The 143724-nt window shown below is 43.0% G+C and overlaps 9 protein-coding genes and 2 long non-coding RNA genes across 19 annotated transcripts in view; 4 read left to right on the top strand and 7 right to left on the bottom strand.

Moving 5' to 3' along the window:
• The window catches only part of iws1 (interacts with SUPT6H, CTD assembly factor 1), an 11053-nt gene extending 1156 nt beyond the window's left edge, over window positions 1–9897 (bottom strand). Inside the window, exons 1-16 of one of the 4 annotated variants that reach the window (XM_084352151.1) lie at window positions 9207–9897; window positions 7306–7418; window positions 6108–6780; window positions 5937–6002; window positions 5526–5742; window positions 5382–5439; window positions 5175–5284; window positions 4709–4859; window positions 4548–4630; window positions 3921–4050; window positions 3718–3835; window positions 3527–3638; window positions 2624–2680; window positions 2208–2264; window positions 1798–1909; window positions 1–184 (exon numbers count right to left, since the gene is read on the bottom strand). The exon at window positions 1–184 is cut by the window's left edge and continues 1156 nt beyond it. In XM_084352151.1, coding sequence (XP_084208277.1) covers window positions 59–184; window positions 1798–1909; window positions 2208–2264; window positions 2624–2680; window positions 3527–3638; window positions 3718–3835; window positions 3921–4050; window positions 4548–4630; window positions 4709–4859; window positions 5175–5284; window positions 5382–5439; window positions 5526–5742; window positions 5937–6002; window positions 6108–6780; window positions 7306–7418; window positions 9207–9858 — 2835 coding nt within the window. In that variant the 5' untranslated portion in view covers window positions 9859–9897 and the 3' untranslated portion in view covers window positions 1–58. Of the gene's footprint in view, window positions 185–1797; window positions 1910–2207; window positions 2265–2623; window positions 2681–3526; window positions 3639–3717; window positions 3836–3920; window positions 4051–4547; window positions 4631–4708; window positions 4860–5174; window positions 5285–5381; window positions 5440–5525; window positions 5743–5936; window positions 6003–6107; window positions 6781–7305; window positions 7419–8577; window positions 8792–9206 lie in introns of those variants that run through there. The other 3 variants (XM_084352153.1, XM_084352152.1, XM_084352154.1) reach the window with 3 other exon arrangements.
• An 18886-nt stretch (window positions 9898–28783) lies between these two features.
• LOC311256685 lies at window positions 28784–50226 on the bottom strand. 4 transcript variants are annotated; one of them, XR_014622515.1, is made up of 6 exons: window positions 48739–50226; window positions 47042–47466; window positions 46821–46888; window positions 36487–36585; window positions 30034–30102; window positions 28784–29937 (listed from the first exon to the last, which is right to left on the bottom strand). It is a non-coding gene; the product is annotated as an uncharacterized lncRNA (long non-coding RNA). The 4 variants fall into 4 exon arrangements; XR_014622516.1 differs by having other exon boundaries at window positions 47042–48797; window positions 49232–50226; XR_014622514.1 differs by having other exon boundaries at window positions 47042–50226.
• Window positions 36684–37382, top strand: LOC311256686. The gene is made up of 3 exons (XR_014622518.1): window positions 36684–36759; window positions 37117–37185; window positions 37282–37382. It is a non-coding gene; the product is annotated as an uncharacterized lncRNA (long non-coding RNA).
• LOC311255683 (uncharacterized protein) lies at window positions 38043–42666 on the top strand (the record flags this gene model as incomplete). Its single annotated transcript, XM_084350332.1, is given in 2 exon segments — window positions 38043–42431; window positions 42433–42666. Coding segments are annotated over 2 exon segments (4494 nt in total). The 3' UTR covers window positions 42538–42666.
• A 72-nt stretch (window positions 50227–50298) lies between the features above and the next one.
• atg16l2 (ATG16 autophagy related 16-like 2) lies at window positions 50299–67327 on the top strand. 3 transcript variants are annotated; one of them, XM_084351478.1, is made up of 18 exons: window positions 50299–50874; window positions 52429–52486; window positions 52615–52693; window positions 54083–54156; window positions 54447–54698; window positions 54796–54861; window positions 55215–55307; window positions 55581–55634; window positions 55778–55880; window positions 56993–57098; window positions 57177–57247; window positions 57338–57409; window positions 57873–57993; window positions 58080–58185; window positions 60667–60819; window positions 60901–60948; window positions 63899–64000; window positions 64197–67327. In XM_084351478.1, exons 1-18 carry the CDS (start codon window positions 50694–50696, stop codon window positions 64288–64290), a joined length of 1833 nt encoding a protein of 610 aa, XP_084207604.1. In that variant the 5' UTR covers window positions 50299–50693; the 3' UTR covers window positions 64291–67327. The 3 variants fall into 3 exon arrangements, with proteins under 3 accessions (XP_084207604.1, XP_084207603.1, XP_084207605.1); XM_084351477.1 differs by having other exon boundaries at window positions 55775–55880; XM_084351479.1 differs by lacking the exon at window positions 55581–55634.
• A 2207-nt stretch (window positions 67328–69534) lies between these two features.
• On the top strand, window positions 69535–89846 carry arrb1 (arrestin, beta 1). Its single transcript, XM_084351779.1, has 16 exons — window positions 69535–69685; window positions 77796–77826; window positions 78062–78122; window positions 78293–78337; window positions 79900–80096; window positions 81650–81709; window positions 81844–81911; window positions 82003–82138; window positions 82706–82790; window positions 82893–82965; window positions 83964–84101; window positions 85071–85154; window positions 85573–85596; window positions 85765–85835; window positions 86010–86058; window positions 87218–89846. Exons 1-16 carry the CDS (start codon window positions 69666–69668, stop codon window positions 87327–87329), a joined length of 1254 nt encoding a protein of 417 aa, XP_084207905.1. The 5' UTR covers window positions 69535–69665; the 3' UTR covers window positions 87330–89846.
• A 275-nt stretch (window positions 89847–90121) lies between these two features.
• On the bottom strand, window positions 90122–91716 carry or55e1 (odorant receptor, family 55, subfamily E, member 1). Its single transcript, XM_084351780.1, has one exon. The coding sequence runs from the start codon at window positions 91565–91567 to the stop codon at window positions 90476–90478; it is 1092 nt and encodes a 363-aa protein (XP_084207906.1). The 5' UTR covers window positions 91568–91716; the 3' UTR covers window positions 90122–90475.
• A 19001-nt stretch (window positions 91717–110717) lies between these two features.
• LOC311255713 (olfactory receptor 52K1-like) lies at window positions 110718–111665 on the bottom strand (the record flags this gene model as incomplete). The annotated part of the gene is made up of 1 exon (XM_084350362.1): window positions 110718–111665. One exon carries the CDS (start codon window positions 111663–111665, stop codon window positions 110718–110720), a length of 948 nt encoding a protein of 315 aa, XP_084206488.1.
• Window positions 111666–122955: 11290 nt separating this feature from the next.
• LOC311255712 (olfactory receptor 52E4-like) lies at window positions 122956–123903 on the bottom strand (the record flags this gene model as incomplete). Its single annotated transcript, XM_084350361.1, has 1 exon — window positions 122956–123903. The coding sequence occupies one exon, from the start codon at window positions 123901–123903 to the stop codon at window positions 122956–122958; it is 948 nt and encodes a 315-aa protein (XP_084206487.1).
• Window positions 123904–128239: 4336 nt separating this feature from the next.
• On the bottom strand, window positions 128240–131275 carry LOC311255711 (olfactory receptor 52K1-like; the record flags this gene model as incomplete). The annotated part of the gene is made up of 2 exons (XM_084350360.1): window positions 131249–131275; window positions 128240–129235 (listed from the first exon to the last, which is right to left on the bottom strand). Exon 2 carries the CDS (start codon window positions 129185–129187, stop codon window positions 128240–128242), a length of 948 nt encoding a protein of 315 aa, XP_084206486.1. The 5' UTR covers window positions 129188–129235; window positions 131249–131275.
• A 9055-nt stretch (window positions 131276–140330) lies between these two features.
• LOC311255710 (olfactory receptor 52K1-like) lies at window positions 140331–141278 on the bottom strand (the record flags this gene model as incomplete). Its single annotated transcript, XM_084350359.1, has 1 exon — window positions 140331–141278. One exon carries the CDS (start codon window positions 141276–141278, stop codon window positions 140331–140333), a length of 948 nt encoding a protein of 315 aa, XP_084206485.1.
• Between the last annotated feature and the right edge of the window lie 2446 nt (window positions 141279–143724).

Below are 143724 nucleotides of genomic sequence, written 5' to 3'. Positions count from 1 at the left end.
GGAGCAACACATTAAAAAGAAAAGAAAATAAAGTGAATAAATCCTGTGGAGGTTAAAATCAGAGCGGCATCCGGTTTCCTTCCACACTGATTTTAACAGCGTGACCCGGCTTCGTCAGGCGGCGGATGTCAGCAATTCTACGCATCTGTTTGTCCACGCGGGACATCCCCTTCTTTAGCGGACCCTGCAGGGACAGACAACACCCAGTCAGAACACAAGGACGCCACGAGGCTGCTAACGGTCAGGCTGATGAAACGTAGCTGCAGAGACGTGAACTGAAGCTGAGCCGGGTTTCATCACTTCAGCTCTCCAGAGACATGCAGAGACACAGGCAGCCAATCACAGACCTCCAAAACACTCAGCCGCAGTCTGGTTAATGGATCTGAGCTCGTCACACGACCACCAACAACAATGTAGAGAGTTAATCATCAAGTCAAACCAGTGGGAAGTGGAGAAGCTTCAAACGCTTCATTTCCTTAAAGTTACGAGTCAATAAATTATATTCACTCTAAAATATATTAGTACAGCGAAGATCCGAACATCTTCAGATCTACAGATCTGAACATCTTCAGATCTGTAGATCTTCAGATCTTCAGATCTGTAGATCTCGTAGATCTGAAGATGTTCAGATCTGTCAAACTGTCGTTTAAACCTGGAAATGATCAGAAAGTTTGAGGATTCAGAAAGTAAATAAATGAAAGTGTCAGAAGTGAAACTGTCGTCTAATCAAAGAGTCTTTGTCCGTCCAACCAGCAGGTCTGTCAGAAGAACCGTCCTGTAGAGTCTCAGAAACACCCCTCTACATGTGTTCTGGTCCCAGAGTTCTGGTCCCGACTGTACTTGCTCATTTTTTTTGTTCTTCACTGTAAAAAGTGTGAAAATATAAAATAACTTGATTTTTATAATGACAGACGATGTGTGTGTGGAGTAGGGAGGTCACAGGTGAGTCAGAGGTCACAGGTGAGTCAGAGGTCACAGGCGTCACACAAAGATGGGTCCCTACAGACAGACGCTCCACTCTGTCTCTGAGCTGTGTTTCTACAGAGCGGAGCGTCTTCTTCAGGGGAACGTCTCTGCAGACGGTCCCAGTCGGACCATCGTGTCACACCATGCAGAAGGACTTACTGCCCCCTGCAGGCCGGCAGCAGGAGCTACAGGGGCATTCTGTTGCCCTCTATGCTGATCTTCACTGCTCCCTGCGGACGCTTCATTTTCATCTGCTCAGCGAAGCGACGCTTGTGCTTCTCCAGCCGGCTGAGGCCTTTCTTATAGCTCTACAGAGGACCAATCACAGCGCAGCTAATGACCTCACTTCCTGTTGTCAGGCAGCCTATCACACCAGAGCCAGACTACAACCGGAGGTGACTGATGTCAGTGAACACATCACACACCTCCACATGTTGCTGCCACCCTGTGGTGTCATCGTGTCATTACACAGAAAACATTCTGAGTGTTTTAATAATTGTAACTTTATATTATAATTGTAACTTTATATTATAATTGGTAACAGCTGTTCAGTGTTTACAGAGAACTCATCATCTCAATGTTGACAGTAACTTTAATTCATACATTTAAATAAAGTGAATTTATCCGTTTTTGGTTTTTTCTACATTTATTCAACTACACAAGAATCTGAACTATGTTTATTTTTACACACATGGACCTGTCAGAACCGCAGTCCGCCTGCAGCCGAGCCTGCAGCTCTGACCTTGTGTTTGAGTAAACAGGTGAGATTCTTCCTTTAAACCCCGACAGGCGAGTCTGGACTCTGACAGGTGACAGTCTGCATGTACTCACCCTGTTGGACTCCACCTCTACGTTCCACTTGGGTCGGACCACGTAGTCTTTGTTGGAGGGCATCGGCACCCGAGCTCGGGCGCAGAAACCTGGGTCACCGGGTCGCAGAGCTCTGCGGGGAGGAAATGATGTTTAGTAAAAGTAATCTGATTACAGTGGAACATAAACATCACTGGGACAAACAGACTCCATGTTTCTACTCAAAGACAGAAAGAAGTTCATGAAGAACATTTGCTGAATTTAAAAGAAGGAACAAATAAGTCAGAATCAGTCAGAGACAGAGTTTCACACAGTTTATAACGTTTGTTTTAACTCTTAAAATCACTACATTTGTGAAGGGAGTCTGGTGCTGTGTTCACAAACAGGATGATAGGATCACTGTCAGATGTTGGCAGCAGGTCTGAACTTACTTCTCCTCTCCGGTCAGCTGTTTCTCCAGGTCTCTGCGAGGCGTCTGACCTCCAGAACTACAGAGACAGAAACACTGGTTTACATCACCATGGATGAAGAAGTTTGAGGGAAACGAGCAGACTTTCAACTGAGCAGCTGGTCCACAGTCAGCTGGTCCACTGGACTCACCAGCTGAGCCTACATGCTAATATTAGCATTCTCCACCCTACAGCAGTTAGTCAGCACTCAGAACAACCCGACACCTCAGCTGATCCTCAGCTTCTGTTACCGACCGGGAACTCGCTGAGGAAACATCCACCGGACTCGTGCAAGTCACGTCTCCAAACCACGATCCAATCAGAACCGAGCATGTAAATGTTCACACTGAACACACGTCGTGTTAGAGACGAGGCACCATGCAACACTGACACTCAACCTGATTGGTGGAGAGAAGACGTCGGGTTCCTCCGCCCTCTCCACCTTCTGAGGCTGACTGGAGGAGGAGGAGGAGGAGCAGGAGGAGGAGGAGGAGCAGCAGGAGCAGGAAGAGGAGGAGGAGGAGGAGGAAGAGGAGGAGGAGGAGGAGGAGGATGAAGAGGAATGAAAGAAGTGAGGCTGAGCTTCAGAGAAACACCGTGTGACGAGAGCCTGAACTCAGTAAAACAAGTGACAGCTGTAGTTATAAAGTGATGAGATGAAGCAGTTAGCGAGTGTTGTGATGACGACGTCACAGGAAACGATCATTTTACACTGAAGGACTCAAAGACGAGCTACAGCCACCTCGTCTGTACAGGAAGTGACTGATGAACAGGAGGCCACACCCCTTAGCATTAGCATTAGCTTCTCTAATACTGTTCAGACATCGTGTGGTCGAGTGCGTCAAACTAAAGGTTTAAAATCAGGACATTTAGTCCAGAACAAGCTGCAGGTTCAAGTTGTTCACTTCCTGTCTCACTAACAAAGGCCCGTCCGGGGGGAGGAGCTTATCTCTCAGCCTGTGGAGCAGATAGAAGCTTGACGTGATGAAGCTGGAGCTCCATGTCTCCGTTAAACAGTCTTTTCCTTTGGGACTACTTTCCCTCAACTGCACAACGTCCATGTTCCTACGCACCAGCAGAACGTAGCGCCAAAGGAACGAGCTGTTTGACAACGTGAGGCAGCAACATCCTTTAAAACCGTCTGTACTTGGAGTGATGCTCTGATGTTTTATTAACGGAGTACAAGAATATTCATCTGATCTGAAACGTGTTTAAATACATCAATAAATCACTATAACGCTGCAGCGGGCAGCAGTGACGCGAGGCGGCCGCCTCCAGGTCCGACAGCATCATGTCTGTACCTGAGTCGTCGTCTCTGAGGCATCTGCTGGTCCAGATCTCTCTGCTGACGCTCCTCCCTCGTCATCCCCTTATAGTTGGACGTGAGGCCGAAGATCGGCCGCGACCACTCGTCTGCAACGAGACAGACATGAAAACTCTGCAGTGACACTGGACGATGTTCTGCATCAGAGGACAAACGCAGACGTCTTACTGATGAGCTTGAGAGCGAGGTCTTTGTTGGATCGAGACTCTTTGGGGTGTTTGTAGAGGAACATGACGGACCGGCCGATGCCGCTGTGCTTCAGAGTCTCCTGACTGACGCTGGGCAGCTGCAGGAGGAAACACAGCGTCACACACTGGACACACACTCAACACACACTCTCACAGCCGGACTCACTTCCTGTGTGTACTCGCCTCCTGTAGGATCCTCAGCAGCTCCTCCCTGATTCTCAGAGCAGGAAGTGATTTGTCTGGCAGCGGGCTGATCCACTCTTTGATGGCCGACATCACGCCGCTGTCGATGAACGTCTCCTTCAGGTCCTGTCTGAGGGACGGACACCGTGTTAGTTGTCATGACCGTCGTTAATCTGCAGCATCAGCGTGTTTCCTGTGAACACTCAGACAATACTCAGTTATTTTAACTCTTAATTTAAAGAAAGACATTTATTGAAATGGTTTTTAGACGTGTGTTTGCTGGAAACCATCACGATCATCTCGTCACACATCGATCTGATGAAACGAGCCGACCGGTTAATTATCTGCCAACAGAATTAAAACAGCGATGAGAGTTTGTGTTTATGAGAGAGAGTGAACCTCCTCTGGATGTTTTATTATCTTTGTCCCGACTGACACGTTTAAGAATCCAGATTCTGTAATTCAACAACCAAACATCTGATGGACCTGATGGATCTGACCTGTGAGCTCAGACCTGTTCAACATGTCGTCATCGTAACGAGTCCTCCACGTCGACGCTGCTCCTGAATGAAACCTTTAAGAGAGTGTGTGTGTGTGTGTGTGTGTGTGTGTGATCAGCGCTCTTACTTCTTGAGGTGCATGACGACCTGTGGCAGCAGGGTGAGTTTCTTCAGCGCTGGTTTCTTGTGGCTGTTCAGAGTTCGATCCTCCTGTTGGACAAACACAGTCGGTATCACAGAGCACAGCACCCACGACACTCAGACGGGCTTTTATTTTGAAAGGCGGACCTCGGCGGCCTCGTTCATCTTGCAGATCATGGCGCTGACCACGTCGTCGGCATCGCTGATGAACGTCCCGCCATCACGGTGACGCCTCCTCTTACTGTTCATGGCTTTCCTCTTCGCGAGCATGATGTCGAAGTCCGACATGAAGCTGGTACTGAACACACACACACACACACACACACACACACACACACACACACATGATTTTGCTTCATCTCAATATTCTAAATTAAAAGCACAAACTTTTATTCTCTTATTATTTCTAAGTGCAAATATTCAGTGTTGATCAGGGAACGAATCACGTACATGAGAAACTTAAATGATTCTTTCTGTTCTGATGATCCAGATTATAAAAGTCTCCTGAAACCGTTTGTTTCTCTGAACTCTGACCTCAACACGACCCGTTCATTGATCCAAATCTGAACCCATTTCCTGCTGTTAGTCGGTAAATAATCAGAGTGCTGCTCACTCTTGGCCGCTGCGGTCGACTCCTTCATCAGAGTCCGACTCCTCCTCCATCTGCTCCTGCGCCTCCTTCTTGGACTCCTTCTTGTCCTCCAGGTCCTCCTGGTTGAAGCCCTGCAGGTGGAGGAGACGGTGTGAGCAGGTGTGAGCAGGTGTGAGCAGGTGTGAGCAGGTGAAGCTGCTGCACAAACTAACACTCTGTCGTACTCACCGTGAACTCCTCCTCCTCCTCGTCTCCAGACTCTCCAAAGATGTCTGCGATCATTTTCCTGGAACAAACACAGAGGTCAGAGGTCACCGGACTTCACTGTGACATCACATGTCCACAGTGACATCACATGTCCACAGCACTTACTCTTCCTCCTCGTCTCCGTCTCCAGAGTCGCTGTCGCTGCCGAACAGCGCCTTCTCGTCCTTCTTCCCCGCCGCAGCCTTCGTCCTGTCGTCGTCGTCGCTGCCGCTGTCCGAGCCGAGCTCTCTCAGTTTGGCTGCCAGACTCTTATCAGGACCACCGGACGCTCCGTCGCTGTCCGAGTTCTCATCGTCTGACACCGCCCGACTCCTCTTCACCGCTGACGAGACAGAGGACACAAGAGCAACTTCATGGTTCTGATTCTGAAAGTCCTTGTTCACCAACAGAAGCGGTCTGAACCCTGACCGACTGCGTTCACACTCGTCTGACTTTTAGTTTTTATCTTTAAAATCTCTAATTTAAAGGTTTATGTACATTTATTTACCCATGATTCACAGTGAGTGATGACCTCACCTGGTTTGTCCGCCTTCTCCTCGTCCTCGTCCTCACTGTCTGACAGGATGGCCTTCTTCCTCTTCACTGCAACAGAAAGACAAACTGATAAAGGAGCATTTCACTGTTTCACAGCCATCAATCAGCCGATATCTCAGGCGTCGTCACAGGAAGCTGCTCTCGGGTCAGTACCTGGCTTCTCGTCTTCATCATCGCTGTCATCCTTCTGCTCCTCCCCCCCCTGCTGCTCTCCATCACTTGCTGTTGCAGCCTTCCTCCTCCTGCCCTCCTCTTCCTCCTCACTGTCAGACTGCATCACAGCCTTCCACTTCCCTCCTCCTCCTCCTCCCTGAGCTTCCTCCTGCTTCTCCCCCTCCTCTTCAGAGTCTATCTGTGCTGCCTTGCGTCTGGCAGGTGTCTCTGTGTCAGAGTCACTGTAGGCGTTGGGCCGACGGTCAGGAGAAGCTGCCGGTTTGGCGTCCTCGTTCTCCGAGTCGCTGTCTGCGGCTGCTTTGGGCGTCTCCTCCTCCATGTCCGAGCTGCTCCTCCTCCGTTTGGGAGGAGACGACGCTCCCCCCTCCTCATTATCTGAAGCTCCGTGTTTGACGGGCGACGACTCCTCCTCGTTGTCTGATCCGCTCATCCTGCGTTTGACCGGAGAGGAGTCGTCACCGCTGTCGGCGGGCCGCGGAGCCTCCGCCTCCGCCTCCGCCTCCGAGTCACTTTTGTCACTGTCACGGCGACGTTGTGGGGCCTCGCCCTCCGAGTCGCTGCCCCCCCCCCGATGGTCCTCGTTGTCGGAGCCGCTGGCTGCACCGCCGGTCTCCATGGCGTTGGGGGCGTCTTCATCGTTACTGCCTTCATCCTATGGAGACAAACAGCTGCAGGTCAAAAATCTGACACTCTCAGGAGACCCGGTTCTGTTGAGTCCAACCGACTGAAAGACTCCATGTTTTTACTCAAAGACAGAAAGAAGTTCATGTTGAACATTTGCTGAATTAACAAGAAGGAACAAATCAGTCAGAATCAGTCAGAGACAGAGTTTCACACAGTTTATAAAGTGTCTCCAGCTCAACGACACTAAACTGACACGTGTGTGTGGTACAGCCATGCTGCCACAAAGTGACACTGTTTACAAGGAAACAAACAACTTACTGTTTTCATTTAATGCTGAATTTACAAGAAGGAGACAATGATTCAGAGTTTGTTGTAGCCTTTTTACAAAGTTTGTTCAGTTTCTCCTCATGAAACAACTCTTAAAATCACTTCATTTGTTAAGGGAGTCTGGTGTCGTTGTGGTCACTGGTCAATAATCCATTAACAGGTTAACAGAGACCACACGTCATTTACATGACAGTAAACCACACAGAGTCTGACTGTTGTGTCTGACCTCAGACTGATGTCTGTCGCTCCTTATCTCCTCGCCGTCTGACTCGTGGTGTTCATCCATTACTGGAGTGCCGCCTCCGTCATCTGCGGGACACACAGCAGGCGAGAAACACACTGCGGTTAACACGGAGAGTTAGGACACAAAGACACAAAGACCTGCGGAGAGACAACAGGTGGAAACATGTGGAAGAGCTGGAAATAATGTGTAGAGTCACTTCAGTTGGACTCGGCTGAGTCGGCGTGTGTGAAAAACTTCTAGAGTGCACACCAAACTCCATTCAAAAATCATGCATTTTAAGGTTAATGTGTAAATAACAGTCAGTAGAAAACTGTTTAAGTTTGTTTCAGCACACACGTTTAAAGCTGATAATGACAGAGACACAGAGATGAAACTTGGTTAAAGCCGAAGACAGACCACTTCCTGTTTAAGATTTCAGGTTCTTTTACAATCTGCAGACCAAACTCCATTCAAAAATCATGCATTTTAAGGTTAACCCGTCAAGCACAGCCAGAGGAAAACAGTTAAGGTCAGATTCAGCACACAGGAGCACAACAAAGGGTTCCCAATCATTTAACCAACATAACTGATATTAGTCTCAAATCCACGAGGCGCTATTTAATCAACTATTTCATTATGTTAAAGCTGATTATGAGACACAGATTAAACTTTATTAAAGCTGAAGACAGACACGTTTCCTGATTTTTTAACTTAGAATTTAAGATTTCAGACTCCACACCAAACTCAATGCAAAACTCGGGCATTTTAATGTTTATGTATAAACTGTACATGGTCGGTGAATATAATATAAAGTGAGAACAAACAGATTGAACCTGTCGGTTTGCTCTTTAATTCGGCAGCTTCTTAATGTCACTCTCAGTTGAGTCTTTACATTTAACGTTTTGTGAGCACAGGTTGATTTGACAGGAACGTTTTCAGCCTTTGTTCAACGATTTTAATAAATCGGCATCAACTCACACTCGTTAAACTTCAGCTTTAAAGCAGAACATCTGGAGAAACTGTAAAACATGAGTACCATATCTTCAGCTAGCTGCTACATCTGCTAACCGGCTAATGATTACAGTCCTGTTTACCGGGTAAATCTGACAGAGCGATACTGGACCTGCTGATTCAACACAGAACATATCTACTGTTATTATAAGAGACAGTGAGAATGTAACCGTCCTGTTTAACCCCGTGTTTGCTCACACATAGTGGAGTTAGCTTGTCAGCTAGCTTGTTAGATAGGAAACAAAGCAGAGCAGCAGTTTGTACCGGAGTGGTTCCCGGACACGAAGTCGTCCTCTTCTCCCTCCATTTCTCAGACGAAGACTGATTCCGGATCAGAACCGAACACGGGACACGTCTCTGTTTGTTCTACTTTAATAATAAAGCGGGAAAATAAACCCGATCAAAGTAACGACGCACTGTGAAAGCTAACAGCAACAGCTAGCTACAGTAGCCGTGAGATCCAAAATGGTGTCGCACACATCATATACGCATGCGCGCATGTGCGTGCGCCTCGCAATGACGCCTTCGTTTTTTTAAATAAACTTTATGAACACGAACATAGATTCACAATAATCACAATTAAAATGAATAAAAAGTAAATGTACAGCTAATAATTAATAACGTGATTTTTAGTTAATGCGGCCGTTTTTCATATGAAAATCATTTTGATTATTCACTTTTTGAAGTTGTATCTATAGTTTCACTTCACTTCGGTCTGATTTCTTAATATTATTTCATATTGTACAAGTTGATTTCTGCCTGTTTAGATTAATGACACTGTGCTGGTGTTTGTGTTGTGATGTTACTGTGTTGTTTAACATGGGCCGATGTTTCTGTAGTCAATAAAGTTACATTAAAAAAAACGTGATGTCATTGACGCGCGACACACTTACAGGAAAACACGCGTGTGTCTGAACCAGGACCTCCAGCTATTGAAATCCAGTTTCTACCAGGTTTCGGTCCATTTAGACCCGGACTGATGGGGGACACGAGCCGGCTGTGCTCCGTGTGGCTGGGCTCGGAGACCGGCATCCTGAAGGGGGTCAGTCTGTCCCGGAAACAGGCCTTCAACTTCTGCAACACGAGCCACCTGAGCCGCGACCAGGAGGTCCGGGCGCTGTGTTGGGGGGACCCGGCGGAGAGCGAGCTGCTGGTCGGCTCCGTGGACGGAACCGTGAAGACTTTCAGCACCGAGAAGGGCGCCTTCACCGAGACCCGTCGCTGCGGAGACCCCGCCGATGGCTGCTTCACTGGGCTGGCTGTGCTCAGCGGCTCCGCGCTGGTCAGCTGCGTGGAGTGCGGGACGCTGCGGGTGTGGAGGGAGGACAGCAGCGAGCCCGTGACGGAGCTGAGCGCGGGGAAGAACGTGTGCAGGATGCGGCAGAGTCCGGTACACCCGCACAAAGTCGCCACCGGAGGGAAGGAGAACGGGCTCAAGATCTGGGACCTGGAGAGACCGGAGAAGCCCGTGTTCACCGCAAAAAACCTGCGGGACGACTGGCTCGATCTACGGCGGCCGCATTGGGTCAGAGACATGGCCTTCATCCCGGACACCGACAAAGTGGTCACCTGCACAGGTTACCATCAGGTGCGTTCGCACTGTGGAACTAAAATAGCTTTTAACCGACCTCATAGACCAAACTCCATTAACAATTCTGTCAATTTAAAGGTTTACTCGACTTGTTGGCAAATTTGCACCTCCTCGATAAAAAAATTAAATCCTCTAAATTATCTTTAAAATGGACTCTGTAATTCGGTGTGCGTCCAGTTAATGTAAAGCTCATATATTTCCCTCTTAGATGAGAAGAAGTGCAGTAAAAGTAGAACGTGGCATGATAAGAAAATACCTCAAATTTGTACTTGCACCAAATTCCATTCGAAAATAAACGTTTTAAGTTTACTTCGCTGTGGGCAGATTTCTGTGACAGCTAAGACATTTGCTTACGTTGAATAATGACCTTTAAAATGTCCTGAACGATTCTGCATACATCCAACACATCAACATTAAAGGGACATTTCAAAATGTCAACAAAGAGTCACTCTACCATCTATATATATATATATATATATATATATATATATATATATATATCTGACTCTGACTGAGGGCGGTGAATCTCTGAATGATGATTTGGTATCATTCGGTATGCGTCCAGTTATTTTTCCGAAGCTCTGACAGTTTGTTTACTTCTGTAACTTAAATTAATAAATCTAGAAACCAGTCTGCCTGAATTACTAGTTAAGAGTCTGAAAATACTTTGTACTCTCCTTCAAGCATCAGGTAACTTAAGTTACTTACACACAAAACGTGTCATGAGTTAATTTGAAAGTTATGTATATTTTTTTAATTGAAGTAGCAAACCTTGATTAAAATGAGCTCAGCTGCAACTTTAGTCATTAGTGCTTACACAATGAATTATTTGATTATCTCCTCATATGTCTTCATCTGTAAAGTAACTGAAGCTGTCAAACAGTACAATGTTTCTGTCGGAGGTGGAGTAGAAGTAGAAAGTAGCATAAAAAGAAATACCTCAAATTTGTTCTGACACCAAACTCCATTCAAAAACTGTGTGTTTTTGACGTGTCTGAGTAGATGCACTTGGTGTCGTTTGTTTCTGCCCTCTGGTGGTTAAAAAAAACCTCCTGCAGCTTTAACGATGTCTCCTCTCCTTCATCAGGTCCACGTATTCGACCCGTCATCCCCTCAGCGGCGTCCGGTCCTGGAGGTCGAGTATGGCGAGTACCCGCTCACCGCTCTGTCCCTGACTGCCAGCGGGGACACGGTGGTGGTTGGAAACACCCACGGCCAGATCGCCCTGCTGGACCTGAGGAAGGGTCTGGTCCGCGGCTGTCTGAAAGGGCTGGTGGGGGGCGTGCGGGGGCTACAGTGTCACCCCTCCCAGCCTGTGGTGGCGTCCTGCGGCCTCGACCGCTTCCTCCGCATCCACAGCCTGGAGGACCGCAAACTGCAGCACAAAGTCTACCTGAAGTCCCGCCTCAACTGCCTCCTGTTCGCCAGCAGAGACCTGGAGGAGCAAGCGGGGGAGGGCGGGGCTCAGGAGGTAAAGGAGGAAGAGGAGGGAGACGAGGTGTGGGACAGCATGGAGCGAGTGGAGGAGAAGCCCAAGAGAAAAACTACAGAGGAAGAAGAAGAGCTGCAGAAGAAAAAGAGCAAGAAGAAGAAAAAGAACTGAGGGACGTTTGTGGTGTGATCAGAGTGTGGGACATTTGAACGCCGTCAGTCAGACTGAAACACATGGAAGAGGAGAGATTTGTCTCTCAGCTGTTTCTGCTCGAAAAATGTATTTTCTATATTTTGTTTATTCTGTTTATTAAAACAGCAGCTTGTGCCTCCAGACGTCTCATGAGAAATATTCATTTCAACAGCAAATTATACTTTTACTTATAAATCAGAGCACGTTCTCTCACCTGATGTCGGTGAAGTCAGACAAACATCTGCAGCTGACGTCATCAGAGCTGCTGCTTAACGTGGGAAAATGTTGTTAAACCGAACAAAACAAAAAAGCTTAAAAGTAAAAGTGTGTAAATTAACTAAAGCACTAAGATAAATGTAGTGGAGTAAAAAGTACAGTATTTCCCTCTGAGGTGAGATGAACTCAAAGTAGAACGTGGCATGAAAAGAAAATATCTAAAATCTGTACTTGCACCATACTCCATCTGAAAACTGACTGTTTTTAAGTTTACTTTGCTGTGGGCAGATTTCTATGACGGCTAAAACATTTTCATACATTGAATAATGACCTTCAAAATGTCCTCAACGATTCTGCATACATCCAACACATCAACATTAAAGGGACATTTCAGAATGTCAACAAAGAGTCACTCTACCATCTATATAGAAACACAGGACAGGAAGCTGCTGTCATTCTAACTGACTGTTTTCTGAATGATGATTTGAACATCAGGCTGAAATTATCCAACTGTAATCAGCTGAAATTCAAAAGTTACTTTTTACTCCATTACACTTGTCTGACAAATGTAGTTTCTGGTTACTTTTCAGAATAAGACAGTCAGTATTTAGTCCCACATGCAGCTGTGATGGATACGAAGTGTTTATAACATTAAACAACATATTTGAGGTCTTTGTTAAATCCATCTGAGGAAGTGTTTTTCACAATAAAAGACAACTGAATAATAAAACTGGTGTCGTGTTTTATTTTTAGAATTAAATGGAATTTGTTTCCTACGAGCATCAGCCAGCTGTGAAGAAGAAGAATAAAACTTTACACACTTCAAGCAATTAAAGTGAACTTATACCACTACACATTCAGAGTACGTAACGGCACCATTATACGTGATTTTCACAGAACTTTTGTAATCCTGCTGACAAACCAACAAACCCACCGTCTAGGTTTATATGCAGTAGTTCCAGATGTGTCCCGTCAGGTGAAGGTCAGCAGTTAAAGTGGTTGGCTTCTTTACCTTTCAGGTGTTCTTGTCTTGGATGACTTTGCAGTTCAGACTGACTTTTACACTGTAACATTACCGTCAGAGATGTCATCACTGATGGACTTACCTGAGGAGAGACCTCCAGGGTGTGGAAGTAGCAGCTTGAACTTAAACAGTCCCTCAGATCAGATCCAGACTGAATGCAGGAGGAGCTGACCCCAGCTTGCCTCTATATGTTGACTGATATCTCCATCCTGTAGAAACAGCAGAGCCACAGTCCAGCTCTCTGCTTCCTTCAGGGTCCAGTCACAGTTCAAATCAAACGCTCTCCGTCATGTATCAACTCCAGTGTTCCAGAACAGCTACTGGACAAGCCCGACAAGTGCAGCTCCTCTTCTACCTGAGCAGGTGAGTCCAACAGCTTTGCCAGGTGAGTGGGTGCTTTAAGCTGAGCCTGAGCTTCTACAGTCCAGGTGAGCGGACTCATGGCCTCCACACTGGAACTCTTCGGTCCACATTGGAGCAAAAACAAAAAACAAAAATTAGAGAAATGCAATGTTAATCAGAACAAACAGACGGTTCCTCGTCGGCAGGACAATGAATTTTAATACTAAAAGGTGAGAGACTCATTGAGACTGAGACCGACCCACTGAAGAAGCGAGCGCTCGCAGTCCCTTTATACTAAAACAAAACAAACATTTTATCAATGGATGAAACAATGAGTCATATCCACACTCCAAAAATTAAAACCATCTTTAATAGTTTACAGGGACATGGTGGTGTGTTGAAGCAGTTATGAGCAGACTCCTGTGACAGTGATACGTTGCTGTGTGTAATAACATCATCTAGCTGACGTGTTTGTAGTAGATGGCCGGAGATGTTATCAGGCCCAGCAGCTTTACTCGTATTCACTCTCAGCAGGATTTTTCTCAGATCTGCTTTGGACGCTGACAGTGGCCCGTCCTCTGGAGGCAGAGTAGACTTTCAGGCTGACTCTTTGAAGCTCATTTGGGAACATGGCCTCACACATGATGACAGTGCTCCAGCTTTTGTAGACTGTGATGTTCTGGATCAGTTGTCACATATCTTTAGTGCTGCTGGAGTTGAAGTCCCTCTCCAGTCACTGCTGCCGTCTCCTCTTTGCCTCCTTGAGGCCATCATCTTCGACTGTGTTGAAGCACGAGGCATCATTGATGTCAGCACAGTCTTGTACCTGGTGGCATGGATCAGTCCACCCACCCAGTGATCCAGGATGCTGTAATGGAGCCAGGTTTAAGTAAAGATGTCCGTTTCCCATTGCTAAGCCTGAGACTTAGTTCATCAGTTTTTATTTTTCAGCAGCCAGGCAGTAGCCAGTAGGCTGGGTGGTGAAACCGCCTTCTCCTAACTCTCTCCTCCTTCTCGTCCTGCGGTGATCGCACTGATTGCAGTGGCGTCTGGTCCGGCTGGTCCGGCTGACTGGTCAGAAGATGCCGTGGTTAGTGATCGGCCCCTTTTAACAAAAGATGATGATGGTGGAACAAAGTCAACTTTGTTTTAGTGCCGTACCACCAGGCTACAGAGCAGCTTCTTTCCTCAGGCTGAGACTTCTCAATCCTCAGGGCTCCGCCATTCAGTGATTTTATGATTAAAATGTAATTTTGTAAAAAATAAAATAATAATAATAATAATAATAATAATAATAATAATAATAATAATAATAATAATTCACTGGATGCGTAAAGTTGCATGCATGTCTGCACAGAGCTTTCACAGCTCACTGTCAATAAGTACTGTACAGTCAGTACTGGACTACAAGAGAGTTATACGCCTGCAAAATTAATCGAAGCTCTGCAGGGGTTGATTGGTTCTGGATGTGTGGTTATCGCAGTTGTGAAGGGTCAGCACAGCCTGCAGTGTTGGACGCAAAATCCCTGGCAGCGCCCCTTGGATTAAGGTCCCTGATCAGAAGAGCCTGAATCTGGCTGAAGAGACATGGCCTTTATACTGCCGCTCTGATAAACTTGGTACTGGTGAATAAACTAACTGGGTCACTGTCAAGAATAATCAGCTCTGAATGATTCTGTATTCTCACGTGACGATGATGATGGATGTTACTTTGCCGTTCAGGAGACGCGCCGTGTTGAAACCATAGAAATAGTCCTCGGTTGTGTATCTGGAATCTGCACAGAGCCCAAAGGATGCTAAGCTATACTATGCTGTTCAATGCAGCAGGACTGCACAGATTTGTACATTAGGGAGACAAAACAACCTCCATAAACGAATTGCACAACACAGGAGGACCAACTCCTCAGGTCTGGACTCTGCTGTCCACTTACATCTGAAGGAGACAAATCATTCATCCAGGACAACAATGTAAATATGTTGTCCAGAGAAGACAGATGGTTTAAAAGAGGAGTAAATGAATCCATCAATGTCAAACTGGAACGACCGTCTTTGAACAGAGGAGGTGAGTTCCCTCTCCAGTGTTGGGACCCACAGATGAAGTTGTTCATTATGGATTTCAAAATGGACTCAGTTATATACTCAGTTTCCCAGAAACTGAGTATATTTTTTTGTCAAGTACATTGTCAATCAGTTCTGTTGTTGTTTGCATGTCCAGTTGGTTACTGCTATTTGATCTCTGCTTTTTGTTTTAAGTGTTATATTTTCTCTGTAAGTGTTGATACTTTCCTCAATTCCTAATATATACATTTAATGAAAAGAAATTAAATGTTAAATAAACCTGATTTAACATGGTAGATCCTTTTGTGTTGTTTTTCATATGCAGTTATATTGCTATATATTACTAACCTTCTAATCACCTACTGATGCAATTTCCACTTCCTTTGTGTGGGTCCAGTGCAGTTGAACATATGAAATAAGTTGAAGTAGGCTTACTGCATATTCCTGTAGTTGCAGGGAGATATTAATATAGATTTCTAATCATCTAACCTTCATTTTGAACCAATTTGTCTATTCAGACTTCATTTCCTGTTATTTCACGACCTAGTAGATGACCCTTGGATAGTTTTACCCCTGTAATCATTCATTGGTATCACATAATTACAGAATAATCAACTCTGGTAACAAGTACTGATTGGGAAATACTATGTGCATGTCTTGTACAAGAAAAATATGTTTAGGCATTGTACTGTACACATCGGCACGTAAATATAAATGTGGCTGGTAGATTTTAGAATTTACCAGCCGCAGTGGCAGGTGGACAAAAAAGTTAATTTCCATCCTGGCGCACGCAAGTCTCATTGCTCGCGCACGGTTTATGTCAGTTTTCTATCCCCATACTCCTCACTGTCATTGTGTTATTGCTTCACTGACAGTACTAAGTAAAGTACAAAGTATTGTATTGGTTGAGGTGGAGCCAGTTTGAACTTTGAGGCAGTTTGATGTGTGATAGTGAATCATGTTTAATAAACTGATCAGATTTTTATTTCATCTTCATCTGACAAGTGACCGAATGAAGTCAAATATAAAGGAACATCTCTCCTCAGATGTGCTGCACAAGGAGAAAACAGCAGAACATGTAAATACTCAAGTGAAATACAAGTACTGCAAAGTTGTACATAATTACAGTATTTGAGTAAATTGACTTTGTTACTTTCATCACTGAAAGTTACAAAAGCAGACAGATCCTTCCAAAATAAAAGACTGACATTGTCAATAAAAATAATGTCTTTGATTTGATTATTGATCGTGTTTAAGTACAAACTGACATAAAGAGGCGACACTAGTTCCTGCTGGAGGAGTTAAAGAGCTCTGACAGCTCATTTAGTGACGCAGCTACTTCTTTAAAGTGTAACTAAACCCCTAGGTTTTGGCTGAGGTGCATCTGGGCTGGAAATTCAAAAAATGCCTTGATTGTGGGCGGGGCTCCACGAGCAGTTAAGACACGTCCAGTCACTCTGTGCAGCCTCCAACAGAGGCCCCTCCCCCTCCCACACCACCACTACACCTGCAGAAACACACACAGAGGGGCGGGGCCAACAGTGGTGGCTCGTGATGTAAGCTGCCTCCAAAACGTCATCGGCCTCCATCTCAGCCAATAGCAAAATTTGATTGTAATAGCCGGGTTTCAACCCATAGAGGGCAGTCACTCTTACATTTTTGCAACAAAATACACCAAATTGAAATACTTTGACTAAAATGTCAAGAGTTGGACCAGAATACATCAACAACACTACTTCACACCAAATACATTTGTTTTCAGCAGAAAAAAGTGGTTAGGGGGTTTAGTTACACTTTAAAGAAGCCCTCCACACATCATACCTAATGATTTACTGTGTGTCTGACGTGGGTTTTGCAGAAAAAAGGATAATCATCATGCTGAATGTTTTTAAGTGACAACTACGTTTCTCCTCATTAAAATTACATAACATATCAAAAGTGAATATTTTTATTGTCACAAGTTTACCTGCTGAACACAACACATCTGCTACGTCACAGAAAAAGTCCATTCTCAGTGTTTGTGCACATCACAAGTTTCCACGTCACAGTTATGTTTGAATATTGAATCAGGATTGGTTTCCAAACTATTTGTGATGTCACAGATCCTGCTCTGAGAGCCACCTCTTAAAATCAGATAGTCAGTTTCTACATAAATCATTGTACACAGTGAAGCTCAAACAGCAAAACTGCCCGAACAGGAAGAAACACAGAGTTCAGAGTTGTGAGTTTGAAGGAAAGATTTTCGCTGTTTCTAGTGTAGCTGAGCTCAAAACTGTTTCTTTAATGAGGAAATGATTCGACGGATAATTTTTACAATCCACATCAAATCCTCCTCGGCCTCCCTCCTCTTTCTCTTTCTCTCCTCCTCCCTCTTCTTTTTCTTCTCCTCCTCGATTTCTTTATCAAAGCACTTTTTACACTTGTACCTGTAGTGCCGACCAACAGCTCTGTAGTATTCACCTCTATTGTAAACATACATGTATATCCCATTCACAGTACTTTTGTAGAAATCATCGAAGGATTTACATGGAGGCAGGACATGGTCACAGTTGATGCAGGTCAGGCGGTCGCCCATTGTACTTTCTGATGGTGCATTCCCCATTTTTGAAGAGTTTTTTAGTACTTCAGTGATGATTTCTTCCGTGTGCAAACGTTATCTCCCTGAAAGATTAAAAAAGTAAAGTCATACTTTCTGATGTAACAACCATCCCAGACACTCGTGCTGCTTTGCTTCTTGATGGAAATGACAGAACCTACCAGCAGCCTTGTTGAGTCCTTACTGCAGTGGCCCAGGTTGCTGCATGTCACCACCTCTCTTAGCTGTCACTGTTATAATAAAGGAGAAATGCAAAACAAAAATCTTTAAAAACACATAACGTGCAATTATCTAACAAAGACAAACAAAACAAATTGAGTTATGGTTAAAGCATCTGTTAGGGGTTAGGGTCCGATAGAAATCAACCAATGTCCTCGCTCACCCCCTAAGATACACATAATTTATTTTACTATTAAAAATAAAATAAAAAAATTCTACTATTTTAATCCCACAAGGGGAAATTCTTTTTTTCACTCACATTACACACACACACACAATGTATAGAGGAGATGAGTGAAGGGGCTGCCACATGCACAGTGCCCAAAGAGCAGTGTTAGGGGTCTGTGCCTTGCTCAAGGGCACCTCGGCAATGCCCAGGATGTGAACTAGCATTGTCCACTACTAGTTCACATCATACTTTTCTTTCTGGTCCCAGTGGGACTTGAACCAGCCATCTTTGAGTCCCCAAGCCAAGTCCCTACAGACTGAGCCAAATTTAACCCCAAATTCCCTATTATTGTTGGATGGGGAACTACATATGGTGCCCTGTGTGAGGCAATGTACTGTTCGCAATCATTCATAATTGTGCCATTTAGATCTTTTAGGGTATTAAAGCAACACTAGGTAGTTTGGACTCATTACTACCCCCGGCTGGTTGAGAAGTGCAATTATCTGTTACTAGAGTCGTAAATACTGTCGCTGTACGAGCATCCCTGGGGAAAATGAATACATGTGAATTTATTGACGGAGCCGGCGAATCACGAAATTGTCTGAAAAAACCTCAATCGAGTGCCAACAACAAGCTAGATTCAGGGATAGCAGTTGGTAGTTTGTTAGCATATAGGCTGCACAGCACATTAGTATGCTAGAGTTATTCTCATACCGAGTTGGTGATAGTGATTGCACCAACTAAGTTACTTCCAAAACACAACACTTGGGCGTGAATGTGTTTAGTAACGTCTGAAAATATAACTATGTTTTCGGGAGTTACTGAATACAATCGCAAGTTGACGTTGTGTTTGGCGTATTAACTACAACCAACTCGGTACGACAACAGTAAGTAGCATGCTAACGTTACCTCCCGATCACACTGTTCAACAATTACGTTGATAATCTGCATGAACTAAGGAATCTGCAACTTTTCAAGACAAGACGTTCATAGTGTTTTAGTAAGTTAGTCACCGTTTACAGTCACTACATGAAAATGTGCAAGCTGACGTGTTTGGTGTAATAACTACAACCAACTCGGTACAACAGTAGCAAAGTAGCATGCTAACGTTACCTCCCGATCACACTGTTCAACTATTGCGTTGATTATCTGCATGAACTAAGGAATCTGCAACTTTTCAAGACAAGACGTTCATAGTGTTTTAGTCAGTTAGTCATCGTTTACAGTCACTACATGAAAACGTGCAAGCTGACGTTGTGTTTGGTGCAATAACTACAACCAACTCGGGACGGCAACAGTAGCTAAGTAGCATGCTAACGTTACCGATAACAACAATAGCCTGACGTTACCTCCCGACCACACTGTTCAACAATGATGTTGATTATCTGCATGAACTAAGAAATCTGCAACTTTACAAGACAAGATGTTCACAGTGTTTTAGTAAGTTAGTCATCGTTAACAGTCACTACATGAAAACGTGCAAGCTATCGAAACGGACAGCATTAGCTTATCTCCCGGCTTTATTATGAACTGTGGACAAATAGAGCCCCTATGAACGCCACATAACAACAAATCAACTCAAAGTAAAAGTCGGTAAGATAATAAATATGTATATATGTAATATATGACTTACAAATCCAGTAGCATCTAGGCTAGGTCGCCGTCAGTTCTTTCAGCTCACACCACCGAGCATAAGCTGGTCTAATATTTATCTGTGTCCGGCTCATGTTATATCACTTTCTCTTTTTCTTTTCTTCGCCTCCTCAGACAATACCTTCTTGGCTTTTTTAGCTGGCTTGGCCATGGCGTTGGTTTACAAAAAATCCAAGTAGCTGCTGGCTAAATCCACCGATGAATAAACGTGTCGTAAAGCAGGTCGCACTAGACTTCTTTACGTCAGGTAGGTACCTACCCGCTCTGAGAAGTTACACAGTGCGGTTTCTGCCGGCGCGACCCCCCTCAGGCTGCAGAGGCGTCACCGTTCATCCTATTGACCCTTATTCTACCACTTAACTGAGTTTAGAAATATTATTTTAAGGTCAAAAGACTACCTAGTGTTGCTTTAACTCCCACTTTGTGCCATTTGCTATTGCTGCTATTGATTCACGTTGAAAATGCTCTGCAGAAATTGTAAGAACTTCAGTTCAGCATTGATCATATTTAAGTACAAACTGACATAAAGAGGCGACACTAGTTCCTGCTGGAGGAGTTAAAGAGCTCTGACAGCTCATTTAGTGACTGAGGTGTCTGTGGCACTACACATTCTTAGCTATGATTTAATTTTGACATGTTACTTCTGTTTGTGGGGGTTAAGGAAAATGTCTGATGGTGAGGAGATCTGTGAGGAGAACTCACAGTCATTAGTCAGCGCTATGTGTGCTACAGGTCAGCTGGAGGACAAGATACCAAACTGAGCTCAACTCTCAGCTGGTTGGAGCCGGCTTAACTATACATTTCCCTATAAGGACAGAGAGACAGTCAGGTCAGTTTTAGGGTGTAAGTCCCAAAGAGGGACATCAGCAGAGTTAGGTAATTTATAGAAGATGAGACAGTCAAAAGGGGTCGGAAGCTGATCAACTCCTCCTTCACCTATTGGATAGATGGACCCTCAATCCACCAAAGTGACCAATTAGACGAAGTAGGTAGGTGCAGGCGAAAAGGACTTTAAAAAGGCCAGCGCAGACAGAGAAGGTTAGGCGGGTACTTGTAGATTTCCTAAGATCGAAGGTTCGACAGGATTTCTGGTAGAGCAGAAGGCAAAGCCTTAGGCAGAGCTTTGTCAGATATTGGGAACACCGGGTGCGGCTGCACTGGTTCGGACGCAGGCTTGAAATCTGTTTCAATAAAGATTGCTCTATCATCTCACCCAGCCTGGCCTCCGACAAATTATATTATCACCAAACTACATTCTTTTTTTTTTTTTACATCTTTTTTATTACACATCAGGAGAAAAAGAAAATAAATTAATTAATAAATAAAAAAAAAAAAAGAAAAAAAAAAAGCAGCAACACATATTCACTGATATCAGTGGAGTATTTACGCATATATGTACATGCATGCCCATACACATGCATGCCCATAGGCCCTACATGCACACATACCTATACATCCCCATATATATATATATAGGCTACACATATACATACATATTTACATGCTCATGCATACACATAGTGTACATTTTATGTTATGGTCTACCTATCTACGTAAGGTACAGATTCGGGGTTAAACTAAACTAATCAAGAGTCCCTTTTAGAAAATTTCTCCAAACTTGAGAGTAGTGGCAACCAAAATTCTTGAAAAATATGACCACAATTATTTTTTTCCAAAGTTAATCTTTCTAAGGGTAAAAATACTGAAATCTGATCCATGAAAATTTTAAAGGTTGGAGGGGAATCATCTTTCCAAAATAGGAGTATACATTTCTTAGCAAAGTATGTAATCATAATTAATATCCTGCATTTTTTCCTATCTAACTGAAGATTCAACGAATCATTTAGCAAATACAAACTGGGGCTTAAATCATATTTTATTTTCAAAACAGGTTGTGTAAAAGAATGAATTGAGTTCCAAAAACTTTGTAAAAGATCACATTCCCAAAACATATGCATAAATGTCCCAGCCATCCTTTTACATCTAGGACATTTTGCTGAAATATCCTTTGAAATTTTGTGCATTTTTGTCAGTGTTAGATATATTTTATGGATGAATTTAAAATTAGATTCCTTAATTTTATTACTAGTATATGGAAAATGTGTTCTTTCACAGATGTTTAACCAGGTGTTTTCTTCAAAGTTCATCCCTAGCTCCTTCTCCCATATCTTCATTAATATCTGGAAAGATGATTGACCTCCTTTTGAGGGAATATTATAGAATTCACTTATCTTCCCCTTTATTGTCTCCGAGGACATAAATATGTCTTCTGTCTCAGATAGTCCAAATCGCAATTTGTTTTCTTTAATAAGTGAATGAACAAGATTCCGAATTTGTAAATATTTAAAAAAGTCTTTGTCAGGAATGTTGTATTCCGATCTCAAGTCATTGAAGGATTTTAATTGCGTGTTCATTTTAAATACATTTTTAAATTGTATTAAACCAGAGCTTGTCCATTCCCCTATATTGATCGTTGTTTGAATGTTCAGATCTGGATTTTGATAAATAGGGGAGTAAATAGAGGTACAAGAGGTTATACCGTATTTTTTCCTACAGTCTTTCCATGTAAGCAGAGTATTAAGAGAACATTCTTTCTAATAACATTTATTCGTCCTAATAATGATAATGGTAGGGAGGACCAATTTAACAAGTCTGATTTAATCCTGTGTACAAGGGGGGTGTAATTTTCCTTAAAGAGATGGTCTAAATTGGGAGTAATATTTATACCCAAATATTTAAAACCTTCTGGTGTCCAATGAAAGCTACAGGATGTAAGCATTTTTTCCGTTGGCACCATGTGTAAGAGAGCAGCATTAGATTTATTGAAATTTATCCTATATCCGGAGTAATTTCCAAATTGTTGAATTGTGTTTTGTAAGTGTGATATTGATTTCTCTGGATCTGTAATGTATAGAAGAATATCATCAGCATATAAGGAAATTTTATGTTCATAATTATTAATCTTTAAAGCTTGAATGCTTGTGTTATCTCTTATACTTGCTGCCAGTGGTTCAATCACCAAAGCAAAAAACAATGGTGACAAGGGACAGCCCTGCCTTGTCCCCCTGGTTAGGGAAAAGAAGTCGGAACAGCTGCCATTGGTTATGACTGCAGATTTCGGACAATTATAAATCATTTTAATCCATTCAGTAAAGTTAACACCCAAATTAAATTTTTGTAAAACGGAAAAAAGAAAACTCCACACCACCCTATCAAAAGCCTTCTCTGCATCTAAAGATAGAAGGAGGGAAGGCTTTTGCCGGTTATTGAAACAGTCTATTACATTCAAAGCTCTCCTTATATTATCAGCAGCATATCTCCCCTTTATGAAACCCGATTGGTCTGGATTGATCAACTTAGGCAAAACAGACTCCAGTCTTTTTGCCAGTAATTTAGTGATGATCTTATAGTCATGATCCAAGAGGCTTGTAGGTCTATATGATGAGCACTGTAGAGGGTCTTTACCATTCTTATGTAAAACACTAATATGTGCTAAGTCCATTGATTGAGGAAGTAATCTTTTATAACAGAAATTATTCATCATTGCCATGAAAATCGGTTGAATCTCCGACCAGAATTCCTTATAAAATTCAACTGAAAAACCATCTGGTCCTGGACTTTTATTTATGGGCATTGGGTTAATTGTAAGCAAGATTTCTGTTTCTGTAAATGGAGAATTTAAGCGGTGTCGATCCTGCAGATACTTCAGGTAGCTTAGTATTTTTAAGGTAATCATCTAAAGCATCCTGTGAATGTCCATCTTGTGACTTATAGAGATTGTTATTAAATTTAAAAAATGCTTGGTTTATCTCTTTTGGGTGATAGGTTACCCTATTGTCCTTAAAACGAATAGCTTTGATAGTCTTTTCAGCCTGCTCCTTCTTTAATTGACGAGCTAATAATTTACCTGGTTTGTTTCCAAATTCATATTCCTTTTGTCGAACATAGTTAATCTTTTGTATGATCTCATCTGAGATATTAAGGTTTAATTTTGCTCTGGCGACAGTTAATTGTCTCCAGTTATCCTCTGTGGATGCACTCTAATGAAGTTTTTCACATCATATTACTTCTCTCTCTAGTTCTTTTCTTTTAGTACGTTTTTCACGATTTTTGAATGAAGCATATGAAATAATAAGTCCTCTTAATGTGACTTTCGCTGCTTCCCAAATAATGTTGGGGTCTAAGGAAGGATCATTATTTTCTTTAATGTAGTCTGTTATCCACCTTTGCATTTTTAATTTAAATTCATTATCCTTAAGTAGAGAGGAGTTAAATTTCCATCTCTTAGCGATAAAGTTTCCACGATCGAGACGAATCCGTAAGATAATTCTAGAATGATCTGAGAGGATAATTGGATTTATTATGCACTTGCTTATCATATGTATGTATTTAGTGGGGACAAAAAAATAATCTAATCGAGAGTAAGAATTGTGAACATTTGAAAAAAAGGTATAATCCCTTACACCTGGGTTTAACTCCCGCCAAACATCAGTTAAACCACAGTCAGTACATAGCCCGTGAAGAACCTTAGCGGATTTGGGAGTGGAGCTCTTTGCTTGATTAGATTTGTCTATTGAACACATTGTTAAATTGAGGTCTCCTCCTAAGACACCCAGCCCTTTACAATTTTCATTGAACAGTAGTACCATGTCTGATATGAATGACGGTTCGTCTATATTCGGAGCATAGACATTTAAAAAAGTGATTGGAGTGCCATTAATGGTGCCTGAGATCATAACAAACCTACCATTTGGGTCTGTAACAGTTTTTTCTAAAATAAAGGGTAAGTCTTTGTTTAACAGAATACTTCCCTCTGCTATGTGATTTGTATGATGAGAAGTAAACTTGACCTACCCAGTCTGTTTTTAGCTTTGCATGTTCACTGTCAGAAAGGTAGGTTTCCTGTAGGAAAACAACGTCCGCTTTGTCTTGCTTGAGAACAGATAATATTTTCTTCGTTTTAATAAAATTACCTAGACCTTTAACATTCCATGAAATAATATTCATATCATACATGGTAACTACCATTTGGGATAAGTGTACCTTTTAATGTAAACCACTGAACAAAAATAATTATGTTACTGCTTTTATTAAGGGATGCTACTCTAAAGAAACAAACATGAAATAAACAAGGGAAAAAAGAAACCCATACCCCAACCCACCCAAGTTGTGAAAACCACAACACAACACTTTTTAAAAAAAAAGTAAATAAGTATTGATCGATCTTATTGTTAATGGACAGAGAAGAAATTGGATGAGTTATTTCAGTCAGTCTGTTATATCACTCCCATGAAGATCCCCTGTCCAGGTAACACAAATGGTATCGACCACTGTGGCGTCACGCTTTGTTTCCGGAAGTACCCAGGTAAAAGGCATGAGGACCACAACAGTGGTTGTAATTTTACACAATTGTCAAGAAAAAATAGGGGGTTTACCACCCAATGTATAAAGGAAAGATCGATCATGAATTATAATAGTCACCGTAAGGAGGGGGAGAGAGCGTTAGGTTGCCTCCGCCCAGTTTATAGACTTTTAATGCTCAGACTCCTCAGAGTCTGTGTCATCTTGTCCTCTCTCCAACTTCTTAATGAGAGCTTTCGCTTCAGTGGGATTATCAAGGAGTTTAATCGTACCTTGATGGAGAACCCGGAGCCGGTATGGATCTGCGAAGCCTCTGAACATACCCTTCCCGAAGAAATATTCAATCTCTCCAGCAAACTCCTTGCGTTTGCGACGAACCTCTGCAGAAAGATCTTGACGAATGGTTAGTTTTGCCTCACCCTCGCGTACTGGAACCGACTTCTTTTTAGCAGCTTGGAGTATTGTTTCTCTGTCTCTGAACCCTAAAAAACGAATCAGAATTGGTCTTGGTGGTTTACCCGGCTCCGGGAAAGGTTGCAGGGAGCGATGTGCTCTCTCTACCTCGAGTGGTTGATCCTTTGTTAGATTGAGCCATTCTGGTAGCTTCCATTGAATGTAGTTAGGTAGTTGTTGGCCTTCAGAATTCTCTGGGAGACCCATCAGAACCAAGTTTTTCCTCCTCCCTCTGTTTTCCAAATCATCCGTCTTAGCTTCGAGGGTTTTTAGCAGTTTTTGGGCTCGGTGTAGGTCCCGTTTGGAGGTATGAAGAGTGTCCTCCAGGTCTGAGATCCTCTGTTCTGCTGCGTCCAAACACTGCTGTTGTTTGTCGAGTACCTCGTTTGTCTTAGACAGTGCGTTTTTCATTGTTGACACCTCAGTGGTAACATTTTCCAAACGACTGTCAATCCCATCCAGACGGGTCATTATATCACGACGTTGGGATTTTAATTCTTCCATAATATCAGCCAGGTCATACCCCTCCTCACCATCTTGGTTCTCCCCTTCTTCTTTGTTCTTAGATTTAGCACTTCTTAACTCCTTGGATCTATCTCTTTTGCCTTTTCCTTCTTCAGGCATGATTCTTGTTGCTTAGATTCACAAAGTCAGAAAAATAAGCTCTATACATTTCTGGGTGAAGGCAAAAAAACTTCAAATTAAGCACTGAGGAAATGTGGAGCTCTCAGCTCAAGCAGCCATCTTGCTTCTCGACCGTCTGCCCCCGTCTACCAAACTACATTCTGACACCTTTGACAGCCCAGAAACAACATGACGCAGCTACATTTGCATTTCTTTAAAGAAGCCCTCCACACATCATACATCATGATTTACTGTGTGTCTGACGTGGGTTTTGCAGAAAAAAGCATGATTATCATGTTGAATGTTTTTAAGTGACACCTACGTTTCTCCTCATTAAAATTACACAGCATATAAAAAGTGAATATTTTTCATTGTCACAAGTTTACCTGCTGAACACAACACGTGCTGCTACGTCACAGAAAAAGTCCATTCTCAGTGTTTGTGCACATCACAAGTTTCCACGTCACAGTTATGTTTGAATATTGAATCAGGATTGGTTTCCAAACTATTTGTGATGTCACAGATCCTGCTCTGAGAGCCACCTCTTAAAATCAGATAGTCAGTTTCTACATAAATCATTGTACACAGTGAAGCTCAAACAGCAAAACTGTAGGAACAGGAAGAAACACAGAGTTCTGACTGACTCAGGGTTGTGAGTTTGAAGGAAATGAATAATTTCCTTCATCAGATTTTTGCTGTTTCTAGTGTAGCTGAGCTCACAACAGTTTGTGTCGATGAGTAAAAGGTTTCAAAGTTGTCACATTACCGTCAGCTGGAGGTTCAGATGAATCTGTGCGTCAATGTGCAGAAGGAATGAAACTTTGAACAGCCAGAGAGGCGTGTGAGAGTTCAACCATAACCATATCTGTTAAGTGTTGTCATAAACTAGCTGTTTACAGGAACATAAAGATAAAATACTTGCTGACATCTTGTCCTGCTGATCGCTGACACATCTGCAGCAGATCGGTTACAAAATCGGGACAAGTGACGGCATAAAACTGTTGCAGTGAGACAATGCAGGACACATGGAGAAATAACTAACTAAGGTATTTAGGGCTGGCAGTGTGCCGAACACAGCCAAAGTAATGACCTCCTGTGACAGATAAACTGAGAAGTCGGCTCTTATGAAGAGCAGAAAGAAATGTGTAGTGCGTTTAAACACAGAACTTAATTAAAACATATGAGAACAAATCAAACACAGAACTATGCAGGCCTGTTTGAGTCCTCCCCATATTTGTGGAAAGTTAGTAAAATAAAAAGTAGCCCCCTTTGATATAAATAAAACATATAGCTGTATGTATTTTGTATTGCAGCATCTTAACAGCTTCTCTGTTGCTTGTGTTTATGTTAAGTTGCCACTTTGTGCAATAAAATAGTTAACAGTGTCGGCTCTACATCACGACACTGATTGCCGGTGCAAATATATTGTAGCCTGAATATAAGAGACAGGTTGTTGTCTAAAAAAATAAATAAAAAAATAATAAATAGCTCTTATTTATTTCCATGTAATTTGTTTTGTCAAAGCCAGAGGGAGCCACTGCAGAGGGGCTACAGAGCTGCATGAAGCTCCAGAGCTGGTCTCTGGGATCAATGACGAGTCTATGAGAAAACGATCTGTGGTCCCAATGATCACAGTAAATTAAACTTTGTTACAGAAAACACACAGAGAGGTGTGTCTGAGTGTTAAAGGTGCAATATGTAAGAATTGGCCTCCTGTCAAATTTATACTCTAAACAAAAAGGGGGCAGCTAACCACCAGAGTGACCGCGAACTGCTGTTCATGTTAGCTAACTAGTAACTGTGCAGCTTCTGTTGGCTGACTCTGCCTGGACTGGCAGCTTTAAGCACCGGGGGCATGTTGGTGTTGTCCACTATCAGAACAGGCTAGGAGCTAGCTACTTAGCATGCTATCTTCAGAAGATATCATTGCAACACAATACAAATACATCTTTGACATCATGTCAAATTTAATGTTGTTCATTTTTGAATGTTTTGAACTGAAATTAGTACAAATTGAATCTTTAAACATGAATCATGTCTGTTTACTGACGGTGACCTTTTAGGTTACAAAGAGTTTGAAGTACAGTTAAAATGAGATCAGTGACCATTAAAATCAACAGATAGTGAAGTAATAAAAAGATAATCCACACAAGGTTGCTGAGTTGACTCTGAGTGTTCGTCAGGTGTGTTACTGTCCTGTGTAACAATGAAAGTGAAACTGAGTGTTGAATCTTGATAAGGAACCCAAAGTCCACAGAAACTGTTGAACTGTTCAATAAAAATCCACTTTGCCTTCAGAGGAACTGATGAAAACACATGTTATATTTCACCTCTGAGGACGAAGCTGATCAGAAAGGCTCCTCACTGTCATTGTGTTATTGCTTCACTGACAGTACTAAGTAAAGTACAAAGTATTGTATTGGTTGAGGTGGAGCCAGTTTAAACTTTGAGGCAGTTTGATGTGTGATAGTGAATCATGTTTAATAAACTGATCAGATTTTTATTTCATCATCTGACAAGTGACTGAATGAAGTCAAATATAAAGGAACATCTCTCCTCAGATGTGCTGCACAAGGAGAAAACAGCAGAACATGTAAATACTCAAGTGAAATACAAGTACTGCAAAGTTGTACATAATTACAGTATTTGAGTAAATTGACTTTGTTACTTTCATCACTGAAAGTTACAAAAGCAGACAGATCCTTCCAAAATAAAAGACTGACATTGTCAATAAAAATAATGTCTTTGATTTGATTATTGATCGTATTTAAGTACAAACTGACATAAAGAGGCGACACTAGTTCCTGCTGGAGGAGTTAAAGAGCTCTGACAGCTCATTTAGTGACGCAGCTACTTCTTTAAAGAAGCCCTCCACACATCATACCTAATGATTTACTGTGTGTCTGACGTGGGTTTTGCAGAAAAAAGGATAATCATCATGCTAAATGTTTTTAAGTGACAACTACGTTTCTCCTCATTAAAATTACATAACATATCAAAAGTGAATATTTTTATTGTCACAAGTTTACCTGCTGAACACGACACGTCTGCTACGTCACAGAAAAACTCCATTCTCAGTGTTTGTGCACATCACAAGTTTCCACGTCACAGTTATGTTTGAATATTGAATCAGGATTGGTTTCCAAACTATTTGTGATGTCACAGATCCTGCTCTGAGAGCCACCTCTTAAAATCAGATAGTCAGTTTCTACATAAATCATTGTACACAGTGAAGCTCAAACAGCAAAACTGCACGAACAGGAAGAAACACAGAGTTCAGAGTTGTGAGTTTGAAGAAAGTGAATAATTTCCTTCAGCAGATTTTCGCTGTTTCTAGTGTAGCTGAGCTCACAACAGTTTGTTTATTAGGAAAAGATTCGACGGATAATTTTTACAATCAACATCCCTCCCTCCTCTTGTTCCCTGATTGGTTTATTAAAGCAGTATTCACACTCATACCTGTTGTCTTGGCCAACAGGTCTGTAGTATTCACCTCCATTGTAAACATACATGTATCGCCCATGAACAGTTCTTTTGTACAAATGCTTGAAGGATTTACATGGAGGCAGGACATGGTCACAGTTGATGCACCTCAGGCGGTCGCCCATTGTACTTTCTGATGGTGCATTCCCCATTTTTGATGAGTTTTTCAGTACTTAAGTGATGATTTTTTCCGTGTGCAAATGTTGTCTCCCTGAAAGATTAAAAAAGTAAAGTCATACTTTCTGATGTAACAACCATCCCAGACACTCGTGCCGCTTTGCTTCTTGATGGAAATGACAGAACCTACCAGCAGCCTTGTTGAGTCCTTACTGCAGTGGCCCAGGTTGCTGCATGTCACCACCTCTCTTAGCTGTCACTGTTATAATAAAGGAGAAATGCAAAACAAAAAATCTTTAAAAACACATTACGTACAATTATCTAACAATGTCAAACAAAAGAAACTGAGTTATGGTTAAAGCATCTGTTAGGGGTTAGGGTCCAATAGAAATCAACCAATGTCCTCGCTCACCCCCCTAAGACTTCTTTTTTTTTTGCATACAGTTGATTTTACATGTCATGAAAAATAAACTGTACTGTGAAGTATGCAGTACAAATACATCTTTGACATCATGTCAAAATTAATGTTGTTCATTTTTAAGTGTTTTGAACTGAAATTAGTACAAATTGAATCTTTAAACATGAATCATGTCTGTTTACTGACGGTGATCTTGAACAGCTGGAGGTTGAGGACGTGTTTGTTTGAGGAAACTTCCAGAAAGCAACTTTAGTGAGTTTTTAAAAGAGAGATCACGTGAAGTGGATGTTAGTCTCAATCCTGATGATAGTGATGTCTTGTCAGGTCACAGTGACTTTGACCTTTGACCACCAATATTTAATGAGTTTATCCTAAAGTCTGAGTGGACATTTGTCCCAGATCTGAAGACATTTCCTCCAGGTGTCAATGAGATATTGTGTTCAGTAGAAAGGGACGGACGAAAGGACAAACAACCTGAACACATAATGCCTTCAGCCACAGCCCTCCACAGCACAGAGGCATAAAAACATGACGATTAAATTATTGAATAATCAGCTCACAAATTAATAAGAGGAGAAAATAGAGGAGGGGAAAATAAAATAACAATATTTAAGGTTACAAAGAGTTTGAAGTACAGTTAAAATGAGATCAGTGACCATTAAAATCAACAGATAGTGAAGTAATAAAAAGATAATCCACACAAGGTTGCTGAGTTGACTCTGAGTGTTCGTCAGGTGTTTTACTGTCCTGTGTAACAATGAAAGTGAAACTGAGTGTTGAATCTTGATAAGGAACCCAAAGTCCACAGAAACTGTTGAACTGTTCAATAAAAATCCACTTTGCCTTCAGAGGAACTGATGAAAACACATGTTATATTTCACCTCTGAGGACGAAGCTGATCAGAAAGGCTCCTCACTGTCATTGTGTTATTGCTTCACTGACAGTACTAAGTAAAGTACAAAGTATTGTATTGGTTGAGGTGGAGCCAGTTTGAACTTTGAGGCAGTTTGATGTGTGATAGTGAATCATGTTTAATAAACTGATCAGATTTTTATTTCATCATCTGACAAGTGACCGAATGAAGTCAAATATAAAGGAACATCTCTCCTCAGATGTGCTGCACAAGGAGAAAACAGCAGAACATGTAAATACTCAAGTGAAATACAAGTACTGCAAAGTTGTACATAATTACAGTATTTGAGTAAATTTACTTTGTTACTTTCATCACTGAAAGTTACAAAATCAGACAGATCCTTCCTTCCGTTCTTCCAAAAAGGATAATCATCATGCTAAATGTTTTTAAGTGACACCTACGTTTCTCCTCATTAAAATTACACAACATATCAAAAGCAAATCTTTTTCATTTCCACATTTTTACCTGCTGAACACGACACGTCTGCTACGTCACAGAAAAACTCCATTCTCAGTGTTTGTGCACATCACAAGTTTATTATTTACAAACTATTTGTGATGTCACAGATCCTGCTCTGAGAGCCACCTCTTAAAATCAGATAGTCAGTTTCTTCATACATCATTGTACACAGTGAAGCTCAAACAGCAAAACTGTAGGAACAGGAAGAAACACAGAGTTCAGAGTTGTGAGTTTGAAGGAAATGAATAATTTCCTTCATCAGATTTTTGCTGTTTCTAGTGTAGCTGAGCTCACAACAGTTTGTGTCGATGAGTAAAAGGTTTCAAAGTTGTCACATTACCGTCAGCTGGAGGTTCAGATGAATCTGTGCGTCAATGTGCAGAAGGAATGAAACTTTGAACAGCCAGAGAGGCGTGTGAGAGTTCAACCATAACCATATCTGTTAAGTGTTGTCATAAATTAGCTGTTTACAGGAACATAAAGATAAAAATACTTGCTGACATCACTTTTTAGTGAAGTACTCAGAGAATCTAAAGGAAGTCCTCTGGGACTGAAGTCAACGGGGAAGTGTTTTAAATACATAACAAAAAACTAAAGACACATTAAATGGCTCCATACAGATGTGTGAGCTAACAATTTTAGCAGTGAAGACTTCATGTTAATGAAGGGTTTACTCTGGTCTCCTCAGATCAGGTGGTGATCTCTGTGATCACAGCAGACGAGCTGCATGGAGACATCTGATGTTTGAATCATCTCCAGCTGCTTCAGGTGTTCAGCAGAACGCTGCAACTCTGTTTTACTGTGAAGCTCCAGAAATGTTCTGTGGACTACGAGACTTCACCTGACTTTATATCATCAGGAGGAGACGATGACTGAGCCTGACTGTATATCATCAGGAGGAGACGATGACTGAGCCTGACTTTATATCATCAGGAGGAGACGATGGCTGAGCCTGACTTTATATCATCAGGAGGAGACGATGGCTGAGCCTGACTTTATATCATCAGGAGGAGACGATGACTGAGCCTGACTTTATATCATCAGGAGGAGACGATGGCTGAGCCTGACTTTATATCATCAGGAGGAGACGATGGCTGAGCCTGACTTTATATCATCAGGAGGAGATGATGATGAAATGTATTATTTTTTTTCATAATCATCATCACCTTCAAACATCATCTATTTGACTTTCACAAACCTTAACTTGAGGTAATGTGAGTGTGTACAGTCGAGTGTCCCTCCTCCGTGCAGCCCCTCCTGTCCTGATCAGCCCTCCCCGCTCTGCTCTGGATGCTGAGCTCATGCAGCAGACAGCAGCAGACAGCAGCAGACAGCAGCAGACAGCATCAGACAGCAGCAGACAGCAGCAGCCGTGGAGGACAGCAACACCTCCCTGACACTGTCCTGCGAGGGACAGCGACTCGTCACCAGACAGCAGTCAGAGTAAGCTCTTTGTTTCTTCTCTTTGTTTTATTATGTCCTGACAAATAGGCCGATTAGAGGAGAGTCACCACAACTGCAATATTTTGTATTTTAAATTTTTCAATCCTTTACTCAGATTATTATTTTTTTATCTTTATATGTAATATTTTCAGGCAAACAACCTACATGTGTCTGCTATCACAAAACACTTAGAGTTTTCCATAGAGAAAAACCAGAGGTGAGGAATGAAACCGAAAGTGTTCGTCTCCCCTGCGTCTGTGACTTTGTGCCTGACAGAGGTGAAACTGAAACACAACTTGGGCGGCGACGTCCACAAACTGCCTCTCTCGTACAAGACAATGACTATTTTTGTCTCTCAGTTCAGGTTCAGTCAAGGGGCAAAGTATTCACATCATTTACGTCAGTAAAAGCTCAAATACCACACTGTGCAAACAGTCCACTGGTGGAACAAATAGATATTTAATAGATATTGTAATAAGAAAATAACATTTACAGCAGCTTTAAGTAAAAGTATGTATTTTCAGCAAAATGTGCTTTAAGTACAGAAGGTAAAAGTACACACATTGCAGTGATCTGTTCCCCGTCAATTTTTATATCTGATGTTTGTGGATTAATATTCCTGCTGCATATTTATAATTTTACTGCTGTAGATGTTTAAGGCTGAACTCATTTGAACTCATTTTTATACTGTTGATAAGTTTAATCAACAGCAACGCATCATATTCTATTAGATCATCACGTGTTTAATGTGGCTGTCCTGTTAGAAAAACATCTCTCCAAAATGTGAACTTGTCACTTTTTAGCTTTGGGACGATGTATTTTTCTGCTAGTCCGAGACGAATTTGAAAAGTTTACTTCCCTTAAAAAGCCGAATTTTCTCGACCCATATCGGACAGAACATTAAAAGTGATCTGCAGCTACAGCCTTGGACGAATCCAACGACTGACCTGTGTGTTGTGTGCTGCTGACAGTGACGGCAGCATGAGTTGTTGGATTGATGGCACGAGACAGTTACTGGTTACAGGTTACGACAGCAGCCAGAATACATAACGGAGAAAAGGGGAAAAACTTGACTGTCTTTATTGGACTTGACTTAACGCTACTGTGTAGCTAGCTTGCATAATCAATTAAGAGCCGCATTAAATTACTACAGATCAGTTGCCGTAGCGAACAAAATAAATGTATAATTATATGATGAATTTGTTTTTTAAAATATTATATTTAATTATTCAAGACTTTTTCATTAATAGTCTGATGATGAACAACAACATGTGAACTGCAGGTCACTCATACCGGGTTAAATATCTCACTGGTCCTCTGAGGCCCATTGACTCCATGTAGTGCGAATCGTCTCAGACAGGCGTCCTCTGCATGAAGTAAAGGCTTGTGTATTGTACAGTTAGTTTTTTGCCAAAGCTGAAGTTAACCAGGACTGTTGGAGCAGCTGAGAACTGCTCAGGTTCCTGATGTCCTTTACATTGTTGTCGAAAGTAATGTGACATAAAAGTAAAGTAAAGTAGAAAATCAATTCACAATTGTCAAAACCAATTTTCGAAATGTTAATTAATAGCGTGATGTTGATGGAACGAAAAAGGCAGAACTGAAATGCAGCACCTGGACAATTTACAGCATTAAACAACTTAGTTACACTTTGTGGTGAAGAAAATAACTCTGCTCAGTCTGTTTTACCCCCAAAACTAAGCAAACAGTGCAGCAGAGAGGCTGCTCTCACTGCTGGACTTACAATGTTAATAACACAGCAGAGCACACCCCTTTACTTTGTATATACACACATACATGCTTTCAAATTCAGTAATAATTAATTAATTAATGCTGTTAACTTTTTGAAATGTAAAGGCTGCAGATCATCTATCTTTTTTTCCAGCATTGGCTATTTATTTGGCTGTTTGTGGAATGCTAACAGTCCTGAATGCAATTTATTCACTCATTGAAATAAAATTGCAGAAAAAGATTTAAAAATTTGGTTCAAGTTCATCACTGAAAGGAGTTGAACTGTGAGTCCAAAATCAGTGGAAGTCTCAGTTGAAGTATTAGTCCTGAACAAAATGAGTACTTCAGGGTATAAACTGAATATGGCACACAGTACAATATAAGCCAGCCAATACCGATCAACATAGAGTGCTGCAGGGATGACAGATTTTGTATGCTAACCCAGAATTTAGCAGTTAGTTTAGTTTATTTAAGAAGGGACAGTGCAAATTATTAAAACACATGGTAATACATAAGTAGAAATGCCAGCATTATAATATAAAACAGTATCATCTGCGTACATAAGGACTTCAACCTCAGGACAAAGAGATGGAAGGTCGACGATAGACCGAATCAAAGTGGACCGAGAATAGATCCTGGTGGGACACCAGTAGGTAACTACAACAACGTGCATTGATGATTATTTACAGAAACTGACTCAAAGTGGTTTGTTAAGTTTGAGTCCACCCATTCCATTACAATATTAGAGAAATTAAGTTTTGATATCTTAGCAAGGAGAACTTTACGAAGCTTTCCTGAGATGAAGAAATCACCCAAATCAAGCAAAGATTTCTCAAAAAGGGCAGTTAGTCATCTCTGTTAAATGTTTGGCTCTTAAGCCAAATTGCTTGGTGCGGAGACAGGCAGAGCTCTTATCGAGATGGAAAATGATCTACTCAGCTACCCATTTCTCAGCAACTTTGGATACAGTGGGGAGAATGCTGATTGGTCTATAATTACATAAAGAAGATGGGTTGCCAGATTTGAAGATAGGAGTTACATTAGCTAATTTCCAGGCATTTGAAACTGCCCAGTCGATATTGAGAGGTTAATGATAGCAGTGATAGGATTAACTATTGGTAAACTAAGGATTTAGAGCATAGTCGTATCTATCCCAAACATATCTTTTGCTTTGGAAGTCAACAAAGTAGTGATTGAATGCCTCTGCTTATTCAGCTCCTCACAAGATTTCCATTAAGGTTCATTTCCAACATTTTTCTGTTATTGTGGTGGTTCACCTTTTTTTAAATAACCCCAGATCACTTCAGTATTTCCTCTTGCCTCTTTGAAAACTGTTTAACTTGACTAATCCCCTTTCACTACCTTAATTCTTATCATGGCAGAGTGACACAAGGTAGCAATGTTTATTTAAGCTCCTTTGTGCTACGTGGGAGAAGAACAATAAAAAATAATAAACTATTTTGTGAAGCAAATTGAAGTTGAGGAGTCTCACAGCATGATGAATGAAGCTGCTCTTCAGTCTGGTGGTATGGCAGTGGATACTTTTGTACCTGTTGTCAGACAGCAGCAGGGTGAACAGACTGTGTGTGGATGGGTGTTGTTCTTGTAGTATCTCTGGGCTCTGTGCAGAATATCAGATGCTCTGTGGATGGTACCAGTGATGTTCTGGTTTTATTCACCTGCTGTAGAGCCTTCCTGTCCTGGGCTGTGATGAACCACGTCAGTCTGTGTTGTTGTTGTTGTTGTTGTTTCCAGTCAGGATACTTTCTGTTGCTTCTCTGTAAAAGTTGACCAGATGTTATTTGGAAATGTAGCCTTCTTAAGTTTTCTTAGAGCCTGAGCTAAACCTTTTCTGTGCTTTTTCTTTTTTTACCAGGGTGGTGATGTGTGATGACCACGAACCGTTCACCTGCTCCGCCTCAGCTCCGCCTCAGCTCCACTGCTGTAGACAGGTGTGTGTTTGTTTTGCTGGTGTTGAGCAGTAGATTGTTCTCTGTGCACCACTGTGCAGGATTGTTGATTTCTTCCTGACATTAAATCTCATCGTTGTCTATAATGCAGCTGATGATGGTGGTGTACTGCATACTTCACAGTACAGTTTATTTTTCATGACATGTAAAATCAACTGTATGCAAAAAAAAAAGAAGTCTTAGGGGGGTGAGCGAGGACATTGGTTGATTTCTATTGGACCCTAACCCCTAACAGATGCTTTAACCATAACTCAGTTTATTTTGTTTGACATTGTTAGATAATTGTACGTTATGTGTTTTTAAAGATTTTTGTTTTGCATTTCTCCTTTATTGTAACAGTGACAGCTAAGAGAGGTGGTGACATGCAGCAACCTGGGCCACTGCAGTAAGGACTCAACAAGGCTGCTGGTAGGTTCTGTCATTTCCATCAAGAAGCAAAGCGGCACGAGTGTCTGCGATGGTTGTTACATCAGAAAGTATGACTTTACTTTTTTAATCTTTCAGGGAGACAACGTTTGCAAACGGAAAAAATCATCACTTTAGTACTGAAAAACTCATCAAAAATGGGGAATGCACCATCAGAAAGTACAATGGGCGACCGCCTGACCTGCATCGGGTGTGACCAAGTTCTGCCTCCATGTAAATCCTTCGATGATTTCTACACAAGTACTGTTCATGGGCGAGACGTGTATGTTTACAATGGAGGTGAATACTACAGACCTGTTGGCCAAGACAACAGGTATGAGTGTGAATACTGCTTTAGTAAACCAATCAGGGAACAAGAGGAGATGCAGAGGAGGGAGGAGGAGAGGAGAAGAGAAGAAGAGAAGAAGAGGAGGGAGGAGGAGAAGAGGAGAGAAGAAGAGAAGAAGAGGAGGGAGGAGGAGAGGAGGAGAGAAGAAGAGAGACAGAGGAGGGAGGAGGAGAAGAGGAGAGAAGAGGAGATGCAGAGGAGGGAGGAGGAGAGGAGAAGAGAAGAAGAACTGAATCAAAGACTAAAAGAATCACAGCAACGAGCCAAAGAGCAGCTCGAGAAACTGAGCAGCAACATTTCAGAAGAACGTGAGTCCAGACGAGATGTTCTGATAAGTCGTCTGGATGAGTTTGAGGTGAACTATGAACCAGGCAGTGACGGTGATGAGCTTCTACAAATCCTCTCTGTGAAATGCAGCATCCCAGTTCCAGATCTCAGTCTGACTCGGCTGACGGCTGATCAGCTGGGGAACATCCTGTCAGTCCTGGACAGACTTCTGTTCGATGAATGGATGAGTGCTCGTCCATCGCTCAGCACTCTGCAGCACACTCAGGTGTTCATCACAGAGCTGTGTCTTCTGTCTGTGGAGATATCTCAGGGGGTTTCCCTCCAAAACATCTCCGACCATGTGCAGTTCCTGGTGGAGTCCATCACCCAATCAGCAGATGATGTTACTGAGAGTTTCCTGCTGACTCAAGCCCTGTACCTGAACCTGATGCACTCCTTCACTGACTGTGGCAGCAGTGATACTGACGCAGTCCTCATCGCCAAGCACTGGGCTGAAGACAAGCTTTCCACTGAACAACTCTTTCTCTTGGACTTCCTGGGCACCCTCACGTCATCGCTGCAGAGTACAGTTGGAGGAGCCACTGTGTTCATTTTAAAGATGGAGATCCAGTGCTTGAAGCTTCTCTTATCCACACTGAAACATCTCAATGAAACCCACTCAGGATCCACTGAAATGATCCTCAGACTGGTGCAAACCAACCAGTGGACCCCAACGGAGGCAGTGACTCTGCTCAAAGCTCTGTCACAGAAACATGCAGAGGATGTTTCAATAACTAAAGTCCTCATGTTGATACAAGTGTATGACTTATCACCAGAGTGGACAGATGAGTCCGGACTCTCTCTCGTCCAGGCTGTAGACTCTGCTGGCCCTGAGAGACTCCATCAGGATCTCCAGAAGACTCTCAGGAGGAAAGATGAGAGCAGTCTGGCTGCAAATCTGGCAGATTTAAGAGAGTTATGTAATTTGGATGATTCTGTGATTGATGTGATCACAAACATCACCAACGGAGTCCTGCAAAATTTAGAAAATGCATTAAACAAAGCAACATTAAAGAACGAGTCTTTTAAATGTGAAACCTTGAACGCAGACGACTTACAGAGCTCTCTGTCGCAGCTCTGCAAAGCAGTTTTTGACACAAAAGGCTGGAGGCCCACAGTGAAGCAGATGCTGTGGTGGTGTGCGTTGGTGCTGACTCAGAAGAGTGAAGCGCCTCAGCTGGTCGGGGTGGAAGAAGACCCGTGTGTCACAGCCATGTTTGCTGCTTCACAAGTCTGCATGGGAAACAAACTGGACATCGTGCTGAGCTCTGACGTTCACTCGGAGGAGTGGACTCAGGAGTGGTCCGACTTCTACGAGCACCTTGGAATATCTGTCAACACAAACATGAAGACACCCGGTGCATCGTACAGGGACGTCTATGAAGCAGACATTGTGTACGGTACCATGGATGATTTTGTGTCTGATTACTTTCAACACAGCGTAGAGGTGATGGAAACAGGAAACCCTCAGCTCGGTCGTGGATTCATCATTACAAGACAAAGTCTCAGTGCTTCCAGTGATCTGAAACTTTCACGGCTGAAGGACAATGACTCCCTGGTGTTTGCTGCAGAGGTCCTGCAAAGCCTCATGGGTAAATTTCACAGTGAAGATATGAAACTGAGACGCAGGTTTATTATGGCACTTTTTCAGGTGCTCCACACCAACCTAAACAAAGAAACAAACACTGACAATAAAATCATCACCATCTCAAAGAAGATCACTGGAAAAGCTTTGTCTCCTCATGAGGTCTTCATTCTGACCTTTGTTGAGACTCTCCTCAGAGTGGTAACTGAAGGAACAGACAGTGAGGAAAACAGGACATCTCCTGCAGGAAAATGGTGTTTGGAGGTTTTATTTGCCTGTATGGAGAAATTCCAAGTGTCAACAACTGCAGACGAACTCATCCAGATGATCTTAAATCTTGAAGAACAAAGACTTTGGTCACCAGTCGAGGCCTTAAACCTTGTTGGAGCTTTAACTGACCACCACCATGATGAAGGCTGCATTTCCATCAGGAAGATTTTACATTTGATGACAACATATCAGGTTTCTTCCACGTGGACAGATGAGAAAAACCAATTTCTACTTAAGCTCTTAGATTCATCGAGAACTAAGAATCTGATCCAGCATTTAGAGAAGAGCCTCAGAGATGAGAAGACAAAAAGCATTGAGACTCTGTTTGATGAAATCCGTCAGATAAAAGACATCGATGAACCAACACTGAATAAATCATACAGTGTAGTGACTCATGTAACAAACCTCATTGAAACTGGTAAAATCAAAAAGCACAAAGATGTACAGCGAGCGAGGAAACTGAGTCACAGCAGACACACAGAAGACCTTCAGGAGTTGCTGGCAGTCTTGTGTAATGCTGTACACCTGCAGAGGCCTGAAGGGAAGTGGTGGCCCAGAGCCACTCAGATGATCAGCTGGTGCATCTTGGCCTTGTCCGACACTGGGAAGCTCCTGGAGATGGGCACAGGAGAAGGGAAGTCTTGTGTCATAGCGATGTTCGCAGCACTGCGAGTGCTTAGAGGTGAGAAAGTAGATGTGGTGTCCAGCTCTTCTGTCTTATGTCAAAGAGATGCAGAAGAATGGAACAACTTCTACAAGTTCTTTGGAATAACAGCTGACACAAACACAAATAAAACCGAAGATGAAGATAGAAAAAAATGCTACCAGAAGGACGTGGTCTATGGAACCATCGAAGCCTTCGCTGCAGATCACCTCCGGCAGACATTTGAGATGAAGGACGTGAGGCCTGATCGCAACTATCAGTGCATCATAGTCGATGAGGTGGACTCACTGCTGCTGGATCAGGGAGTGCAACTGACCTACCTGTCCAGCCCCATGGTCTCCATGCAGCACCTGAACATTATTCTGGCCATGATCTGGAGCCACGTCAGCCAGTATGGCTTCCTGTCTGCAGGACAGCAGACATTTGTCCGTGGTCCTCCTGCTTCTTTCTTCAAGGCCATCTTTGACTCAATGAACACAGAAGGAACTGAAATTAATGATCCAATGGACATTTTATGTGTCGCTGAAGAATTCAACATTGTGCCAAAAGGATTCAGAGAAGAGATCTGCAACGATGAAAAGGATGAACTTCTTGGGAAACTGAGAACTGTGAGTCAGGACGCTGTGATAGAGTTTTTTAAAGCACTTGAGGACTATGTCCCTTATGCTTTTGCAGTTTACGCGTTAGACGACAAGGGATTGCTCTGTCTTCGAAAGCACAGCCGGTACAACAAGCAGGACATCCCAGAGCTAACATTTCTTGTCTTGGAGGAGGGCTTGTGTTGTCCTCTCTATGATTCAGAAGAAACTCTCATCAAGCCCATTGCACAATTAATCTCAGAGAGGATTCAGTACACCCCATGTGCTACAAACAGTGAAGGCAAAATCAGCATCCCTGGATTCTTGAAGGATCTGGTGGAGAAGAAAGTGTCAGCGTGGGTTCAGAATGCCTTCCTGGCTTTACAACTGAAGGAAGGACAGGAATATGTTGTAGAGAACGACAATGTCTGTCCAGTGGATTTCAGATCCACTGGTATCGTAGAAGTGAATAAGAAATGGGGAGATGGTCTGCAGCAGTTTGTTGAGATTAAACACCAAATCAAACTGAGCACAATTTCAACAGTGACGAACTACGTTTCTAACATCTCCCTGTTTGAAAAGTACCACGGGGAAATATATGGAACAACAGGGACACTTGGGAGCAGAACAGACATTTTGTTCTTGAAGGACCAATATCCAAATCTTTCTTCCTGCAAAATGCCAACATTCAACAGGAAGAAGTTATTTGAGGTCAAAGGTACTCTGAAGACTTCAGCTGAGGAGTGGAAATCTGAAATAAAACGAGCAGTTTTGACTCAGATTGCTCCAAATTCATACCGAGGTGGGAGAGCAGCCCTGGTGATCTGTGAAACTATCAACAAAGCCAAAGAGCTCCACGATGAGCTAAAGAGCAGCATCCCAGATGAAATCACTCTCTACTGTCGCAGTGACAGAGACAGTTTGTGTCAAAGAGATAAAGAACTGCTTCCTGGTGATGTCATTGTTTCCACAAACCTTGCCGGACGTGGCACCGACATAAAAGTGTCCGAACAAGTGAACAATAATGGAGGATTGTTTGTGGTCCTCTCCTTCCTGTCTGAGAACACAAGAGTGGAGCTCCAGGCTTTTGGTCGAACCGCACGCAAAGGTGAACCTGGATCTGCTCAGATAATCATGTCCAATGAACACCTGCAGCCGTCTTTCAGGACAGTGTCTTCTCTGGAGGAAGCCAAGAGCACCAGGGACAGACTTGCAGCAGAAAAGATAAAGCACATGGTGAATGATGTCACTGAGTTAAAACTGCAAGAGGACCTGTTTTCAGAGTACCTCAAAACTCTCCAAGACATCCACAAGAACACAGATGAAGATGAAAAAAGAGCTGTTGTTGCCGTCATGAATGAGTTCTGGGGGATTTGGTTGCAAACTAAATCAGAAGAAATTGAACAGTTGAAGAGAAATGAGTTGCAAAAGAGTTTAAAAGATGATTTGTCATTGGCCAAAAGTCAGTCTCAGAGTCAGACTTCACCGTGTTCAAGCATTTATCACTACATCAAGTTTGGAAATATCGCGTCGAGTGACAAAAAATGGGACGTTGGCATCAAGCTCTTTGAAAGAGCCATGAAACAAGATGAAAGCTGGGCAGCCATAGCTTTTTACAACCATGCATACTGCACTGTACAGCAGAAGAAGGAAGATTACCTCACCAATGCCAGAGATAATCTAAAGAAGGCACAGGAGTCTCTGAAATATCTCAGTGAGGAGTGCATTGTCTGTCTGCAGTTGGTAAAAATGTCTTCTGCAATCTCAGCCAACAGCGACCCGAGCAGCCTCGAGAAACAGTTCACGAACAAGTGCAACATGTTGAGTTACTTTGACAAAAACATAAGTGAGGCCATCAAAAAGCTGGATGAAATCAAAGAAAGAGGGAAGGATGCAGTGGCCAATAAATCACCTACTTTCTCCCTGGTGTCGAGTGCGGATGAAGATCTCCAAGTGGAAGCCCACAACCTCTACAGCCAAGGTCTGAAATATGTGTTTTCTGTGGGAGAGGAGCCTCGATTCCCATGGGGAGCTCTGGTAGAGTTCTTTCTTGGAGTTTCACAGATTGTTGGAGGAGCAGTGCTCATTACAGTTACGTTTGGTACATTGGCTCTTGTCGGCATGGAATTCATTACTGAAGGAATATCCGACTGCATTTATGGCATAGAGTCCATGGTGAAAGGAGAATTCAGCTGGAAATCATGGGCTATTAATAAAGCCATTTCGATTGGTGTGGCTCTTGTTGCGTTTGGAGTTGGAAAGCTTATTGCAAAGGGCTTCAAAGCTTGTAAGACGTCGATTAAGGGATGCGGCAAACAGCTAAAGTCAATGCCAAAGTTTCTTCGCAGACTAAAGGCTAGAGGCGGTTTGACTGTTATAGCAAAGACAAATAAGAAGCATGCAGTAATACATGTTGCTAAAAAAATGGTAGAGGAAATCGTTGTCTATGGAATTGGGAAGGCAGAAGAAATGATTCTGGACGAAATACTCAACAGCATCAGAAATATTGTGAAAAAGAGAATTGTTAAAAATGTGAAATACAAAATGGAAAAAAAGCCTGTGGCTACATCAGTAGACGTCATTATCTTCTCACATCTCGAGGATAAAAAGCAACTAAGTGATCTCCTGAAGGACGAGAACAGGAGGAATGACCTGTTGGCCATCTTCAAAATGTTGAGCAACGCTGCAGTTCAACCATTCTATGCAGACCTCAGCTGGCAGAACAAGCTTAACTCATCCATCTCCACAGTGATTGAAGGAGCTGAAGCAAAGGTCTCAGATACCATCTCCAAAACGATTGACAAAGCTAAAGCAGAGGTCTCAGATACCATCTCCAAAACGACTGACAAAGCTAAAGCAAAGGCCTTAAGAAAAGCAAAATGTATTCTGACAGTCATCAAAATTACCCACTTGACGGTACTGGCAGGACACGCCTACATTGCAGTGACCAGCCTCTCCAGTAAGTTTTTCCCAAGCCTTGAAGACCAGCTAAATATATTTAAAAGAGAATCAGGTTTTTCAGAAGAAGTGGAGGTGAATGAGCTGTCTGATTCAGATTCAGAGATGCTGAAAGAATTCAAGCAGGATTTAGTCGACACCATCAGTGCTTCATTGGCTGATGCTTTGGTAGAAGTGTTCCACCAGAAGTTCTCCAGTCACATGGTGTCTCTTGTTCAAGGCAAAGTAGATGACATCATTCGCCGTTGTGTTAGAAAAGGATTAAGCAGTGGCAGAACAGAGGAACTACTCAGAGCTGGACAGAACAACAGATACATCGCACACATGCCATCACACCAGAATCCTAGACAGTTCCCTGCGGTCGAGACCGGTGAACACTCACAGTCACATGCTGAAGACATCATGAACCCCGGGACTCCAGGCACCATCCTTGATATCAGAGTCCTGTCAGAAGCCACTGGCACTAATGTTGTCATCCTAACAGAGGATAGCAATGGCAGACTTATCAAAATGCAGGAGCTGAGCCCAAGCACTGAACCCTCCAGTCAAACTGTGACACTGATCTACAGACCAACGAGTGACCAATACCCAGATGGACATTATGATGTGCAGATCAATAACCAGACAGTGAGCATAGTCAACGACTATGGAGGCTGCCTGTTTCATGCTTTGGCACGAGGCATGAAACCAGAGGCCAGTGAAAGAGAGGTCGCTTTGGAAGCACAACGTCTCCGATCTGTGGAGACCAACACTCTCCTCAGACACCCCGGCCAATGGGAGCCTTTCGTGAAGCGCAAAGTGTGGACTGAATCAATCAGAGGAGGGGACTGGTTCATGTTAAAGGGAGCAAACAGAGAATTCACAGAGACAGAGAGACTGAAGGAGTTGGTTGGAAAAGAACAACGCTACAAAGACTGGAATGACTACAAAAAAAATCTAGGAATTGGACGTGTGATCCATGGAGACCACCAGCCACCATTGAGTTGTATAAGGAAAGCTAGTGAAAAGGATGGCGATTTAGCAAAAGCCATGCTTAAAGTGGTACCAGACTCATCCACTCCGAATAACAACCAGATTGATAGAGTGAAACAATCTCATGGCCTTGAACTTCCAACTGTTCTCTTGCCTGCTGAAATACATAGGGAGTGTCCCAGTACCAGATCACCAGCCTTCAGAAAACTCCTAACTGAAGCCAAAAAAAATAATGATGTTGAGGCCACCTTCAAGTTAAAAAGCAACTTCAATAACTTTCAGAACGACCCGATGAGTCAAACCACGCTCACTAAATATGAAGACAGTTTTCCGCACCACAGTAAAAAGATGGTGGAGCGGTGGTCCAACCAGCCAGGAGTCATGACAGAAACCCAGCGAGACAACATTATTAAATGGATCGAGAAGAAGGACTACGATGATCAAAACGATCCTCACAGGAACCAAGTCTCTGATCTCCTGTAATGAAAAGGTAATATCACATTTAATACTCAATGACAGAACTTCTATACATTAATATATGAGTCCATCCAGTTGTCTGTCCTGTGTACAAGTTCTAGTCTCGCCTGCCGACTTTGGCAGGAAGCACAAACAGATGAGGAACAATTGTCTTGGACACCAGAGTCCTGAGAAAACGAAGGATCTCCTATCCCTGTAAAACAGATAACTGAAGCATTTCTGTGTTTGGTTGAGTTGATCCAGTAAAGACACCCCCACTCCCATCATACCAAAGGGAAAACTAGGGGACGAGCTGGTTCAACTCGTTAGTCTCATCACTGTCTGGTGTCCTCTCCTTGCTGGTTGGCAGCCGGTTCACATCATTTAAAAGATGTGATTGGTTCCTTCTCTGCACTGTCCAAGATCATAAATGTTTGTTGCTGCAGAGGATGTTTTTATCCTCTTCCTCCTGAGTCTGTGGGAGAGTTTAATTTATTTATATTAACTGAAAAGGTTGCTTCACATTAAGAGACCACTTCTACACTGTAAATGTTGCATCACAGTGAACAGCTGACCCGAGTGGATTTGTGTTTTCTTCACAGACCGGAGAACATGACTGGTGAACAACTACGTGAAAACCATGGAGATCATCATGGCGAGACCTGACTGGATCATCAGGAGTCCTTCTGCTCTTGGTTTAATTCAACATAACTTTATTTTACTATCCAGGGGGCTCATTACAGACGAAAGCACAACTGCTTGTCTGGTTTCATTTTCAAAGGGGAAATGAGGAAAATTATAAATTTGCGATTACAGAAGTGGAAGTTATTCCACTTTACAGCCCTTTGATCTCCATAATGTAAATGAAACATTGGCACCCTATAAACAACTTAACTGTTAACATGCCTATTTAACACTGCGATCGGCCTCATGATTGTTTGGCTGTGGGTGATAAACATCGTCAATGAAATGTGCTTGTTACTGTCCATTTACCATGGTGTACCTGGAAATCTAAGATAAGTCACTTTGGTATGTAGATAGAATAAAAACATAATTTTAAATGGAAATCAGACATATTTTAACTTTTTTTAAATCTGTTGCTGTAACAAGTAATATAGTGTTATTAGAGGAGGCTTCATAGAAACAGTTGGTCAGCCGTAGCAGAAGTTGGTGCCGTTTTGAAGGCGAGACTTCACATCCATCAGTGAAACCTCGTGTTTGTGACGCGTCGTGGCATCAATCAATGGAGCAACGACCTAACATTTATCACCTTTCAACTGATGTGTGTTTGTCTATTATACAAGCAGCTGACCAGTCAGACAACATACTGACATTTACAGTTGAACTGCCGTCACTGTAACAGGAAGTCTTTTCACTGACCACGTGTTGTTAATGTTAAAGTGTTTTGGTGAATATTGAATGTTTTTAATCTACAAGATGGAGGAAGATATGAATTGTGTTTCACTCCAACATACTCACCAGGTGGACGACATAGTTCTTCATATTGGCCACCAGATGGAGTCACAGGACTGACTCGTGTCTTTTGCCTGTTAAAAAAAAGTTTGATTCATGATTGTTTTCATTGTATTTAGTTTTACTCAGTTTCCTGATTCACCAGTATTGTTATTTTCATCTTGAGTCGTGTTCACTCATCTCTGCATGTTTGGCACATATCAGTGTGCTGACAGTGAGAAGATAACCTGAGTCAGAGCCTGCAGACGTCTCATTGTGTTTGTAGTCCTGGTACCGAGCCTAGCCCGGTTCTGAGTCTTTCTCTGCTGGTTTCACATGTATGGTGTTGAGAAAGACAAAATGTGATTCAGAGTGATGGAAGCAGAATCTTTAAATAAATAATGACATCACAGGATCTTTGTTTTATTTGCAGCAGTGCAGCTGCATCATCTGGTTTCAGCAGACACAAACATAAATGATAATCTTTCATTCATCGTAGAAACAAATTAAACAACACGGAGACGTGATGATGAAACTTATCTACAAAGACTGATTGGTTCTCTGCTCATCACACAGCAGCAGTCAGTGGGGTCACAGTGGGTTTATGACATCAGTGCACTTTCAACATGTCCCAGTTTCTCCAGTCAGTCTCATCAACCACAGATCAGTGGATCTACAAAGGCACAGTAGTCTTATGTAATATGTAAGTTAACAACAACAACACAGCATTTAACTACTGTGAACTGAACAACATTCATTTCCATATGTTTCTACTCAGGTAATGTTGACATCTCTACACCAGCTACAGTGGAAGCTCCTCAGGAGGCAGGTCGTCGTCTGCTGCATCACACACTGTTCAGCTCAGGGTGACGCAGTATTTTACATGAAGTGGCTCCACCACTGAAACCTGCCGCCTCTTTGCCTTCAGCAGCGCATCAATGTTAGGCATCAAGTCTCGAGCAGTTGCCAGTTTCATAATGTCATCGAGGTATTTATGTGCAAGCCTGGAACAGTTCAATCTTACTCATGCTCATGACAGAAAAAGCCTGTTCACATAGGTAAGTGGTCCCAAAGATGCACAAAACCTTGGCTGACAATTTGGGGAACCCTGGCAGGAGATCCTGATAAAGTGTGTCCAGGCCCGCGGAGGCAAAGCTGGATGTCAACCGGCAGATCTGAAGCCTCGACTGTGGCGAGCAGAAAACTGAGTTCTCTTGCTGTTTTTCCGTCACATCTGCCGGCCCGGTTCTGCTCGGTTTGACACCACAGCTGCGCTACCTGCTTGAAGGTGTGTCTTAAACCAATGACATGCTTGTCTTGATCTCCGTAGTACTATCGAAGAATCACTGCTAACAAAGCAGCTCCGCTAATTCAGTTACAAACATGTTTCATTTCCTGTAACTTCTTCACAATAAAAGCCCCCGTTACAGTTCTTTCACTTTACGTGATGCACTAATAACAACTGGGTTAGGTTAGACTTGCTTATTATAGTTTTTGGAACACATGTAAATAAATAACACTACAACGATAGTATACCTTTTTATCGTTTAGACAATATACAGTACAATTAGCATAAACAACTATATACAGGAAGGACGTCCAGAAGTGTCTTGACTGGTTATAAACACAGATCAGTGACTGTCCTGCAGAAAGAACAGCACAGTTACTTATCTGACAGTAAATGCAGCTTTTCAAAGACCCTGAAATTATTTTTAATTAATTATAACACCACAGCTTGAGTTGCATTTTATGCAGCAACACATATTCCTGAAAACAACCAGAATAGTCTCTGTTACATCAGAATCATCACAGTCACTTCATATTTACCAGTTCTACTTTTTGGGGGGTTAAAAAACTGTCACTTTCAGAGTAATTTACTTATTTTCACATTCTCATTGTTTTTTCTCATTACATTTTGACAGTAGTGTGTACAAGCTCTACTTACTGGACTTTTTGTTGAACACCCTGGAGTACTTGGCCTGAGAGAGAGGAGTTTCATCATCTCTGCAAAGATTATATATAGAAAACTGGATAAGGATGGAGAACTCAATGTGTTTACAGGACATAAAGTTACATGTGAATGTATTTATGGGGCATGAAATGTTATTATGTTAAAGACAACACAGGACTGTTGGGGTTAGGTGGGTGGTGGGAAGCTTATGTGATGGTGGCAAGTGATTATTTATAGGGATTGTCAGGTGCAGTCTGTGTTTCCCACAATCTGCTGTGGTCAGCTGACAGTCAGATCATGAACTGAAATGCAAAGTCTATTTTTTTATTTTTTTTAAATGTCTTTCTAATATGCAATAGTCTCAAGCAGTAGGCTAAACATCTAGTTAAAGTCTATATGAATGACGTCACATAAGTACCATCTAACAACATCGGCTCACAACTACAATGCAAACTATATTCACAGATGTATGTAATCTTCCTCTGACCTCTGAACAGTGGACTTGACCTTTAGTCAGTCCACCTCTCACATACAGCTCCTCTGGCTAGTGTCCAAACAGCCCAGCGTAGCAGTGCATGTGTTCACTGCTGTATGGATCAGAACCACAGTACGAGTAAACGGTGACGTTACATGTAAATGTGTCTCATACGTCAGTAGTCTGCTAATTTAGCTAGCTAGCTAACGTTTATTTACAAGCTGACGATGTTAATGATGGGCTAATAGACACGACAGCAACATAAGGAGCTAACGTTAGCTACAAACTGCTAACATTAATGTTGGGCTAATAAACACGACAGCAACATAAGGAGCTAACGTTAGCTACAAACTGCTAACATCAGTGTTGGGCTAATAAACACGACAGCAACATAAGGAGCTAACGTTAGCTACGTTGACTACATAATGCAGAGTCATGATACATTGCCCCAACAGAACCAACCAGCCCATCACCGGTCCAACAGACACAGCTGCCGTCTGTGTTCAGGCCTTCCACTCCATCAGTCGTCTCCGTCGTTGAACAGCCATGTTGACTCTCGTTTCTCCTCTTCAGCTCTCAGACTTGTTTTGTTTGTAGTCTTCTCCAGTCGGTCTTTCTTCTCCTGCTCTGTCTGGCAGGACAAGCTGCCGTAGGACAGGTAGTCTGTCCATACTACATCAGGCCGATTACACTGATCGGATGAGGTTATCACAGCCCGTCGCCTCCACAGAACATGGATTAATTTCATTTTTTCTTTCTCAAAGCATTTTATATTTTGATTGCTGTCTGGATGTTCATTGATTTTATACAAATATAATACAAAATGCTTCTGAACAGAATTCAGAAAGTCAAAACTATGAAATTAAAAGATTATTCAGACGTTATTATCATGTGTATCATGAACACGATATCTATACTTATTTTTTAATATCAGTTATCGTGACTATCGGACACGCCTCGGTCAGAGACCTCTCAGCTTCATGTCTGATTCAAGAAAATGAAATAAGATGAAGTCACACGACACTTTTTATAAACTGTTGAACCAAACTCAGGGGGGTCCACAGGAGGTCCCCGTCCAACATCACCTGACGGAGGACAACAAGTGTCCGCATGGTGCGTTTGTTTGTGTTTCCTCCTCCAGTCAAAACAGGAAGTGCTGAGGGGCGGTGATTGGCTGAGAGGCCGGCAGCTGGCACCGCGAGCCTCCAGCCCCGCCCCCCGTCACAGTGACGAGCGTTGGAGGAAAAAAGTTTACAAGAAGAAAACAAACGAAGAAAGTCCGGCACCACAGAAGAAGAGACACACAAAACAGGTCCGACACCACAGAAGAAGAGACACAGCCGCAGGAGGGCGAGCGACATGGCGGCGGGCAGAAGAGCCGGAGCGTCATCACGGAGCTGTCCGTAACATCACGCCGCGCTGTGAGCGTCTGTCTGCGGGGAAACGGCATGAATCAGCCCGGGCTCCGGGCATCATGGCCGACGAGACCGTCAGAGTCATGACAGATTCAGCCGGAGTGTCGGAGCGCAGCGGCCGGGTCCCGGCTCCGGGAGGCGGCGGCAGGTCCGCGGAGACCTGGAAGAAGGACATCGTCCGTCAGCTGAAGCACCGAGACCTGAGCCAGCACGCGATGTTCCAGGACCTGATCCGCTTCTGTACGACGGACCAGTACAAGTTTGATCTGTTCTGAATCGATTCTAGATGGGCTGGACTTAGGCCACGCCCAGTGTGTTCTGAGCCCATGTCAGGTACCTGGGGACTTGACCTGGGGAAAGTGAAACCAAACTCCATATAAAAATCTGCCAATTTAACAGCTCTATGAGTTGTTTCGGCCAGTTCAGGTCTGAAGTCTCAGCTGCACGAGTCCAGAACTAACGATGAGCTGAGACTGTTTCAGTGGAGTTTGGTGTCTCTTCTGGAAAGTGAAACCAAACTCCATTTAAAAATCTGCAGATTTAACAGCTCTCTACCTACAAGGCATGACGTCACAGCTGCACGAAGAGTCCAAAAACTCAAATACAGTCAGAGATTTTTTGAATGGAGTTTGGTTTAGAGACCTTCTTAATTGTTTCATACCTGCTGAACAAAAACCCGGAATCAGAAGATTTACTGCAGCCTGAACTGAGTCGAGCCAAACTGTCTAGTCCAAGTAAATATTCATATATATATACATATACATATGTATATGTATAAATATTCATATATATATACATATACATATATATGTATATATATATATATATATATATATATATATATATATGTATATATATATAAGAGATTATTTTAGCTGTCAGCTGTGAAGTAACAACTCCAAGAGAAAATTGAGATCTTTTTAAATGGAGTTTGGTTCAGGGAGACCCTACCTGCTTTCACACCTGGTAAATGCATCACTACAAAAGGTTTTATGCAGCCAGAGCTGATAGTCCAGATAATCTGTGTTTAGTTTCTGACTCAAATGAAAATAATCTGTTAGTTTTACTTCAGTTGTCACGTTTGGAAGCACCGCTGTAAAACAACAAGGTACTTTGTGGCATTCAGGGACAGGAAGCTGTCAGACAATTAAACCACATGTTGTTCCACTTCCTCTTCACAGTGACTCATCTGTGACAGATCATCAGTCTGCTGCTGCTTCATCATCCACAGATGATAGACGACCTTTACAACCTGCAGAGATGTGTTCTTTAATACGAACAAAAGATTAAAGTTCACTTAAATTAAAGTTTGTGGACAATGACTCATGACAATGATGATGCTGATCTGGGTTCAGTTCATGCTGGTAACTGGGTCAACAGAACATAAAGGGGAGACTGTGTGTTGAGTTTAAAATATTTGACTTATAAAAGCAGGTGAAGGAAGAAACTGTTCTGTGTTTTAAACCTCAAATTAAAAAGACTTCAGAGATTAGAGATAAGGCAGGAATCTTAAACTCGTCAGATTTTGAATGGAGTTTGGTTTGAGTTTCTCTCTCTGGCACTGAACAGAAAAAACAGCAAAAACATCACCTCTATGTTTTTCTCACTATTTTCCACGTTAGCTTTAGCTAATGTTAGCATAGCTGACCTCAACACATCTCATTATTAAATATGCAGTTGTTACTGGACGTTTGATTTAGTCTCAGTTTGTGTCGTCTTCTAATGTCGGCGTCTTTTACTTTACACACAATGACCCATCAGTCTCCTGACGGCTCAGTCTGTTCTGTGTTTCAGACACTCGGCTGCTGGACAAAACCAGTCTGACCAAAGGAATCCTGAGCTGCTCCGTCAGGTAACTACACCTGACCTGACACGCTGTGTGTGTGTGTGTGTGTGTGTGTGTGTGTGTGTGTGTGTGTGTGTGTGTGTGTGTGTGTGTGTGATGATGATACTGAGGGTGTGTTTGCTTTATGTATCCAGACGTCCCTCCTCTGACAGCAGCAGCTCCGTCTCCTCTCTGCTTCAGCGGAACAACCAGCTGAAGAAGACTACAGGAGAGGTACTGACTCACCTGCTGAGGAACACCTGCACATCACCACTGCATCACACATATGACTCGCATGCTAGCCTGGGCTAGCAGTGACATGAATCAGTGTTGACATGTCGAATAAGAACATTGAGCCGTGCTTCAGCTTGTTCTGAGAAAATGTGTCAAACATCAAGTGTAAAGTGTCATTTTCAAACTGAACTGAAAAAATAAAGTAAAAGTCAGGCTCAGCCATCATCTCCTCCTGATGATATAAAGTCAGGCTCAGCCATCATCTCCTCCTGATGATATAAAGTCAGGCTCAGCCATCATCTCCTCCTAATAATATAAAGTCAGGCTCAGCCATCGTCTCCTCCTAATAATATAAAGTCAGGCTCAGCCATCGTCTCCTCCTGATGATATAAAGTCAGGCTCAGCCATCATCTCCTCCTAATAATATAAAGTCAGGCTCAGCCATCATCTCCTCCTGATGATATAAAGTCAGGCTCAGTCATCATCTCCTCCTGATGATGTAAAGTCAGGCTCAGTCATCATCTCCTCCTGATGATATAAAGTCAGGCTCAGCCATCATCTCCTCCTGATGATATAAAGTCAGGCTCAGCCATCATCTCCTCCTGATGATATAAAGTCAGGCTCAGTCATCATCTCCTCCTGATGATATAAAGTCAGGCTCAGCCATCATCTCCTCCTGATGATATAAAGTCAGGCTCAGTCATCATCTCCTCCTGATGATATAAAGTCAGGCTCAGCCATCGTCTCCTCCTGATGATATAAAGTCAGGCTCAGCCATCGTCTCCTCCTGATGATATAAAGTCAGGCTCAGCCATCGTCTCCTCCTGATGATATAAAGTCAGGCTCAGCCATCATCTCCTCCTGATGATATAAAGTCAGGCTCAGCCATCATCTCCTCCTGATGATATAAAGTCAGGCTCAGTCTCGTAGTCCACAGAACATTTCTGGAGCTTCACAGTAAAACACTTGTGAGTCTGGGTGTTTTATACTCCGGGGGGATGATGTCTCCATAAATCCACTCCTAACATGTGCAGAACTTGCCTTAGAAACATCATGTTTTTAAGTTTTCTCAGTATCACAGTGATCCAGTGATCGTTGTCTGTACATCCACAGGTTCACTGCAAACAGGAAGTGCTAACAGCTGATTCTGCAAAGTTTTTATGGAGTTTTTCTTATTGGCCTTTTTTTTTGGTCGTTTCTCCATTTTAAATCATCTCCAGCTGCTTCAGGTGTTCAGCAGAATGCTGCAACTCTGTTTTACTGTGAAGCTCCAGAGATGTTCTGTGGACTACGAGACTTGCACACACTAAACCCTCGTCCTTCAACACGTCTGTATATGAACTCACATGAACATTCGTCCTCCTCACTCTTCTTCTGTGTTTCTGTCAGTTGGCCTATCAGGTGTTGGAGCTGCAGCAGCAGATTAAAATCAAAGAATGTGTTCTGGAGGAGCAGCATGCCAGGTGAGTCACACACACAGCTGAACCTGTCTGCTCACCTGTCTGCTCACCTGTCTGCTCTGAGGAGGAGGATCCCGGCAGCTGATTGGTTCAGTCTCGTCAGGTGTCAGTAGATGAAGGTGTTGATAAACTGTTTCCTCAGAGTGAGTAGTTAAAACACAGAGAGGAGGAGGAGGAGGAGGAGGAGGAGGAGGAGGAGGATGTGAGCGCAGAATTCAGCATCTGTCAGGAGAAACACTGAAGTTATTTGTGTGAACTGACCCTTTAACCCTGTCGGTGATCTCTGCCATCAGACTGTCGGAGGAGGAGCAGCGGCTGGCGGGGGCGCTTGATGCTCGCCAGGAGCTGCAGGAGCGGGTGGGGCAGGTTCAGGAGGAGAACGGGGCGTTAAAGATGGAGTACGACGCCCTGCTGGAGCGACAGAGAGAGGCGGAGACAAGACTGAGGGAGGAGAAGGTGAAAGGAGGACACCTGCTGGAGGACATGATCCACCTGAAAAAACAAGCTGCTGCACGCATGAACAGCCGCAACGAACGCAGGTCCAGGTACCTGAACACACCCGGACACACCCGGACACACCTGAACACACCTGTTCATCACACAGTTAAACAAACACCTGTACTGTCTGTCTGTTTCCATCAGAGCTCGAGAAGCGAACCTGCAGAAGGAGCTGCAGACTGCTGCCAGGTCAAAGGTCACCGTGGACAGGTAACCTGCCAGGGTCCCGTCAGTCTGTGTCTCTGGATCCATGACTGAGAGCTGTGTTTGTATAAATGCCCAGAATCTACCAGAATATTTCAAATTCAAGTCAAATTACACAAAAGTTAACAGTCAGTTCTCAGGTTGTCATCATGTCGATGTGTCCCCCGTCTTCACACTGAGTTCTGTCCCGGTCTGATGTCCAGACCCGTTTACTCTCACGTCAGGGGGCAGATCCAGTTGAGCTGAGCCCTGTTGCCCGCTGTGATCCAAAGTCCCGGTCCAGACAAACTCCAGGGCCTCTGGCTCCACAGCTAACTGAGCCACGAGTTAATAATGTGATGATGGTCTTTGTGTTTCAGTTGTTCGAGCGCTCCGACCTCCAGATCCACGTCTCCAAAGAAGGAAAACCACGACCCAGAGTCCACCGAGAGACGACACACCAGACTGTTCAGGTGAGACGCCTGAAGCTAACTCACCGCTGTTAAACCTCCGACTTCTCCTTCTTCTCCTTCTTCTTCTCCTTCTTCTTCTCCTTCTTCTTCTTCTTCTTCTTCTCCTTCTTCTCCTTCTCCTTCTTCTTCTTCTTCTTCTTCTTCTTCTTCTTCTTCTTCTTCTTCTTCTTCTTCTCCTTCTCCTTCTCCTTCTTCTCCTTCTCCTTCTTCTTCTTCTTCTTCTTCTTCTTCTTCTTCTTCTTCTTCTGAGGTCAGTGTGTCTCGTTCTGTCAGGTCGGCGTCGGCGACCTCACCGAGGATCCTCAGCTCCATCAGAGAGCTCTTTGAGTGAGTCGTCACTTCCTGCTCCTTCACGTTGGAATCATTTCTGATGTTGATCATTGTTGTTGATGTTTGACTGTGTGAAGGACTCGCTGCTCATCAGCTGTTAATGAATCTGAAGGTCATGTGACTGTGTGTGATGTCAGCAGGAAGAGGCGTGGCCACTCAGTGTGCAGCCTGGAGGAGGATCTGATGTGTCCTGTAGGAATCTGTCTGTCAGCCAGAGTCCCAGTGAGAGCCCGACAAGTACTGGTAATACACCCAGTACACAACCAGTACACAGAGAACACAACCAGTACACAACCAGTACACAACCAATACACAGAGAACACAACCAGTACACAACCAGTACACAGAGAACACAACCAGTACACAACCAGTACACAGAGAACACAACCAGTACACAACCAGTACACAGAGAACACAACCAGTACACAGAGTATACAACAGTACACTGACTACACAACCAGTACACAACAGTACAGAGTACACAACAGTACATTGACTACACAACCAGAACACAACCAGTACACAGAGAACACAACCAGTACACAACCAGTACACAACAGTACACTGACTACACAACCAGTACACAACAGTACAGAGTACACAACACGTTCACCCACATGTCACTAATATGTTTGTCTTTTCTGGAGGTAACGATGCTGAAAGTTCCCATGATGCTTTGGGGGATGTAAACAGGAAGTACCGGGTTTTGGAGCAGATGTTTTTCAGCCGGCAGATTTGTTTATTTATAATTAATCATTTTTATGTTTTTGTTGAAAATATTGACAGTATTTAATTAAGGAAACAAAACAAACCAAAGCAGCTTCATACATTAGAAACAGGCTCGACTGGACTGAAGAGATTCTGTTCTCTCATAACGAGCCTCTGGCTCCCCCCTGTGGACATAAAGCAAACTGCAGCAATAACTAATCATCAGCATTCATCAATACTTTGGTTCTGATCCATCAGTTTGTCGCTGAAACACTTTTATCTGGTTTGTATCTGCAACACACACACACACACACACACACACACACACACACACACACACAGTGAGGGTTCCTGTGTGTGTGACAAAGAGCTCCTCTGTCTGCGTCTCATTACCCATCATGCCTCTCTGTCACATTTTAAAGACGCAGCAGTGAGCTCGTGGTCGCTCACGCCTCCTCTACAGGACGTGGAGCGTCCTCCACTGTCCTGCTGCAACACTGAGTCCCTGAGCTGAGGTGTAGCTTCACCTCCTGAGCAGAGAACAGTAGAAACAAAAGCAGAACCGGAGTCGCATTACGGATGAAGGAGATGTAAACAGAACGTGTCCACTAGCTCCTGTTGACTGTTCCCTGCTCTCTGTCTATCAGGAGGCCCATGAGCAAGGCATCAACGCTGTGAGGTTCAGCTCCAGTTCAGACCTGTTGGCCACTGGAGGGACAGACAGAGTCATCAAACTGTGGGAGGTCAGAGCAGGTACAGACTGTTGTAATTATTATCAGAGCTATGATGTCGTTAATGATGGTGTTGTGACCTCACTGATGATGTCATCAGGCTCGCTGACTCACAGAGCCACTCTGGAAGGCAGCACGGAGGGAGTCACCTGCATCGACTTCAACCCGATGGTAAGAACGAGCTCATGGTTTAAAGGTCTGCTGATGAGTTAAAGGAGCAGTCTGATGTTTTACGCTCTGATGTCTGTGGACTCTGTTCAGGGTCTGAGGATCCTCGCAGCCTCGTACGATAAGTCGGCCTTGTTGTGGCAGCGAGATGAGTCTGTTCCCAAGGTAACCACGACAACCAGCGTGCAACCAAACTACATAAACATTTTCACACATTTAACCCCGAACATCAGCAACCAAAGTGACAGCAGCCTCAGGAACAACGGCAACATCTGACGTCTGTCTCACCTGTCTGTCTCGCCTGTCTGTCTCACCTGTCTGTCTGTCTCGTCTGTCTGTCTGTCTCGCCTGTCTGTCTCACCTGTCTGTCTCGCCTGTCTGTCTCACCTGTCTGTCTGTCTCGTCTGTCTGTCTGTCTCGCCTGTCTGTCTCACCTGTCTGTCTCGCCTGTCCGTCTCACCTGTCTGTCTGTCTCGCCTGTCTGTCTCGCCTGTCTGTCTGTCTCACCTGTCTGTCTGTCTCGTCTGTCTGTCTGTCTCACCTGTCTGTCTCACCTGTCTGTCTCGCCTGTCCGTCTCACCTGTCTGTCTCGCCTGTCTGTCTCACCTGTCTGTCTCGCCTGTCTCAGCTGACTCTAACAGGTCACAGCAGGAAGGTGACGGCAGCGAGGTTCAGCAGTTTACCTCATCAGGTGGTGACGGGCAGCGCAGACAGAACCATCAGACTGTGGGACCTCCACAGAGCCGCCTGTGAGTCTCATCAATCACTGATCAATAACTGATAACTGATCAATGACTCGTCTCAGGGACTGATGAAGGCACACCTCTCTGTGCAGGTGTGCAGGTAGCTGACGTGGCGTCGTACTGCAGCGACCTGGTCTGTTCTGAGAACTCCATCATCAGTGGACACTACGACTGTAAGATCAGAGTCTGGGACACCAGGTAACCCTTCACTCCTTCACCACTTCACTCCTTCCCCACTTCACTCCTTTACCACTTCACTCCTTCACCACTTCACTCCTTTACCACTTCACTCCTTCACCACTTCACTCCTTTACCACTTCACTCCTTTACCACTTCACTCCTTCACCACTTCACTCCTTCACCACTTCAACCTTTCACTGCTTCACCACTTCCCTCCTTCATCCCTTCACCCCTTCACTTCTTCACCACTTCACTCCTCCATCCCTTCACTCCTTCACTTCTTCACCACTTCAACCCTTCACTTCTTCACCACTTCATTCCTTCACCACTTCACTCCTTTACCACTTCAACCTTTCACCACTTCACTCCTTCACCACTTCCCTCCTTCATCACTTCACCCCTTCACTTCTTCACCACTTCACTCCTCCATCCCTTCACCCCTTCACTTCTTCACTCCTATACCACTTCAACCCTTCACTTCTTTACCACTTCATTCCTTCACCACTTCACTCCTTCACCCCTTCACCCCTTCACCAATTCACTCCTTCACTCCTTCACTCCTTCACCCCTTCATCCCTTCACCACTTCACTTCTTCACTCCTTTACCACTTCAACCCTTCACCACTTCACTCCTTCACTTCTTCACCACTTCACTCCTTCCACACTTCACTCCTTCACCACTTTATTCTTTCACTCCTTCACCACTTCACTTCTTCACCACTTCACGCCTTCACCACTTCTTCACCACTTCAGTCCTTCACCCCTTCATCCCTTCACCCCTTCATTCCTTCACCACTTCACTCCTTCACCCCTTCATCCCTTCACCCCTTCACCCCTTCACCAATTCACTCCTTCACTCCTTCAGTCCTTCACCGCTTCACTTCTTCACTCCTTTACCACTTCAACCCTTCACCACTTCACTCCTTCACTTCTTCACCACTTCACTCCTTCCACACTTTATTCCTTCACCACTTCACTCCTTCACCACTTTATTCTTTCACTCCTTTACCACTTCAACCCTTCACCACTTCACTCCACGGAACATGCTAACGCTACTGAGCAGCTTTCATAGGAAGGAGCGGGCTCCGCCTCCGACACTGTGTCCAGGTTTAATATGACGTCACACCTCAGCTCTTCATCACTGAGCTCTTCATCACTCTTCATCACTGAGCTCTTCATCACTGAACTCTTCATCACTGAACTCTTCATCACTCTTCATCACTGAGCTCTTCATCACTCTTCATCACTGAGCTCTTCATCACTCTTCATCACTGAACTCTTCATCACTCTTCATCACTGAGCTCTTCATCACTGAACTCTTCATCACTCTTCATCACTGAGCTCTTCATCACTGAACTCTTCATCACTCTTCATCACTGAACACTCATCCTGTCCTGTCCCCCCCACACCTCTCATTCATCCTCCTGACTGTTGCTACAGCGACTCCTCATCTCCCTCTGTTACCTAGCAACAGCCCCCTCCTCCTCCTCTTCCTCCTGCCTTCCTGCCTGTAGAATCAGAACCAGCAGATGATTGACAGCCCTGTCCTCCAATCACACACCGGCATCAAGCAGTGAGCTGTCTGGTCACGTGTTAAAGGAGCAGTCTGTAGTTTTAAAGTCCCAGAGCAGTGTTTGAAGATAGAAAGGTGGCAGGGTCCGCCACATATAAACACAGTACAACAGTATAAACTGTGTTGTCCTTTAAGGTCAGTTTGTTTATTCATTTGTTTTTAGCTATGACATCATGAAGATGATCTTCCGCCCTGACCGACCACAACAGAGAACAGAAGGATAATAAAATGTGTGCTAATAAACCAGTCAGCCATAAAGACAAACAGTCAGTCAGGATTACATGACGAACAGCAGCGTCACAGCACCGAGGATGTCACCAACAGGAAGTTCTGATTCTCAGCAGAATCCAGTTTTTAATTGTGACGTTTAAAGACGTTCATCAACGAGCAGACGAGCTGTTTGAAGAAGAATTCAAATGATGTGATTACAGAAACATTTCCTAAAACCTGGAAACGAGTCGTCATCTGAACACGTCTGGTTCCCTCGTGTTTCTGTGTTTAACTCAAGTTTAAGAGATTTACAGCGGTTGCTAACAAGTGTCTGAATGAGACTACAGAGGTTGTCGGGGACATTAAACGTCCTCACAGCGAACACGGAGACTCGTCTCCTCACTAGTCCGTCTTTACAGGCCCACTTCAGTTACACACTGTTCTCACTCTGACTTTACAACTTGTACATTGATCAGTTTATATAAACCTGGATAGTAATTGTGCAGTAAGACGCTCAGTGGTGGAGACGTTTGAGTCATGTGACCGTGATGTCGTCTGTTTGTAGCCTAGCATTAGCTTTTTACTGCTACACATTTAATTTGTGTTATTTTCTGCAATAATCCAAACTCGAACTGAAACACGTCCGTCTTCGTGCTGCTGTGGAGGGAAGCGATGTTAACGTCAGTCACCCTGCAGCGCTGTGTGTTGTCTGTCAGGACGGTCAGCTGTGTTCAGGAGCTTCCTGCTCAGGGTAAAGTCACCTCATTGGACATCAGCGCCGACCATCGCCAGCTGCTCAGCTGTTGCCGTGACGACTGCTTGCAGCTGGTCGACCTGAGGAGGTGGAGCAACGACCGCATGTGCTTCAGGTAGAAACATGAGGTGTTAACGAGGCGAGTGCGTCTCTGGTGAGTGTTTGTTCACTGACCCTGTGTGTTTGTGTCCGTCAGAGCCGAGGGCTTCAAATGTGGCAGCGACAGCACCAAAGCTGTGATCAGGTGAGTTACCTGCACGTCAGCTATCCAGGTATATCGTGTGTATCATGATATGGCCTAAAGATATTGTGATATTATTTGAAGGTCGTATCTCTCCAGCCGTCCTGTCAACGATCTGACGCACTGAACATCGTCTTCTGTCATCGTGAGAACAGTTTAGATGAGGAGGAGGAATCTGACACATGTGACCAGAAGGAAAACTGGCGTGAGACTATAATAGATGAGATGTAACTAATAACGATATTATCAATATATGAAAAATATCTGCTGTGAAAAACCTCCAGATGAATCAAGTCATCTCAGGACACTTTCAGTCGGAGCTGATCGAGACGCTTTAATCCTTTTTATTCCACCGCGAGCAAACACAGCAAAAACTGCCTTTAACAGACAGAACCCTGGAGCAGAACCGGTGTCAGTGGTGGCCAAGATTCTGATTAATGAGTGTTCTGATGGGACGATGGGATTTGATCACAGATGGAGATGAAAACAGTTAGGATGAGGTGATGGTGGCGAGTTTTTATTATCGTCGTAGTCGTGAATCGAGATATTTGTGATAATCCTCACGAGAGTGAGTTGAGGAAACTGTCCATTGAGCTGAAGTGATTCCACTTGTTTTTTTTCCTCATTATTGGGATAACATCGTGAATTGCAGTTATTCTGTGGAGGATAATCACAACATGATATATTCAGGTTGACCCATTTTCCAGTTCTGATGCTGCGAAGCTTCAAGATTCAGGTTAGAAACAAGATCCGATGAATAGAAATCAGGATGTCACGGTGAAACACTCCTCTCACTTTCTGAGAAACAACCCTGAGTTTAAATTGATACTTTGATCAGTTAGTAATTATCTGGTTTTTCTTCCTGGTTGATTAAAAATATAATACATTAAGACATCCGGGGGGAAAAAGTCTGATTATCTACGTAATCTGATTACTCTGAGAGGAGGAGACGTCGTGATGAGAGCTGACTGATTATGACGATTATGACCTGGTGGAGATCGACGATCAAAAGATTCCACCAGAGAGCCGAGAGATGAAAACAGACGAGAGACGAGAGACGAGAGACGAGATGCTGCGTGGATCATTTTCTGCAGTTTCCATGACAACAGCAGGACCAGGAACTTCGGTGTCTCTGACAGAAACACTAAATATATAAATGTGTTTCTACCCAAACACACACACACAGTCAGACAGTCGGGGTTCTCTGGTGGTTCTCTGGTGGTTCTCTTCGGGTTCCTCACAGAAACAATCATGAACAGCTGGTTCATCATCATAAATCCATCAGATGAAATATTAACGTGTTCAAACAGACAGAGCTGTCTATGTGTCATGTTCAACAACAGTTACTGTTTGTAATTTGGTTCCAGTTAAATGAGAAAACCGAGACGTTCTGACAGAACCTGCGGTTGTAGAGCAGTTACCCGGGAAGTCCACTGGTTGCACGTACGAAGCAGAACGGCTCTGCTCCGTCGTCCGTCAACCTCCGCCGGCTCCGAGTGCAGCAGGACCGGACAGCTGGAGCTGTGAGACAGAAGAGTTCCTGCGATAATTACAGAACCACGTGCGACCGCAGTTGCACACGTGTTATAAACACAACAACAGGTGTTCTCAACAGATGTTGTGTTGATGTTTCAACTTCCTGTTGCTCTGTGCTGAACTGATGCTCCTGCAGAAATAGAAGCCTTGTGTGTCAGCGACAGAAGAGTCGGGACTGCCGGAGCTGACACACAACGCAGCTGACACACAACGCAGCTGATACACAACACAGCTGATACACAACACAGCTGACACACAACGCAGCTGACACACAACGCAGCTGATACACAACACAGCTGATACACAACACAGCAGATACACAACACAGCTGATACACAACACAGCTGACACACAACGCAGCGGATACACAACGCAGCTGATACACAACACAGCAGATACACAACGCAGCAGATACACAACGCAGCAGATACACAACACAGCTGACACACAACACAGCAGATACACAACACAGCTGATACACAACACAGCGGATACACAACGCAGCAGATACACAACGCAGCAGATACACAGCGCGGCAGATACACAACGCGGCAGATACACAACACAGCGGATACACAACGCAGCAGATACACAACACAGCAGATACACAACGCGGCAGATACACAACGCGGCAGATACACAGCGCGGCAGATACACAACGCGGCAGATACACAACACAGCTGATACACAACACAGCGGATACACAACGCAGCAGATACACAACGCAGCAGATACACAGCGCGGCAGATACACAACGCGGCAGATACACAACACAGCGGATACACAACGCAGCAGATACACAACACAGCAGATACACAACGCGGCAGATACACAACGCAGCGGATACACAACGCAGCAGATACATAACGCAGCAGATACACAACGCAGCAGATACACAGCGCGGCAGATACACAACGCGGCAGATACACAACACAGCGGATACACAACGCAGCAGATACACAACACAGCAGATACACAACGCGGCAGATACACAGCGTGGCAGATACACAACACAGCAGATACACAGCGTGGCAGATCCAGTGAAGTACACTTGAGACGAGAGTAGAACCTTGCAGCTCTGCTGCCGGGGTGGATCAGAGACGGACGGAACACGGATCTGGTGTAATTTCGGCGTTAGAAAGTTTTACAGCAGTTTTATTTCTTTGAATTAATTTCTGACTAAAAACTCCGAAAATCTTCTGAAAACCAAATAAATATTTATTTATTAAACTACGACCACACAATGTTTACAACTGCACAGATTTGCTGGTCTTAAATTCTGACTTGACCTGTTGGTTTTGGGTTTGGGTCTACAGAACTTGAGCTCATCCAGGATCCTCCACATGGTTCTGGTTCTTCGTATGACCCTATTAGAGCAGTTCATCTCAGTCTAACACGGCGTTCTTTCTCTCATCAGTCCAGACGGTTGCTTCCTCGCAGCCGGATCAGCAGATGGCGCCGTTTACATCTGGAATTTCTCCACTGGTAACCTGGAGACCCGCCTACCTGACCAACACAGGTAACCGACCAAAGAAACTGATCAGCTGATCAATGAGTCAGGCAGTCACAAGTAAAATCAGTTTTGGAGGATTTAATTTAATTTTCCTTTAAATCTCTGGACGGTTCAGTAGAAAGGTCAGAGGTCACAGGACGCTGCCCTGAGGCAATAAATGTCGTACTGTTCCTTTAATGACCCGTCTCCTGTCTCTCTTTAGTTCGTCCATCAGCGCCGTGTCCTGGTCTCTGTCCGGTGAACACGTCGTCAGCGTGGATAAGAGAGGGCTGGCCGTCCTCTGGAGTGACATCTGAAACAGCCAATCCACGAATGAGGTCACGTTGTCATGGCAACAACAGGCCCCACCTCAGAAAACTGATCTGAGACGGGTCGAAGGGACATTTGGGTTTTGTTTTCTGTGAAACTATTTGTTGACTGGACAACTTTCTGCTCGATGCCTTTTTCTCATTTCTAACAAACCACAAGTTCTGACGATCCATCGATCAATGCGTTAGCTAATCAAACCACAATTAATCGCCGGCTATTTTAATAACCAGCTCATCACTTTAGTCATTTTATAAGCAGAACCATCAGACGTGGTCCAGTTCAGCTTCTTCGATCGGACCAATCGCTGCCTTTCTTTGTCATTTCTGACGGTAAATGAAGAGTTCCTGTGTTTTGGACTGTTGGTTGGACAAAGGAACAGTTTGGAGACGTCCTCCGTCCTCCGTCCTCCGTCTGTCTGTCTGTTATTTTCTTGTGAACATGATGTCTCAAACACACCTGGAGGGAAGTGCTTCCTGTCCACTGTGACTCAAAGATGAACTCAGAGGTCAGAGGTTAAACGCACTGTGTTCTGGTCGTTGTTCTGCGCTGCAGCTCAGGAACAACCGGACCTCTGCGAGTAATTCTGCTTCACTGTTTCTGTGTGATGTTAAAGACGATGTGTCCACAGTGTCTTTTTTCAGTTGTTCCCCACGAGGAGCGAGCGTCTCCGGCAGCTCCTGAGGATCATGTCATCACCGCGTCCTCCTCGCTCTGATGTCTGATGACAAACATCGTAAACACAAAGGATCCGTGTGGACCGGACAGCGGCGCTGTCAACATGTTGTTGTCATAGAGACCAGAAGCACTTCATCAGCGCTTTTCTGCCAAAAACAAACTAGATTAATGGTGAAAGTGATGGATTGTTGCAGCGCGACAGTGAAGTGGTTCTTCACACTTTGTGTCGCTGAAGTTTTGTCCTCTGCAGACTTTTTGTCTTCTTCATGCTCCTTTTGGAAGCAGAGCTCTTTAGCTGAGGAGGACGAACATGGAGTCTTATTTTGAAAAGTTAGGGTTACTCAGGTCATCTGTTCTCATCCTGTCGTATAAAACCTCCACCGGCAGAAATGTTCAAATTAAAATGAGGAGACAAAGACGGCGTGATCACCAGGAGGTGCAGCTCTGAGCGCCGAGCGCTGGATTTCCATTTTAAAGTCGTCGGCACTAATCCTCCGTTCGGCCTCTCGGCTTTGAAGAGTGAAGTCAGCAGCTTCAAAGAGAGAAGTCGATGGCCGGAGGCTCGACAGTCGACATGAAACAGGCTGATTTACATCCTATTCTGTGAGCTGCCGCAGCATCTGAGCTGATCTGTGTCATCGTTTAGTCAACGGGCCTAACGAGGCCGCAGAACCTGAACTAAGTCCTGGTTCTTGTCCAACAACTGAGTGACACGTTTTATAGATCCAAATTATTAATAGAAGATAAACAGCTTTTGACCTGAGAGATTTAAAATATAATGAAATCATTGAAACAAAACTAAACGGAGAGCATCGTTGTATTAATAATTAAAGGGAGTGAAGCAGCTGTGTGATCGGTGAACGAGCCGGGCTTTACAGTGAACAGTTCCTGAGGTTCTGGTGCCGTAGAGACGAGTTACGAGTCAGATGATGCTCTGATCAGATGTTTATATTGAGCTGCTTAAATCTGCTTCTCACACATTAAAATAATTAACCAACGTTATTTGACACGAGCTGCTTGATCCGAACTGAACCTTCCGTAACTTTAAATCATTGATCTGATGTGACGACAGTTGAACTACAGAAACAGTCTGGTTGTGCAGTGATGTAACAGAGTGGAGCGTCTTCACTCCCAGAGTTTTTTTGTGATTGTTGCGGGCAAAATTCCTTAATTATGTGGCACGTTTTCTTAAAAAATGCGATGGAATATGTGGGATATTTATGCAATTTTATGCGATAAAATTGCGGGAACTTGCAAAAACTGCGGTTTGATGAATAAGGAAAAAAAAGTGATTCCCCCAACACTCTGTTACTAGGCTCACTAGGCTACTACCTTAATGTAAAGAGTCATTTCTAATGACTTGCTATGATAAGCAGCATACTACATCACAGAAAGTGCTGGGAATAATTACGTTCTCAGCTTTCCGATGACGTCACTTCATAACGTTTCCAGGGCAACAGGAGGAAAATGGCTGCTCTTGTGTGAAGTAAACGCAACATTTTTCAACTTTCTGCGAAGATGTATGTGACTTTTTTGCAACGAAAATGCTGGGATTATGAAATCATGCAAGAACCGCATATTTCGCACATTTTGCGCGGAAATCGGCGATTTCTGCAGCCAAAGTGCGGCGTCTTTGAAAAATACAGCCCCCGCATAAATGTGCGGACTTTGGCTGATTATGCGTTGAATTATGTGATCGCATAATCACGTTTTTCTGGAGGGACTGATTAATGATTAGCAGCTGATCAGAGATGAGATCATCTTCATTGATCCCACAAACGAGGAAATCTGCATGAAGTTTATCAGATTTTATTTCAGCAGCGATAACTTTGATAACTGATGAATCAGTTTGAGTCATTTGAAGATAGAAAGTAAAAACTGTGCTGTCAGTTTGTTAAATGTGAATATGACAGTAAACTGAAGAAAGTGATCAACAGTGAAAACAGTCGTTAGCAGCTGATTCTCCCTCAGAGGACACAAACAGACATCAGTTAATGAGCTCCGGTAGCTTCCTCCTTTTTGGACTCTCCGGCTCCCCGTACTCTAAAGATCCCCCCTGTGGAGACGTGTTTGGACCTTCAGAGATAAATGAATGTGTGTCGTTTACTCCTCCAGCTGAGCGCTCGTTTCACCGTCACGTCGCCTAATAATGTAAAAAAAGGATTAAAAAGAGTTTGTTCGTGTTGAAATGTTCAGCTGTCTGTGGATGTCCAGTCTTCTGTTATTTATTCGGTGACATCGTTTTGTTTGTTTTTACTCCTGAACCTTTGTGACCTGCAGGGGATTTTAAAAGGGAATGTTTTCTGTTTTTTTAATAAATGGTGAAACTGAGCGTAACAAAATGTTTGATGATTCAGATTCAGTCTGATTTTATTTTCTACCTGCTGCTGTCAGATCAGCCTGTCGGTCCAAACTGAGGGCGAACACACAAATCGCTGACACGTCTTCATCCGGACCATCAGCCGACTGGTTAATATGAGTTCTGACTTCCTCTCAACATTTAGTTTCTGAACTAAAGTCAGAATCCAGTTCAAACTGAAATGTTTGTGTTCCCGGCCCTCATCAGACGGAGGACGTCTCAGTGTTAACAAATCAAATCCAGATCAAAGTTCATGAAGAACAAATGAATTTAACAGAATGCATTCTGAAGTATTGATTATATTTCTGATGACTTCCTGTTGGTTCATGATGAAGGCCGAGTCCTCTGTAATATTCAACTCGCTGTAATTCATTTTATTCATGTGCGATCACTTTATTTCCGCAGCAGTCAGAGATGATTGACAGGAGCTCGATGATCAATTTAAATATCCTCCCGTCTGTGTTATAATCTGTTTTCTACATGTTTATCACAGTGAAGTCTCCGAGCAGGACTCAGACCAGCTCGTCTGGATCCAAATGAATTAAATTCACTTTTTAAAATGTCGTTTTCTCGTTTGTGTTCATGAATCTAAAGATTTGTCTGCTGGTCAGATGAGTGTAAACTTGTTTCTGTTGCCCCCAAGTGGCCAAAAAAGTCAATTATTCAAAGAGACGATTAGCTTAGCTTAGCATAAAGACTACAAATAGGGAAAGAGCTAGTTGAGCTCTGTCCAAAGACACAGGAGGATTAAATGTTCTCGCTATAACCGCGTTTAACATAATGTTGAATTACAGTAAAAGAACAGACACATAAAAAATACCTCGCTAATCCGTCTGCCTCTCAGGTCCTCGATATAACGGTTAGTTCGTTGGTAATAAGCCTCTAAGTCTTTATAATGTGACTTCTCAGTGAGTCTGCGGGTCTAAAACGATCCTCACAGCAGCTGATGATCCTCTGACTTCATGTTTCTGTCAGCGTGGATGAAAAAGTGTTTTAATATTGTTCTAATCTTTTAACAGTCTGATGAACAAACTCTTCATTTCTAATGAACTCTGGTGTCTTACCTCCGTCCTTCGTCTCGTCGTCTCTCACGTTTATTTTCTGTTTTTGTGTCGTCGTCCTCGAGGTTTAAAATCTGATGTGACGCTGAAGCTGCAGGCTGTTTCACACTGAGGTCATTAATGAGACGGGAAGCAGCTGCTGCCTCCGACCTGCAGGAACTCATGTTGACTTTCACTGTTTTAATTACATGTTCATTTATGACACAAGTTCAATGTCAAGTGTCACATTTAATACAAAGTTTCTCTCTCATGTTGACTCAGTGAAAAAATTAAATAACTGATCTGATTAAATGAATAATGTTTATTACTCTATTATAACTTTACATACAAGTCGTTCAGTCTCCTGTAATAAATCACTTCTCATTTAAAAGTTATTGTGTTGCAGAGATAGTTACTAAAGTTAGCATGCTAACCAGCTAGCCCAAGCTCCTATGCTAGCGGTGTAAACACCAACAGTCCCCATTAATGTGAGCTCCTAGTCCAGACCACTAGCTGCACAGCTAACCGAGCTAACTAGCTAATGCCACCGATAGTTAGCAGCAGTTAGCCATTATTCTGGTGATATGCTGCCCCCTATTTGATTGGACAAGATTTTAATTCTTACATAATGCACCTTTAATTTATTCAAATTGACTCAACATGATAGAAAATCTCTGAAGCTTCGGGCTGAGTTATAAGTTAGTATTTATGTTTTAGTCTCTGATTTATAATATACATCATAATATATATTATTCTTAATATATTTATTTAGTGGAGGGACGACGGAGGTCAGAGTCCAGCTGTCGGTGTGACGTTCATGTCACAGAAATAAAATCTGTCCTCTGGCTGTTTTCATGTTGAACACATCTTACTGCTAATGAGTCTGACAGGGGGGAGGGGGGGGGAGGGAGGGGGAGGGGGGGAGGGGAGTTAAAGGGGAGGAGGAGCAGAGTGGTGGGCTCAGTCGTTTGTTCAGTCGGAGCTCAGATGGAGGTTTTTCCTCCCGCTGAGGAGAATCTGACGGCATGACGACGACTTCCTGCTGAGAGAGAGAGGGAGAGAGAGAGGGTGAGAGAGAGAGAGGGAGGGAGGGAGGGAGAGAGAGAGAGAGAGAGGGGGGGGAGAGAGAGAGAGAGGGAGGGAGGGAGGGAGAGAGAGAGAGAGAGAGGGAGAGAGAGAGAGAGAGACATCCTCCCCTCAGTTTCCACGGTGACGGCATCCCTCCATCCTCCTCCTCCATCATCATCTCTCAGTCCGGGGCTGCTGTCGGCTCGTCGGCGTCGTCAGGATGGTGGATAAAGGAACCAGGTAAGATTTAATGTGTGTGTGTGTGTGTGTGTGTGTGTGTGTGTGTGTGTGTGTGTGTGTGTGTGTGTGTGTGTGTGTGGTCATACAGAGAGCTTTTTGTGTTTGTGGTTCCTTCACATCGTTGAGCTGCTGTTGGTTCCTCAGAGACACTGTGTGTGCGTGTGTGTGTGTGTGTGTGTGTGTGTGTGTGTGTTCCAGCAGGAGAACCACACACTGTTGTTGTAACATTACATAACGTTGTCAGAACCTCCAGCAGTGTGACGTCTGTGTCAGCAGCACTCTGCTGGTGTTCAGTTCTTTAAGGCTTTTTTTTTTTTAGGATTCCTGCCTTTATTTTGATAGGACAGACAGACAGGAAACATGGAGGCGGGGGGGGGTTAGTTTTTTTTACTAACTGCTAATTACTCATGACGTGTTTGTGTGAATGTAAAACGCGGAGTTTGTCTGAATGAGCCGAGGTGAAGCAGGAAACATGTTTTCATTTCTGTAATCTGAATTCTTTAAGAGTGTTTCGAACAGTCGGTCGTTGTTCAGATAGTCTGAACAGAAAGAGTCGAGTGTCACAAAGGTCCACAACCAGAACCGAACATGTGGCGCCGTCCACAGCAAAACACTGACGGAGAAAGCAGCGTAGCACCGCCTTTATTCATGTTTCCTGCTGGTGGAGCCCTCTAGTGGCCAGAGCTCTAACGTGTTATTAGTTTCTGAGCAGGAACAGAACAAGTCGTTTTGTAGCGTTAACCTGTTGTTAGGGTTCATCCTGAATGAATGAATAGTTATATGGATACAAGATGGTGGACCATCGACTGACATCCCCGGAGCTACGTGGCTAACGTGGCTACAATCAGCCGAACACAGCTGCTGTACTGATGCTAGCTGTAGCAGCAGATGTAGCTGCTGGCTGATCTCAGGCCTCACTGCAGCCATCGTTTGTTATTAGTAGAATGTAACTAAGTACTTTTACTCAAGTACTGTAGGTCATTAAAATGTTGAGGTACTAGGTTCCATTTTCTTCTACTTCATACTTCCACTCCACTACATTTATTTGATAACTTTAGTTACTAGCTACTTTCCAGATTACATTCTGCATCAGAGCCAAAGTAGCACATGTTTTAACTAATTGTAAATATATTTATTAGTTACTTCTACTCAAATACTGCTCATATGAACAGAAATGTTCTGGTAACAGAGTTTGTTGAAGTTGTTGTGGTTCCACACAGAACATTTACAGTGTGTGTGTGTGTGTGTGTGTGTGTTTGCAGGCTGAATGATCCGAGTGTGTGCTGTCAGGAGAATATTAATGAGCTCAGTGAGTCTGTCAGACATACAGAGCAGCTCACACTGCTGCTGCTGCTCATTCACACCAAACCTCCTTCAGAAACTTCATAATTATTCACGATGAGGAGGATAAATTAATATAACCAGGTAATTTAAGAGTCTGTGAGCTCGTCCGTCCTCGAGGCCTCCAGTCAGTCCGAGGAGGAGAAACTCAGAGACTGAAACACCTCGAGAGGAGGAAGAGTTTCTCTTCAGGACAGGACGAGATCACACACACACACACACACACACACACACACACACACACACACACACACACACACACACACACAGTCAGAGACAACAGAAACAGAAAGGTTAAAACTTGAATCGGAGCAGATCAGTAGACCTGCGGATGGATTCTGGTTCCTTGTAACTGGTCCAGAGAAAATATCAGTTCAACCGTTTTAATAATCAAAGAAAATGATGCTTTGGCTCCACGTCGAGCAGATTTTACACTAAGATGTGAGTGAAAACACAGTGCGGTTGTATTCCTTCCACTCTGTTTAGTTTCGTGAATATCAAATGTAAACCTGGTCATTCAGAGATGAACCGACGTGAGAGCAGGACCCGTTAGAAGTATTCAGCTGTTAATGTCTGTGTTTCTATCCAACGCCCAGAATACGACCAGACAAGATGCAACTGGATAATAATAACAGAAGTGAGACGTTCTTCTTCTCCACATTTTCTTCAGTCCTGTTTTTCTTCTGTAGTTTTATTTTTTACGAAATTTAGTTCAAAATGAATTTAGCATGTTGTTGTTTCTCTTCATTGAAGTCCGACTGTGGGACCTGCTGTCTATAACACCGAGGTGTCCAAACTGACAGTCGATCCTTCTGTATCGTCGGCAACTGGACGAGTTTCAGTTTCTGTCTCGTCCAAGAACTGAGACGAGTCCAGCTGCCTGCGATCCAGCACCCGGTGACTTCACCAACATCTTAGAGTAGATCGGACTTCATTTGTTCAGCAGCAGGGTTATAACATGCTTCTTACAAACATCTCCAATCATAACTCCATCCTTTTGTTCCAGCACCACATGGGAACGTTCCCTCTGCCCGGTTGATGCTAACAAAGTGCTGACACGGCTCTTATTCAGGCCGAATCTCATCATTTTGATTTCTCATGTTACGACCACACCAGGTCTGTGTGGCTCAGATGTGCCGTCAGCTGAGCTTCTCCCCTTGTTGCTACACAGTTAGCATACGGTTAGCATGCCCTCCACGCCTCACTTTGAATTGTTTTGCTGTTAACTGTGTGATTCATGATGGAGTCAGGTCTCTGTGCGGTTCTGATCCTGTAACTTGGACCGGAGGCCGGTGAAGCAGCAGCCTGGTGTTTAAAACAGAAACTTCTCCCGTTGATTTCTAACATTAACACAGTTATTTTTCTTATTGCAAGTTTTCTCATATTTCATGTTTAAATGAGGCCTTCTATTTAAATATGTGCAGGAATCTAAACTAAAACAAAAAGACGTTTTCTTTCCACTAGTCTGAGAAAGGACGTGTTATAGAAGAAGACTGATCAAAATCTCCACTTAACTAAAGAAATAAGAATTCTTCACCCCACTGAGCAGAAACATCTAGTCGACGTCTTTCATGCCGTTGAAAAGACGTCCAGTGGAGCCAGAGTCAAAGTTTTTGTGACGTCTTTGCAACGATCAGGATTAATGACGTCCTGCCAGGCTTCAACATGAAGTTTTTACAGTGTAATTTAAGACATCTCAGAGCATCAGCCTACCTGAGGAAGGCTGGTCCCCATCATGCTGCTGAGCAGCTCTCCTGGTAAAGGTCACGCCTCCTGCAGCTCCTGAGGTCGAGGCTCTGGGTTCAGGTCCAGTCTGCTGCGTGGAGTGAAAATGAACCGCCACAAAAACTTTAGACGTCTGAGACTGAAGTTGAAAAGACGTCTTAGATTAGATGTAAAGACTTTAAGTTGAACCCTGTCAGGACGTCACTTGGACATCAACAGTGGACGTTGGTAAGACGTCTAAAAACTTTGATTCTGTCTCCACTGGACGTCTTCTGGAGACGTGTTTGCTCAGTGAGAAGAGTTTGAAGTGATTCAGGTTCAGTTTGTGTTTTTTCCTCCTCGTTCAGCTGTCCACTCTGTGAAGAGACATCAGTCAAGAGACCTGTCTGTCTCACAGTCTGTCCATCAGTCTGTCCATCAGTCTGTCTCTCAGTCTGTCCATCAGTCTGTCCATAAGTCTGTCTCTCAGTCTGTCCATCAGTCTGTCCATCAGTCTGTCTCTCAGTCTGTCCATCAGTCTGTCTCTCAGTCTGTCCATCAGTCTGTCAATCAGTCTGTCTCACAGACCCTTCATCAGGATTTTTGAGGGTTCTTTCTTGATCTGATGGTTGTAATGAGATAAATCGGAGTGATGATCTCAGTCTGTGTTTAATTCATAGTTTCATGTTGTGTGGACGCAGCCTGAGGACATGAACCCTCGCAGGAAACAAACCAGAGACGCCCAGTTTGACTCAGAAACAATGAATCCCGTCCTGTGAGGAGTGACGGCTGTTTCCAGCAACAGTTCTCGGATATGAAACATTGAACAGCTTCTATTAGAAACGAGAAGAAACCTGCTGTGAGGTCAGAACCTCCTTTAACTTCTCTGTCCAGTCTCAGGTGTGACGTTATGATGTCATGGCATTCAGGTGTCAGTGCGAGGCTCTCTGCTGTAGTTTCAGTGTCCGGGGAGTCTTCAGGCTGCGAGCTGACACAACGATCAGGTATTGATCAGTCAGTTAGTGTTCCCCCTGTGTCAGAGCGTCCTGATCGATCTGCAGCAACACAATCAACACAATCACATCTACTGACAGCAGAGGGTTCAGAAGGTTCAGCTTCATGTAAATGCTTTCATCAGGGTAACATTCAGACAAGTGGCCCTAACAACCCTGTGAGGACACTCCCACACTGTGTAAGGACATTCCCACATTGTGTAAGGACACTCCCACATTGTGTAAGGACATTCCCACATTGTGTAAGGACACTCTCACACTGTGTAAGGACACTCCCATACCCTGTGAGGACACTCCCACACTCTGTAAGGACACTCCCACACTGTAAGGACACTCTCACACGGTGTAAGGACACTCTCACACGGTGTAAGGACACTCCCACACTGTAAGGACACTCTCACACGGTGTAAGGACACTCTCACACGGTGTAAGGACACTCTCACGCTGTGTAAGGACACTCCCACACCGTGTAAGGACACTCCCACACTGTGTAAGGACACTCTCACATGGTGTAAGGACACTCCTACACCCTGTAGTCAACACCAGTTGACTACGACACAGAACTCAGATGAACCACTACCGTCCTGCAACATTACAGATTTGTAGAAGCACCAAACTAACTAACCTGAATGGTCTTGCATTTCTATCGTGCTCCAGTCTACTGACAGCTCAAAGTGCTTTACAACACTTGCCACATTCACCCATTCACACACACATTCATACACTGATGGCAGAGGCAAGGCGCCAAGTGCTCACCAGGAGCAATTTGGGGTTCAGTATCTTGCTCAAGGACACTTCGACATGGCGCTGAGGGGAGCCGGGATTTGAACCATTGACCTTCCGATTACTAGACGACCCGCTCTACCTCCTGAGCTACAGCCGCCCAATGCCTGAATAAGTGGGTGGGACCATGGAGGGGGAACTGACGGGGCTGCAGCACCTCCTAAAACAAGAAGGCCCAAATAATGACGAATTAGTCAGAGACAGCGTTTCACAAAGTTTATAAAGTGTCTCCAACTCAACAACTCACTAAACTTTCTCTGCCTCTTGCTCTCCTGGCTGCTGTTGACTGACGGCAGCGGTGGCCTGTAATATGTTGGTGTTCAGTTTGCCGTCTGCTGTCGTGCAAAATGTTCTCAAATTACTGTTAGTAACAGTAATTTACATGTTGACCATTCAAGTTAATACAAAACACATGAATCTACTATGACGTCAGGATTTAGACCGACCCCTCAGCAGCCCGCACTGACTGACTTCCTGTGTCGCTGGGTGGGACTTGTCTCACTGGTGTCAGTCCAACGCCCATGATGATTATTATAAGATGCAGCGACACTGAGCTGAACCTGACAGCAGCATGTTGCCGAGTTCATCGTGAGAACAAGATGTGATCATGAAGTACAAACATGGCGCTGAATAATTCAGTCTGTTGGTCTTTGCTGTCAAATATAACGAGTTCATCTTATAATGGCAGAAAACGCCCAAAATACAAAACAATAGTAATCTACTTTAAAGTAAACTCCATGTTTTAAAGAAAAGATGCAACAAGATTCTCCATAAGAGAAACGATTTTGCAATAAAATGTTTTTATTACATTTAATCTCAGTTCTGTTTGAATTCTTGTCTGTAAACTCTGAACTGCTCTCTCTGCTCATCTAGCATTAGCATTAGCATTAGCAGTGTGTGTTCATGTTGAGGGAAGAAGCTGATGATATTTCTTCAGTTAACATTTAGAAGAAGAAGTTTGACGGACACGAAACGTGAGCGACTGTAAGTGACGTTCAGCTTCATGTTCAGCTTCATGTTCAGCTTCATGTTCAGCTTCATGAAGTTCAGCTTCATGTTCAGCTTCATGAAGTTCAGCTTCATGTAGGAGAAGATCTGAAGTCTTTGAGCACTGAAGCATCTGAAATGTTTGAAATGCACATTTTACAGGAGCCATGTGTGTTTTTGTGGTCGTGTTGTGTTGAAATGAACTGACATGATTTCTCTGCGGCTCACTGAGCTCCTCACATCCTGAATGAATCTTTAATCATGTTTACACTCAGTTTATCTTCATGTTGTTCAATCCAAAGTGCTCTGACAGTGAAGCTCTCCCTTCTCCTCACTGATGACAGGGCGTCGCTCTGTTTGTGTCTTTACAACAATCAGCGCTTTAATTTGTTATTACCGATGGTTCTGATGGTTCTGACGGTTCTGATGGTTCTGACGGTTCTGGTGGTTCTGCTGAATGACCTCAGTTTGTTTTCACAGGACTCAGCAGTGTGAACCTTTATCAGTCTGCAGTGTTGCATCATTGACTTTTACATTGACTAACAGCCTTTTATTGTGTTTAAATATGATGATACAATATATAAATATGAGGTCATCATTTAAAAGACGGCTCTCAAACAAAAGGAAATATTCTGCTTTGAATGCCACAATTCAGTTTCCATTTTAAAGACACAATAATACGAATCCAAACAGCTGGAGATGATGAAAGCTCCGTCAACAGCTTCATTAAACATTTAAACTGCACAATTCTTCTTTCTAAAAGATTTCATTTGGCTTTTTTTTTAAACTTGTGCGACCAAAAGTTTTTAAATGTCAACTAATAAACTGATTATTTTCTTAATCAATTTATTAAATGTGAGGAATCAATAAAAACTCAGTTCCTCAGAGCCAAACATGGCGGCTTCATAAAGAGCTGCAGTGAACTGAGACGAGTCTTAAAGTGACTGAATTGTCTCTGGACCCTGGTGGAGCTGATGTGTGATGTGAGATCACAGAGCTGCTTCGTGTTTGCTCTAATTGAACTAATTGCAGAGATGATGTCCAGCAGGTAATCGCCTGCTGAACGAGCTCCCAGGAGCCCCGGCGGTTTCCGGTAAAACAGCGTCCTGATGCTGCTGATTGATGAAGATCCATTCAGGAGGAAGCTGAAAGCTAATGGAGCCACAGCAGCTAATTTATGACAACATTAACACGGAGGAAGAGGAGGGGGGATCATGTCAGACAGCATCAGACAGACGCTCAGAGACAGGAAGCTGCTGATGAGGAGGGTGGTGATGGAGATGATGGTGATGAAGATGATAGTAGTAATGACTGATGCAGGACTCCCCTCAGAGAAACGATCCAGCTGTTGGTTCTGATTGATTTTTAAGGTGTTTTCTTTGTGACCAGAGTTGTAAAAAGTACTCAACAGTTATACTCGAGTAACAGTAAACATACTGTATGGTGTTAGTGTTTGTAAAAGTGAAGGTCATCCATATGAAGAGTACTCGAGTAAAAGTCTTAAAGTATCTGATATTAAATGTAGTTAATTATCACAGTATCAGTAAAGTAACTGATCCATATATTACATGTTTGTATATAATCTATACTGTGAGTCAGCTGATCGTCACCGTCACTGTTTTTATCTGATCGAATCAATTCATTTAAAAATGTAATCTGTAAAGTAACTAGTAACTTAAGTTATCTAATAAATGTAGTGGAGTGGATGTATGAAGAAGCAGAAAATGGAAATACTTAAGTAAAGACAAGTAACTCAAAACTGTACTTAACTAAAGTACTTGAGTAAAAGTACTGCTTTTGATACTTCAGTACATTTAACATCAGATACTTTAAGACTTTTACTCGAGTACTATTCATTATACCAAAAGTAAAATAGTACCTCAAAATTGTACTTAAGTACAGTACTCAAGTAAATGTACTTAGTTACATTCCATCATTGTTTGTTGGTAATGACGTCTTATGGAAAAGTATTTTTTTGGAAAACTAGGACATTTTTTAAAAGTTGTGACATTTAATGTCGACGTGTTTGTTTCTGAACTGAGCCGCTGCCGCTCCGTTAACCTCAAACACCTCCCAGCCAATCAGAAGTGAGGATTTTTTGGTCTGGACGCACAATATTATAATTATAACAACAATAAAAATAAGCACAAAATAAAACATGACATAATAACGAAGAAGCAGCAAGACTCTGCTGGAAAGTGGAAATATTTCCACACTGAACAGAAACGAGGAGGAACAGTGAGGCAGCGTGACTCACCTGCTTTTCTCTCCGTCTGTTTCAGAGTGTTTAAGAAAGCCAGTCCCAATGGAAAGGTGAGTCCTCGTCTTCTTCTCACGTTCATGTTTCATCTGCTCTGAACCTGAAGGGCACTTATCTCCTCGACACCCAAAAACAGATGTGAAAAAGGTTAATTTTACATCATACATCACATTTTGTAAGGACCAACACTTGAAAAACATTGTTAACAAAGACAAAGAGAAATGTCTTTAAAATCTGAACAGACTGGTTGATTTGGCTGATTCTGATTGGCTGCTGTTCCTCCCTCAGCTCACTGTCTATCTGGGGAAGAGAGACTTTGTGGACCACGTGGACCTGGTGGAGCCTGTCGGTGAGATCAGTCTTTACTATTAATTAACATTAATGATTATTAATTATCGGCTCCTCGTCGATTCTTTCTCTCCTTGATTTGGATGATACCTGAAAGAAAAGCTAATGAAAATCAGATGAAAGTTCTGATCTCTTGGATCTTCATGGACTTTTTGTCTTTTCTTCCTGCAGACGGCGTCGTCCTGATCGACCCGGAGTACCTGAAGGAGAGGAAAGGTGAGAAATCTGCAAAAGAACAACAGATGGTTCAGTATCCTCACTGTCATACGTCAACGCAACCATGAACTTTAACATTTCCTATATTACTGAATTTTATTGAAACAGGCAGGTATTATCCTGTTTCTTATTTTTGCTCTAAATAAATCTTTCAAAGCAGCGGACAGATGCTTCAACTGGCAAATATATTTTAACTTTTTGTTTGTATACAAATATCCAGATTTAAGTATAAACAGCATGAAAATAGTGGAATCAGCCTTTAAAATGCCCACCGTGTGTGCATCCAAAAACACAATTAAATTTTTCATTGTTACGCTGATGTAGAGCCCTGCGCTGGAGCCCGGCAGCCCGAGGGCCCGGCTTCAGGCCAATTACCACATCATTACCTGGGACACGGGCCGGGCTCGGGCTTGAACGCAGCACATGCTCTGCCCCTCCCTCTCCGCTGCACGTCACTCACATCATATTGTACTGATCCCAGTCGCGTGTCCAGCCCATAGGTCCCGCCACGAACATGGACAACATAAAGAAAAAAAGATTGAAATAAAAAGACTGAACTTAAGACGGTGAGAGACACCAAGGGAAAAGCTCACCTCCGACCTTATCTGGGTATATTTAGTTTCCTTTCCATATTAAGATTGAGATATAATGACTATAGCTTAGTACCATGCTAGAAACCCCAATTAAACTATTTTGATGTCTGCAACATTAACAGCCTACAGGTTGTTATGGGAGGTTTTAAAAAAAAAAAAAAAGTTGGGCTTTTTTTCGGGTTCGGGTCTGAGAATTCTGAAAACCTGTCGGGCCGGGCCGGGCTGGAGCTCCACCCCCTCTTCCTCTACAGCATAGTATTTACAACAAACCTACTTTGGCTGTAAAATAACTGAACTGTCACAAACGGCTTTCAGCTGCGTAGACATCTGAGAAAGAGTTGTAACAGTATGAGACTGCATCTGTTTGATACGGAAGCCCTGAGGGACAACTTTACAAATGTTTTAATCTCCCGTAGTCGAAAAAAACTTTTTATGTTCTTTAATTTTTTTCAATCTATGAAAACATTTCATGCAAAAGGATTTCAGGAGAAAAAAAAAAGTTTTATATGTGAAACTGAGTGGTTATATAATTATTGTAAGTCCAGCGACAGCAAACAAGAGTCAAGAATAGAAACATTTTGAGGACGTCCAGGTTTATCTTGTGAAAGCTTTGTGGATCCCAACCACCTCTGCTCAGCATTGTTGGGTTAAAGGAGCAGTCCAACATTTAAAAACATCCCCTCGTTCTCCACCTTCACTATGATGTGGAGTTCCTCAGGGAGGCGTCCTGGAGCCACTGTTCTTTCTATTCAACCTGCCATAGATTTAAAGGAGCATTTCAACAATTAGTTAACCATCGTCATCTGTCTCCAGAGATCAGTTTAACTTTTGTGTGTCCAGTACAGAGAAAGGATGTGTTTAGCCTAGCTTAGCACAAAGACTTGAAACGATTGACACCGTTAGCCTCCATTAAAATGTTTCTAGGAGTTATTTTCTCAGGATGTGATGTGTGTGTTTTCTGTCCCTCAGTGTTTGTGACTCTGACCTGTGCGTTCCGTTATGGTCGAGAGGATTTGGACGTCCTCGGGTTGACGTTTCGTAAAGACTTGTTCGTGGCGAACATCCAGGCGTTTCCTCCGCTGCCCGAAGAGAAGAAGAGTCTGACTCGTCTTCAGGAGCGGCTGATCAAAAAACTGGGAGAACACGCCCACCCGTTCACCTTCGAGGTACTGAGCCTGAAAGACATGATCAGTGACCAGGGTGTGTTTTATCAATCATTCATTGATTAATCATCGTTTATCAGCTGGATGAAGAAGCAGTTGTTGCCCTGAATACGTCCTGTCAGGCAGGATTTCCTGACTGGTCAGTTTCAAATTTCTGGTTGAAGGTTAGAAATGGTTTGACAGATTTTGATTGGTGGAGCTCGTTGGGATCAGAGCCTGATTAGGGAGAAGTTTGGAAGACAAACGATTGTATTGATTTTATTGATTGTATCTGAACTTTAATGTTTCATGAAGAAAAGGCTGTTGATCAAATTTACAAACTTCTTATGTGATGATTTTATTTTCATTTCTTAAATTTTAAATCACAAATTCTTGCAAATAATTACAGTTGGATGTCGGGCTGCATCTAATGATTATTTTTGTTGTTGATGAATCTGTTGATTATTTTCTGGATTCATTGATCAGTTGTCTTAAGTGTCGATCAGTGTTTGTTCCTCAAATGTCTTGAAGATATTCAGTTTGCTGTCACAGAGGAGAAAGAATATTCACATTTAACAAGCTGACAGCAGAGAATGAAGACTGGTTTTCTCTTCAAATGAAATAAAATTCATTAATTAATTTTCAAAATAATTTAAAAGTTAAATAACTAAATTTGTTTACAGACAAAAAACATGTCGTTCAGTGCAGTGAGCTGTGGTTGATGAATTTATTATCTTCATATTTGGAGATAATGATTTAGTTAACTCTCAGTTATCCAGAGATCTGTATCATTCGTGCTTGTGAATCTGAAAAGTTCGTAGTCATAAATACGTCGATTCACATCTTCCTTCAGAACAGGCAGCATGTCACGTGTCACTACATGTACTGTACGTCTCCTGAACCCCCTCTCTCACCTGGGTTAATCAGATGAACTAAAAACAGCTGATAACAACTCAAATTTGTCATGATGGGGCTTCTGTACTTCCTGTTTTTCCTCTCAGCAGGAAGACAAACAAACAGGAACTTCTGTTGATGAAACTTGGTGCACGACAACATAAAGTGTGGTAATAACAGCGCCATCTTGTGGCTGTTAAAAAAAGGCCACCATATCTCTTTAATGCACGATACAATCTGCACCAAGTTCAGGTCGTACCATCAGACATCCATCACCAACGCTGCTGTGAAAAGTGTTGTAATTCAGCTCTAGGTGGCGTTACAGTACAAATCACATTTGTCTGGTCTAATTTTAACTTTGTAATTTGTATTGATTATATTTTTGACTTAATAAGCTGAATCTACAAAGTTACTTTGTTCCACGAGCATGAAAAAACAGTGATTTGATGTAATGTGGTTACGTTTGACAGCATTATGAATCAACAAGATGAATAAATGTGGTTTTAATCCCTGATTTAGTTCCTGAAACTCTTGACGAGGTGAAGTAGAGATGAAATAAGAGACGACACACTGGGACTGTGATGAGGACGGATACGTTGTGATCATGAAACGTGTCTAAATGAATATCAGCAGCTGTCATTTGGTATCTTTCTGAGATATTTTGATCCTTGCTGTGTTCTCAGATTCCTCTGAACCTGCCGTGCTCCGTCACCCTGCAGCCGGGCCCCGAGGACACCGGGAAGGTAAAGACCTCAGGTTTTACTTTTCTCAGCTGCAGGCAGGTCAAATGTCTTCCTCCTGTGCACCAGGTGTCTCCGTCTCAGCTGACAAAGGATTTAAATAAAGACATGATTTTCCTGCTGTTGTGCGTCTTCAGGCCTGCGGAGTCGACTTCGAGGTGAAAGCGTTCTGTGCAGAAAATGTTGAAGAGAAGATCCACAAAAGGTAAAAGTGAGTCTGGGGACAGAATGAGGACATGATCTGTGGATGAAACCACTCGTTCATTAGCAGAGACAGAGTTGTGTTGTTGTCGCAGGAACTCGGTGCGTCTGGTGATCAGGAAGGTGCAGTACGCTCCGGAGAAGCCGGGTCCTCAGCCGACGGCAGAGACCACCAGACAGTTCCTGATGTCAGACAAACCTCTGCACCTGGAGGCCTCTCTGGACAAAGAGGTGACCAACCAGCTCACACCTGAACTGTTCACACACACAATACAAAGTTCTGTACAGGAAGGATCCGTTCAGACGAGTCATCGTGCTGTTTAGTTCTTAAAAGCTGAACTACAAAGGCTCGGCAAACGACGGTTTTTAGGGAGTGAAATATCACTTTTAAAACATTAATGGGGATCATTGCATCATCTGGTGTTTAAAAACAGCAGCAGAGTGACGATTCTGTCGTCAGTAAACCGTCTTGTGTTAACAGTAATCACTTGAATCAGGATCTGTGGGCATTCAGACAGCAGCAGCTCTTCTGTCAGTCTGTGACTTCAGCAGGATCAGTTTAGATATCTGACAGCTTCAGCTCAGACAAAAAGGAAATTCAGTCAATATGTTCTCATCCCACGCCTTCAAAAACAACCAAAAAACTCCAAACAGCTCGTTCAGCGTCTCCAGAAGCCCCGAACAAATCTGACAAGACGTTCCTCTAAGTCAACATCAAGACTAAACTTTGATTAAACTCCTGATCTGATCATTTAACACAAAGATGAAAACAAAAACTCTCTGACCTGTGTGCCTCAGATTTATTATCACGGGGAGCCAATCAGCGTCAACGTCCACGTCACCAACAACACCAACAAGACGGTGAAGAAGATGAAGATCTCAGGTGAGTCCCACACTGTGTGTGTTCCTCATGATGTGTGTGTTCCTCACGATGTGTGTGTTCCTCACGATGTGTGTGTTCCTCACGATGTGTGTGTTTCTGCAGTGCGACAGTACGCAGACATCTGCCTGTTCAACACAGCTCAGTACAAATGTCCCGTCGCCACCGAGGAGTCAGAGTGAGTTCACCTCTCACCACACTGAGCACTTAAAGACTTAAAGCAGTAAAACAACACATCATTCATGCTTTGCCAACGACCATATAGTGGATTTCTTCTATCTAAAGAGTTTAGTGATGTTGACGACACAGATGAGCTGAAAGAACCATACCTGAGCACCACTCGCTTCAGAGGAAGATGTTATGAAGACCATTTCTGCCAGTTAAAGAAGAAAAGTTGATGTTGATGAAGGTTCTCAGTCATCCAGGTCCTGGTAACTCTAAGTTCTGTATCCTAGTCAACTGGACTTGTTTCAGTTTGTTGAAGATGTTTCAACTGTCGTCTAAGAGGCTTCTTCGCTTCTAACTAACTCTTCCAGGAGCTGCAGGCTTTTAAACTCACTGTGTGGGAGTGTCCTTACAGAGTGTGGGAGTAGGACACTCCCACACTCTGTAAGGACACTCCCATCCTCTGTAAGGACACTCCCACACTCTGTGAGGACACTCCCACACTATGTGAGGACACTCCCACACTCTGTTAGGACACTCCCACACTCTGTGAGGACACTCCCACACTGTAAGGACACTCCCACACTATGTGAGGACACTCCCACACTGTTAGGACACTCCCACACTGTAAGGACACTCCCACACTCTGTAAGGACACTCCCACACAGAGTTTAAAGCCTGCAGCTCCTCCAGTTAGTTAGAAGCGAAGAAGCCTCTTGGATGAGACGTGAAACGTCTTCAACAAACTGTAACAAGTCCAGTTGCCTACAACATGATGCACTACGATAAAGAGTCTTTTTATTTCTCTTTATTATTTCATCAAGTTTCATCTTTTTTTTCTTTGACTGGCAGAAATGGACGTCCATAGTCGTGGCAGTCTCTCTCTCTTATTATTTATGTGTCTCTGCCTCTAACGTTAGTCATTTCAGACGGCGTAGTGAAGATCATAACTCAAACTGTTTTGCTTGCTTTAGCTGATGAAGTCACCATGAGGATGTTTTCTGTCCTCAGTGACGTCGTTGCTCCCAGTTCGACTTTCTGCAAAGTTTTCACTCTCACTCCTTTTCTGGCCAACAACCGAGAGAAACGAGGCCTCGCGCTGGACGGAAAACTGAAGCACGAGGACACAAACCTGGCCTCCAGCACACTGTGAGTCCAACACACATTATCAATATTATCAGCTCACTCTCAGGATCCAGGCTCATAAAATATGTTAGATGAAGAGTGTTGAACATGCAAACTCACCAAACAGTAGAAAAATCTCTTCAGCTCTACTTGAACTTTCCGCCTCCTCCTGGTGGTTTTGAGGGACAGGATGTAAAGTTCATCGTCCGTGTCCATGACGGTGGACGCAGACTGTCCTCAGATCTGTGACTGCAGCAGGGTGAAATATGAACTGTGAGCATGTTTGTACCTGTTCTGGAGTGAAACCAAGACAAAAAGCACCAGAAGCTTCAGTCTGAAGAAAAACTTTACTTCAGTTATTTACAGACTCAAAAAAACAAAAACAGCCTAATTTGGCAACTCTTTATATTAAAGAGAGAGAAAAGAGAATTTATATAAACTTCTTACAATTGTTTATAACATTACAAACACGATTCACCAACACATTTATTCCCCTCCATTATCACATGAACAGAGCAGAAGATCATTAGTTAATGATTTAGAATAGAACGACCAGTGTGTGTGTGTGTGTGTTGTGTTGTGTTGTGTTGTGTTGTGTTGTGTTGTGTTGTGTGTGTGTGTGTGTGTGTGTGTGTGTGTGTGTGTGTGTGTGTGTGTGTTGTGTTGTGTTGTGTTGTGTTGTGTTGTGTTGTGTTGTGTTGTGTTGTGTGTGTGTGTGTGTGTGTGTGTGTGTGTGTGTGTGTGTGTGTGTGTGTGTGTGTGTAGAAGAAACTCGTCAGGCTTTTAACAACGTTAATAAACTGTTGTCTCGTGAATCTGACAAACTAACTGGAGTTTGGTCTCAGCAGCGTTCGACTGATTTAAACTTTATTGTTTTGAGTTTGGAGACAAAGAGACGCAGTTCAGCACCGGACCGAAGGTTCAGGTCAGAGAGGAGACGTCTGCTGGACGCTAGAGGAAGTGTCTGTCTGCTGATTGGTCTGATTGTTTCAGGTTAAGAGAAGGAGCCAATAAGGAGATCCTCGGCATCATCGTGTCCTACAAAGTCAAAGTGAAGCTGGTGGTGTCCCGAGGCGGGTCAGTGTCAACGATCAGCTGTGAGGAGCTTTAAAGGCCGACTGAAACGTGACTAACGGTCTCATGGAGGACTTAGCTTCAGTGTCTCCGGGTTCTGTCCGTCCCTCCGTCACCGCACACTTTGTCTCACAACCAGAATCCTTCCAGAGAACGTTTCAGTCTGATGAAGCACGAGTACGTTTTAAAAAGCGTTTCTCTTCTTGCTTCCTGTCTGAAGATGAGTCTGTGTGATTCACGCTGTGACATTTGGACGCTCTGATTATAAATATCCTCGTCAGGCGCGTTGACGGACTCACGTGTCACAGGAGTCGGCCTTTAACAGCTCCGCTAACACTGTGACAGTTAATGAGCACATCAATAGAAACAAGTCGAAACGCTGCTGCGTGAACTGAAGCTGTTAAATGTTTATTGATTTCAGGCTCCTGGGAGATCTGGCGGCGAGGTAACCTTTCACGTGATGTCACATCACAGACACACACATTCAAACACACACTGAGATTTACAAAGGTCACCTGAACGCCTCACTGAGCTAATGTCCACACTGATAGATGTCTTAATGAAGCCGCGGTGGATTATTGGTGTTTTTATAACCTGATCATTTGTTTTCTAGCGACGTCTCTGTTGAGCTGCCGTTCACATTAATGCACCCGAAGCCGTTGGAAGAATTCTTCTTCAGAGACGGTGAGTCATCTGAAGTCCTCTGTTCATCTCCTGCTGGTTTAAACATCAGATGTCTCCATACAGCTCGTCTGCTGTGATCACAACCTGACTGATAAACTTATTTAAGGCCTTTACACACCAACTCCACAACTTTCAACTGGTTTTCAGTGTCTAACATCTCGCTCTCTGCTGCAGCTCCAGATGAAGCTCAGATCGACACAAACCTGATCCAGTTTGACACAAAGTAAGCAGCCGTCTCTCTCCCTGTCTGTCTGTCTGTCTGTCTGTCTGTCTGTCCTCCTCTGTGATCTGATTGGCTCTTCTCTGGTTTACGGCCTCGTCAATAACCCTGACAGCAGAGAGGGTTTCCTCTCCGCCTGCCGAAGCATTAGCTGTGATGGACTCGTCTCCGGAGTCTCAGCCTTAATGCGTCTTAATGCTCGCTGCTGTGAGCTGCAGCAGGAAATGGGCTGTAAGCTGGAAACTCATCCTGCTGTCAGCAGAGACTCAGAAAACGAGTCCTGTGAGCCGACGAGAGGCAACTCTGCAGTTTACTGCTCGTTAGTTCACACTCACATAACCACAAAACAACAAATAAGAATTTATTGACCTGCAGCAGAGATGAAATACTTGTGAGGAGGTCGGTTCAGTGTTGGTTCGATATGAACAGACTGACACTTCATTGTTTCAGTTCATCCTTTATGGATCTGTGTCTCTGCTGAGACAGCTTCTCTCTGCCGCCAGGCTTCATGCTGAGCTGATCTCTGTGCAGACATGAAACTGATATCCATCTGTTCATCTGACTCTGGTGGAGGAAATCTAATTTAGGAACGTGATTCCTCTCGTGGCTCAACACATCGCTTTCACTTGTCTTTGTCCTCTTTGTCTCTAAACCTTTTACTGTTTCCCGCCTTCATCGCAAATCTGGACTTTTTTATGTTTCTTTGACCCAGTTCAGACCTGCTGTTAAATCCGTCCTGAGTGACCACTTGGGATCTGATGTCACTTCCTGCTCTGTATGAAACAAACCCGTCCATCACTGCGACAAACAGACGCCATGTTTCTACTCAAAGACAGAAAGAAGTTCATGTAGAACATTTGCTGAATTTACAAGAAGGAACAAATAAGTCAGAATCTGTCAGACAGAGTTTCACTACGTTACAAAGTTTGTTTTAACTCACGATGTTGTGGTGACTATATCCATCCTGCCTGTTGTTTTGGCTTCTTCTTCTTCTTGTTTCACAGAGGATGTCAGTTGAGTCGGCGGCCCTTCAAGTGTCTCATTCACACCTGTAATTAGAGCTGTCCAGGTGTGACCTGATCACTCAGGACGGATCTGAACCGGGTCTTTGATAGTTTTGTCATGAGTTAACACTCTTAACCCTCTCCTTCCTCTCCCTCAGCGATGATGACATCATCTTCGAGGACTTTGCCCGTCAGCGGCTGATTGGGGCGAAGGACGACAAGGACGAAGACGAGGAGCCGGTGGACTCTCCCAAACTCAACGACAGATAAAGGCGCCGAGCGTCACCGCTGCCACTGCTGCTGTTGTTGTTTCGCTGCTGTTTGTAGTGTGGAGCTAACGGAGGTCACCTTTAGGTCAAACCACAGTCTGGACACCCTTTAAACACTCGGCGGTGCCGTGTTTGTGTTCTCGTTAATGTTCGTCCTCTCTCTGCGTCCTGCCGGGTGTAAAAAGCTAGAATACCGCAGCGTAGACGTCAGTTGTGTTTTCAGACGGAGCAGCTCTCCCCTCCTTCGTCGGCCGGCCGGAGACTCGAACCGGCGACTGCGGCATCGTAACGACGGCTGGTAGCATGCCTCTAATGTCACTTTGTTCTATGTGTTTCCACTAGGGACCGAACAGGAGTAACGTTGTGTTGAGATTAGTTTCGATGTGTCGTATCAGAGGGTCTTCATTAACAACAACTACACTGCCAACTTTGGTTGATCTGGAACAGTTCACCAGCTGATGTTAACAGTCAGTGTGTGCAGACGAAGCTGCAGAGCGAGAAGAAACACCAAAAGAAGAGTCGACCCGCCGAGAGGACCTGAAACTGTCAGAGAGCCACCAATCAGCTAAGAGGAACTGGTGGCCTCGTTTGCATGAAATACATCAATACTTTATATGATTAATTAATGTCATGAATAATCAACCCTTAGAGAGGAGGGCCCTAATTTTAAAGGAGCATACGAGTGTTTGTTATTGATCATTTTCTCAATCATCATCAGTATTTAGATCGTTGCCGTCAGCTGCTGGTTTCTCTTCAGTCAACACGTAAGAGACACAAAATCATGAGACGTTCCCGGGGAACCAACTGCTAATTAACTGTTACTTGATGAGTAGCTAATGATTAGTTAATAAAGAAACAAATGAAGAATGAATCAGTAATAACAGGGAATAGGACACTTATTAAAAGCATTTTGAAACCTGGGCTCTATGTACACGTGTTGGTGTGGAAAGTATTTAATACTTTTGTAACCGCAACCGTCAAAGTCTCATCCACTAAAATCTGCTTGTTTTTGTCTCTGAGGTTTTTATTCAAAGCTTTTATTTCAGCTGAGGCTGATTCCAACGTCTTGGTCAGTATGAAGCATTTAAACACTAAAACAAGTGAACACAGGGCCCAGGTTTAAAGTGTCAGGTATATTCCTCAGTAACCACACACTCTGACGATGATTAACTAATGAAGCACTGATTAGTTACTACTCGGTACTGAGTGCCACAACTAGGTGTGAACAGAAACAGTAACTACTGTTTCTGGCCTGGTGCAGGTTCTGAGCGAACCAGCAAAAACTTGTCAGTATTATGAATTCACAGATATTCCCGAGGATCTCCCGGTCCAAGTACTTACTGACAATTCAAAAGAATAGAGGATAATATTATAATGGCTGTAATGAGGATAAACAGTTTTTAAAATAAATTCATCCATTTTCATACAAATCAAATGTAAATTTGAGACTTTAAATGAGCCAGACTGAGACTGATACGATATGAGAGGAAGAAGAAGAAACGTACAGCAGTCAGGCGCCCGGAAAATTGCTTTGAGGGTCAATTAAGTTATCATTAGCTGTTAAATCGAGTGAAAGGATTAGCAGTTACTCATTAACTCGTGGTTAAGCAGCAGTTTTTTCCTCATTTGTTCCGATGTAACTTCTGTAAAGTGTCACCAAACCTAAGTCTAATTAGAGAAATCTGGTGTGAGACCGTCTTTAGTTTTAATGAAAGTACTTGTATCTGAGCTGAAACTCAAGTTTTACCACACGAGTATTTAAAACTTCCATCAGTGTAACAGACCAACACAACTGTCAAAAAACCTGTGACTGTGAATTCAATGTTGTGTATTTTTCCTCTTTATTACATAAAAAAAACAAGTTATGTTCAGACCAACAACAACTACAGAGGAAGTGAGACGTCTTCAATCAGAACGTTTCCCAGCTGACTCGTGTGTCTGATACACAAGTGTCCTTGAACGCACCAGTGGAAGGCGCTCATGTTGCGTTACAACGAGATGAAAACATAACGGACTTTTTTTCTGTCTGCAGGCTGATTTTAACGAACAACAGCGTCAAAGAAAAGAAACTAATTTAAAATCAGCTGGATGATTCAGAAAATGATCAGCAGGGATGTGAAGCAACCAGGAAGTGTTATAACAGTTAATGAACCGTTAACGAGTTCTTATTCATGTGAAGTATCAGAGAGATTAACAGTGTGTCATCTTTAATTCGAACATTGGAAGAAGAACAAAGACTGAAACGTCCTCCATGTGAGTCAGTGCACAGTTGTGTTATTAGTACAGTGTGTGTGTGTGTGTGTGTGTGTGTGTGTGTGTGTGTGTGTGTGTGTGCTCTTTACCTGACAGACTGAATGAAACTGCTGGGTTTTTTTCACTTTAACACAACATTACAGGATAAAGATCAAAAACACCAAAAAACATCTGTAACAATATTTTAATTGGCTTTTACTTTGAAAGGGCCAGGAGGAAACCTGTACATTCCACTGCATCTTTAATAAAGGGACGTTTGTGGCAACGTGTGTGTGTTTGTTGTGATGTTCTGACGTGAAAATCAGAACCAAGCGATGGAAACGATCCTGAGCTGAACAGGAGACCTGATAACGATGCAACAGACACCAGCACTCAGCCGTGAGACGCGTCCTCCTTCCTTCAGTGATGGTTGTAATGATGTAGATAAAAACATCATAATTCAGACACCAGTGAAATAGTTTTGGCCCCAAAAGAAGAAGAATGAAATGATTCAAACTTACATTTAGTCGACGTATGTTTGACAGAGAACCGTGGATTTGAAATGTTTCAGTGTGACTGATGTTATCACACGAACAGAGCGGACGTTACAGACAGCGTTGTGCTCTGACACAGAAGCCTGTTCACGTTTAAATCTGCACACAGTTTGATGCTCACGGCTGCTTTCTTGACCAACGACTGGTGAGATCTTATAGTCTTATTTATTCTTTGTTGCTAAGAGGGACTTTTGTCTCTTTCAGGTGTGAGTCTGGTTGAACGATGTTTTGTTCTTTACGTATAAAACAAACCCTTCATACATGATCGACAGCGTAAAACACCACTTTTGATAAATATCAAAACCCAATGTCATGTCATGTCAATATCTGAAGAAAAATCCTCATTGAATGACATAACATGTTACCTCGAGCAGGAAACCTTCACGTTGCCAGCAGGAGAAACTTTCACCATCTTTACCGTCTTCCTTCTGTGTTTAAAAATCCTGAAAAAGCCGTTTCGAATCTCTTTGGTCCGAACACCGTAGATGACGGGGTTGACTGTCGCTGGGAACAGAATGTACACGAGTCCCATGAAGGTGTTGACGTCTGTCGGTATGGGGATGTTCAGGTTGTGAGAGAGGAATGTGACACTTCCCACCAGGTAGAAACACATCATGACGATCAGGTGAGTGCCGCAGGTGTGAAACGCCTTCCAGCGGTCCTCGTCGGCTGCTGCCGCCCTCAGGACGACGCTCAGGATCTTCATGTAGGAGAAGAAGATGAGCGGTATGTCAACTCCCACAAAGCAAACGATCACAGCCAGGCCCGCCGCCTTGTTTTTGTCCGTGCTGCCACACGCCAGGCTGACCAGTGCCATGTGGTCACAGTAGTAGTGCTGGATCGTGTTGGAGCCGCAGAACCGCAGCGAACCTGCCAAACCGACCAGCGTGGCCATGATGGAGCTGCTGCGGACCAGAGTGAAGAGCAGCAGCTTCACGAACATGGAGGAGCCAATGATCTCAGTGTAGCGCAGCGGCTGACAGATGGCAACGTAGCGGTCCAGCGCCATCGCCAACAGCAACGTTGACTCCAATGAGGACAGGAAGTGAGTAAAGAACATCTGAGTCAAGCAGCCAGCCAATGAGATCTCATCCCTGTCGAACAGGAGGCTGAGGAGCATCTTGGGGATGATGGCGGTCACCATGAGTATGTCGACGATGCACAGTGTGCAGATGAGGAGGTACATGGGGCTGTGCAGGCTCTCCACGCTACGGATCACGTACACCAGCAGGGAGTTTCCCAGCAGCACTGACAGGTAGGAGGCGGAGAACGGCAGCGCCAGCAGCCGGCGGTGTTTCTGCAGCTCAGGAAAACCTCTGAACGCGAAGGTGCTGTGGGAGAAGTTGTTGCCCAGTGACGCATCCAACATGGCGCCGGCTTCACCTGAACAGCAACAGTCCAGACAGAAACGGTCAAATGAAAATGTGATGCTACAAAAGCTGAACCCTTTCATCTGTGTCTTTAATTAATCAAATTACAGAAGACAACATGAGTGTGATTGTGCATCTATTACTCAATACATTCAGATCAGTTAGTTTTCATGTGATCATACATTTATTTAAGAATCAGCATCAGCGCACGTCTTCAGGAAACTTGTTTTAAACAAGAAACTGTTTTCATTGAGATTATTTTTTCATTTATTATAGTATAAGTTAATCACTTGTGACATATTAAAGTATAATTTCACCAAAATCACAAAAACTACTTTGTCACTTACTTCTGCGAGTGTCCGTCCATGTAGATGTTTTGTTGCTGAAAAGAACAGAGCAGATTTATTTTATTTATAAATACATAAATATACTTTTATTGAGAACTGTTATAGACTTTGACTCAAGTCTCACATCTTAACATTCTGTTGACATACATGGCTAAAGGTATAACAAAATTGTGTTTTTCCTTGTTTAGCACGTGTTTTTAAATAAAGTGTTTTTATTGTCATAAACATCCAACCAGCAGTGTTACTCGCGTACTTACACTTCTGTATTTGCGCTTGTAAACACCTTCCAGTTGTAAAGTAAGTAAGTTTTCATGCAGTTGTTGTGTGAAATCTCTGCAGTGGACACGACTGTGCTGTCAGACCTCACTGAGTCCTGATCATGATGCAGAGCGAGTTCACAGTAACTACACTTCAATTAATAAATAGCGTTCACGTATCAAACTTCCATTTTTAAATGATGTCCCAGGCTGAGGGACACCACTGACTGTCGCACATAGTTTGGGCACACGAAGCAGTCAGTGTTCGCTGTAAACATACTGTGCTGACACTCGTAATGCTGGTGCACGCATGGACTTCCATTGTCCTCGTGCTGCTAAAGGACAACGTGAGTGGAAGAATTAATAAGTGTTTTACAACCTCCATCTCAGTCTCATACAAGTTGTTTTCTGTGCCAGAAATATTCACTGTAGACAGCCACTGATGAGAAGGCTGATAATACACAGTAATCCACCCCGACACTAACGACAGATTAGAGTATGACTTATTCCTCGTCATGCTACACAACCTGCTCACATATACTGTAAGAGATGCGTCTTGTGTTTCAGGTGCAGAAATTAAAACTCCTGCAGGAACATGGACGCTCCTCATCTTATTTAGGAGATGAGGAGTGGTGCACTTCAGCCTCTTGTGGTCAAAATAAGTATTACAGAAGGAAACACTGAAAAATGAGCCTTAAATTCCTCCTGAAATTGTTTCACACGCACAGAAAAAAAACCATTTTTCCTTTCACTTGGCTTGACACATGAAAAAATCTCATCTCTCATCTCATTTTCTTGTCCGCTTGATTCCTAATTCAGGGTCGCGGGGTGTTGCCGCTTCATCCCCCCTTTCGGGGGGTTGCGGGGCCACTGGGGCCAAATCCAGTTCTCACTGGGCGAGGGCCAGGGTTCACCCCTGGATGAGACGCCAGCTCATGGCAGGGCCCTCTGACGGCAGAGGCTGCCTCGCAAGGTGCCAACTGCGCATCAGGAGCAATTTCGGGGTTCAGCATCTTGCTCAAGGATGCTTTGGCATGTGGCTCGGTTCCGCCCAGGGGAGCCGGGGTTCAAACCAGCGACCTTCTGGTTGCTGGTTGCCTGCTCTACCCACTGAGCTACAGCCGCCCCTCATGAAAAAGAAGAAGAACTGTTAAACACAAGACAGACTACAATGTTAAGGGACTTAGAAGATGGAGCACCAGAAAAAGAAGCTCTCACCGGCCCCTCAGGGCTTCTGTTCAGGTATCACACACACATACACACATATGATCTTACTTTCTTTTCACTTTCTTGCTTTTGTCTCTGTCATTCAACTATTTTTGTTTTGCAGCTGCCAATGAAACTGAACACTTCCAGCTATTGTTGAAAAGGAAGTGTTGAGTATTGAACTGATGTCATCAGTGCTGTGAAAAAGTACATATAGTGAATTTATCAAGTCGGTCAAACTAAATAAAACATGATGAAATAGATTTATAAAACAGGGACAATTAGATTTAAGGCCTGTCTCTAATAATGACCCATTTCAAAGAGAAGAATTATACATCAAGTCATATTAGTGTAAGAATACTGGACTAGGGTGCAGAAGCATTATCGACAAAATGTCCTTAAAGTATCATATTTTTGTTGATTGAAGATTTTGTATTTAAAATCTTAATCTGTCAGTAACTGCAGTTGTTACCAAAAAATAAAAAAGTACAATATTTCTCTCTGGAACGATGCAGCAGAAGTATAAACTGAAAGTATTCAAGTAGATTTGATTGATTACATATTATCTGCTTACCTGAGATCTACAAAACTTTCAAATCCATTTCACCTCAAAATAGTTAAATAATAAACATATAAATAATAAAAAAACTTAACTTAACTGAACATAATCACAATAACAAACAAGAACGACATAATGATATTAATGAGCAAACAACTGAAAACATGCAGTATTTAAAATGTAAACAACATTAACGAGGCAGTAAAACATGTCTGAACATTGTATTTGAAATTTGAATACTTTAATAAACTCACTGATGATTGATTGAATATTTGTATCAGACAGTGATCAAACACATTAAAATCAATTACTGGTTCAATAATTCAGACACAAAGTGAACGTTCCTACCTGCCGCGGTTCATCAGCTGGTCGTCAGGAGGAACTCCGTCTGCTCTCCCTCCATCTTATACCTGAAGATGAAACGTCCCACAGGAAGACTGACCACAAACGCAGCAGCGCTGATTGGCTGAAACACATTTTAACCAATTTAAATGTCTCTGACGCACTAAACATCTCCAGAGTTTAATCAACCTGCTGACTTCATGTAGAGTTTATTTCAAATCTGTGCATCAAACCTCAGAGCTGAAATACTTCGATGTCTTCGTTGAAGGGACAGCAGATACGTTTTACGTGATTATCGTTGTATATTAACAGATCTTTCTCTTTATGACTTAAATTCTGTTTATTAGGGCTGGAACGATTAATCAATTAGCAACTGATTCATCATTCAAGTTTATTGATTTACCATTTATTTGGCAAAAATTACAGAATTGTTTTCGTTATTTTGTGACATTTTATTGATCAAAGCAGTAATCAATTAATCAAGGAAGCAACTGGTAGATTAACTGATGCTGAAACTTGTTAGTCGCAGCCGATTTTCTTGTTAAATAACATAAATTATCTTGTTAAACCACAAAACATTCATGTCATTATTTATGAAGTACTGCATCTTGTTGATGACTTATTGATTTATTTCATTAAAACATATTCTTCCATATTGTTTATGTCACGAGGACTATTGTTCTTGTTATTAAATGGCAAATTATTTAACAAATAAAAACAACTTCATTAGCGCCATTTCTTGTTTATTGCTCAGTTTCTGTGCACAAGCTGATATCTTCTTTTATCTCATTCAGTTCCAACACTTATTGAACACTGATCCGTCATGACAGTGTGTGTAACAACAGAAAAACGTGCTTCAGAATAAATGTTAGGTGTATTTTTCAAAGCACTCTCCTCCAAAAGAACATCTTTGAAATTAACCAAATATGAGTCTGATATTATCTCCTCCTGCTACATTATTGACGCAGTATCTCAGAGGAAGGAACATGTTTAACTTGTTAAACTGTAAAATCTAATTAGTCTGTGGCTCGTCCCTTCAGGAGTCTCAGCCGGCAGTTTGTTGTCACCGTTCTTCGAAGCTAATTGGCCCCGAGGTCAAAACAGCAGAGTTTATTTTCCTCTGAGAAAGACGCTGGGATTAATTATCTGCTCTGCTTGATTAGTCCGACTGGTGGCACTCGCAGAGCTGCAGCTCTAATGAGAGCTGTGACTCCAGTTTTAATGAATAAACAAGCAGACAACTCAGCTGATGTCAGTTCTTCCTGCTCGTCTTCATTCCACCTGTTGACCATCACAGATGATATTTATAGAAACACAATGAAGCTGAAAATGTTTCATTTTGTTCTGAATCAAGAATCTGTTTGTTCTCTGTGGAACAAAAGGCCACAATACGTTCAGAGTCACTTGTGATCTTACAGGTTTTCTTTTCCTCGTGAATGTTCTGGATCAGGACGATGGTCCAACCCAGTGGTGGAATGTAACTGAGTACTTTTACTCAAGAAAGGGAGTAAAAAAAAAACATGTTTCAAGTACTCTATTCCTTTTTTTGACCATTTTATCATATTTTGTATCTTAATTGGTTACATTCATTTATCATGATATACAAAAGTGAATGTATTTGAATCATTTAGTCTGACGGTGCTCTTCAGTCTCAGTCCAGTGAAGTCCTGTGTTCTGAGCGAGAAAAGCTTAACAAAAAAATCTACATTTCAAAATGAAGTGAAACCTTAAGAGAAATATACATTTTTGTCCACTGAAATAATGACTGAAGTCATCAACTATCAGCCTACAGATTAAAATAGAGTTAATAATGAAACCAGTCTTGCTAGCTAGCTTTCATCAAGCTGGCTAGCTCGACCGGACTTACCTGCTCACTGCCTCCTCCAGGATCCACTCCGTCACCATCAGTCCACGACGCAAATTCCACGAGCGAGCGAGCGAGCGACGCAATGATTGAAGTTTTGACGCGATTTTAAAGTTAGTTTGGTTTTGAACACAGACACAACACACACTCACACTCACACTGTTGTCTCCTACCTGTGGTTGTCTGAGCTGAGGTTTGATCCCACGTCTCTGTGTTGCAAGTCGACGTCTTAATCCACTGGACCATCTTCAGCGCTGAAACCAGCCAACACCCGAAAAGAGAAAGAGGCGCAGACTGATGGAGGAATGAGAAGAAAAGTCAGCATGAAACTGGACAGAAAACAACTCCGAACAGTCCAAACTTCAGACTGGACTCCTGACCTCCACATGAGAGACAGTTCTACCTTCACCTCCACAGCTCTCTTCTCCTGATCAATGGATCAATTTCTGCTTGAACCAAAAAATAAATCTATTGCGTCGTCCAGAAATTTGGTGTTTGGGTTTGAGTTCTGCCTTCAAACGGCGCATTCAGACTTCAGTATTTAAAGCATGTAGAGATCAAATTATTGTCTGTGTGATCATCCACAAATGACTCAAAGCTGAATAGTTCAGCTGGTTGTTGATTTCTGGCTCAGGTGTTTGTTGGTTCAAATCCTGCTTGTACAAGTCGAAACATTTATATCCACATGAATTGTAAATGTGTGAGTCACACAATACTATCAAAGGTATGGCATGGCAGTTGTGTCTGACCAAGGCGGGGTTCGAACCCACACTCTCTTGCACTGTAAAAGCCAACTGCCTCCTGTTTTATGCACTGAGCTATTCACACAGTCTCTGCAGTGGTCATTGTTTCACATCACTCACAAGACATATTTCTTTGTTTTCACATGAAACCAATCAACTGTTTTAGACTTTGGCTTGACAAAGGTTGGAGCTGAACCCCTGTCGCCTCATCAGTGTTCTCAACCACTGGACCGTCCTCAGACTGAAAATATCAACCAATCAGGAAGTGAAAGAAGATCAAGACAGTAAACACTGCTTCAGTTAGATATGATGTTTCTCTACTATTCGGTCACATGAAGCTGAACCTCTGCAGGAAAGTAAACATGAACATGACAGTGAAGTGTGATGTCACAGACGACTCCTGTTATCAGATGTGTTGAGGCAGCTTTGATGGGGAGTGAGCAGCACTCAGCGGCATACTGACATCTAGTGGTGACACTGCAGGCTGTTTCCTCCTGTTTATTGTTTACATCATGTCACGTTTCAGATTGTGGTGGAAAAAACGATTAGATTAACTGTTATCAGTTATGAGATCAATTTCATTACATTTCTTGTTATGAATACATGACAAACTCTTTGGTTTTACCAGTAAACATTTCTTGTTATCACAAAATATCAGTTTTTAAAAAAAAACACAAAATCAACAATATTCTGTCAATGAGAACATTTTATGATACAACAACATTAAACAGGTTATTGTGATGATAAAAGTTTATTCTTCATATGGATTTATATTTGGTATGTAGTTATAAAAAACAAAATTAACACACTTTTAACACAGCAGCAACACTGATACTGACCTATGTCTAAAAAACATATACTCTTCTTTATTTAAGAGGCCCGTCCTTCCATTAGAAATCGTATATATGGCATTTATGAACATATTCAATAATGGACTATACATTTTCACACCCATGGACAAATATCTCTACACAGACATTTTGATCAAACATCTGTTTTTGACATGTCAAAAAATAAATATGCTCTATGCAATATGTGGCAGAGGTTTGTCACATAAACTACATAAAATGACACATGAAAGCATTTACACAGTGTATATTTATTTAATATTCAAACATACTGTTTGTAATTTAAACATGTCCAGAAAACCTACATATACCTATTTAACACAATAAAAAATATGTATTTGACATGTATGTTGCCTTTTAAATAATTCTATTCTGTGCGCAATAATTTTATATGTATTTTTTATTACCGTTGTTATCTTTTTTATTTGTATATATTTCATAATGTGTACTTCTTTATAAAGTGCACACTTTTCTAAGTTTTGTGCTTTTGCTCCTCTAATTGCCTTTCTTTGACTTGCTTGTTAAAAGATGACTCAGAGAAACATTCACAAGAATCCAGTCCAATTTACCTGCAGAGCTGAAGTTGAAACGTCTATTAAATTCATGGCACCTTGCAAAATCCTACAGCTGTTCTGCGAATACTTATTAAATTATGAATTTCTGTAAAAGTTTGGCCCTCTGAGCTAAATTTCAGTATTTTAGTGATTCTCTGTGTGATTATTACCTCTGCAATCACCTTACTTTTTACTGAATTGATCTGAAATTTGTCCTGATCGTCACAGAGACGCTGACGATCATTTACAACATGTTTTCATTTAAATAGTTGTTGCTGAATGTTTACAGTCATCACATTAATGACAGTGAGAATTGTTTTACCCGAACAAGGAATGTCATTTTTAAAAAATTCACATTTCCACTAGTTTTCACTTTCTTGCAACTGAATTTTGCTTTTGTGAAGTGTTAATGTGGTTCTGTGTAGTGTTAATGTGGTTCTGTGTAGTATTAATGTAGTTCTGCGTAGTATTAATGTGGTTCTGTGTAGTGTTAATGTAGTTCTGTGTAGTATTAATGTAGTTCTGCGTAGTATTAATGTGGTTCTGCGTAGTATTAATGTGGTTCTGTGTAGTGTTAATGTAGTTCTGTGTAGTATTAATGTAGTTCTGCGTAGTATTAATGTGGTTCTGTGTAGTGTTAATGTAGTTCTGCATAGTAGTAATGTGGTTCTGCGTAGTATTAATGTGGTTCTGCGTAGTATTAATTAATGTAGTTCTGCATAGTAGTAATGTGGTTCTGCATAGTATTAATGTGGTTCTGCGTAGTGTTAATGTGGTTCTGCGTAGTATTAATGTGGTTCTGTGTAGTGTTAATGTGGTTCTGTGTAGTGTTAATGTAGTTCTGTGTAGTATTAATGTGGTTCTGTGTAGTGTTAATGTGGTTCTGTGTAGTGTTAATGTGGTTCTGTGTAGTATTAATGTGGTTCTGCGTAGTGTTAATGTGGTTCTGTGTAGTGTTAATGTAGTTCTGTAGTAGTGTTAATGTAGTTCTGCGTAGTGTTAATGTGGTTCTGTGTAGTATTAATGTGGTTCTGCATAGTAGTAATGTAGTTCTGCGTAGTGTTAATGTAGTTCTGTGTAGTGTTAATGTGGTTCTGTGTAGTATTAATGTGGTTCTGCATAGTAGTAATGTAGTTCTGCGTAGTGTTAATGTGGTTCTGTGTAGTGTTAATGTAGTTCTGTAGTAGTGTGTAGTGTAGTGTTAAGGCTATTGTCTATGATTTGAAAGATTTGTCATTATTATTAACATCATTTAGATGGTGGTTATGGTGCTTTTTTCAAATTTTCATTTCATTTCATTTCATATACTTTGTCTCCGTAGGGAAATTTGTCATGGACTCACTGATGGTCCGCAGTTTTAAATAAGAAGAACAGCAACATTGAATGATCACACCAGGCGACACACATCACACATACAAGACAGGTGCACAGCAGACAATAAAGGTCAATCAATCAGTTACCCGTAACAGTACGAGTAACTGATTGAAATCTTTCTCAGATCATAGACCAGAGCTTTACTGTAGTTCTGTGTAGTGTTAATTAGGGATGCAACGGTAGAGTTTTCCCACGGTTCGGTATGCATCACAGTTTTTGGGCCACGGCAATGGTACGGTTTTAATATCTTAATATAAAACTACTCACACTAGCAAAGGCAATCGTGCATGTAAAAATAATTAAAAGCAGATACAGTCAAACCACGGTTGCTACATACATCTTATGATGCAGTTTCTTGGACACATCCTCAGTGATAGTATTTGGGGTCACAGGGGGTTTCGGGTCTTTCAACTTCAGACCCCCTCACCCAGGCGACCCGACCGGGAGTGATCAGTTCCCGGCCTGTGTCCGAGAAGCTGTCGCCCACTGCTTGTCCCTCCTGATCCACAGCCATCGTGAGGCTCTCTCTGCAGCCTCGGATGCTGCACTGATGGCTTTTCTTTTGCGTGCTCCGGTGATGCCCAGGAGGCTGTAGGCCTTACAGAGTGACTTTCCTGCAAAGCCCCTTCCTCCAACTTTAATGGGAACTCTGAGAGCAGGACGATGTCTGGTCTAAGGCTGGTTTCCATGATGTTTTCAGGGAAACGGAGCTGTTTTCCCAGGTCCACCCTTAGCTGCCGGTCCTTCGCTGCTCCCAGGAGGCCTGTTTGGGCTTTCGGTCGGGAGGGTAGTTGTTCTCCAGCTCGCACGAAAGAAATTTCATGCCTTGATGGTTGCAAGCGCTTATTCTGGCCGATGGCTGTGTTGATGGACTCGGCAACCACCTTCAGCACCTGGTCAAGTGCTTTAGGACAGCTGCTGAGGATGTGCTCCAGAGTTCCTCTTCCTTGGCACAAGGGACATGCTGGAGTATCAACCTTGCCCCAACAGAAGAGGTTCGATGGGCTGGGCAGGACATGATAGACAGACTGAATGAGGAATTTGATGCGGTAGGGTTCTGCCTTCCACAACTCAGGCCACGAGATCTTCCTATTCATGGCTTCTTCCCATCTGGTCCATGAGCCCTGTTGTCTCAATCCCACCGTCTCGCTTGCACACTGTTCCTCGACCCCAGCCCTCACTTCGCGTTGAACCAGGTCCCGCCTTTCCTTGCCCTCAAGTTTGTTGTAGTGGGTTGTCGGAATTGTTCCCAGACCTGCACGGCCAGTTGCCACAGATCCCACAAGCTCTTTGTGATGCAGCCGTGATTCTGCCTGGTCCACGGCCTCCTGTGCCCTCCACTTCCTGCCAGTCCTCACCTCAATGCCCGCTTGAGATACTTTCAGGTCCTTGGATTCCCTGTGTTGGAGCACCTCCCTTGCTCTGGTAACCATGAACTCCTCAGTAAGGCTGTTGATGGGGAGCGTCAGCTTGTTCTTGTTGCCGTAGAGGGTGATGCTGCTTAGGCTTCGAGGTAAGCCCGACCAACGTCGCAGGTGGCTGCTGACCCTCCTCTCGAGTCCTTCCACAGTAGAGATGGGAAATTCGTGTCTACATTGATGACACACTCAGCTGGAGGGCCCATGTGGAGAGTCTCTGCTCCAAACTGTAACAGAGATTGTATTTTCTGCGCAGATTGAGAGTTTTTGGTGTTGATGTTTATGTTTATGTTTATGTTTTTGTTTTATCATGCCGCACTGGAGAGTACTATAAGGTACGGAATTACAGCCTGGTACGGCAACTTGTCTGTACAACTGAAGACACAAATTAATCGTCTGGCACAACATGCCATGAAAATTATGGGCGTCAAAGATCATGTTTCTCTTCAAACCATTTACGAACAATCCACCTTGAGGCACGCACGCAAAATTCTGTCTGATCAATCTCATATTCTCCACTCAGAGTACCAGCTGCTTCCTTCCGGGAGGAGATTTAGAGTTCCCCGGAGCAGGTTGAACCGCTACAAACATTATTTTATCCCAACATCTGTTAATATCCTGAATGCACATATGTAGTTTAGTGTGTACAGTTGACAAAACACTGTGTATTGTAATGGTTTGGGCAACTGCCATTTATTGTTGCTGTGTGCTGTGACGGTATGGGTAATGGATACATGTTGTTCACTGTGTACTGTCTCAGTACAGGTTATTAATTGACTGGTTGGTTGATTGATTGATTGATTGACGATTGAATGTTTGATTGACTGATTGATTGATTGATTGATCGATTGTTTAATTGATATTTTATGCTGCTGTGTACTGTAACAGTACGGGTAACTGATTGATCGACTTTTATTGTCTGCTGTGCGCCTGTCTTGTATGTGTGATGTGTGTCGCCTGGTGTGATCATTCAATGTTGCTGTTCTTCTTATTTTTAAAACTGCGGACCATCAGTGAGTCCACGACAAATTTCCCTACGGGGACAATTAAAGTACATGAAATGAAATGAAATGTTAATGTAGTGTTGTGTAGTATTAATGTAGTTCTGTGTAGTATTAATGTATGTTGATGAAGGTTCTCAGTCATCCGGGTCATGGTAATTCTGTGTTGTGCTGTATCGTAGTCAACTGGACGTGTTTCAGTTTGCTGAAGACGTTTCACGTCTCATCCAAGAGGCTTCTTCACTTCTAACTAACTGGAGGAGCTGCAGGGTTTTAAACTCTGTGTGAGAGTGTCCTTACATAGTGTGGGAGTGTCCTTATACCGTGTAGGAGTGTCCTTACAGAGTGTGGAATGATTTGTCTCCTTCAGATGTAAGTGGACAGCAGAGTCTTGACCCGAGGAGTTGGCCCTCCTGTGTTGTGCCATTTGTTTATGGAGAGGTTGTTTTGTCTCCCTAATGTACAAATCCGTGCAGTCCTGCTGCATTGAACAGCATCAACTACATTACTCTGTTTCTGCCTCCTGGGTGTTTTGTCCTCAGGTGCCTCAGTGTGTTGGTCGGTTTGAAGTGAACCAAGACATGATGTTCATTTAAGATCCTCCTGAGTTTCTCAGATGTTCCCGCGACATAAGGAATGACGATGTTGTTACATTTTCCCATCTCCTCCTCTCTGTCTGTTCTGGATCTTTTAGAGCACAAGCTGGGGGTCATCAGAACCCAAACCATCCAGCTGAGACCATGCCCACAAAGACAGAGGGGAAGGAGGAACAACATTGTCATTCCTTATGTCGCAGCAACATCTGAGAATCTGCCCCAAATCTCAGTCCTGGAATGGAGACACTGAAATGCAAATTGGGAGTTACAGTCATTGCGCCATCTTCTGGCAACAGGAAGTAAGCCTTGAGTGACAGTCATCATTTGATATACATGCAATTTTAATGATGTGTTCTCCACTTGTATCCTGAAATATAACATATTATTCACTATACGAGCCGTGTCAACCTTTTGATGTTCAGTTACGAGGCTACGGCTGCTGCACACCTCAATGAGCACAGGGATGCAAGGCCACGTTCAACGCTGCAGCTTAGAATATTTTTGGTGTTCTTAACTTCTCACCAACTTCTTTCCTGTCCTGCCCTCGATGGGCTTTCATAGAACATAGATACTTTATAATAGTCTCTTAAGAATTGGGAACCAACACGTCAGTGTCTTCAGGATGTGCTGTCGTATCTCAGTGGTTCTGATTCCGTAGATGATTGGGTTGAAACAGCTCGGAAAGAACAGGTACATGATGCTGAAGAAAACCCGAATGGCTGCAGAAAGACCGTTTTTGATCCGATATGACAGGAAAGCGATCAGTATGATGGCCAGGCTGACAGTGATGACTATGATGTGGGTGACGCAGGTGTGAAGTGCTTTGACACCTGTCTTACCAGAACTCAGCACAGAGCTGAATATGACTATGTAGGAGGCAGTGATGATGATGAAGTCAGCTACAGGGATGAGGAACACCGCCAACAGCCCCACCAGGTTGTTGATGGCGGTGCTTCCACAGGCCAGCTCCACCAAGGCCATGTGCTCACAGAAACAGTGCTGTATCAAATTTTCACTGCAGAATGACAACGGTGCTGCCTTCATCACTATCAGCGTGACCATGAACACATTTCTGATCAGAAGTGGGATTACAAACTTGAGGAATCTCAGTAAAGCCATGCTTTCATGGTAGTAGAGTGGTGTGCAGATGGCGAAGTAGCGGTCCAGTGCCATCCACAGCAGCAGAGTGGACTGAAAAGCTCCTATCAGGTGAACAAAGTAAATCTGAACCAGGCAGCCAATCAGAGAGATTCCCCTCCAGTCAAACAAGAAGCTCAGCAGCATGTTGGGAGCAAAGAACAGCGGGAGGCTCAGGTCCACAAAGGCCATGCCGGCCATGAGGATGCACATTGGAGAGTGGAGGCTCCTCTGTGAAATGACGACGTACAGCAGCAGGGAGTTGGCCGACAGTGACACAATGAACATGATGAAGAAGGGGATGAAGAGGACGGGCCTCAGTGCTCCGAGTTCACTGAACCCATCGAGGATGAAGTGTTTGTGTGAGGAGATGTTCTCCATCCTCCCTCCTCAGAAAACCTCCTTGTTCAGAGTTTTAGTTGAATCAGCCTGAAAACAGAGAGAGAGACCAAGTGATTTGAAGATTTAACTTCCAAACTACTCCAATGCAAACTGATCAGCAACAATAAAAGTCTCATCAGGTGAAGTGAATAACATTTATCATCTCACTATGATACAATGTTCAGCTGGGAAACCTTGACTCCTGGCCAGGCCACCCAAACACTGTTGCAGACAAAGTACAACTTGTCATTGCAATGGCACCACTGGATGACAGTGGTCCCAGGTAGGAGCATGCAAAACTGCACAGGAACGGCCTGAGGAACATAACAAAGATCTGAAGGAGTCGACCTGGCCTCTATATTCTCAAGACCTTAATCCAATCAAGCATCCATGGGCAAGCTGGAACAAGTGTGAAAAATGGAGGCCTGACCTCACAACTCACAGGACTCACATGATCAGGTGTCAACTTCCTATTGCCAGACACAACGGGGCACCCTTACAGGTCCTCAATGGTTCAGAGCCAGATTTGATCCATGGTGAGTCCTCCATAGATCGACTTGTTCCCATCTCGAGCTCTTTGTCACATTCCTCTGGCCAGTCCTGAGCAGGTGTTGTGGTGTGGCAAGGTGCATTGTGCTGCTGCCAGGAAGTGCTGTTGCCCTGAGGGGTTTGACTTGGTCTGCAACAGTCTTTGGGTGGGTGGTGCATGTGAAGCCCAAGGTTTCACAGCAGAACATTGCATTGAAACAAGATGATCAATGTTATTCACTTAACGTTTGTTTGTCCTTGTAATATTGTGGATAATCAGAGTATGTTTCTGTAAGATGCCTTCAGGGTTTTTTAAAAGAACTTACAATATTATTGTGTTGTAAACAAACAACCAGACCACCACTAAAAGTCAAATCACAGGCCTTGAGCCTGCTACCACTCTCTGGGCCGGTACCCAGCAAACAACTAAATCTAATTCATTTACCCAATTGGTAGCACTTTATAATAACGATCATTAGTAAGTCCTTTATAAGACATTAGTTAATGATGAACAAATCATGAATAAAACATTAATAAACCTTTGTAAATGATTAGTTAATACTAAATTAACATATCACAACTATGTTGTAAGTCATCTGCAAATGACTTGTTAACATGGAATATTCATGAACAAATCATTAGTAAATGATTACTTAATGATTTGTTATGTAATGAAAGAGGCCTGTTCTTCATCTTTTATAACTCATGTGTAAATGTATTACTGAATCATCTATAAGTCATTCACAAGTGCTTTTGCATCCCCCTAATCTAAAGTGTAAACACCCCTCGCCGCATCTGAAACTTTCACACACAGAGGCGGATGCAGAGAATTGGTGCAGGATCCCTGCATGCAAACGGCTGTGTGAAAAGGGCTCGTGCGGTGGCCAGGATGCGAACCAGCGTCCCATGGTTTAAATTGCAATAGCTGGCAGCGTACTTAACCACTCGACTATTGTATCAAACTTACGCTAAGGTGAGTATACTATATAACATATATCCGCTAATATTAAATTTAAAAAGATCTAAACTAGGATAACTCTTTTTAGGATTAATGAATGAATGAATGACGGATGCCGCCTTGGGTGTGTTCCTTCGCCTTTTTTGAGTGCTCCGTAGGGGCGGGTATATGGTCTGTTTGTAAAACTGCTTCTCTCAAAATACACCAATTTACCACATTAGTCAGCTATTTGAATCGTCACCTATTTGAGACGCCAGCATATTTATGTATAATTAAACTTAAGTAATCCTAAAAAGAGTTATCGTAGTTTAGATCTTTTTAAATTTAATATTAGCGAATATATGTTATACAGTATACACACCCTAGCGTAAGTTTGATACGATAGTCGAGTGGTTAAGTACGCTGCCAGCTATTGCATTTTAAATCACGGGATGCTGGTTCGCATCCTGGCCACCGCACGAGCCCTTTTCACACAGCCGTTTGCATGCAGGGATCCTGCACCAATTCTCTGCATCCGCCTCTGTGTGTGAAAGTTTCAGATGCAGCGAGGGGTGTTTACACTTTAGATTAGGGGGATGCAAAAGCACTTGTGAATGACTTATAGATGATTCAGTAATACATTTACACATGAGTTATAAAAGATGAAGAACAGGCCTCTTTCATTACATAACAAATCATTAAGTAATCATTTACTAATGATTTGTTCATGAATATTCCATGTTAACAAGTCATATGCAGATGACTTACAACATAGTTGTGTTATTTAGTATTAACTAATCATTTACAAAGGTTTATTAATGTTTTGTTCATCATTAACTAATGTCTTATAAAGGACTTACTAATGATCGTTATTATAAAGTGTTACCAACCAATTTAATTTATAATCTTAAAATCACAAATTTATACAACATACAAAACTCTTTGTTCTTCAACCTTCAGTTCAAAGGATGGAAACATCCCTAATGGATGTTGCACTTGAAGACAGCTGAAACACAGAATTACATGATGAAAAACAAAACATTGAGTGAGTAAATTACAAAAATATAAAAGTTAAATACATTAAATCAAAGCAATAACTTACAGTGGTTCTAATAGACTGATGTTTTGCACATGCAATGTTTGACAACACAGTGGAAAAAGCATAATGATCAGTTGACAATCACATAATTATCTGTTAATTATCTGTGAATGCAACTATAAAACAATGACAAATGGCTGATAAGCCTTTTAAGGGTTTCACTGTATTCATTACCCATCATCTTGTCGATCACTGACTCTGAAAATATCTGAAAATGGTGAAAACAGTTAAAGTAATGTGATTAAAATCAATTCCATGTTTAACACAGAAAACAAACTTTCAGTAATGTTCAGTGGGTTTTTTGTTTTTGTTTGAGATGAATTTACAAAACATGAAACGATCTGTTAAGATCTTGTTTCAGTTGCTGGAAGAGACATTTAGGACTTTAGAAGTGACTTCACACTTTTTATGACTTTAAATGGTCTGAAACAAGTAGCTTACTGTTTCCTGCATTAGCTTCAGTTCTGTAAGTTGACATTTTAACAAAAATGAGAGCAACACATTGCAATGTGAAATGCTGAGATTCTCAACATATTCTGGATAAATTCAGCAGAAAAGTCAACACTTCTACGTTGATCACGTATAGACCCAAACTCATAATAATTCTCTTGTTATGTAAGAATATCATCAGAATCTTGATGTTGCCTGATCTGGTGTTTTTGGGGCCACACTCCGTCTTGTCTGACTCAGTTTTCTTCACATTTAAGTTATTATCATGACTTTTCTTACATGGTGCTCATGTAATGCTACTCATGTCCACCTGTCTACCTTGTGGAGACAACACAGTCAGGATATTTCCCTGATCTTAAATCAGAGTCAAAGGATAGAGGTTGTTGAATGTTGTACAGTTTGTAAAGACCTCTGAGGAAAATTTGTGATTTTCAGCTTTTTATATCAATCTGACTTGACTTTAAAACAGTTGCGCTCAGAAACTATGCCGACTTTAAACACAGCAACATTTACCACATTTCTTAATGTTTAACAGTAAGTCTGTGTTCTGGCTACATGTGAACTTTGAAAGGGCTCGACAGCAAATATATACAAAGAGAAAAACAACACATCAACAGCATGAAACATTTTGGCAAACAAACCTGACAAAAAGCAGAGCTGGCTCATCTCTCCTCAGGGGGTTTGGTTTCACACTGAAGAGAGAACGGAAAATTAATCCAAAGATTCAGCCAGTTCAGTCATAATCTAACTTGTTTCAGGTTTAGTGAGACAGACAAAAGAACAGGAATCTAAATATATAGCAGTATAGAAATTATCTGAAACAATCTGAATTGAACTGTCTGATTGTTGAACAAATTCAGATTTCAGGACTCAAATATAACCTGACGAGCTGTTCACAGTTCAGCAGGTTTCACCTGTAGTTGGTGTTCGGGAGTTCATCACTTAACGTGTCCTGTCTGCAGCTGTTGACTCTCCTCCATCCACCTGTCCCTACTGAACACTGAGTCAGCACTTTTATATCCTCCCTCTGATGCTACCATTGGTTGAAGAGACAGAGAAGTTGGACTGAAAGTCACCAGTGTCATGCAATCAAAAAACTAACAAAGTCAGGAAAACATAAAAAAGTAATTTCCAGCAAAGCAAAAAAGATAGAACACTGATAAAGACGCAACCTGACTCTGACTTGATATTAATCACTTGAGACTTAACTTGGAATACAAACAGGTCACTTGACTTTAAAAAAATCTAATATTTGCATATTTTGCGATATTCAAAAGTTGCTTCTTTTTTTTTTTTAAACATTATTGGCTGATTTTTAGTACAATGTGCGCAAACCAGGCAACCAACTAGGAAGCAGCAGTCCATCTGAGGCTGCTAACACATGAAGCAGATATCATGGAAGTCATCATAAATAATAAAACTTGGTTTCTAGGATTGTTGATGAAGAGAAGATCGGTGTGTGAGATCAGCAGGTCAACAATCAGTGACAACTACTACATCCATCTTCGTCCATCACTACAGAACCCACAAAGAAAGGTACGTACAGTAAATGTGTCTCTTTGTTTTTTTGTCAAACATTAGCTAGAAAGCTAACAGTAAGCCTCAGCTATGACAGACTTGGCTGTGTGTTGATTTTGCATTTTATTGAGAAAACGTTTCGTGTATGTTGTAATGTAGAACACAATCGGAGGAATTGATTCAGTGAATATAACCAGTTGAATGATGTGGGCACATTAGATGCTACCAGAGCTGCCCATGATTAAATGGTTACAGGTGTAACATGAGTCTTGTCATTACATGCCATTATACCTTTATCTCTGCTGTTTTAAGCACCTCTTTGACCCAGGATTAATTTGAATTGTGTACCCGCTCTGTTACTGTATGCTTATAATGCATCATGGTCATTTTTCATCAGAAACGGCTGTGTGAGAGCAGGTAAAGGTTGTGGTAACAGTTTGTTTTTTATTATTGTATTATATTTGTATTATACTTAAAATAGTATAAGTATTATACTGTTTTTTTCTTACTTGCTCCTTTAACATGTTCAAAATAGATTTATTCTACTTCAATTCTGAGACACTGACTTCTTTGCTGTGCAGAAAATTGTTCACTGCCTCCTGTCTTGTTTACAGTTTATATTAACAATATCACATTATCCATAACAAAGTGTAACACCCATCTTTATGCAGATGATGGAGTTCTTCACTGAGACTGAAATCCCACAGATCATCTAACAAACTGGCACTTTTAATTTGAAATCAGTCTTAAATGTAAACACCACCAAATATATGTTATTCAGACATAGAAGTAAGACTCTTCATGTCACACATAATTCAATGTACACAGAACCACATGGGTCAATGTAGGACCATTATATTAATCCCCTGCCCCCCCAACAGGAGCCTCCAGGCGACCAGGTTGTCCAGATGCCTAGGATGAAAGACCCTCATCAGGGTTGAGTCCAAGACGTGGGAGTGTGGACTCCACAGCGTTTCTCAGGACCATAACCTTTCCATTTCACCAAGTACTGTAGACCCCGGCCGCAGGCAGCGCATGTTCAAGTATAAGCAGGATGGTCATCAATGATCTGGTCATGTAGCGGGTGACTGGTAGGAAGACACAAATGGCTGAAAGACTCTGGCTTCAGCTGAGAAACATGGAAAGATGGGTGGCTCCCGGTCCTGGATAACTTCAGTAACTGTATCTGGATTAATGATTCTTTCCATCTCAAATGGACCAATGAAACGACATGAGAGTTTCTTAGAGTTTCTGGGACGTAGTTGGAGGCTGGATCCAGTTGTGGTCTGCAATGCGCTTGTTGTTGGCAGCTGTTCTGAGCAAGACAGCACAAGCCTTTCTCCACATTTGTGACAGCACCAAAGGTGGATCTGGACGGAGGGCACAGAAATCTCTCCCTCTTGGGCTGGGAACAGTGGCTGTTGGTAGCCTAGAGAGCTCTTAAAGGGGACATGCCAGGAAAAAGAAGAGGGGAGATAATGATGTGCATACTCAACCCAGGCTAACTGAGTGCTCAAGGAGGGGTCCTGGTTGGTCCCCTCGTTTGGCCATTGGTCTGGGGGTGAAATTAAGACAAGAGGCTGACAGGGGCACTGAGAGTTGGCAAAATGTTTCCCAGACAAGTGGCGCCTTGGAAGGGCGAAAAAGGCAGATGGTGAGGTTGACTGTGTTACCCTCAGAGGTAAGAAGACCAGAAACACAGTCAAAGACAATGTGAAACCAGAGGCAGAACAGGCAAGAGACAAGAGCCCCTGAAGCATCTCGGATGAAAGCTCAAGTATCAGCCGCCACATTAGGAAATCAGAAGTCCCGCTTAAGGAGAGACTGAGAGTGCGACCAATTCCAGGGTAGCAACAGAACCAGGAAGAGTAATCCCACTCAGTCACAGCGATGTCTGATGTGTCATCCTCAATTTGAACTTTATCTAAACAAAGGTTGAATAAATCAATGAATCAATAATTTCTGACGTACCACGAGTGTCTTCATTTTTGTCATTAGGAACTTTCAATTTTTGTTTGGCTTTCCTCAAAGAAATGGATTTCAATATTATAGAGTCATTTTACATTACAGATTCTTATGAATGAGGCACAGTTCGAACAAAGCGACAGCATGTCAGTGTCTTCAGGATCTGCTGTCGGATCTCAGTGGTTCTGATCCCATAAATGATCGGGTTGAAACAGCTCGGGAACAGCAGATACATGGTGCTGGTGAAAACCCGAATGGCTGCAGGAAGACCGTTTCTGATCCGGTAAGACAGGAAAGCAACAAGTGCAATGGTCAAGCTGACAGTGATGACCACGATGTGGGTGATGCAGGTGTGAAGCGCTTTGACCCCTGACCTGCTGGACTTGAGCACAGAGCTGAATATCACCACATAGGAGGCAGAAATAAAGATGAAGTCTGCCACTGGAGTTAATAAAATTGTCAGTAACCCCACCAGGTTGTTGATGGCTGTACTTCCACAGGCCAGCTCCACTAAGGCCATGTGCTCACAGAAACAGTGGTTCATCACATTTCCAGCACAGAACGACAATGTTCCTGCCAGACTCACAAACAGTGTGACCAGGAGGACATTTCTGACCACAAGCGGGATTATAAACTTGAGGAATTTGGGTAAAGCCATGTGTTCATGGTAGTAAAGTGGTGTGCAGATGGCAAAGTAGCGGTCCAGTGCCATCCATACGAGCAATGTGGACTGAAAAGTTCCTATAAAGTGAATGAAGTGCATCTGAACCAGGCAGCCAATCAGAGAGATCCCCCTCCAGTCAAACAAGAAGCTCAGCAGCATGTTGGGAACAAAGAACAGCGGGAGGCTCAGGTCCACAAAGGCCATGCCGGCCATGAGGATGCACATCGGAGAGTGGAGGCTCCTCTGTGAAATGACGACGTACAGCAGCAGGGAGTTGGCCGACAGTGACACAATGAACATGATGAAGAAGGGGATGAAGAGGACGGGCCTCAGTGCTCCGAGTTCACTGAACCCATCGAGGATGAAGTGTTTGTGTGAGGAGATGTTCTCCATCCTCCCTCCTCAGAAAACCTCCTTGTTCAGTTTAAGTTGAATCAGCCTGAAAACAGAGAGAGACCAAATGATTTGAAGATTTAACTTCCAAACTACTCCAATGCAAACTGATCAGCAACAATAAAAGTCTCATCAGGTGAAGTGACTAACATTCATCATCTCACTATGATACAATGTTCAGCTGGGAAACCTTGACTTCTGGCCAGGCCACTCAAACACTGTTGCAGACAAAGTACAACTTGTCATTGCAATGGCACCACTGGATGACAGTGGTCCCAGGTAGGAGCACGCAAAACTGCACAGGAACGGCCTGAGGAACATAACAAAGATCTGAAGGAGTTGACCTGGCCTCTATTTTCCTAAAACCTTAATCCAATCAAGCATCCATGGGCAACCTGGAACAAGTGTGAAAAATGGAGGCGTGACCTCGCAACTCACAGGACTCACATGATCAGGTGTCAACTTCCTATTGCTGGACACAACAGGGCACCCTTACAGGTCCTCAATGGTTCAGAGCCAAATTTGATCCATGGTGAGCCCTCCATAGATCGACTTGTTCCCATCTCGAGCTCTTTGTCACATTCCTCTGGCCAGTCCTGAGCAGGTGTTGTGGTGTGGCAAGGTGCATTGTGCTGCTGCCAGGAAGTGCTGTTGCCCTGAGGGGTTTGACTTGGTCTGCAACAGTCTTTGGGTGGGTGGTGCATGTGAAGCCCAAGGTTTCACAGCAGAACATTGCATTGAAACAAGATGATCGATGTTATTCACTTAACGTGTTTGTCCATGTAATATTGTGGATAATCAGAGTATGTTTCTGTAAGATGCCTTCAAGGTTTTTCAAAAGAACTTACAATATTATTGTGTTGTTAACAAAAAAGCAGACCACCACTAAAAGTCAAATCACAGGCCTGGGACCTGTTACCACTCTCTGGGCCGGTACCCAGCAAACAACTAAATCTAATTCATTAAACCAATTTAATTTAGAATCTTAAAATCACAAATTTATACAACATACAAAACTCTTTATTCTTCAACCTCCAGTTCAAAGGATGGAAACATCCCTAATGGATGTTGTACTTGAAGACAGCTGAAACAGAATTACATGATGAAAAACAAAACATTGAGTGAGTAAAGTACAAAAATATAAAAGTTAAATACATGAAATCAAAGCAATAACTTACAGTGGTTCTAATAGACTGATGTTTTGCAAATGCAATGTTTGACAACACAGTGGAAAAAGCATAATGATCAGTTGACAATCACATAAATATCTGTTAATTATCTGTGAATGCAACTATAAAACAATGACAAATGGCTGATGAGCCTTTTAAGGGTTTCACTGTATTCATTACCCATCATCTTGTCGATCACTGACTCTGAAAATATCTGAAAATGGTGAAAACAGTTCAAGTAATGTGATTAAAATCAATTCCATGTTTAACACAGAAAACAAACTTCCAGTAATGTTCAGTGGGTTTTTTGTTTTTGTTTGAGATGAATTTACAAAACATGAAACGATCTGTTAAGATCTTGTTTCAGTTGCTGGAAGAGACATTTAGGACTTTAGAAGTGACTTCACACTTTTTATGACTTTAAATGGTCTGAAACAAGTAGCTTACTGTTTCCTGCATTAGCTTCAGTTCTGTAATTTGACATTTTAACAAAAATGAGAGCAACACATTGCAATGTGAAATGCTGAGATTCTCAACATATTCTGGATAAATTCAGCAGAAAAGTCAACACTTCTACGTTGATCACGTATAGACCCAAACTCATAATAATTCTCTTGTTATGTAAGAATGTAATCAGAATCTTGATGTTGCCTGATCTGGTGTTTTTGGGGCCACACTCCGTCTTGTCTGACTCAGTTTTCTTCATGTTTAAGTTATTATCATGACTTTTCTTACATGGTGCTCATGTAATGCTACTCATGTCCACCTGTCTACCTTGTGGAGACATCACAGTCAGGAGATTTTCCTGATCTTAAATCAGAGTCAAAGGATAGAGGTTGTTGAATGTTGTACAGTTTGTAAAGACCTCTGAGGAAAATTTGTGATTTTCAGCTGTTTATATCAATCTGACTTGACTTTAAAACAGTTGCGCTCAGAAAATATGCCGACTTTAAACACAGCAACATTTACCACATTTCTTAATGTTTAACAGTAAGTCTGTGTTCTGGCTACATGTGAACTTTGAAAGGGCTCGACAGCAAATATATACAAAGAGAAAAACAACACATCAACAGCATGAAACATTTTGGCAAACAAACCTGACAAAAAGCAGAGCTGGCTCATCTCTCCTCAGGGGGTTTGGTTTCACACTGAAGAGAGAACTGACAATTAATCCAAAGATTCAGCCAGTTCAGTCATAATCTAACTTGTTTCAGGTTTAGTGAGACAGACAAAAGAAAGGGAATCTAAATATATAGCAGTATAGAAATCATCTGAAACAATCTGAATTGAACTGTCTGATTGTTGAAGAAATTCAGATTTCAGGACTCAAATATAACCTGATGAGCTGTTCACAGTTCAGCAGGTTTCACCTGTAGTTGGTGTTCGGGAGTTCATCACTTAACGTGTCCTGTCTGCAGCCATTGACTCTCCTCCATCCACCTGTCCCTACTGAACACTGAGTCAGCACTTTTATATCCTCCGTCTGATGCTACCATTGGTTGAAGAGACAGAGAAGTTGGACTGAAAGTCACCACAGTGTCATGCAATCATAAAACTAACAAAGTCAGGAAAACTTAAAAAGTTATTTCCAGCAAAGCAAGAAAGACAGAACAGAGTCTGAATGACTCAACGTCAGAGTTGTTGCTACCTTGTATGCACAGATTTGTAATTTGTTCTGACAATTCTTCCCTTACATTTACTAAATTTCACTCAGATAATTTTTTATCTTCAAGGTTCAAGGTTTGTTTTATTTTACAAATCATTTTAAAATACAAAATACAATTTCAATTCATAATATACAGCAGACATGATCTGGTAAAAAGGGTAACCCCAGAAGCTTATAACTTCTCTGAGGTGAAGTTGTTGTTGGTCCTGCAGTCAGTTATGGAGCAGCACCCACTGTGTTACTGGCAGATTAGCAGCAATGCTTCTGTGTCAAAGTACACGCAGATGAACGAAATCATTACCTCAAGTTGTGCCACTAATATAATTATTACATGACTTGACCCAAATCATAGTTGAGTCGAACATTTGAGGACTTGAGACCTGCTTGGCTAACACTGATAAAGACTCAACTTGACTCTGACTTGATAATAATGACTTGAGACTTAACTTGAAATACAAACAGGTGACTTAAATCTAAAAATCTAATATTTGCATATTTTGCGATATTCAGAAGTTGCTTCTTTTTCTTTGAACATGATTGGCTGATTTTCAGTACAATGTGCGCAAACCAGGCAACCAACTAGGAAGCAGCAGGCTGCTAACACATGAAGCAGATATCATGGAAGACCTTCATCAAAATAATAAAACTTGGTTTCTAGGATTGTTCAGAATCAGAAACCTTTTATTGTCATTGCACAAGCGTACACCGAAATTCTAGCAGCATCCGAGTATTTCACACAAACATAAAATAAAGTAAAAAGTACAAGGCAAGTAAGTAAAAAGTACAAGGCAAGTAGTGCAATGTAAGTGTAAAAATATAAATAAATATTTGCAGTGGTGCAGGTTGTAAGTATGTACAGTAAAATAGTCTTTGCAATATTGCACATTGTCCGTGTGTGTGTGTGTGTGTGTGTGTGTGTGTGTGTGTGTGTGTGTGTGTGTGCATGTGCGTGTGTGTCAATGTCAGTGCCCGTTTGTGTTCAGTGCAGTGATGGCTTGTGGAAAGAAGCTGTTCCTGAGTCTGTTCTGGTTTTGATGGACCTGTAGCGCCTGCTGGAGGGTAACAGGTAGAACAGGTGATGTGCAGGATGGGTGCTGTCTCTTGTGATTGCCTCTGCTCTGCTGAGGCAGCGGGATGTGTAATGTCTTTGAGGGAAGGGAGGGGGCATCCGATGATCTTCTGTGCTGTCCTGACCACTCTCTGGAGACTCTTCCTATCTGCCTCGGTGCAGTGGGAGAACCACACCGTGATGCAGTAGGTTAAGATGCCCTCGATGGTAGAGCGGTAGAAAGTCACCAGCAGCTTCTCGCAAATGTTACTTTTCCTCTCAGGGAGTGCAGACGCTGCTGTGCCTTCTTGATGACAGCTGAGGTGTTTGCAGACCAGGAAAGGTTAGCAGAGATCATGGTGCCCAGGAAGGTGAAGGTGTGGGCCCTCTCCACGCAGTCACTGTGTATGTAGAGGGGAGATGGATCTGTCCAGTGGTGAAGTCCAGGATGATTTCTTTGGTCTTTGTGGTGTTCAGAGACAGGTTGTTTGCTGACCACCACTCAGACAGTTTCAGGACCTCTTCCCTGTAGGCAGACTCATCTGCCCCCGTGATCAGTCCCACCACCGTCGTGTAGTCTGCAAACTTAACGATGGTGTTACTGGAGTGGGCGGGTCTATAGTCTATGGTGTAGAGGGTGTAGAGCAGCGGGCTCAGCACACATCCCTGTGGGGAGCCCGTGCTCAGTGTCCATGTGGAGGAGAGGTGGTGTCCCAGTTTGACTGTCTGGGGTCGGTTTGTGAGGAAGTCCTTAATCCAGGAGCAGGTGAGTGGGGGGAGTCCCAGGTCTGAGCTGCAGTCAATGAAGAGCATCCTGACGTAGCTCTCCCGGTGTTCCAGGTGGCTCAGCGTGGTGTGGAGTGTGATGGCTATTGCGTCCTCTGTCGACCTGTTCGCTCTGTAAGCGAACTGGTGAGGGTCAAAGGAGGGAGGGAGGCAGGTCCTGATGTGGTTTAGGACCAGCCGTTCCAGGCACTTGGTGATGATGGGTGTGAGTGCAACTGGGCGGTAGTCCTTAAGGCTGACGGTGGTTGATTTCTCCGGTACTGGGATGATGGTAGCAGACTTCAGGCAAGCTGGGATGGTGGACTGTGTCAGGGAGAGGTTGAAGATTGTGGTGAAGACCTGCGAGAGTTGTGCAGCGCAGACCCTGAGCACCTTCCCCAGAACACCGTCAGGTCCAGAAGCTTTCCTGGGGTTCACCCTTGTAGGGAAACATGCCTAACGCTCTCATGTGGACCTTTGACCTGCTGAGGCCCTGTTTTATTTTTCATTATTAACACTTTCCATCTGTGTGAGGACGTTATCAGGATGGAGACGCCGGGATGTCTCCCCGTGTTATCTCTTAGGAGGGAGAACAACACTCTCTCGTCATAAAACCACCAGAGGGAATCAGTTTGAATTAATTTACGATGGTAACCCCCAGTACGAACTGTTTTTGACCTAACAAACAGGAACATTCCTTTCACACAGGTCAAACGAAGGAAACATATGAAGCTACTTCTCCTTTAAAACCTCAACCAAAGGAACCGGGATTGTTTGTGATAAAGTTGTGTGATACAATGTCTTTATAATTGTAATTAGGTAACACGTCTGATGGACCGATCTTGCTATCTGTCCCTCAGACTCACCCTTCTTCTCCCTACTTCCCAATACACACACTAGAGAAAAGGACGGTGGAAACCCCCCCCCTTCTCTACCTCCTCTCTTTGAAGAGATTAACGACACATCTGTTTCAGTGTTATCTTTGGTACATTCCAAACAAATGGTCAGAGTTTCCTCTAGACTTCAGAAGCATTTCTAATTAACCATTAAATCAGAGTCTCACCTGTTTAATTCTTACAATTTGAAATCCAGTAAAATAAGCTCATCAAACTGAACCAATTCCTAAATTTCTGTGATGAACATGGACTGAGATCCTGCTTAATGCTCACTGGTGTCTGGTGTTTGGTGGAGTCACAGTGCCATCTAGTGGTAAGTTATGGTTAACTGGATTAGACTGTCGGAGATCCTTTTTTCTAACGTGTTTATAAACAACAATTTAAAAGTCTGTAAAATGTTTTTCTTCACAAGCCTTAAGCTAACACTAGAAGGAACATGTATAAGTGACCAGTTTCATCAGTCCTACGTTATCTTCAAGTGTATTCTTATGTTCTGATCCAGTGTTGATTTCATTTAAGTGTTCAATGATTTTAATCAGATCATACTGTCTTATTGTTTCACAAAAGTCCATCTACTTTTGCCATGGTAAAGTTCTGAGAAAGGCTAAGCGCGATTTCGAAGCGTTAACTTGATAGTTGGAATTAATTAAGTTTAAAGGTGTGGAATTAAAACATCCACACTGGGAGTGTGGTCAGTACGCCCCTTTGCTCCGCCTGCACCACCAGAACTATTAAAACCAAGGGACAGAGCTCCCTCGCCCTCTCTCTTTCTTTTTTCTCTCTTCTTTGCTTAATTTTTCAACACTTTACTTTGCTTCTTTTTTGTAACAAGCTCCTAGGTATAAAAATCTCCGTACAATCGACCACGTGCGATAATCTTTAAGAGCTTTTATTTTTGTTAGATGTTAATAGAAGTAAGTTCCGTTCTTACTATTTTTGTTAAGTATCACTATTTTATTCAGTGGAACAGAATTCAGTTTAATTGTTCTTGTATTGAGAAATAACTGAGGAAGCGCCAGGCCAGCGTTATCCTTTCGTTATCCTCGTCAGGAAAGTTAAATATCAGTTGAATTAGAGTTAAAAGTCACCACTCAGAGTGTGAAGATAAACAACAGTCTTTTTTAAGACTAAACGCCAAGCAAAACGCGCAGTGTCACTGCCTGTTTCCACAAACCTAGGACCACGGTTTGCAACGACTTTGTGCCAAGCTGAAGTTACGCTGCCCTCTACGCTCACGAGCGGTACCATCCCGCTGGGCAGCGAACCGGACCATCCTCTGCTGAGCGCTGGACCAGCTGATCTCTCTCCGACACCTGGACGAGAGAGAGCCGCCTGCTGTGAGGTCGGACCGACCGCATCTTCCCTCCTTCTTCGGGACCCGCAGCTACCGCGAGCCAGCAATCCATCAGACGAAATCCGGCAGAAAGATCGAAGCGAAAGGCATCTCCACTCTTCAGACGAAGTAGGCTAAGCATCTTGCACACGTTTCACTAAACGTTCATGAGTTGGTGTTCTTTTAATTCCTAATTCATAATAATCTTTTCACAAGACAAGTCCGGTTAGGGTCTCGTTAGTATCAAAATTACTCTCGTAACATTTGAATGCTGCCCAGACTCACGACTTTACCATCGCTCACATCCACCTTAAATAATCCTGTCACTTTAACCATATAGTCTTCACATTTCTGTTTGTTTTATTGTTGTCTGAATCATCATTTCATTTATTCACCTTGATTTATTTAGTAAATAAACATATTTAACCGTACGTCGTTGTCTGTGCTTACTTGCTTTGATGTGGAGAACCGAGGAAACTGTATAAAGAAGTCACTAATTCAGCTATGAGACTAACTGAATTGATTTAAATTGATACAAGTTAACCTTGTTTAGTCGGATTTGATTAATTACCTCCGGATTATTCAAATAGACAAAACATCGGAGGTGGTGCCCCATTAACGAGTGTTTTATTAATCTTCAGTGATTAATACATTGCCCTTAATACAGTGTATCTCCTACACCCTGCTTAGCAACTGTTCCACCTCCTGTGCCTGCACAGTCAGTGGTTGGGAGCTGGAAGCTGGATGGGGCTGGGGTGGTGTGGCTGCAGACTGTTGGGCAGGGGTCTCGAAGCGTGCGAAGAAGGAGTTCAGCTCCTCTGCTAGTGCGATGCTCGAGTCCACGCCTGTGTTGGTCTGTCCCCTGAAGTTGGTAATCTGCTGGATTCCCTGCCACACCTGCTGAGGGTTGTTGTTGGAGAGGTGGTTTTCAATCCTCTGTCTGTGCTCTGCTTTTGCTTTCCTGATTCCTCTCTTCAGGTCAGCTCTGGCAGTACTGTATAGTTCTGTTTCCAGACCTGAATGCGGTGTTGCGGTCTTTGAGGAGTGTCTTGACCTGGCTGTTCATCAAGGGCTTCTGATTGGGGAACACTCGGATGCGTTTATCCACTGTTACATTCCCCATACAGAACTTGATGTAGGATCGTACAGCCTCTGTATGTACGGTCAGGTCCTGATGTTCAAAGACACTCCATTCAGTGTGCTGGAAACATTGCTGTAGTTGAGGAAGCGCATCTTCAGGTCAGGTCGTGATGGTCTTGGTCACTGGAGTTGTGCTTCTTCTTAGAGGTGTGTATGCAGGGGTAAGGAGCAGAGACAGGTGGTCTGACTGGCATAAGTGTGGGAGTTGTATGGCTCTGTATGCATGTTTAATGTTTGTGTAAACATGATCTAAAGTGTTTTCCTCTCCAGTAGTACAACATGTTGGTAGAATTTAGGCAGGACAGACTTCAGGTTTGCCTGGTTAAAGTCTCCTGCAACAATGTGCACGCTGTCGGGGTGAGACCGCTGTAGTTTGTTTATTGTGTCTGACAATAGCGAGAGAGCTATGCTAGTGTTAGCAGCGAGTGGTATGTAAACAGCCGTGATTAACATGACTGTTAGCTCTCTGGGCAGAAAAAAAGGACGGGCTTTAATAGAAATGAACTCTATGTCCGGTGAGCAATGTGTATGCGTGACTACGTTGTTTTTAGACCAGTCGTTGTGCACGTCAATACACAGTCCACCATCTCTGCTCTTACCGGAGTCTCTGTTGTGGTCCCATTGGTGCATGGAGCGGCCTGCTTGCTGCACGGCGACGTCGGGCATCAGCGGGTGAAGCCAGGTTTCAGATATGATCGAAACACAGCAGTCTCGAACATATCGATTACCCTCAATGAGTAGTTCCAACTCGTCCATTTTGTGGATCAAGGATCGTGCGTTGGTGAGAAACATAGTCGGGAGGGGAGGCTTGTGTGGGTTTCTCCTCAGTCTGGCTAGTAATCCAGACCGACAGCCTCGCATCTGCTTCCTCTCTCTTCGCCGCCTTCGCCGCCTGCCGGCACCGACAACAATCCACGGAGCACCCTGTGACCTCGCTATGGCGTTTGGAATGTCGTAAGATCAGCTCGACTCTACTGATATTGTCGATCTGATGCTATGACCTATGTCCAGTAGCTCCTGGCGACTGTAGACGTGGCTTGTGAGCGAAAAGACATGCGAAACACACAAAAGAAAAAGAGAAAAAACGGAGCTGCGAGCCGCTGCGTCTGTGCCGCCGCCATCCATCCAACATCTTTCACAGTTGATAAAGAGAAGATCGGTGTGTGAGATCAGCAGGTCAACAATCAGTGACAACTACTACATCCCTCTTCGTCCGTCACTACAGAACCCACAAAGAAAGGTACGTACAGTAAATGTGTCTCTTTGTTTTTTTGTCAAACATTAGCTAGAAAGCTAACAGTAAGCCTCAGCTATGACAGACTTGGCTGTGTGTTGATTTTGCATTTTATTGAGAAAACGTTTCGTGTATGTTGTAATGTAGAACACAATCGGAGGAATTGATTCAGTGAATATAACCAGTTGAATGATGTGGGCACATTAGATGCTACCAGAGCTGCCCATGATTAAATGGTTACAGGTGTAACATGAGTCTTGTCATTACATGCCATTATATCTTTATCTCTGCTGTTTTAAGCACCTCTTTGACCCAGGATTAATTTGAATTGTGTACCCGCTCTGTTACTGTATGCTTATAATGCATCATGGTCATTGTTCATCAGAAACGGCTGTGTGAGAGCAGGTAAAGGTTGTGGTAATGGTTTGTTTATTATTGTATTATATTTGTATTATACTTGTGTTTTTTTCTTACTTGCTCCTTTAACATGTTCAAAATAAATTTATTCTACTTCAATTCTGAGACACTGACTTCTTTGCTGTGCAGAAAATTGTTCACTGCCTCCTGTCTTGTTTACAGTTTATATTAACAATATCACATTATCCATAACAAAGTGTAACACCCATCTTTATGCAGATGATGGAGTTCTTCACTGAGACTGAAATGCCACAGATCATCTAACAAACTGGCACTCTTTAATTTGAAATCAGTCTTAAATGTAAACACCACCAAATATATGTTATTCAGACATAGAAGTAAGACTCTTCATGTCACACATAATTCAATGTACACAGAACCACATGGGTCAATGTAGGACCATTATATTAACCCCCTGCCCCCCCAACAGGAGCCTCCAGGCGACCAGGTTGTCCAGATGCCTAGGATGAAAGACCCTCATCAGGGTTGAGTCCAAGATGTGGGAGTGTGGACTCCACAGCGTTTCTCAGGACCATAACCTTTCCATTTCACCGAGTGCTGTAGACCCTGGCCGCAGGCAGCGCATGTTCAAGTATAAGCAGGATGGTCATCAATGATCTGGTCATGTAGAGGGTGACTGGTAGGAAGACACAAATGGCTGAAAGACTCTGGCTTCAGCTGAGAAACATGGAAAGATGGGTGGCTCCCGGTCCTGGATAACTTCAGTAACTGTATCTGGATTAATGATTCTTTCCATCTCAAATGGACCAATGAAACGACATGAGAGTTTCTTAGAGTTTCTGGGACGTAGTTGGAGGCTGGATCCAGTTGTGGTCTGCAATGCGCTTGTTGTTGGCAGCTGTTCTGAGCAAGACAGCACAAGCCTTTCTCCACATTTGTGACAGCACCAAAGGAGGATCTGGACGGAGGGCACAGAAATCTCTCCCTCTTGGGCTGGGAACAGTGGCGGTTGGTAGCCTAGAGAGCTCTTAAAGGGGACATGCCAGTAAAAGAAGAGGGGAGATAATGATGTGCATACTCAACCCAGGCTAACTGAGTGCTCAAGGAGGGGTCCTGGTTGGTCCCCTCGTTTGGCCATTGGTCTGGGGGTGAAATTAAGACAAGAGGCTGACAGGGGAACTGAGAGTTGGCAAAATGTTTCCCAGACAAGTGGCGCCTTGGAAGGGCGAAAAAGGCAGATGGTGAGGTTGACTGTGTTACCCTCAGAGGGAAGAAGACCAGAAACACAGTCAAAGGCAATGTGAAACCAGGGGCAGAACAGGCAAGAGACAAGAGCCCCTGAAGCATCTCGGATGAAAGCTCAAGTATCAGCCGCCACATTAGGAAATCAGAAGTCCCGCTTAAGGAGAGACTGAGAGTGCGACCAATTCCAGGGTAGCAACAGAACCAGGAAGAGTAATCCCACTCAGTCACAGCGATGTCTGATGTGTCATCCTCAATTTGACCTTTATCTAAACAAAGGTTGAATAAATCAATGAATCAATAATTTCTAACGGACCACCAGTGTCTTCATTTTTGTCATTAGGAACTTTCAATTTTTGTTTGGCTTTCCTCAAAGAAATGGATTTCAATATTATAGAGTCATTTTACATTACAGATTCTTATGAATGAGGCACAGTTCGAACAAAGCGACAGCATGTCAGTGTCTTCAGGATCTGCTGTCGGATCTCAGTGGTTCTGATCCCATAAATGATCGGGTTGAAAGAGCTCAGGAACAGCAGATACATGGTGCTGGTGAACACCCGAATGGCTGCAGGAAGACCGTTTCTGATCCGGTACGACAGGAAAGCAACAAGTGCAATGGTCAAGCTGACAGTGGTGACCACGATGTGGGTGATGCAGGTGTGAAGTGCTTTGACCCCTGACCTGCCGGACTTGAGCACAGAGCTGAATATCACCACATAGGAGGCAGTAACAAAGATAACGTCTGCAACAGGAGTTAAGAAAATTGTCAGTAACCCCACCAGGTTGTTGATGGCTGTACTTCCACAGGCCAGCTCCACTAAGGCCATGTGCTCACAGAAACAGTGGTTTATCACATTTCCAGCACAGAATGACAATGTTCCTGCCAGACTCACAAACAGTGTGACCAGGAGGACATTTCTGACCACAAGCGGGATTATAAACTTGAGGAATTTGGGTAAAGCCATGTGTTCATGGTAGTAAAGTGGTGTGCAGATGGCAAAGTAGCGGTCCAGTGCCATCCATACAAGCAATGTGGACTGAAAAGTTCCTATAAAGTGAATAGAGTGCATCTGAACCAGGCAGCCAATCAGAGAGATTCCCCTCCAGTCAAACAACAAGTTCAGCAGAATGCTGGGGACGAAGAACAGCGGGAGGCTCAGGTCCACAAAGGCCATGCCGGCCATGAGGATGAACATCGGAGAGTGGAGGCTCCTTTGTGAAATGACGACGTACAGCAGCAGGGAGTTGGCCGACAGTGACACAATGAACATGATGAAGAAGGGGATGAAGAGGACGGGCCTCAGTGCTCCGAGTTCACTGAACCCATCGAGGATGAAGTGTTTGTGTGAGGAGATGTTCTCCATCCTCCCTCCTCAGAAAACCTCCTTGTTCAGTTTTAGTTGAATCAGCCTGAAAACAGAGAGAGACCAAATGATTTGAAGATTTAACTTCCAAACTACTCCAATGCAAACTGATCAGCAACAATAAAAGTCTCATCAGGTGAAGTGAATAACATTTATCATCTCACTATGATACAATGTTCAGCTGGGAAACCTTGACTTCTGGCCAGGCCACCCAAACACTGTTGCAGACAAAGTACAACTTGTCATTGCAATGGCACCACCGGATGACAGTGGTCCCAGGTAGGAGCATGCAAAACTGCACAGGAACGGCCTGAGGAACATAACAAAGATCTGAAGGAGTCGACCTGGCCTCTATATTCTCAAGACCTTAAGACCTTCTCAAGCATCCATGGGCAAGCTGGAACAAGTGTGAAAAATGGAGGCCTGGCCTCGCAACTCACAGGACTCACATGATCAGGTGTCAACTTCCTATTGCTGGACACAACGGGGCACCCTTACAGGTCCTCAATGGTTCAGAGCCAAATTTGATCCATGGTGAGCCCTCCATAGATCGACTTGTTCCCATCTCGAGCTCTTTGTCACATTCCTCTGGCCAGTCCTGAGCAGGTGTTGTGGTGTGGCAAGGTGCATTGTGCTGCTGCCAGGAAGTGCTGTTGCCCTGAGGGGTTTGACTTGGTCTGCAACAGTCTTTGGGTGGGTGGTGCATGTGAAGCCCAAGGTTTCACAGCAGAACATTGCATTGAAACAAGATGATCGATGTTATTCACTTAACGTGTTTGTCCTTGTAATATTGTGGATAATCAGAGTATGTTTCTGTAAGATGCCTTCAAGGTTTTTCAAAAGAACTTACAATATTATTGTGTTGTTAACAAACAACCAGACCACCACTAAAAGTCAAATCACAGGCCTGGGACCTGCTACCACTCTCTGGGCCGGTACCCAGCAAACAACTAAATCTAATTCATTAAACCAATTTAATTTAGAATCTTAAAATCACAAATTTATACAACATACAAAACTCTTTATTCTTCAACCTTCAGTTCAAAGGATGGAAACATCCCTAATGGATGTTGTACTTGAAGACAGCTGAAACAGAATTACATGATGAAAAACAAAACATTGAGTGAGTAAAGTACAAAAATATAAAAGTTAAATACATGAAATCAAAGCAATAACTTACAGTGGTTCTAATAGACTGATGTCTTGCATATGCAATGTTTGACAACACAGTGGAAAAAGCATAATGGTCAGTTGACAATCACATAATTATCTGTTAATTATCTGTGAATGCAACTATAAAACAATGACAAATGGCTGATGAGCCTTTTAAGGGTTTCACTGTATTCATTACCCATCATCTTGTCGATCACTGACTCTGAAAATATCTGAAAATGGTGAAAACAGTTAAAGTAATGTGATTAAAATCAATTCCATGTTTAACACAGAAAACAAACTTCCAGTAATGTTCAGTGGGTTTTTTGTTTTTGTTTGAGATGAATTTACAAAACATGAAACGATCTGTTAAGATCTTGTTTCAGTTGCTGGAAGAGACATTTAGGACTTTAGAAGTGACTTCACACTTTTTATGACTTTAAATGGTCTGAAACAAGTAGCTTACTGTTTCCTGCATTAGCTTCAGTTCTGTAATTTGACATTTTAACAAAAATGAGAGCAACACATTGCAATGTGAAATGCTGAGATTCTCAACATATTCTGGATAAATTCAGCAGAAAAGTCAACACTTCTACGTTGATCACGTATAGACCCAAACTCATAATAATTCTCTTGTTATGTAAGAATGTAATCAGAATCTTGATGTTGCCTGATCTGGTGTTTTTGGGGCCACACTCCGTCTTGTCTGACTCAGTTTTCTTCATGTTTAAGTTATTATCATGACTTTTCTTACATGGTGCTCATGTAATGCTACTCATGTCCACCTGTCTACCTTGTGGAGACATCACAGTCAGGAGATTTTCCTGATCTTAAATCAGAGTCAAAGGATAGAGGTTGTTGAATGTTGTACAGTTTGTAAAGACCTCTGAGGAAAATTTGTGATTTTCAGCTTTTTATATCAATCTGACTTGACTTTAAAACAGTTGCGCTCAGAAATTATGCCGACTTTAAACACAGCAACATTTACCACATTTCTTAATGTTTAACAGTAAGTCTGTGTTCGGGCTACATGTGAACTTTGAAAGGGCTCGACAGCAAATATATACAAAGAGAAAAACAACACATCAACAGCATGAAACATTTTGGCAAACAAACCTGACAAAAAGCAGAGCTGGCTCATCTCTCCTCAGGGGGTTTGGTTTCACACTGAAGAGAGAACTGACAACACACTGAAAACATAATGGGATTAATTCAAAGATTCAACCACTTCAGTGAGAAAATGTAACTTGTTTCAGGTTCAATAAAACTGAGAAAATCATGAAAATCGAAAAAATATTACAGTAAAGAAAATGTCTAAAACCATATGGACTTGAACATGACGAGCTGCTCACAGTTCAGCTCTGTAGATATCAGCAGGTTTAACTTGGTGCTGTTCAGGAGTTCATTACTTAACATGTCCTGTCTGCAGCCGCTGACTCTCCTCCATCCACCTGTCCCTACTGAACACCGAATCAGCACTTTAATATCCTCCGTCTGATGCTACCATTGGTTGAAGAGTCAGAGAAGTTGGACTGAAAGTCACCACAGTGTCATGCAATCAAAAAACCAACAAAGTCAGGAAAAGTTAAAAAGTTCTTCCCAGTAAGGTAAAAAGACAGAACGAAGACTGAATGACTCAACGTCAGAGTTGTTGCTACCTTGTGTGCACAGATTTAATTTGTTCCCTCAAACTGACAATTCATTCCTTGAATTTAATCATTTTTAGAAAAAATGTTGTTGGTCCTGTGGTTAGTTAGTGAGCAGCACCCACTGGCAGATGTGTTTCAGTGTTAAAGTGAAATGATTGAAATCGTTCCCTTAAAGTTGAGCGAGTCATATCCTTATTTAAAGGATATATTCACACATATATGAATATGGCAATGCGGATGACTGAAGAAGGGTCCTGTCACTGGTTCAAAATACCCAGGAAAGGGTGATTGTCATTCTAAAATGGAGAGTCACTGAAGGTTTATGGGGTGATTCAGGGCCAGTGGAGCAGAGGTGGGATAATTACAGTACATAAACACCATCAAACAGTCGCCATCTGCATTCTGATTGTTGGCCTCTAGCCTATATTTACATCTGCCAACGAATAAATGCTAACTCAGGCCAGAGGCAAAAAATCAAGGGACAGCCCTGAAAGATTCCAACACCCATTGGAAATGTGTTTAACTTTGTGCAGAGTAAACAGAAACAGCTCTAACTTTGGTTATATGAGCCATAGACCCAAATGGATGAAATCTGTATTGTTTCTCCTTAATCCCAGGTTCGACAATCCGGCACTCTGAAATAATCTTTTCCACAGCCTGGGCCAAGACCTGCTTTCTCTTCCTGAGTTGCCAGAGGGTTTGCCAGAACTTCCTTTAGGCAAACTGAAAGTCCTCCTCCAAAGCTCCTCCCACACCCAAGTTTTTCTTCAGTGACTGCTGAAGCTGCAACCCTTCTGGCCTACCGGTTCCTGTCCGCTGCTTCAAGAGACCTCTGGGCCAAATAAGCTTAAAATGCTTCCTTATTTTATTTAGTTATTTATTGTTGATGGTTTATTTGATTTGAGGAACAGGTATAACATACATCAACAAACAAATAGCTTTCCAACGTATCACAGTGTTTATGAAAGATACTAATTTGCAACACCCATCCCTAGAATGGCTTTCATGAAGTTTCTTCCCCTCCCTTTACAGCTTGACAGCTTCCCTCACCGCCATTGTCCAGTGCGGGTTCTTGGGTTGCTGCCAAACATGGATCAATGACCTTCTGAACACAGCATGTTGCCTCTACAATGGAAACCTTGAGCATGACCCTCTCAGATGTGTCCATGTCCCCAACCTCCCCTAGGATGCACAAAAACTCTTCTGAAGGTGGGAGCTGAAGACCCAACGGACAGTTCCCAGTTCATCCTCCTTACTCATTCTGATGATATGAACATAAAATCAAGCATCGACCTTTGGCCTAAGGTGGCCTGCCACCATGTATGTTCCTGTGCCCAGCCCCAGACTCCTGGCAAGCTCCCCTTGCAGGTCTGGCTCAAGAACGCAACTCCTTCATAACTTTTGATTCATATTTTAATATGATTATGTAAAGCCTATGATTATTATTATAATTATTATAATTATTATATTTTGCTTTTCTAATGGAAACGGGCTCCCAAATAAGTTACAGAAACTATACAAAGATAAATTATTTCTTACGAATGGGGCACAATCTGGACAAAGCGACAGCACATTAGCATCTTCAGGATGTGCTGTCGGATCTCAGTGGTTCTGATCCCATAAATGATCGGGTTGAAACAGCTCGGGAACAGCAGATACATGATGCTGCAGAAAACACGAACACCCGCAGGAAGACCATTTCTGATCCGGTACGACAGGAGAGCAACAAGAGCGACAGTCAGGCTTACGATCATGACCACGATGTGGGTGATGCAGGTGTGAAGCGCTTTGACCCCTGACCTGCCGGACTTGAGCACAGAGCTGAATATCACCACATAGGAGGCAGAAATAAAGATGAAGTCTGCCACTGGATTGAGGAAAATTGTCAGTAACCCCACCAGGTTGTTGATGGCTGTACTTCCACAGGCCAGCTCCACTAAGGCCATGTGCTCACAGAAACAGTGGTTCATCACATTTCCAGCACAGAACGACAATGTTCCTGCCAGACTCACAAACAGTGTGACCAGGAGGACATTTCTGACCACAAGCGGGATTATAAACTTGAGGAATTTGGGTAAAGCCATGTGTTCATGGTAGTAAAGGGGTGTGCAGATGGCAAAGTAGCGGTCCAGTGCCATCCATACAAGAAACGTAGAATGAAAAGATGCAATAAAATGAATGAAGTGCATCTGAACCAGGCAGCCAATCAGAGAGATCCCCCTCCAGTCAAACAAGAAGCTCAGCAGCATGTTGGGGACGAAGAACAGCGGGTAGCTCAGGTCCACAAAGGCCATGCCGGCCATGAGGATGCACATCGGAGAGTGGAGGCTCCTCTGTGAAATGACGACGTACAGCAGCAGGGAGTTGGCCGACAGTGACACAATGAACATGATGAAGAAGGGGATGAAGAGGACGGGCCTCAGTGCTCCGAGTTCACTGAACCCATCGAGGGTGAAGTGTTTGTGTGAAGAGATGTTCTCCATCCTCCCTCCTCAGAAAACCTCCTTGTTCAGAGTTTCAGTTGAATCAGCCTGAAAACAGAGAGAGACCAAATGATTTGAACATCTAATTTCCGAACTACTCCAATGTACATCAATGATCAGCAACAACACCAAAAGTACTAACCGGTGAAGTGAATAAGACTGATCATCTAACTACAGAGCAATGTTCTGCTGGGAAACCTTGACTCCTGGCCTGGCATTCGACCCAAACACTCTTGCAGACTGAGTGCTCTGCCTCATGACAGTGGACCCCCAGTATGATAATCACCCTTCAACACGGCAAAAACTGCTCAGGAATGGCCTGAGTAACGTAAAATAAACTGAATGAGTAGTCTCCAAATTCCCAAGACCTTAATCCGATCAAACATCCATGAGCAAGCCAGAACAAGTCTGAAAATTGGAGGCCTGACCTCACAACACACAGGTCAAATAATCTGTTCCCATTGCCCTAATGAGAAACACCACAAAATACCCCCCGATGCCCGTGTCCATACCTCCATGGGTCAAGAAAAACCCAATCCACTGTGGGGCCTCCATAGATAGGACTTGTTCCAGCACGTCCCACGTATGCTCAGTCTGATTGGAATCAAAATTTTGAAGCCAGATTATCATCGCCTTGAGCTCTTTGGCATGTTCCCCGAGCCATCCCTGAGCAGCTGTTGTGGCATGGCAGAGTGAAGCTACCATGAGGGGGTGTATTTGGTCTGCAACGGCGTTTGCATTAACATTAATGGCAGAACCAGCAGAGCAATGCATTATAAAGAGATTATCAACATTTTTCACTTGTGGCTGATCATAGTATGTTTGTGTAAGATGCCTTCAAGTTGTACAAATCAACTTTAGAAATAATCATCTTATAAAACAAAAGAGCAGGTCCACCGCCAAAATTCAAACCACACGACTGGAGCCAGCTTTCACTCTCTGGTATCCAGCAAACAATTAAATCAAATTTACTAAGTTAATTAAATTCATATAACTTAAAGTCACATATACTTACAAGTTTGTCTCAGAGGAACATACATCACTGCATTCTTTGACCATCAGTACAATTCATGAAAACATTATGACTGGTTCATGTCTTCTCGTTCAATTATCACAATCATCCAATAATTTAATTATTGACAATCAGATCATTTTTAACGTAGGCCCTAGTACCCAATGTCTTTTATTATATGTGAACTGTTATATAAAAACAGACACATAACTGAAGGGCCTTTTGATGTTTAACTTACATAATCATCTCATCTAATAGTGAGTTTAAAAACATTTTAAAAAGGTAAAAAAACAATTTAAGTAATGTATTTAAGTCTGTCCCATTTTTAAGACTGATAACCTTATATCAGCAATATTCAGTGTTTGTTTTCTTGTGAATAAGTAAAGCCAATCTGTAAAGATAGTGCTTCTCTTGTTCAAAGAAAGACACTTGTAGGACTTCAGCACCATTTTGGATTAACATTATACTTTGCAAATGTTTATTTGACCCAAAGATCAGCTGAAACAAGTTGCTTACTGTAAGGAAACTAAGGAACAAGAATGTGATAACATCTGCCAAGATTTTGGACATATCTGGATATAGTAACTGTGATAACATAAACCCAAACTTGTTATAATTATCTTGTAATTATGGGCTGTATCATTGGGTGATGCTGCCTGATCTGCAGCTTCTTGGGCCACATTGTTTTTTCTGATAATCTTTCTCTACACGTCATTCCAGTCTGGATCCAGCTGTCTGCTCTGTGGAGACGACATACAGAGGACTTTATCTTGATCTTAATCCAGGGTCAAAGCATACAGGCTGTTGAATGTTGTACCTGTGAGGAAAATCGGTGATTTTCAGCTTTTTATATCAATCTGACTTGATGCTAAAACAGTTGTGCTCAGAAACTACGCCGACTTTAAACACAGCAACATTTACCACATTTCTTAATGTTTAACAGTAAGTCTGTGTTCTGGCTACATGTGAACTTTGAAAGGGCTCGACAGCAAATATATACAAAGAGAAAAACAACACATCAACAGCATGAAACATTTTGGCAAACAAACCTGACAAAAAGCAGAGCTGGCTCATCTCTCCTCAGGGGGTTTGGTTTCACACTGAAGAGAGAACTGACAATTAATCCAAAGATTCAGCCAGTTCAGTCATAATCTAACTTGTTTCAGGTTTAGTGAGACAGACAAAAGAACAGGAATCTAAATATATAGCAGTATAGAAATTATCTGAAACAATCTGAATTGAACTGTCTGATTGTTGAAGAAATTCAGATTTCAGGACTCAAATATAACCTGACGAGCTGTTCACAGTTCAGCAGGTTTCACCTGTAGTTGGTGTTCAGGAGTTCATCACTTAACGTGTCCTGTCTGCAGCTGTTGACTCTCCTCCATCCACCTGTCCCTACTGAACACTGAGTCAGCACTTTTATATCCTCCGTCTGATGCTACCATTGGTTGAAGAGACAGAGAAGTTGGACTGAAAGTCACCACAGTGTCATGCAATCAAAAAACTAACAAAGTCAGGAAAAGTTAAAAAGTTATTTCCAGCAAAGCAAGAAAGACAGAACAGAGTCTGAATGACTCAACGTCAGAGTTGTTGCTACCTTGTATGCACGGATTTGTAATTTGTTCTGACAATTCTTCCCTTACATTTACTAAATTTCACTCAGATAATTTTTTATCTTCAAGGTTCAAGGTTTGTTTTATTTTACAAATCATTTTAAAATACAAAATACAATTTCAATTCATAATATACAGCAGACATGATCTTGTAAAAAGGGTAACCCCAGAAGCTTATAACTTCTCTGAGGTGAAGTTGTTGTTGGTCCTGCAGTCAGTTATGGAGCAGCACCCACTGTGTTACTGGCAGATTAGCAGCAATGCTTCTGTGTGAAAGTACACGCAGATGAACGAAATCATTACCTCAAGTTGTGCCAGTAATATAATTATTACATGACTTGACCCAAGTCATAGTTGAGCCGAACATTTGAGGACTTGAGACCTGCTTGGCTAACACTGATAAAGACTCAACTTGACTCTGACTTGATAATAATGACTTGAGACTTAACTTAGAATACAAATAGGTGACTTGACTTTTAAAAATCTAATATTTGCACACTTTGCAATATTCAGAAGTTGCTTCTTTTTCCTTGAACATGATTGGCTGATTTTCAGTACAATGTGCGCAAACCAGGCAACCAACTAGGAAGCAGCAGTCTGCTAACACATGAAGCAGATATCATGGAAGACCTTCATCAAAATAATAAAACTTGGTTTCTAGGATTGTTCAGAATCAGAAACCTTTTATTGTCATTGCACAAGCGTACACCGAAATTCTAGCAGCATCCGAGTATTTCACACAAACATAAAATAAAGTAAAAAGTACAAGGCAAGTAAGTAAAAAGTACAAGGCAAGTAGTGCAATGTAAGTGTAAAAATATAAATAAATATTTGCAGTGGTGCAGGTTGTAAGTATGTACAGTAAAATAGTCTTTGCAATATTGCACATTGTCCTTGGGTGGTGTGTGTGTGTGTGTGTGTGTGTGTGCGTGCGTGCGTGCGTGCGTGCGTGCGTGCGTGCGTGCGTGTGTGTGTGTGTGTGTGTGTGCGTGTGCGTGTGTGTCAATGTCAGTGCCCGTTTGTGTTCAGTGCAGTGATGGCTTGTGGAAAGAAGCTGTTCCTGAGTCTGTTCTGGTTTTGATGGACCTGTAGCGCCTGCTGGAGGGTAACAGGTAGAACAGGTGATGTGCAGGATGGGTGCTGTCTCTTGTGATTGCCTCTGCTCTGCTGAGGCAGCGGGATGTGTAATGTCTTTGAGGGAAGGGAGGGGGCATCCGATGATCTTCTGTGCTGTCCTGACCACTCTCTGGAGACTCTTCCTATCTGCCTCGGTGCAGTGGGAGAACCACACCGTGATGCAGTAGGTTAAGATGCCCTCGATGGTAGAGCGGTAGAAAGTCACCAGCAGCTTCTCGCAAATGTTACTTTTCCTCTCAGGGAGTGCAGACGCTGCTGTGCCTTCTTGACGACAGCTGAGGTGTTTGCAGACCAGGAAAGGTTAGCAGAGATCACGGTGCCCAGGAAGGTGAAGGCTCTCTCCACGCAGTCGCTGTGTATGTAGAGGGGAGATGGATCTGTCCTGTGTTTCCTGAAGTCCAGGATGATTTCTTTGGTCTTTGTGGTGTTCAGAGACAGGTTGTTTGCTGAGCACCATTCAGACAGTTTCAGGACCTCGTCCCTGTAGGCAGACTCATCTGCCCCCGTGATCAGTCCCACCACCGTCGTGTAGTCTGCGAACTTAACGATGGTGTTACTGGAGTGGGCGGGTCTATAGTCTATGGCAGGCCTATTCGACTATCGGCCCGCAGTCCGGATACGGCCCTTTTTAATTTTTTTATGGCCCGCAAGACTGCCAGTAAATCACGGTGTGTGATTCGTGTGATATAATAAAATTATGGTATACCGATAGCTCTGAGCTGACTCAAAAATATCTATGTCACGCAATACTACGCACCTACGTGCTGGACAGGCATGTGCTGTGATTGGTTGCTACACTCGCTCTGCACTTGCACTCAGCTCGCAGGTTAGAGATGAAGAGGTCAGAGTCAGCTAAGCTCACACCGCTTTGCAACATGTCGCTCTCAAAACCCAAAAAACGAAAAATTGATTTGGAAAACCGCCAGTTCAAGGGCGAATGGACGGACAAATATTTATTTGTTTTGCCTGCCGCAACAAGTAATAAACTGGTCTGCTTACTGTGCAACGAATGCATATCTGTCATGAAAGAATGCAACGTGAAGAGGCACTACAAGTCAAATCACGGCTCGCCTTTTACTGAGGCAGAGACGGTTAAAGACTGTATGCTTGCTGTCATAGATGAAGTGGTTATTGATGAAAAACTGAAGGAAAGCGTCACCTCATCCATTAAAAAAGTGCCTCTCTCGGACACATCAACTCTTCGCAGAGTGGAATTACTCGCAAAGGATGTCTCAAGGAAGCTTTTGGAAAGCCTCAAAAAAGCTGATGTGATGTCTATCGCTGTGGATGAATCAACCGACTGTACTGACATGGCTCAGCTATGCATCTATGTCAGATTTCACGATGGAGTGCGCTTTAGAGAAGAACTTTTGGGGCTTATTCCGTTGGACGGACACACAACAGGTGAGGTGATGTTTCAAAAGATTGTCGCATTTTTGAACGAGCGTGAGCTGGATTTACAGAAAGTTTGCCTTTTGGTTACCGATGGCGCTCCAGCCATGATTGGTAGATTACAAGGGCTGGTGGCGAGGCTATCAACCGTAGCCCCACATATGCAGTTTTTACACTGCATCATTCATCAGTCTGTGTTGTGTGCAAAGCTGAGCGGTGATCTGAAAAACACCATGGACACCGTCATGAACATTGTGAATTTCATCCGCTCAACCTCCAGCCTACAACACCACCTTTTCCGTATGATGCTTGCCGACATGTTTGCGGAACACACGGACTTGCTTGTTCATAACGATGTCAGGTGGCTAAGCAAGGGAAATGTTCTGGACCGTTTCTGTGAGCTCCACCAGGAGATTGTGTCTTTCCTTCGTGTGTGTAAACACAAACGGGCAGCAAACCTCCTGGAGCGCATGCTGGATGAACAGTTCATGGCAGAAGTGTACTTTCTGTGTGACATTTTTAGACACTTGAACACTCTGAATCTTGAACTGCAAGGACGAGAAAAGTCTATTGCTGATTTGGTTGAGAAGCTTTGTGCTTTCAAGACAAAGCTTACAATTTTCACAACAGACCTAACTGCAACAGGATTGCTGCACTTTCCACGACTGCGTGCATTCATGAACACAGCACCCGAGGCACGGATAACACCCGTCATGACAGATTTCATGACAAAACTGACTGAGAACTTTACAGAGAGATTCCAAGGGTTCAACATTCCCATTGAAGTATTGCACTTTGCTCGTGACCCCTTTTCTATCAAACCTGAAGCAGACTTCTGTGCAAAAGCAAAAGAGGTAATGTCTTCTATTGATGAGAGCATCTCTCAGATGGAAATGGTTGATATGCAATCCTCCTTTGCTTTAAAACAGCACTTGCAGTCTGAGGGTGCAGAGAACTTTTGGTCTAACCATGTTAACCAATATCAGTACCCCACAACAAGGAAAGTGGCCTTGCTAATACTGACAATGTTTGGGTCCACTTATACGTGTGAGTCTAGCTTTTCTCATATGAATGCCATCAAAACAAAGGCACGTTGCTCCATGACCAATGAGGAGTTGCATGAGTGTCTTAGGATTGCCCTTACTACCTATGAGCCAAACTATGTTGAAATAGCAAAGTCAAGGCAGTGTATTTTTTCCCATTAACTTGAACAGGCTCAAAATGACAGCAGTGTGATGTATGCTAATTTTACATCACATGAGGCATGTGATGCTGTCTCTGTGACAACAGCTTTGTTTTATGTTTATTATTTTGTCTGTTTTACTGTTCAGCTCTAATACATTTGACTGTGGGTATGGACCTGCTATGTTTGGAATTGTTTATGTCATGTTATGTTGTGAACAGTCCATTTATTTTTGGTCTGATGGCTTTGTTTTGTTCATCTTGAATGTAGCAAAATATAAATATGGACCTTGGTTAAAAAGCTCCTTATGTGAAATAAGGATATTAGAGTTAAAGAAAATGGATATGTGTCATTCGTTCATACTAATATAATATCTATTATCATCAAGAGTTATTTTTTAGCCATTAGTTGACAAATATTCTGTGTGGCCCACGAACCCCCAGTGATTTTCATATTCGGCCCACTTGCTATTGAAGTTGAATAGCCCTGGTCTATGGTGTAGAGAGTGTAGAGCAGCGGGCTCAGCACACATCCCTGTGGGGAGCCCGTGCTCAGTGTCCGGGTGGAGGAGAGGTGGTGTCCCAGTTTGACTGTCTGGGGTCGGTTTGTGAGGAAGTCCTTAATCCAGGAGCAGGTGAGTGGGGGGAGTCCCAGGTCTGAGCTGCAGTCAATGAAGAGCATCCTGACGTAGCTCTCCCAGTGTTTCAGGTGGCTCAGCGTGGTGTGGAGTGTGATGGCTATTGCGTCCTCTGTCGACCTGTTCGCTCTGTAAGCGAACTGGTGAGGGTCAAAGGAGGGAGGGAGGCAGGTCCTGATGTGATTTAGGACCAGCCGTTCCAGGCACTTGGTGATGATGGGTGTGAGTGCAACTGGGCGGTAGTCCTTGAGGCTGACGGTGGTTGATTTCTTCGGTACTGGGATGATGGTAGCAGACTTCAGGCAAGCTGGGATGGTGGACTGTGTCAGGGAGAGGTTGAAGATTGTGGTGAAGACCTGCGAGAGTTGTGCAGCGCAGACCCTGAGCACCTTCCCCAGAACACCGTCAGGTCCAGAAGCTTTCCTGGGGTTCACCCTGCTTAGCATCTGTTCCACCTCCTGTGCCTGCACAGTCAGTGGTTGGGAGCTGGAAGCTGGATGGGGCTGGGGTGGTGTGGCTGCAGACTGTTGGGCAGGGGTCTCGAAGCGTGCGAAGAAGGAGTTCAGCTCCTCTGCTAGTGCGATGCTCGAGTCCACGCCTGTGTTGGTCTGTCCCCTGAAGTTGGTAATCTGCTGGGTTCCCTGCCACACCTGCCGAGGGTTGTTGTTGGAGAGGTGGTTTTCAATCCTCTGTCTGTGCTCTGCTTTTGCTTTCCTGATTCCTCTCTTCAGGTCAGCTCTGGCAGTACTGTATAGTTCTGTTTCCAGACCTGAAGGCGGTGTTTCGGTCTTTGAGGAGTGTCTTGACCTGGCTGTTCAACCAGGGCTTCTGATTGGGGAACACTCGGATGCGTTTATCCACTGTTACATTCCCCATACAGAACTTGATGTAGGATAGTACAGCCTCTGTATGTACGGTCAGGTCCTGATGTTCAAAGACACTCCATTCAGTGTGCTGGAAACATTGCTGTAGTTGAGGAAGCGCATCTTCAGGTCAGGTCGTGATGGTCTTGGTCACTGGAGTTGTGCTTCTTCTTAGAGGTGTGTATGCAGGGGTAAGGAGCAGAGAGAGGTGGTCTGACTGGCCTAAGTGTGGGAGTTGTATGGCTCTGTATGCATGTTTAATGTTTGTGTAAACATGATCTAAAGTGTTTTCCTCTCCAGTAGTACAACTTACATGTTGGTTGAATTTAGGCAGGACAGACTTCAGGTTTGCCTGGTTAAAGTCTCCTGCAACAATGTGCACGCCGTCGGGGTGAGACCGCTGTAGTTTGTTTATTGTGTCTGACAATAGCGAGAGAGCTATGCTAGTGTTAGCAACGGGTGGTATGTAAACAGCCGTGATTAGCATGACTGTTAGCTCTCTGGGCAGAAAAAAAGGACGGGCTTTAATAGAAATGAACTCTATGTCCGCAATGTGTATGGGTGACTACGTTGTTTTTAGACCAGTCGTTGTGCACGTCAATACACAGTCCACCATCTCTGCTCTTACCGGAGTCTCTGTTGTGGTCCCATTGGTGCATGGAGCGGCCTGCTAGCTGCACGGCGACGTCGGGCATCAGCGGGTGAAGCCAGGTTTCAGATATGATCAAAACACAGCAGTCTCGAACATATCGATTACCCTCAATGAGTAGTTCCAACTCATCCATTTTGTGGATCAAGGATCGTGCGTTGGTGAAAAACATACTCGGGAGGGGAGGCTTGTGTGGGTTTCTCCTCAGTCTGGCTAGTAATCCAGACCGACAGCCTCGCATCTGCTTCCTCTCTCTTCGCCGCCTCCGCCGCCTGCCGGCACCGACAACAATCCACGGAGCACCCTGTGACCTCGCTATGGCGTTTGGAATGTCGTAAGATCAGCTCGACTCTACTGATATTGTCGATCTGATGCTATGACCTATGTCCAGTAGCTCCTGGCGACTGTAGACGTGGCTTGTGAGCGAAAAGACATGCGAAACACACAAAAGAAAAAGAAAAAAAACGGAGCTGCGAGCCGCTGCGTCTGTGCCGCCGCCATCCATCCAACATCTTTCACAGTTGATGAAGAGAAGATCGGTGTGTGAGATCAGCAGGTCAAAAATCAGTGACAACTACTACATCCATCTTCGTCCGTCACTACAGAACCCACAAAGAAAGGTACGTACAGTAAATGTGTCTCTTTGTTTTTTTGTCAAACATTAGCTAGAAAGCTAACAGTAAGCCTCAGCTATGACAGATTTGGCTGTGTGTTGATTTTGTATTTTATTGAGAAAACGTTTCGTGTATGTTGTAATGTAGAACACAATCGGGGGAATTGATTCAGTGAATATAACCAGATGAATGATGTGGGCACATTAGATGCTACCAGAGCTGCCCATGATTAAATGGTTACAGGTGTAACATGAGTCTTGTCATTACATGCCATTATACCTTTATCTCTGCTGTTTTAAGCACCTCTTTGACCCAGGATTAATTTGAATTGTGTACCCGCTCTGTTACTGTATGCTTATAATGCATCATGGTCATTGTTCATCAGAAACGGCTGTGTGAGAGCAGGTAAAGGTTGTGGTAATGGTTTGTTTATTATTGTATTATATTTGTATTATACTTGTGTTTTTTTCTTACTTGCTCCTTTAACATGTTCAAAATAAATTTATTCTACTTCAATTCTGAGACACTGACTTCTTTGCTGTGCAGAAAATTGTTCACTGCCTCCTGTCTTGTTTACAGTTTATATTAACAATATCACATTATCCATAACAAAGTGTAACACCCATCTTTATGCAGATGATGGAGTTCTTCACTGAGACTGAAATCCCACAGATCATCTAACAAACTGGCACTCTTTAATTTGAAATCAGTCTTAAATGTAAACACCACCAAATATATGTTATTCAGACATAGAAGTAAGACTCTTCATGTCACACATAATTCAATATACACAGAACCACATGGGTCAATGTAGGACCATTATATTAACCCCCTGCCCCCCCAACAGGAGCCTCCAGGCGACCAGGTTGTCCAGATGCCTAGGATGAAAGACCCTCATCAGGGTTGAGTCCAAGACGTGGGAGTGTGGACTCCACAGCGTTTCTCAGGACCATAACCTTTCCATTTCACCAAGTACTGTAGACCCCGGCCGCAGGCAGCGCATGTTCAATTATAAGCAGGATGGTCATCAATGATCTGGTCATGTAGAGGGTGACTGGTAGGAAGACACAAATGGCTGAAAGACTCTGGCTTCAGCTGAGAAACATGGAAAGATGGGTGGCTCCCGGTCCTGGATAACTTCAGTAACTGTATCTGGATTAATGATTCTTTCCATCTCAAATGGACCAATGAAACGACATGAGAGTTTCTTAGAGTTTCTGGGACGTAGTTGGAGGCTGGATCCAGTTGTGGTCTGCAATGCGCTTGTTGTTGGCAGCTGTTCTGAGCAAGACAGCACAAGCCTTTCTCCACATTTGTGACAGCACCAAAGGTGGATCTGGACGGAGGGCACAGAAATCTCTCCCTCTTGGGCTGGGAACAGTGGCTGTTGGTAGCCTAGAGAGCTCTTAAAGGGGACATGCCAGGAAAAAGAAGAGGGGAGATAATGATGTGCATACTCAACCCAGGCTAACTGAGTGCTCAAGGAGGGGTCCTGGTTGGTCCCCTCGTTTGGCCATTGGTCTGGGGGTGAAATTAAGACAAGAGGCTGACAGGGGCACTGAGAGTTGGCAAAATGTTTCCCAGACAAGTGGCGCCTTGGAAGGGCGAAAAAGGCAGATGGTGAGGTTGACTGTGTTACCCTCAGAGGGAAGAAGACCAGAAACACAGTCAAAGACAATGTGAAACCAGAGGCAGAACAGGCAAGAGACAAGAGCCCCTGAAGCATCTCGGATGAAAGCTCAAGTATCAGCCGCCACATTAGGAAATCAGAAGTCCCGCTTAAGGAGAGACTGAGAGTGCGACCAATTCCAGGGTAGCAACAGAACCAGGAAGAGTAATCCCACTCAGTCACAGCGATGTCTGATGTGTCATCCTCAATTTGAACTTTATCTAAACAAAGGTTGAATAAATCAATGAATCAATAATTTCTGACGTACCACGAGTGTCTTCATTTTTGTCATTAGGAACTTTCAATTTTTGTTTGGCTTTCCTCAAAGAAATGGATTTCAATATTATAGAGTCATTTTACATTACAGATTCTTATGAATGAGGCACAGTTCGAACAAAGCGACAGCATGTCAGTGTCTTCAGGATCTGCTGTCGGATCTCAGTGGTTCTGATCCCATAAATGATCGGGTTGAAACAGCTCGGGAACAGCAGATACATGGTGCTGGTAAACACCCAAATGGCTGCAGGAAGACCGTTTCTGATCCGGTAAGACAGGAAGGCAACAAGTGCAATGGTCAAGCTGACAGTGATGACCACGATGTGGGTGATGCAGGTGTGAAGCGCTTTGACCCCTGACCTGCTGGACTTGAGCACAGAGCTGAATATCACCACATAGGAGGCAGAAATAAAGATGAAGTCTGCCACTGGAGTTAATAAAATTGTCAGTAACCCCACCAGGTTGTTGATGGCTGTACTTCCACAGGCCAGCTCCACTAAGGCCATGTGCTCACAGAAACAGTGGTTCATCACATTTCCAGCACAGAACGACAATGTTCCTGCCAGACTCACAAACAGTGTGACCAGGAGGACATTTCTGACCACAAGCGGGATTATAAACTTGAGGAATTTGGGTAAAGCCATGTGTTCATGGTAGTAAAGGGGTGTGCAGATGGCAAAGTAGCGGTCCAGTGCCATCCATACGAGCAATGTGGACTGAAAAGTTCCTAGAAAGTGAATGAAGTGCATCTGAACCAGGCAGCCAATCAGAGAGATTCCCCTCCAGTCAAACAAGAAGCTCAGCAGCATGTTGGGAACAAAGAACAGCGGGAGGCTCAGGTCCACAAAGGCCATGCCGGCCATGAGGATGCACATCGGAGAGTGGAGGCTCCTCTGTGAAATGATGATGTACAGCAGCAGGGAGTTGGCTGACAGTGACACAATGAACATGATGAAGAAGGGGATGAAGAGGACGGGCCTCAGTGCTCCGAGTTCACTGAACCCATCGAGGGTGAAGTGTTTGTGTGAGGAGATGTTCTCCATCCTCCCTCCTCAGAAAATCTCCTTGTTCAGAGTTTTAGTTGAATCAGCCTGAAAACAGAGAAGGAGATTTGAACATTTAACCTCACAACACAGTGGAGCATCTGTTTCTTTCTAGTAGTAAAAAATAACTTTAGAAATGACTCTTCTGTTAACAAACGAGCAGGTCCATTATGGAAATCAAACAACAGGACTGGAGCCTGCTTTGACAGATGTACTGTAACTGTACAACATACAAAACTCTATTCTTTGACCAACAATTCAGAACTGACATCACTGAACCAGACATAGAATTATGATATGAAGAAACAAAAGCACGATATTAAAAGTGTACAAATAACATCAGCAACATAAAATAATAATAGTAAGTTGAAACGTGACAGATGTTTTGTATCGATAATGTTTGACAACAAAGTGGAAAAAAGGAGCATAATGATCAGTTGAAAAATCACATAATGGTGATTTTAATGTTCTACACAATGACGTTAATCATATGTGAATATAACTGTCACACATTGACAGATGGCTGATTGGCCTTTTGAGGGGTTTCATCTGTTTAGGAAACAACACTGCAATAATAACGCGATTATCTGGTCTATTACTGAGCATAAAAAACATAAACAAAAAACCCAACACATCTACTGCGATAACGGAAGACCCAAACTGTAGTTTTGCAGTTTGTAAAGACCTCTGAGGAACATTTGTGATTATCAACTTAATAAATAAATGTACATTTACTACATTTCCTAATATTAAACATGGGTCTGTCTTCTGGCTACATGGGAACTTTGAAAAGGGCTTAACCACAAATATATGACAAGAGAAAAACAACACATAAACAGCATGAAACATTTTGGCAAACAAACTTGTCAGAAAGCGGCGCTGGCTCATCTCTCATCAGGGGGTTTGGTTTCACACTGAAGAGAGAACTGACAACATAATGGAATTAATCCAAAGATTCAACCACTTATTCCAGGTTCAGTGAGACATAAAATCCTCAGAATAAATATATAACAATATAGAAAATCTATGAAACAATCTGAGGTGAGATAAACTTCCACCACTGTCTAATTGTTCCTTTAATTTGAAGGAAATCTGATTTCAGGACAAACAAAGAGTTAAACCTGACGAGCTGCTCACAGTTCAGATCTGTAGAAATCAGCCGGTTTCTATCCAGACTCATCCAACAGTCCCTTCTGAACACTGACTCAGCACTTTAATACCCTCCGTCTGACGCTGCCATTGGTTGAAGAGATAAACAAGTCGGACTGAAAGTCACCACAGTGTCATGCAATCAAAAGTAAGAACCAAAGAATGGAAACATGTTTTGAACACTTTTGAGAGATTCAGAATTGTTGCCCTTACTGGCATCCCAGCCCAATCCATGGAGGCCCTGCTATGAATTTGACTTGGCTCTGACCTGTTGAGGTGTGGACACAGGAACTCTGGGGGTGGTCTTTTGGTGTCTGGCACCAGATCATTGGAAACATAGCCTTTGATTCCCCCTTTTTGAACCAAAGCAAACCAAGGGCTGATTCTGGGCTGGTGCTAGTGCTGGTTTAAACCTGTAAACCTTTTGAGAACCAGATTACTTTTCCATGAGAGCCACCGTAGAGTCACATCATTCGGTCATTGTATACATCTCTAATTTTGCAGCGCCGCAAGGAACATCTATGGTGGACTACATGAACTCTTTACAATCGTCCTCCTGGCTTTGCATGCCTACATCCAAACATGACTGGTCCTTCGACCACTGTTGCTTCGATTAGTGAAAATAGTTAAAATGTTTTGTGTATTCTCTCTCATAAGTTAGAACACGCTACACTTACTGGTTGTTAAAAATGTTTGTCATAGACTGTTTCAGTTGGTCCTTGGTCACAATAACCCGCCCCCAGCCCAGCCTTAATCAGTTCTTTGTTCTAGACCGGTGTTGGTGCCCCTTTGGAACCTTGTGCCCAGATGGAAGCGAGTTCTTTGGCTGTCGAAACACAAAGAGCTGGTTCCAGATTAGGCACTGGCTCTGAACCAGCAACTGAACTGACTGGTATGAGTCCTGTGGATTGCGAGGTGGGGGCCTCCATGGATCAGACTTGTTCAGGCTCAGTTGGCTTCAGATCTTGGGGGGTTGGAGGCCAGGTCGATGCCTTCAGCTCTTTGTCACATTCTTCAGACCATTCCTCAGCAGTTTTTGGAGTGCACGCAGGGTGCATTACCCTGCTGGGTGTGGGGCGCTGACACCAGGGAGTGCCACTGCTGGACTTGGTCTTCAAAGTCAACAATATTGCTCAAATGAAGCAAGGTAGTGGATTACCTTGTAACAACTTAATTACACAAGCATTACCATGGCAACCTGTGGACATTGCTGCTCCTGAACCTCAATATCATTTACTTATTGTTTTATCAGGGTCAGCAAAACCATCCTATGTATTTGATCTGACTGTGAAGATTT

This window comes from Pagrus pagrus (genome assembly GCF_965226575.1).
Source record: "Pagrus pagrus genome assembly, chromosome: 4".
Lineage (NCBI taxonomy): Eukaryota > Metazoa > Chordata > Actinopteri > Spariformes > Sparidae > Pagrus > Pagrus pagrus.
Note: the sequence above shows the minus strand (reverse complement) of the source record. Positions and strands in the feature narration are given on the sequence as shown.

Bases quoted from the DNA above. Each gene is read 5' to 3' on its own strand.
- atg16l2 (XM_084351477.1), top strand. From the start codon at position 50,694: ATGGCCGACGAGACCGTCAGAGTCATGACAGATTCAGCCGGAGTGTCG. The intron at 52,694-54,082 runs GTACTGACTCAC...TGTTTCTGTCAG, and splicing joins TGAAGAAGACTACAGGAGAG to TTGGCCTATCAGGTGTTGGA. The intron at 58,186-60,666 runs GTAACCCTTCAC...GTTGTCTGTCAG, and splicing joins ATCAGAGTCTGGGACACCAG to GACGGTCAGCTGTGTTCAGG.
- arrb1 (XM_084351779.1), top strand. From the start codon at position 69,666: ATGGTGGATAAAGGAACCAG. The intron at 69,686-77,795 runs GTAAGATTTAAT...CGTCTGTTTCAG, and splicing joins ATGGTGGATAAAGGAACCAG to AGTGTTTAAGAAAGCCAGTC. The intron at 85,836-86,009 runs GTGAGTCATCTG...TCTCTGCTGCAG, and splicing joins AGAATTCTTCTTCAGAGACG to CTCCAGATGAAGCTCAGATC.
- or55e1 (XM_084351780.1), bottom strand. From the start codon at position 91,567: ATGAAAGGGTTCAGCTTTTGTAGCATCACATTTTCATTTGACCGTTTC.